The 139,157-nt window shown below is 37.8% G+C and overlaps 8 protein-coding genes, 2 long non-coding RNA genes, 40 other non-coding genes and 1 pseudogene across 51 annotated transcripts; 47 read left to right on the plus strand and 4 right to left on the minus strand.

The window, feature by feature from the left end:
* Positions 1–9,411: 9,411 nt before the first annotated feature.
* LOC149945708 (uncharacterized) lies at positions 9,412–10,681 on the minus strand. The gene is made up of 5 exons (XR_016480990.1): positions 10,499–10,681; positions 10,370–10,418; positions 10,078–10,234; positions 9,798–9,995; positions 9,412–9,704 (listed from the first exon to the last, which is right to left on the minus strand). It is a non-coding gene; the product is annotated as an uncharacterized LOC149945708 (long non-coding RNA).
* Positions 10,682–14,318: 3,637 nt separating this feature from the next.
* On the plus strand, positions 14,319–14,391 carry TRNAP-CGG (transfer RNA proline (anticodon CGG)). Its single transcript has one exon. It is a non-coding gene; the product is annotated as a tRNA-Pro (tRNA).
* Positions 14,392–14,449: 58 nt separating this feature from the next.
* On the plus strand, positions 14,450–14,521 carry TRNAP-CGG (transfer RNA proline (anticodon CGG)). Its single transcript has one exon. It is a non-coding gene; the product is annotated as a tRNA-Pro (tRNA).
* A 187-nt stretch (positions 14,522–14,708) lies between these two features.
* On the plus strand, positions 14,709–14,780 carry TRNAP-CGG (transfer RNA proline (anticodon CGG)). The gene has a single exon. It is a non-coding gene; the product is annotated as a tRNA-Pro (tRNA).
* Positions 14,781–15,099: 319 nt separating this feature from the next.
* Positions 15,100–15,171, plus strand: TRNAP-CGG (transfer RNA proline (anticodon CGG)). Its single transcript has one exon. It is a non-coding gene; the product is annotated as a tRNA-Pro (tRNA).
* A 1,100-nt stretch (positions 15,172–16,271) lies between these two features.
* Positions 16,272–16,343, plus strand: TRNAP-CGG (transfer RNA proline (anticodon CGG)). The gene has a single exon. It is a non-coding gene; the product is annotated as a tRNA-Pro (tRNA).
* A 58-nt stretch (positions 16,344–16,401) lies between these two features.
* TRNAP-CGG (transfer RNA proline (anticodon CGG)) lies at positions 16,402–16,473 on the plus strand. Its single transcript has one exon. It is a non-coding gene; the product is annotated as a tRNA-Pro (tRNA).
* A 187-nt stretch (positions 16,474–16,660) lies between these two features.
* Positions 16,661–16,732, plus strand: TRNAP-CGG (transfer RNA proline (anticodon CGG)). Its single transcript has one exon. It is a non-coding gene; the product is annotated as a tRNA-Pro (tRNA).
* Positions 16,733–17,052: 320 nt separating this feature from the next.
* On the plus strand, positions 17,053–17,124 carry TRNAP-CGG (transfer RNA proline (anticodon CGG)). Its single transcript has one exon. It is a non-coding gene; the product is annotated as a tRNA-Pro (tRNA).
* A 970-nt stretch (positions 17,125–18,094) lies between these two features.
* Positions 18,095–18,166, plus strand: TRNAP-CGG (transfer RNA proline (anticodon CGG)). The gene has a single exon. It is a non-coding gene; the product is annotated as a tRNA-Pro (tRNA).
* A 58-nt stretch (positions 18,167–18,224) lies between these two features.
* TRNAP-CGG (transfer RNA proline (anticodon CGG)) lies at positions 18,225–18,296 on the plus strand. Its single transcript has one exon. It is a non-coding gene; the product is annotated as a tRNA-Pro (tRNA).
* A 187-nt stretch (positions 18,297–18,483) lies between these two features.
* On the plus strand, positions 18,484–18,555 carry TRNAP-CGG (transfer RNA proline (anticodon CGG)). Its single transcript has one exon. It is a non-coding gene; the product is annotated as a tRNA-Pro (tRNA).
* A 320-nt stretch (positions 18,556–18,875) lies between these two features.
* TRNAP-CGG (transfer RNA proline (anticodon CGG)) lies at positions 18,876–18,947 on the plus strand. The gene has a single exon. It is a non-coding gene; the product is annotated as a tRNA-Pro (tRNA).
* A 970-nt stretch (positions 18,948–19,917) lies between these two features.
* TRNAP-CGG (transfer RNA proline (anticodon CGG)) lies at positions 19,918–19,989 on the plus strand. Its single transcript has one exon. It is a non-coding gene; the product is annotated as a tRNA-Pro (tRNA).
* A 576-nt stretch (positions 19,990–20,565) lies between these two features.
* TRNAP-CGG (transfer RNA proline (anticodon CGG)) lies at positions 20,566–20,637 on the plus strand. Its single transcript has one exon. It is a non-coding gene; the product is annotated as a tRNA-Pro (tRNA).
* Positions 20,638–21,218: 581 nt separating this feature from the next.
* TRNAP-CGG (transfer RNA proline (anticodon CGG)) lies at positions 21,219–21,290 on the plus strand. The gene has a single exon. It is a non-coding gene; the product is annotated as a tRNA-Pro (tRNA).
* A 449-nt stretch (positions 21,291–21,739) lies between these two features.
* On the plus strand, positions 21,740–21,811 carry TRNAP-CGG (transfer RNA proline (anticodon CGG)). Its single transcript has one exon. It is a non-coding gene; the product is annotated as a tRNA-Pro (tRNA).
* Positions 21,812–22,129: 318 nt separating this feature from the next.
* On the plus strand, positions 22,130–22,201 carry TRNAP-CGG (transfer RNA proline (anticodon CGG)). The gene has a single exon. It is a non-coding gene; the product is annotated as a tRNA-Pro (tRNA).
* A 317-nt stretch (positions 22,202–22,518) lies between these two features.
* TRNAP-CGG (transfer RNA proline (anticodon CGG)) lies at positions 22,519–22,590 on the plus strand. Its single transcript has one exon. It is a non-coding gene; the product is annotated as a tRNA-Pro (tRNA).
* Positions 22,591–23,298: 708 nt separating this feature from the next.
* On the plus strand, positions 23,299–23,370 carry TRNAP-CGG (transfer RNA proline (anticodon CGG)). The gene has a single exon. It is a non-coding gene; the product is annotated as a tRNA-Pro (tRNA).
* A 318-nt stretch (positions 23,371–23,688) lies between these two features.
* On the plus strand, positions 23,689–23,760 carry TRNAP-CGG (transfer RNA proline (anticodon CGG)). Its single transcript has one exon. It is a non-coding gene; the product is annotated as a tRNA-Pro (tRNA).
* A 966-nt stretch (positions 23,761–24,726) lies between these two features.
* On the plus strand, positions 24,727–24,798 carry TRNAP-CGG (transfer RNA proline (anticodon CGG)). The gene has a single exon. It is a non-coding gene; the product is annotated as a tRNA-Pro (tRNA).
* Positions 24,799–25,117: 319 nt separating this feature from the next.
* On the plus strand, positions 25,118–25,189 carry TRNAP-CGG (transfer RNA proline (anticodon CGG)). The gene has a single exon. It is a non-coding gene; the product is annotated as a tRNA-Pro (tRNA).
* A 1,100-nt stretch (positions 25,190–26,289) lies between these two features.
* Positions 26,290–26,361, plus strand: TRNAP-CGG (transfer RNA proline (anticodon CGG)). Its single transcript has one exon. It is a non-coding gene; the product is annotated as a tRNA-Pro (tRNA).
* A 58-nt stretch (positions 26,362–26,419) lies between these two features.
* Positions 26,420–26,491, plus strand: TRNAP-CGG (transfer RNA proline (anticodon CGG)). The gene has a single exon. It is a non-coding gene; the product is annotated as a tRNA-Pro (tRNA).
* A 187-nt stretch (positions 26,492–26,678) lies between these two features.
* TRNAP-CGG (transfer RNA proline (anticodon CGG)) lies at positions 26,679–26,750 on the plus strand. Its single transcript has one exon. It is a non-coding gene; the product is annotated as a tRNA-Pro (tRNA).
* A 578-nt stretch (positions 26,751–27,328) lies between these two features.
* On the plus strand, positions 27,329–27,401 carry TRNAP-CGG (transfer RNA proline (anticodon CGG)). Its single transcript has one exon. It is a non-coding gene; the product is annotated as a tRNA-Pro (tRNA).
* A 58-nt stretch (positions 27,402–27,459) lies between these two features.
* Positions 27,460–27,531, plus strand: TRNAP-CGG (transfer RNA proline (anticodon CGG)). The gene has a single exon. It is a non-coding gene; the product is annotated as a tRNA-Pro (tRNA).
* Positions 27,532–27,718: 187 nt separating this feature from the next.
* TRNAP-CGG (transfer RNA proline (anticodon CGG)) lies at positions 27,719–27,790 on the plus strand. The gene has a single exon. It is a non-coding gene; the product is annotated as a tRNA-Pro (tRNA).
* A 319-nt stretch (positions 27,791–28,109) lies between these two features.
* Positions 28,110–28,181, plus strand: TRNAP-CGG (transfer RNA proline (anticodon CGG)). Its single transcript has one exon. It is a non-coding gene; the product is annotated as a tRNA-Pro (tRNA).
* Positions 28,182–29,282: 1,101 nt separating this feature from the next.
* On the plus strand, positions 29,283–29,354 carry TRNAP-CGG (transfer RNA proline (anticodon CGG)). Its single transcript has one exon. It is a non-coding gene; the product is annotated as a tRNA-Pro (tRNA).
* Positions 29,355–29,800: 446 nt separating this feature from the next.
* TRNAP-CGG (transfer RNA proline (anticodon CGG)) lies at positions 29,801–29,872 on the plus strand. Its single transcript has one exon. It is a non-coding gene; the product is annotated as a tRNA-Pro (tRNA).
* Positions 29,873–30,191: 319 nt separating this feature from the next.
* On the plus strand, positions 30,192–30,263 carry TRNAP-CGG (transfer RNA proline (anticodon CGG)). The gene has a single exon. It is a non-coding gene; the product is annotated as a tRNA-Pro (tRNA).
* Positions 30,264–33,676: 3,413 nt separating this feature from the next.
* Positions 33,677–33,748, plus strand: TRNAP-CGG (transfer RNA proline (anticodon CGG)). Its single transcript has one exon. It is a non-coding gene; the product is annotated as a tRNA-Pro (tRNA).
* Positions 33,749–34,978: 1,230 nt separating this feature from the next.
* TRNAP-CGG (transfer RNA proline (anticodon CGG)) lies at positions 34,979–35,050 on the plus strand. The gene has a single exon. It is a non-coding gene; the product is annotated as a tRNA-Pro (tRNA).
* Positions 35,051–35,371: 321 nt separating this feature from the next.
* Positions 35,372–35,443, plus strand: TRNAP-CGG (transfer RNA proline (anticodon CGG)). Its single transcript has one exon. It is a non-coding gene; the product is annotated as a tRNA-Pro (tRNA).
* A 58-nt stretch (positions 35,444–35,501) lies between these two features.
* On the plus strand, positions 35,502–35,573 carry TRNAP-CGG (transfer RNA proline (anticodon CGG)). The gene has a single exon. It is a non-coding gene; the product is annotated as a tRNA-Pro (tRNA).
* A 778-nt stretch (positions 35,574–36,351) lies between these two features.
* On the plus strand, positions 36,352–36,423 carry TRNAP-CGG (transfer RNA proline (anticodon CGG)). Its single transcript has one exon. It is a non-coding gene; the product is annotated as a tRNA-Pro (tRNA).
* Positions 36,424–37,132: 709 nt separating this feature from the next.
* TRNAP-CGG (transfer RNA proline (anticodon CGG)) lies at positions 37,133–37,204 on the plus strand. The gene has a single exon. It is a non-coding gene; the product is annotated as a tRNA-Pro (tRNA).
* A 318-nt stretch (positions 37,205–37,522) lies between these two features.
* TRNAP-CGG (transfer RNA proline (anticodon CGG)) lies at positions 37,523–37,594 on the plus strand. Its single transcript has one exon. It is a non-coding gene; the product is annotated as a tRNA-Pro (tRNA).
* A 275-nt stretch (positions 37,595–37,869) lies between these two features.
* Positions 37,870–56,397, plus strand: LOC149945748 (uncharacterized). Its single transcript, XM_090176694.1, has 6 exons — positions 37,870–38,907; positions 50,809–51,133; positions 52,607–53,689; positions 54,120–54,567; positions 55,133–55,369; positions 55,996–56,397. Exons 1-6 carry the CDS (start codon positions 37,870–37,872, stop codon positions 56,165–56,167), a joined length of 3,303 nt encoding a protein of 1,100 aa, XP_090032820.1. The 3' UTR covers positions 56,168–56,397.
* TRNAP-CGG (transfer RNA proline (anticodon CGG)) lies at positions 40,348–40,422 on the plus strand. Its single transcript has one exon. It is a non-coding gene; the product is annotated as a tRNA-Pro (tRNA).
* Positions 56,398–58,448: 2,051 nt separating the features above from the next.
* LOC149945750 (zinc finger BED domain-containing protein 4-like) lies at positions 58,449–59,526 on the minus strand. Its single transcript, XM_090176695.1, has 3 exons — positions 59,361–59,526; positions 58,875–59,318; positions 58,449–58,807 (listed from the first exon to the last, which is right to left on the minus strand). Exons 1-3 carry the CDS (start codon positions 59,524–59,526, stop codon positions 58,449–58,451), a joined length of 969 nt encoding a protein of 322 aa, XP_090032821.1.
* A 1,013-nt stretch (positions 59,527–60,539) lies between these two features.
* LOC149945751 (uncharacterized) lies at positions 60,540–63,270 on the minus strand. Its single transcript, XR_016480806.1, has 4 exons — positions 63,249–63,270; positions 63,045–63,137; positions 61,973–62,050; positions 60,540–60,666 (listed from the first exon to the last, which is right to left on the minus strand). It is a non-coding gene; the product is annotated as an uncharacterized LOC149945751 (long non-coding RNA).
* A 27,852-nt stretch (positions 63,271–91,122) lies between these two features.
* LOC149945752 (allatostatin-A receptor-like) lies at positions 91,123–93,204 on the plus strand (annotated as a pseudogene). Its single transcript, XR_016480901.1, has 5 exons — positions 91,123–91,307; positions 91,373–91,567; positions 92,310–92,413; positions 92,492–92,791; positions 92,902–93,204. The product of XR_016480901.1 is annotated as an allatostatin-A receptor-like (transcript).
* A 6,649-nt stretch (positions 93,205–99,853) lies between these two features.
* Positions 99,854–107,180, plus strand: LOC149945753 (uncharacterized). Its single transcript, XM_090176696.1, has 9 exons — positions 99,854–100,045; positions 100,104–100,208; positions 100,288–100,590; positions 101,559–101,839; positions 104,563–104,737; positions 104,801–104,992; positions 105,048–105,152; positions 105,205–105,510; positions 106,776–107,180. The coding sequence occupies exons 1-9, from the start codon at positions 99,854–99,856 to the stop codon at positions 107,046–107,048; spliced, it is 1,932 nt and encodes a 643-aa protein (XP_090032822.1). The 3' UTR covers positions 107,049–107,180.
* Positions 107,181–109,206: 2,026 nt separating this feature from the next.
* On the plus strand, positions 109,207–111,113 carry LOC149945754 (allatostatin-A receptor-like). Its single transcript, XM_090176698.1, has 5 exons — positions 109,207–109,305; positions 109,375–109,566; positions 109,626–109,730; positions 109,808–110,113; positions 110,694–111,113. The coding sequence occupies exons 1-5, from the start codon at positions 109,210–109,212 to the stop codon at positions 111,003–111,005; spliced, it is 1,011 nt and encodes a 336-aa protein (XP_090032824.1). The 5' UTR covers positions 109,207–109,209; the 3' UTR covers positions 111,006–111,113.
* A 5,484-nt stretch (positions 111,114–116,597) lies between these two features.
* Positions 116,598–118,649, plus strand: LOC149945755 (allatostatin-A receptor-like). The gene is made up of 5 exons (XM_090176699.1): positions 116,598–116,792; positions 116,861–116,965; positions 117,035–117,331; positions 117,461–117,741; positions 118,466–118,649. Exons 1-5 carry the CDS (start codon positions 116,598–116,600, stop codon positions 118,647–118,649), a joined length of 1,062 nt encoding a protein of 353 aa, XP_090032825.1.
* A 9,528-nt stretch (positions 118,650–128,177) lies between these two features.
* Positions 128,178–129,395, plus strand: LOC149945756 (allatostatin-A receptor-like). The gene is made up of 4 exons (XM_090174565.1): positions 128,178–128,372; positions 128,438–128,542; positions 128,615–128,920; positions 129,030–129,395. Exons 1-4 carry the CDS (start codon positions 128,178–128,180, stop codon positions 129,312–129,314), a joined length of 891 nt encoding a protein of 296 aa, XP_090030691.1. The 3' UTR covers positions 129,315–129,395.
* Positions 129,396–131,188: 1,793 nt separating this feature from the next.
* LOC149945757 (allatostatin-A receptor-like) lies at positions 131,189–132,862 on the plus strand. The gene is made up of 5 exons (XM_090176700.1): positions 131,189–131,271; positions 131,332–131,526; positions 131,588–131,692; positions 131,766–132,071; positions 132,566–132,862. Exons 2-5 carry the CDS (start codon positions 131,332–131,334, stop codon positions 132,860–132,862), a joined length of 903 nt encoding a protein of 300 aa, XP_090032826.1. The 5' UTR covers positions 131,189–131,271.
* Positions 132,863–137,160: 4,298 nt separating this feature from the next.
* Positions 137,161–139,156, minus strand: LOC149945758 (uncharacterized). The gene is made up of 4 exons (XM_090175419.1): positions 139,073–139,156; positions 138,943–138,973; positions 138,432–138,472; positions 137,161–138,364 (listed from the first exon to the last, which is right to left on the minus strand). Exons 2-4 carry the CDS (start codon positions 138,962–138,964, stop codon positions 137,945–137,947), a joined length of 483 nt encoding a protein of 160 aa, XP_090031545.1. The 5' UTR covers positions 138,965–138,973; positions 139,073–139,156; the 3' UTR covers positions 137,161–137,944.
* Between the last annotated feature and the right edge of the window lies 1 nt (position 139,157).

A 139,157-nucleotide genomic window follows, 5' to 3' on the forward strand; every position in this document is an offset into this window, starting at 1 on the left:
ACGCTATTTTAAAGCTTAATGCGTATTTAGCCGCTTTAACTTCACAGATGAAATATTATTAATTAAGTGCATAATTGTGCGTAATTTGTGCGTTTGATTGCTTAACATGTTAATGTGAAAAGTGCAAAGTAGGGTGGCTAGAACAAAGTTACCCCCTTTAAAGTTGTTAGTTCCTTCCGAACCCCATGGGTGCATAATGGTGGTGGTTGTGGTGCGAAATGTGTGTTAAACTTAAAAGTGAAAATCGTACAATCATAAGTTGTATTTAATGTAATACATTAGATTTAAACGTTTATCTCATCGTCAACGTATTCACAGATAAGCCTTACTCTGTAACACCTCGAATCCGTAGGCGCTTAATTTGTTGACACTTCAATCCGTTTAAGAAAATATAATATGTGGAAGAATAAGTAAAATTCGAAACTCTCCAATTCGTAGCCAACGTTCACGGATGGATTACATTTTTGAAAACCCAAATCCGTTCAGGGATGGCCTCGGTTTCATCCAACCAAATCCAAACCGGAAAATTGTAATCCGTAACTGACCAATCCGTCCAATTATTCGGATATATTCATCCGTAATCCTACGGATTATATTTTTTCACAGATTGGATTATTTTAATTTACGGATTGGACGGTTCGGATTGGATCCAGAGACCGAACCACGAACGGATTGAATCCGAAGTGTACAGACTACGGACGGATTGGATCCAAAGTGAACGGACCACGGACGGATTGGATCCGAAGTGAACGGACCACGGACGGATCGGAATTGGAGAACCCGAATCCTTTCAGTTTTGGATTCATCAAATCCAAATCCAATCGGTACATTTTTAAGATAACAAAATCCGTAATCGACCACTCCGTTCAATTATTCGGATACCGTCATCCGTAATACTATACGGATTGGATTTTTCACAGATTGGATTATTTTGTTTGTCGGATCGGACAGTTTTAATTAAATTACTTACGGATGCAACGTATACGGATCGTATCCGACATAAACAGTTCAAGGACGGATTGAATTTGAACCGAGTGATCATGGACGGATTGGATTTTTGACAACAACGATCCGTTCAGGCTCTACTATTTGGCATCTAAATTCCAAGGGCCAATGCAAATTTTAAATTTCCCCTTTAAGCAAATAATTTAAACTATTAACTAATTTATAAAATAATATAACTAATTTTATTTTAGCAATATAAAAGTAGTAATTCTAAATTACTAAATTTAGTGCGAATTTAGCAATTTAAAAATGATGAAATTCTTTATGATTTGGTTGTCTTGGCAAACTTCGAAATGGATCTGAAACAGTAACGAATTAAACTTTGCAATAATAATAAATAGGTTTGTGAATTGTACTTGGAATATACGCGAGTATCTAAATTCAACAGTGCCAAGTTATGACATTAGTTATTTATATTTATAATAAATAAAATAATAACAATATTAGTTATTTACGAATATTTATATGAATAATAACAATATAAATGTATGTTTGACATACCCGAGACTTTCTTTGCACAATTTTCTTAACATTTTATTTATTGACCTTCTATTAATGCTTTAGAATGTTCCTGAAGCTTGAAGCGCTTAGTAGGAGATTCCATGGTCTTTTCAGTTAATAATGGAACAGCGTTTCAGATAAGTTTGTTTCTTTTGTCATTCATAAATTGACTTCTATCGAAGTGATCAGCGCATAAAACATTATACTTATACAAGTGAGATGCAGTTTTGTTCAGAAGAGGAGCCTGGCAGCAGCGCTAAATCCAGATTTTACACCTTTAAAAATAATTTTCTTTTAATAAAATATGTAAAGTTTTAACTTGGATTCTGTTAAAAGTTAAGATGTCAAGATTTAGTAATGACTTACCGTTCCTCATCCTTCGGAAAGTGAAAAAAAAGAAATTTCTTTTCGCTCTTTTCCTCTCACGTTTGAACAATTTAAAGCGCTACAATATTTGAATACTCTCGAATACAATTTGACATTATCACCTTTGAAAGCCATACTTGTCGTTAATTCTATAAAATAATAATAAGCAAGACACAAATTATTAAGATATACAGAAGATATATCTTCACACACTGTAGTACCGTTCTACAAAGAAACAGGCTCTCGGTCTGAAAGGGAAAGTTCAATCATCCCTGTCGCCGGGAGTAGTGGCTCACTCCTGTAATCCCAGGCGTCCGGGAGGCGGAGTTTGTGGTTGGCCGTGTGAGGACGACCACCAATCCCCTAATGGGTGGTCGGAATACTTCCGCCAAGGGTGTTCCCACCCCTGTCCCCACGTATCCCCCCGTTGGCGTGGCCGTTACACATATCTCGCCCTGATTAATCAGTTATTGTGTGTGTGCGGGTGTCTAAGGCCTCGGGTCGACACCGATGTGTGTGTATCTCAAAAAAAAATCATCCCTGTCAGTTACAGCCATTACATGTCATAATTATCACTTTACCCCATTCAAGTTAAGTAGTTATTTTAAACGTTCTACGGGCGGGGGATTGAAGACAATTTCCGAATTTTCCCCTTCCGACGGCAGCAGGCGCTAAAGCGTCTAGCCAATGAAATACGTACACAAAGAAATCCACGACTTTTGATGGGTTGCGTTCTCCTTGTGTGGGGTGTTGTGTTTGTTGCTCCTTGCTATATACGAAGTTATTTAATCTATGGGTGGTGCTCGGAATTCGCATAACTTTTGTTCATTTGATAAGGTCTATTCAATATCAATCGGATATATCCATATGGACAAAATGGGCCTTTTTTTATCTAAAAATAAAAATATTCAAAATCCAAAGTGAAACGTATAATTGTATACTTTTTTTATCCGAACCCTTGTAACGAATATTTTTCAATACGTTACCTTTCTTTTAGATTTTGTTAGGGAAACAATTATTTACGTCCTTCGGCATCCCCATATGGTCGCGTTGGATAGTTTGTAGTAATGGGAAGTAGTTAGCGAAAGGCCAAAAGAGGGATCCAACGTGTTTCCATTGTTACTACTCTGCTAAAAGGAACCTCTATAGATGCCCGAAATTGCCCTCCTGTCAACCCAGGCACTGATTACGATCGTCTTTAGAATCGACGGTGAATAGCGTATAGTGTGCATGCCACGTGTATTTATTATTGAACTCGAACCTTTGCCAGATTTTCTCGACCAATGCTTACAGTTATAGTAGTGCGCCTCGATATTATTGTTTGGTGTAATTGTCACCGAATGTGTGCGCGTCTTGTGATCTCAAGAAAGTGAAACACATGGGCGCTTGAAATAAAGCCCTACGTTGAAATTTGGTGATTGTTCAAACCATAGTGTCCCTCCACGTGACAGCCCGTCATAGTAATTCGATTGGGTAACGAAAAAACCAGGATGGACCCAAAAAGTCACGTGGCCTATACAACAAAACTGGAAGACAAGAAGAAGAATCGAAGAAGAGGACCTGTATCTCCGGACCGAAAGGAAAGGATGATCTTAAACACCCCGCTCCGGATGACCTTAATAGAAGGAACATAGTTTTCGCGCTGGTCGCAATCTATGGATGTCTCCAGCCAATTGATCAGTTATCGCCGGACCATGGTTTTCCTCTGCCGATCACCACCACGACATCGTAGACGATAGTAGTAGCCTCACCTTATCTCCAACGTCTCAAGCCTTCAACTCGTCTCTTCAACTCTACGAAATCTCTCCTCGCATCTACCTTTTTCATTTTATTTTCAAGTCTCGAGACCGAGAATAGTGATGAGTACTTTTTATATGGCGCAATTAGTGTATATAGTAGACCGCGAATTTTTAGTAGTCTTGCATTGGTCGAGTGCATGCTGCATGTAGTTATTTTGGGGTCATGTATATTAATCTAGTAGTATTTTATTTGTTAGCGGTATTGTTTGGTTTTAATTTAGTAGTTCAATTCGAAATGTTTGTCAATAGTAACTTAGAAGTTGATCATTAAATCAGAATCTGGGTATGGCAAAACAACTTGTCCTTATTTAATAATTCATTAGCGTCCTTACGAACCATTTTAATCTAGTAGCATAGTGGTAGTATATGTCAACGCTAGGCACCTATAGGCCTATAGTAGTAGTAGAAAAGCGTTACACCCTCTTATCAACGAATAATCTTAACCATAGTAACCGTCGCTTATGTTCAAAGTTCCCTTATCCATGGATAAAACTAAATAAACATTCAATATAATTGAATAACTAGTTCGCCTTTTTCAAAATAATATTGTTGATTTGGATAGGTTATTGTAAACATAAAATAGACTTATCTGTTCGGTAAAAAAAGGAACGAACCTATCTTGTTCGTTTTCGTAATATTCATTTTTATTCTGAAATATATCCGTAATACGTTAAAAACAAATTTTAGTCATTTTTTAATAGTTTATTCGTTATCTGGCAAGCTACCGTGGTCTTATTATACGGTTCACTCTGGCCGAAACATAACCTAATTTCCTAGAAGAGGGGTTTTCTGAAACCCGATCCAATTTCTGTTTACATGGGTCTCAAACCCTGGTGAAAGTATCGATCTGACGAAAGAGTTGAAACAGTTTTTGATTTCCATAGTAACTTTTTAGATCGCTCTAATTTTCGTGTTTTACTTATATTCTCATTGGCGGATTAACTACAAGGCTGAGTAGGTTTAAATATTTACCCCCCCCCTACCCCCATTGAATTGAGTGGGCAAACGATCACTCCCCTCCATCCTATCGAACAACCTTCGCTAAACTCCTCCCTAGGTGCCATTTTCGATCTTTGTGAGGGGGGGGGTTCAATATTTGTCTCTATGCCACTGCACCCATCATCCATCTCCCAAGAGAAAGATTGGGGAACGGCATGCCTTGCGCCGCGTGCCGCTACAACTGTGCTATCGACGTCAACGACTTTAGGTTGATAGATTTGTATCGGTTATAATTGATTACGGTTTTAATCGGTTGGTTATTGATAGCGGTTATAAACGGTTATTTATTGGAATCTGTTATAATCGCTATTGGTATTAATTCTCTGTTATAATTGGTATGGGTTATAATCGGTTAGATATAAGTTTCGGTTAAAATCGGTTTATTTATTGGTATCGGTTATAATCGGTATTATATGGAAAAAGGAAACAGTGTACGGGACGACTGTGTGAGGTAAGGTATCCAAGTCTCGTGACCAGCATTTTCTTTGTAGTGTTTGACGCCATCTTCGTTTTGACTCTTGACAACGTTTAAATTAGTGTGGGCATCGGTACCGATTATTTAACCGATATTAACTCTGGCAGTAAATAAGAGTATACCAATGGCTTTCCATCATAGACTCATTTCTGACATAAGTCTGCTTTCATTGGCTAGGAAGTTTCCCTAGCTAGCAACCCTGTTACAAAATTCCAAAATAAAATGGCGGACCGCGATGTCCATAGAGATAGAAAATAAGTAGAGGCCCAATGAAATCTGAGGGTTTGTTCCGCGTTGCTATCCCCCTTCACGAGCTATGCGTTATAGGGAAGAAATACGTGGCGCCACAAACGGCCATCTAAGAAACTAAACTCCCTTTGTGGCAACCAGCTGGGCTCTACGACGTCATTGCAGAATGTAAACAACGTCGATACTTCGAGAGAAAAAACCAGGATACTGTATTTTAAAATACAGTATCCTTGATTAAATACAATTATCAATCATAATAATATATTTCTGATAGACTGGCATTGCATACAAAATTGTCCTTGGGAAAGGATTATAGTGGTAAGTTTTCTTCGAACTGCTTCTTTTGACTATATTATTGTGTATCTGCTGATTTTTCTTAATCTTATATTTAAAGTATCCTATGGGGACTTTCCAATGGCCGTTGATAGCCACAGCCATAAATACAAGGGCTGATGCATGGATTAATTAATCCATGGCTGATGTGTCTTGAGTTTACGAATCCGGAAAATTCATTTCCTGTCCATTCAGTATGTTTCTTGATTGACGTTTCATCAATAGATAATGCTATTAAAAGTTAATGATCTGATTTGTCACTCACATTTTTAATGTAGTTAAAACTTGGAACGATTTTGTTTATCCATAATCCATTCTTGTAGAGGGCTGGGATGTGGTAAACAAAGGTGTTTTCTCAAGAAATCGTACGCTTTCGGAGAATAAAAATGAACTGTCATGGCAAAGCTTCGTAGTAACCGAGGGTATTGCTGATTTTTTATTCTTCAGTCCAGTTTGGTGTAAAACTTTAAACAGTTCTATTGAAGTTGGACCAAATCTTTCGTCTAAATTCAATAAAAGCTTTCGTTTTCTCATTTCATGAAGAGTTTTTTAAAGATGAATCATCTTCAATCTCGTCCATTTCAGTAGATTCCAAATCCATCCATACTGACTACAAATTTTAAATAAGGTAAATCACGGAATATTAATAATTAGGGCAACTATTTTCTTCTGTATATTCTTTATCTGAGGATTAACTCGGGAGTGTGGAGACCATAGAATGTTTCATATTGGACATCCGAAGACTTTTTGGGAGTTTCAATGCTTCCGTGCAACAGTAGGTGCTAGATGTATATTATTAATCTCGAGTGTCTCTGAACTGACCAAATCATAATTAGCTGTAAGTCTGCTATAAAGTTGTTTTTGTAAATACTGATATCACTAATATTATTAAACCCTTAAAATTGTATACTTTTCTCCCAGTTTTGTTGAATCTCAAGGGAAAATACAATTTGGAACTTCACAAGCTTCAACTATTTTCAGATTTATTTAAATTACATAAGTACTCTAATTAAATTATTGTAATTCATTAAAAATTGTATGTAAAACAAGTAATATTTCAAACTTCAAAAAAATTTACTTTATTTATGATAATAAAGCCTATTACAAGTTGAAGAAATTTCCTTAGAGCCTAAAAAGTTTGGCTTTCAAAAGCTGTAGTTAGTTTCTCCATGGGCCAAATAATGATAAATTCAGGACATGCCTCTGGTACCTTCATACGTACTAAATCGGTCGTCCACCAAAAATAACGGGCGGCCATTTTAGTAGGCGGGGAAAAGGTGCAAATAAAAAAAAATGGGAGCAAAATCAAGCAGAAATTTCCGGTTTCCCGAACGCCATCTTGTGTTGACTAAGTCGGCCCTAAATGGGTTAGAGTGTGCAATAACTGGTGGCTTTACCGGGGAGTCGGGGTCCAGCTCTTGTAACCCATAAGGGCGGTGGCGCACTGGGAGTTGTTAGCTCTGATCAAATGGTCCTATCTCCACCTCCGACTTCGGTCAGGTTTGCGCTGGATACTGAACTTCGGTTCAGGCTAACGGAGAGGGTCCAGGCAAACTGGCCGCCTCGGCGGATTGGGTAGCCTGCTGTGGGGTGGCGAGCCTCCATATGCGGGCACGGTGGTCCTGTTTCCCGGCCTTTTGGGGCCCACCGGGATCTCCGGTGCCAGCTGTTTCCAAAGGGTTTGGCTCCTTACCTTCATAGGTAGGGTGTCGGCGGGAGTTGCTATAGCATCCATTCTAAATCCCACTGCTGTGTGCGAAGTGGGGATTGGTCCACCCATTGCTGCACCTTCTGCTGGGTTGAGTGGCTTGTGTCAAAGGTGAGACCATCAGTAGTGGGGTTCTGCTACCCATGCTGGATTTGTCACCTGTCCGGGCTTGGGGACGCTGGCGTAGGGCACTATGATGATAGGCCTCCGGTGGTATGGTCTTTGTTACTAGGTACACCGGGCTATAAATTCTAACACACTGTGTTGACTAAGTCGAAATTCGGATATAAGTGGCGGTTGTAATTCGAAAATCCTGCAATATTGGCCCCTCATTTTTGGATTAAGGTGAACGATTCTAGGAAAGTATATGTTTAATATTATATATATTATACTAATTATGAACCTAGTACGTAAACAAGTACTTACATTAATAACCACACTAGATATGATAACTGTGAATTAATATTCCAGGATATTTACTATAACGACCACGTGTATTATTTTTGAAAACTGCCCCTAAAAAATTTGCCCCCAAAATGACGTAGGTCCGCGATCGCGCATTTTTCCCAATAGGGGGCAATAGTGGTCGGGTGTTAGCGCTATTGGACGGGTTTTTCGCATAGAGTCATGTCCTGGATTTATCATTATTTGGCCCATGGTTTCTCACGCCTATTTCGTTGCCTGAAAGCAAAATCCACGTAACTTCTTAAGACTTGTGTATATAGTTACGTGGATTTTGCTTTCAGGCGATGGTTTCTAGTTCCTCCAGAACGGTGTGGTGGCGCTACGTGCTTCTTCCCTATAACGCATGCCACGGGGGGGGGGATGAAATTTCCATAACAGAAAGCAGCTGTCTGGGCCTCTACTTATTTTCTATCTCTATGGCGATGTCGCCTTAAACTAGTGTTAAAACTTTTCGGTTTTTAAAAACGTATTATTTATAAATAAATTTGGTTGAGATGTATTTATTTAATTAAAAATTATTATTACTAAACAATTGTATTAACGCTAATTATTTAAAATTTTAACTAATAATTAGAACTTTCGGGTAAGTTTTAATAATAATTTGAAATTCTCGCAACAAAGATTGTAGAATTATACGCCATTAGATCAGAGAGTGTAAAGTCGCTTCGCTACAGAGAGGCGCCTCTCTTTAAAAAATCCGTGGTACGATTTTATTCGCCGAGAATGTCCACAATTCCCGGCCGTTTGATGGCGCTAGTAGTATCTCCGGCGCGCGCTGGATTAGAGTTTGAGAAGACGCAAAAAAGGAAGTGTTTTAGCTATTTTTGCGAGTTTAATTTATTTTGAAATGTCTTGTTCGGCTAAAAATTGTAAATCGAATAAAAAGGTAACCACGCGTCTGTCTTTTTTTTTCAAGTTTCCAAGGGATAAAGACCGGTGAATACGCGTTTTAATTTAATAAGCATTAACATTTCTTAAAACTTAATAGTTCTGCAGTGGCTGCAAAATGTAAACAGTGAAAAGCTCCAAAATAAAACTACAGATTACTTGCACTTTAACCATGTATTTTGCGGTCTTCATTTCACTGACGATTGTTTTATGAATATCAAAACCAAAAACCGGCTTACACCATTAGCTACACCTACTATTTTTTTTGGAAAATTCCAATGAAACCACGGTTTTCCCTAGGTAAACTGAAGGCTATAACATATCCCGCCATGGTCTCTTACTGCCTTATGTTCATTTATAATTAATTCAAATAGTAGCAAATATAAATGCACCTGAAGATCATATTACAACTACAATCTTTGTAAGGTAAACGCAGCACTACAAATGCCAAATTATGCCCTCCAAAATCAATTCAACGAAGAAAATGATAATTTATATAAAATATTCACAATGATGAACACTAGCTTTAAATGAATTTTTTTTTACTGGATAAAGTCAATTCCTATGAATTTAAACCCAGAACTATCTATTGAATTCTATTCCATTTAAATATATTTCTACTGAACATAATTATAGCCATTCAACTAAACATTTTGACAATAATGAAAACGATAACATTGAAGGTTTCGTCGAGGGGGTAGGCACTTGGAAAAAAATTGTACACCAGATTTCCAAATATTTCTGATATTTGCAATATTTCTTGTGGATTTCTAGGAATGTTTTTTTTTATTTCTCGCTATTTGTACACCATATTTCTTAAGTGGCTACCCCCTCGGGTTTCGTAGACTTCGGTCCATATGGAAGGTCAAAATAGTACGCAAATCAGGCCCTAGTGTTCATGGTGAATGACATAAAACTGAAATTCAAACTACCAATTGGTTACTTCCTCACAAAAGATGTTTGTCACGAACAGACTTTGAAGATATTGCTTCATGATTGCGTAACTCACCTAAAACGTATTGGCCTTATTGTCAAAGCTGTAGTCTGTGACCAAGGAACAGGCAATCAAAATTTGTTCAAAAGTATGGGGATATCAGTGGAAAAGCCATTCATTGAAATTGATCCTCCACATCTCTTGAAAAGTGTGAGGAACAATTTCAAACGGTATCCCATAATAGTGGAAGGCAATCTAGTTTCTTGGGCAGTCCTAGAACATTTTTTCAAAATAGACCAAGAAATTGGTAAATTTCAAAGCACACATATGCTGAAACGTAAACATATCAAGTTACCAGCATTTTCTAACATGAAAGTCAGTTTAGCTGCCCAAATTTGCAGTCAAAGTGTTTCTAATTCAAATGGCCTGTTCAATGGGATTAGGAGAGTTTTAACAATTGAAAGCACATACACAGCAGAGTTCCTCTTACACTTGAACGGCCTTTTTGATTGCTGCAATAGCAGGACATTAAACAATGAAACACACAGTAAGAGAGTAATGACTGATCAATCCATCCACATACCAATGCTGAAAGAAAAATTGGAAACGTTTAATACATGGTAGCTTCAGAACTGTAGGAATAAAACCTTACCTTGTATTGAAGGGGGGAAACTATCAATTCAGTCTTTGCTACTCCTATGGAATGATATAAAGGATAATTTTGGTTTTAAGTTCTTAGTAACTGGAAGAATTAGTCAAGATTTTTAGAAAACTACTTTGTTCCATTCGCCAATAAGGAGACAATTGAGATCATCCAAATCCTCAACAATACCAGGCAGCGTACAGAGCTGCATCAGTCAATAGCCTCTTAAAACCATCAGATTCATATTGAATTGACAATTTGGATGACTTTATTTTAAACAGACTCGTTTAAAGTACCAGCTTCTGGACCATGATGAAGAATTGTCCAAATATGATAACCATTGGGTTTTGCAAGGTAAAGGACAATTCACTGACGAAGATTTAGAAATTTGCAAAGCCATTGAAAGTCCAAACCTTTTAAAATAAAATGTTCTTAATTATATTTCAGAATATTTAATTCACCGCTGCTATTCAAAACACCAATGTTCTACCATGGTTTTGGTATATTTAATTAAGATTTGGCCAGCCCATAAAATATTCCACTTTAGATTCCACGAATTTCTTTTGATATTTAAAAAAGTACAGTTGATAATAATGAAATGAAATAGGGAGGGAGGGATTTTTCTTGTACTTACTTTTATATTTCTTAGGAAATCAACTGTTTTACTTAAATAGTTAAAATAATTCAACATCACAGCTGACTGAGCTGAATTCAACTTTAACCTACTGAGAGCAAAATTTATTTTTCTTTGATAAGCAATTTTACAGTGCCATCGTGTGTCCGGGAATTGCAAACACTGTCGTCTGCTTCTTCAACGCTCTCATGGGGAAAAAACGTACCACGAAATTTTAACATTACGGGGATAGGAAGAGGCGCCTCTCTGTAGCGAAGCGACTTTACACTCTCTGATTAGATGGCCTTCTAGGATGTAGTAGGATATACATTATTTCAGCTCAGGGGCCTTGTAACTTGTTGAAAAGTAGAAACTCTGACTAGCTGTCTAGCTTGCTATTGAATTAAAAAGAGTTCCAAATTTAGAATATAAAACTGTGACTATAAGTGAAGATAAGTGTTAAGGTATTTTGTGAAAATAATTCTGTTAAATTTGCAGTTGAAAAGCCAGTCCTTTTCTTCAGTTTTAATATATTTTAGACTGGAAATGAAGGAGTGACAGCAATGGTTAAAATTAGAGTGGGCACTGATCAATTTGACCCCATTTTTGTTAACAGTGTGAGGTCTCAGTAGAAAAAATTACTTGATTAAATTGTGTTTTTTCCAACTGGAAATGTAACTGAATTCTTTAAATTGTTTTTTAAAGACAAGACCGAATCTGGTAAATTTTAGTTGGAAAATGCATGAATCAAATCAAAAGTATGTATGAAGTCTTATCAGACTTTTGCAAGTATTGAAGTTAATGATTTGGTTATGCAAAGTGAAATTTACTAAATTTAAAGAATTATGATAACTACACATTTGGAAAGCACGAATCAAGAATTATTATTGTGAAATTTATGATATCTCTGTAGCTCCTACCTTTAATTGCTAAAATTTTAAGAATTCTTATGAAATTGAAACTCTAGTCTTCAACATTTTTAATATTGGTTCTTTGCATTTTGGTTTGAATCAAAGTGTAGGATCTGTCATTAAGAAAACTAAAATTTTTTACTATAAAGTGAAAAGTTATAAAACTTCTAAAAAAAAACTGGAATGACCTCCGAGTGACCCGAAATGACAATTACATAAATTGTTTATTCAAAGTGACCTACAAGTAACGATATTAAGTTATTGATTATTGGATCTTGTAACTGAATGGTTACTTATGGCTTATATTTACAATAATAATTTCTACGATAAATATGCCCTGTAGGGCAGGGAAAAGAGCCAGATATTAATTAAAAATGCTTTTATCAAAGCAGTTTAAAGGTAATTTATGGGGGGGAGGGGGGGTGAGTTGGTACCTAGAAAGGTACAGATATTGCTTTAGATTTTAAGAGATATTTTTTGCAATTACTTTCAAAAGCCAAATATATTTTATTACATTTCATCAATTTTCCTCTCCTTTTCACAAATTGATATTCATATTTATCAGAAGGAAATGTATATATTTTAAAACCATTTCCTTAAATTTGAGCCTTGAAACTGTAACAGGAAACTGATAAAATATTAAAATGCAAAGGATTACACGTAAGTTGACCATTTAATTTGTTGCAACTCCCAAAAGAAAACACAATATTAAATCAGTATAAATGTTTTCTAAACTACCTAATCAAGAATATTATCAACTACATAGCCCCTAATTTGATGATTAATTTAGTATTGATATCCACCCATTGAGATGTGAGAGAGACTGCAACTATGTAAGGGGAGTGTTATCATTGTTATGTTTTCCAGTAATATCCAGAAAAAGATAAGAACTGATCAGGATTTTTATACTAATAATAATAAAAATAATAATCAGCTAAGCTAATACCCAAGTCACAAACCACAGGCTAGCATCTTGTTATTCATGATTCAAACTCTAATTTAATGTGAAAATATTATAAATGTAATGTATATAATTTTCAGTTTAAAAGTAAACTGAAGTTTATTTATTTGGTAGCAGAGTACAAGTTTTAAGCGATATCAAGCCCTAAAAATAACAATAAAAACCAAGTGCCACTTCATTGTAAAATATTATAAAATGCAAACTAACAGAGAGAATTTATAAATTAAATGAAAGTAAAACTCGTTTACATATTAATTAAATACAAATAAAAAAGCATGATAATTACTTTACAATAACTATGTACTTATTTATTTATTCAAACTAGTGATGACACCGTAGCAGACGACTGTTTTAAAACAAAGGGCCAGATATAAGGTTATTAAAGTAAAAATCTGCTTCCTATGAGTATGAAGGTTTCGTTATTTGGAATACGTGTATTTTGTTGTGTCTCTTTTCGCTATTTTTATATGGAAAAAGGTCAAAATTTTAAATTCCAATATAGTTCCCCCTATTAAAAAACTCGCGTCAAGAGTAAATTGCGCGCTTAAAAGATTGCACTTTATTTGTTATTAGTTACCCTATATATAAAACAATCAAAATTTCAAACTAACCGTTAAACGCATAACAAAATATTGTATTGTATAACGATAATATATTTGTTACGAGCGAAAGCGTGCAGCGCGCAGCGCTCAGCACGCGAAATAAATAAATAAAAAAAAGCTCACTCTCGCATAAAAACCGTTTGTAAAAAGTTGTCTTTTTCTTATTTGGCGAAAAGTAGGCTTAGCGACACTCAAAATAGAAGAGTTAACGGAAAATTTGAGTAACCATTACTAACGTAATTAGGTCTCACACTTCGGTGTTTCAGTCCGCCGAAATAGCTCTCCCCTAAAAACCACCCCGGACTATAAAAGAGTGGGAAACCTGTTCAAAATCCCAACACCCCCCCCCCCCCGAATAGAAAACGCATTTTTAATTAATCTAGTATGGCTCTATATTTTAAAGTTTTCACCGTAAGACAAATATACTCAAAAATAATTTTATTCCATGTATTTAAATTGCGAGATATTATGGTAACAAAAAATATAAATTACAACACTTGTCTAGAAAAATACAAAATCTAAATGTAATCAGTGAGAAAAACGGACCCTTAATTTTCCGAAATTGGTTTTTAAACCCTATCATACTTTACATATCGCACAAAGTCGGTCCGTTGGTCTAGAGGTATGATTCTCGCTTCTGGTGCGAGAGGTCCAGGATTCAAATACCGGACGTACCCTAAATTTTCCGAAATAGGTTTTTAAACTTTATCATTCTCTACATATCGTTTAATAAATGGTCCGTTGGTCTTGGGGTATGATTCTCGCTTCGGGTGCGAGAGGTCCTGGGTTCAAATCCCGGAAGGACCCTTAATTTTCCGAAATAGGTTTTTCAAACCTTATAATTCCTTCCATTTCGGAGAATAGTCGGTTCCTTTGGTCTAGGGGTATGATTCTCGCTTCGGGTGCGAGAGGTCCTGGGTTCAAATCCCGGAAGGACCCTTAATTTTCCGAAATAGGTTTTTAAACTTTATCATTCTTTACATATCGTATAATAATTGGTCCGTTGGTCTTGGGGTATGATTCTCGCTTCGGGTGCGAGAGGTCCCGGGTTCAAATCCCGGACGGACCCTTCATTTTCCGAAATAGGTATTTAACCTTATCTTTCTTTACATTTCGGTTATACGTCAGTCCGTTGGTCTAAGGGTATTATTCTAGCTTCGGGTGCCAGAGGTCCCGGGTTAGAATCCCGGACGGAGCCAAAATTTTCCTAAATAGGTTTTTAAACCTTATCATTCTTTACATTTCGAGTAATAGTCGGTCCGTTAGTCTAGGGGTATGATTCTCGCTTCGGGTGCGGAAGGTCCCGGGTTCAAATCCCGGACGGACCCTTAATTTTCCGAAATAGGATTTTGAACCTAAACATTTTTTACATTTGGATAACGGTTGGTCGATTGGTCTTGGGGTATGATTCTCGTTTCGGGTGCGGGAGGTCCCGGGTTCAAATCCCGGAGGCACCCTTAATTTTCCGAAATAGGTTTTTCAAACCTTATCATTCTTTACATTTCGGATTCTAGTCGGTCCGTTGGTCTAGGGGTATGATTATCGCTTCGGGTGCGAGAGGTCCCGGGTTCAAATCCCGGAGGCACCCTTAATTTTCCGAAATAGGTTTTTCAAACCTTATCATTCTTTACATTTCGGATACTTGTCGGTCCGTTGGTCTAGGGGTATGATTCTCGCTTCGGGTGCGGGAGGTCCCGGGTTCAAATCCCGGACGGACCCTTAATTTTCCGAAATAGGGTTTTTGAACCTAAACATTCTTTACATTTGGATAATGGTTGGTCGGTTGGTCTAGGGGTATGATTCTCGCTTCGGGAACGGGAGGTCCCGGGTTCAAATCCCGGACGGACACTTAATTTCGCTAAATAGGTTTTTGATGTTAACCATTCTTTACATTTCAGATGATCGTCGGTCCGTTGGTCTAGGGGTATTATTCTCGCTTCGGGTGTGGGAGGTCCCGGGTTCATATCCCGGACGGACCCTTAATTTTCCGAAATAAGGTTTTTGAACCTCAACATTCTTTACATTTCGGATAATAATTGGTCCGTTGGTCTTTGGGTATGATTCTTGCTTCGGGTGCGGGAGGTCCCGATTTGAAATCCCGGACGGACCCTTCATTTTCCGAAATAGGTTTTTAAGGCTTTTCATTCTTTACATATCGGACAATAGTCAGTCCGTTGGTCTAGGGGTATGATTCTCGCTTCGGGGGCGGGAGGTCCCGGGTTCAAAGCCCGGATGCACCCTTAATTTTCCGAAATAGGTTTTTAAACTTTATCATTCTTTACATATCGTTTAAAAAATGGTCCGTTGGTCTTGGGGTATGATTCTCGCTTCGGGTGCGAGAGGTCCCGGGTTCAAATCCCGGAGGCACCCTTAATTTTCCGAAATAGGTATTTAAACCTTACCATTCTTTACAAACCGTATAATAGTCTGTCCGTTTGTCTAGGGGTATGATTCTCGTTTCGGGTGGGAAAGGTCCTGGGTGCAAATCCCGGACGGCCCCTTAATTTTCCGAAATAGGTATTTAAACCTTACCATTCTTTACAAACCGTATAATAGTCTGTCCGTTGGTCTAGGGGTATGATTCTCGCTTCGGGTGCGAGAGGTCCCGGGTTCAAATCCCGGAGGCACCCTTAATTTTCCGAAATGGGTATTTAAACCTTATCATTCTTAACATACCGTATAATAGTCTGTCCGTTGGTCAAGGGGAATGATTCTCGCTTCGGGTGCGAGAGGTCCCGGGCCCAAATCCAGGACGGACCCTAAATTTTCCGAAATAGGTTTTTCAAACCTTATAATTCTTTCCATTTCGGAGAATAGTCGGTCCGTTGGTCTAGGGGTATGATTCTCGCTTCGGGTGCGAGAGGTCCCGGGTTCAAATCCCGGAGGCACCCTTAATTTTCCGAAATAGGTTTTTAAACTTTATCATTCTTTACATATCGTATAATAATTGGTCCGTTGGTCTTGGGGTATGATTCTCGCTTCGGGTGCGAGAGGTCCCGGGTTCAAATCCCGGACGGACCCTTCATTTTCCGAAATAGGTATTTAACCTTACCTTTCTTTACATTTCGGTTATACGTCAGTCCGTTGGTCTAAGGGTATTATTCTAGCTTCGGGTGCCAGAGGTCCCGGGTTAGAATCCCGGACGGAGCCAAAATTTTCCTAAATAGGTTTTTAAACCTTATCATTCTTTACATTTCGAGTAATAGTCGGTCCGTTAGTCTAGGGGTATGATTCTCGCTTCGGGTGCGGAAGGTCCCGGGTTCAAATCCCGGACGGACCCTTAATTTTCCGAAATAGGGTTTTTGAACCTAAACATTCTTTACATTTGGATAATGGTTGGTCGGTTGGTCTAGGGGTATGATTCTCGTTTCGGGTGCGGGAGGTCCCGGGTTCAAATCCCGGAGGCACCCTTAATTTTCCGAAATAGGTTTTTCAAACCTTATCATTCTTTACATTTCGGATTCTAGTCGGTCCGTTGGTCTAGGGGTATGATTATCGCTTCGGGTGCGAGAGGTCCCGGGTTCAAATCCCGGAGGCACCCTTAATTTTCCGAAATAGGTTTTTCAAACCTTATCATTCTTTACATTTCGGATACTTGTCGGTCCGTTGGTCTAGGGGTATGATTCTCGCTTCGGGTGCGGGAGGTCCCGGGTTCAAATCCCGGACGGACCCTTAATTTTCCGAAATAGGGTTTTTGAACCTAAACATTCTTTACATTTGGATAATGGTTGGTCGGTTGGTCTAGGGGTATGATTCTCGCTTCGGGTGTGGGAGGTCCCGGGTTCATATCCCGGACGGACCCTTAATTTTCCGAAATAAGGTTTTTGAACCTCAACATTCTTTACATTTCGGATAATAATTGGTCCGTTGGTCTTTGGGTATGATTCTGGCTTCGGGTGCGGGAGGTCCCGATTTGAAATCCCGGACGGACCCTTCATTTTCCGAAATAGGTTTTTAAGGCTTTTCATTCTTTACATATCGGACACTAGTCAGTCCGTTGGTCTAGGGGTATGATTCTCGCTTCGGGGACGGGAGGTCCCGGGTTCAAAGCCCGGATGCACCCTTAATTTTCCGAAATAGGTTTTTAAACTTAATCATTCTTTACATATAGTTTAAAAAATGGTCCGTTGGTCTTGGGGTATGATTCTCGCTTCGGGGGCGGGAGGTCCCGGGTTCAAATCCAGGAGGCACCCTTAATTTTCCGAAATAGGTATTTAAACCTTACCATTCTTTACAAACCGTATAATAGTCTGTCCGTTTGTCTAGGGGTATGATTCTCGTTTCGGGTGGGAAAGGTCCTGGGTGCAAATCCCGGACGGACCCTTAATTTTTCGAAATAGGTATTTAAACCTTACCATTCTTTACAAACCGTATAATAGTCTGTCCGTTGGTCTAGGGGTATGATTCTCGCTTCGGGTGCGAGAGGTCCCGGGTTCAAATCCCGGAGGCACCCTTAATTTTCCGAAATGAGTATTTAAACCTTATCATTCTTAACATACCGTATAATAGTCTGTCCGTTGGTCAAGGGGAATGATTCTCGCTTCGGGTGCGAGAGGTCCCGGGCCCAAATCCAGGACGGACCCTAAATTTTCCGAAATAGGTTTTTCAAACCTTATAATTCTTTCCATTTCGGAGAATAATCGGTCCGTTGGTCTAGGGGTATGATTCTCGCTTCGGGTGCGAGAGGTCCCGGGTTCAAATCCCGGAGGCACCCTTAATTTTCCGAAATAGGTTTTTAAACTTTATCATTCTTTACATATCGTATAATAATTGGTCCGTTGGTCTTGGGGTATGATTCTCGCTTCGGGTGCGAGAGGTCCCGGGTTCAAATCCCGGACGGACCCTTCATTTTCCGAAATAGGTATTTAACCTTACCTTTCTTTACATTTCGGTTATACGTCAGTCCGTTGGTCTAAGGGTATTATTCTAGCTTCGGGTGCCAGAGGTCCCGGGTTAGAATCCCGGACGGAGCCAAAATTTTCCTAAATAGGTTTTTAAACCTTATCATTCTTTACATTTCGAGTAATAGTCGGTCCGTTAGTCTAGGGGTATGATTCTCGCTTCGGGTGCGGAAGGTCCCGGGTTCAAATCCCGGACGGACCCTTAATTTTCCGAAATAGGGTTTTTGAACCTAAACATTCTTTACATTTGGATAATGGTTGGTCGGTTGGTCTAGGGGTATGATTCTCGTTTCGGGTGCGGGAGGTCCCGGGTTCAAATCCCGGAGGCACCCTTAATTTTCCGAAATAGGTTTTTCAAACCTTATCATTCTTTACATTTCGGATTCTAGTCGGTCCGTTGGTCTAGGGGTATGATTATCGCTTCGGGTGCGAGAGGTCCCGGGTTCAAATCCCGGAGGCACCCTTAATTTTCCGAAATAGGTTTTTCAAACCTTATCATTCTTTACATTTCGGATACTTGTCGGTCCGTTGGTCTAGGGGTATGATTCTCGCTTCGGGTGCGGGAGGTCCCGGGTTCAAATCCCGGACGGACCCTTAATTTTCCGAAATAGGGTTTTTGAACCTAAACATTCTTTACATTTGGATAATGGTTGGTCGGTTGGTCTAGGGGTATGATTCTCGCTTCGGGTGTGGGAGGTCCCGGGTTCATATCCCGGACGGACCCTTAATTTTCCGAAATAAGGTTTTTGAACCTCAACATTCTTTACATTTCGGATAATAATTGGTCCGTTGGTCTTTGGGTATGATTCTGGCTTCGGGTGCGGGAGGTCCCGATTTGAAATCCCGGACGGACCCTTCATTTTCCGAAATAGGTTTTTAAGGCTTTTCATTCTTTACATATCGGACACTAGTCAGTCCGTTGGTCTAGGGGTATGATTCTCGCTTCGGGGACGGGAGGTCCCGGGTTCAAAGCCCGGATGCACCCTTAATTTTCCGAAATAGGTTTTTAAACTTAATCATTCTTTACATATAGTTTAAAAAATGGTCCGTTGGTCTTGGGGTATGGTTCTCGCTTCGGGGGCGGGAGGTCCCGGGTTCAAATCCAGGAGGCACCCTTAATTTTCCGAAATAGGTATTTAAACCTTACCATTCTTTACAAACCGTATAATAGTCTGTCCGTTTGTCTAGGGGTATGATTCTCGTTTCGGGTGGGAAAGGTCCTGGGTGCAAATCCCGGACGGACCCTTAATTTTTCGAAATAGGTATTTAAACCTTACCATTCTTTACAAACCGTATAATAGTCTGTCCGTTGGTCTAGGGGTATGATTCTCGCTTCGGGTGCGAGAGGTCCCGGGTTCAAATCCCGGAGGCACCCTTAATTTTCCGAAATGAGTATTTAAACCTTATCATTCTTAACATACCGTATAATAGTCTGTCCGTTGGTCAAGGGGAATGATTCTCGCTTCGGGTGCGAGAGGTCCCGGGCCCAAATCCAGGACGGACCCTAAATTTTCCGAAATAGGTTTTTCAAACCTTATAATTCTTTCCATTTCGGAGAATAATCGGTCCGTTGGTCTAGGGGTATGATTCTCGCTTCGGGTGCGAGAGGTCCCGGGTTCAAATCCCGGACGGACCCTTAATTTTCCGAAATAGGTTTTTAAACTTTATCATTCTTTACATATCGTATAATAATTGGTCCGTTGGCCTTGGGGTATGATTCTCGCTTCGGGTGCGAGAGGTCCCGGGTTTTAATCCCGGAGGCACCCACAATTTTCCGAAATAGGTATTTAACCTTATAATTCTTTACATATCGAAGAATCTTCGGTCCGTTGGTCTAGGGGTATGATTCTCGCTTCGGGTGCGAGAGGTCCCGGGTTCAAATCCCGGAGGCACTCTTAATTTTCCGAAATGGGTATTTAAACCTTATCATTCTTAACATACCGAATAATAGTCTGTCCGTTAGTCTAGGGGTATGATTCTCGCTTCGGGTGCGAGAGGTCCCGGGTTCAAATCCCGGAGGCACCCTTAATTTTCCGAAATGGGGATTTAAACCTTATCATTATTAACATACCGTATAATAGTCGGTCCGTTGGTCAAGGGGAATGATTCTCGCTTCGGGTGCCAGAAGTGCCGGGTTCAAACCCCGGACGCACCCTTAATTTTCCGAAATAGGTTTTTAAACCTATCATTCTTTACATTTCGGATACTAGTCGGTCCGTTGGTCTAGGGGAATGATTCTCGCTTCGGGTGCGAGAGGTCCCGGGTTTAAATCCCGGACGGACCCTTAATTTTCCGAAATAGGTCTCTAAGGCTTATCATTCTTTACATATCGATCAATAGTCGGTCCGTTGGTCTATGGGTATGATTCTCCCTTCGGGGGCGGGAGGTCCCGGGTTCAAATCCAGGACGGACCCTTAGTTTTCCGAAATAGGTTTTTCAAACCTTATAATTCTTTCCATTTCGGAGAATAGTCGGTCCGTTGGTCTAGGGGTATGATTCTCGCTTCGGGTGGGAAAGGTCCTGGGTGCAAATCCCGGACGGACCCTTAATTTTCCGAAATAGGTTTTTAAGACTTACCATTCTTGACATATCGGATACTAGTCGGTCCGTTGGTCAAGGGGAATGATTCTCTCTTCGGGTGCGAGAGGTCCCGGGTCCAAATCCAGGACGGACCCTTAATTTTCCGAAATAGGTTTTTCAAACCTTATAATTCTTTCCATTTCGGAGCAGAGTCGGTCCGTTGGTCTAGGGGTATGATTCTCGCTTCGGGTGCGAGAGGTCCCGGGTCCAAATCCAGGACGGACCCTTAATTTTCCGAAATAGGTTTTTCAAACCTTATAATTCTTTCCCTTTCGGACAATAGTCGGTCCGTTGGTCTAGGGGTATGATTCTCGCTTCGGGTGCGAGAGGTCCCGGGTTCAAATCCCGGACGGATCCTTAATTTTCCGAAATAGGTTTTTAAACTTTATCATTCTTTACATATCGTATAATAATTGGTCCGTTGGTCTTGGGGTATGATTCTCGCTTCGGGTACGAGAGATCCCGGGTTCGAATCCCGGAGGCACCCTTAATTTTCCGAAAAAGGTATTTAAACCTTATCATTCTTTACAAACCGTATAATAGTCTGTTTGTTGGTCTAGGGGTATGCTTCTCGCTTCGGGTGGGAAAGGTCCTGGGTGCAAATCCCGGACGGACCCTTAATTTTCCGAAATAGAATTTTAAGACTTATCATGCTTTCCCTTTCGGAGAAAAGTCGGTCCGTTGGTCTAGGGGTATGATTCTCGCTTCGGGTGCGAGAGGTCCCGGGTCCAAATCCAGGACGGACCCTTAATTTTCCGAAATAGGTTTTTCAAACCTTATAATTCTTTCCCTTTCGGAGAAAAGTCGGTCCGTTGGTCTAGGGGTATGATTCTCGCTTCGGGTGCGAGAGGTCCCGGGTTCAAATCCCGGACGGATCCTTAATTTTCCGAAATAGGTTTTTAAACTTTATCATTCTTTACATATCGTATAATAATTGGTCCGTTGGTCTTGGGGTATGATTCTCGCTTCGGGTACGAGAGATCCCGGGTTCAAATCCCGGAGGCACCCATAATTTTACGAAATAGGTATTTAAAACTTATCATTCTTTACATATCGAACAATCATCGGTCCGTTGGTCTAGGGGTATGATTCTCGCTTCGGGTGCGGGGGTTCCCGGGTTTAAATTCCGGGCGGACCCTACATTTTCCGAAATAGGGTTTTAAGGCTTTTCATTCTTTACATATCGGACAATAGTCGGTTCGTTGGTCTAGGGGTATGATTCTCGCTTCGGGTGCGAGAGGTCCCGGGTTCAAATCCCGGAGGAACCCTTAATTTTCCAAAATAGGTTTTTAAACTTTATCATTCTTTACATATGTATTATAATTGGTCCGTTTGTCTTGGGGTATGATTCTCGCTTCGGTTGCGAGAGGTCCCGGGTTCGAATCCCGGAGGCACCCTTAATTTTCCGAAAAAGGTATTTAAACCTTATCATTCTTTACAAACCGTATAATAGTCTGTTTGTTGGTCTAGGGGTATGCTTCTCGCTTCGGGTGGGAAAGGTCCTGGGTGCAAATCCCGGACGGACCCTTAATTTTATGAAATAGAATTTTAAGACTTATCATGCTTTCCCTTTCGGAGAAAAGTCGGTCCGTTGGTCTAGGGGTATGATTCTCGCTTCGGGTGCGAGAGGTCCCGGGTTCAAATCCCGGACGGACCCTTAATTTTCCGAATTAGGTTTTTAAACTTTATCATTCTTTACATATCGTATAATAATTGGTCCGTTGGTCTTGGGGTATGATTCTCGCTTCGGGTACGAGAGGTCCCGGTCTCAAATACCGGAGGCACCCATAATTTTCCGAAATAGGTATTTAAACCTTATCATTCTTTACATATCGAACAATCATCGGTCCGTTGGTCTAGGGGTATGATTCTCGCTTCGGGTGCGGGAGTTCCCGGGTTTAAATCCCGGACGGACCCTTCATTTTCCGAAATAGGTTTTTAAGGCTTTTCATTCTTTACATATCGGATAATAGTCGGTTCGTTGGTCTAGAGGTATGATTCTCGCTTCGGGTGCGAGAGGTCCCGGGTTCAAATCCCGGAGGCACCCTTAATTTTCCGAAATAGGTTTTTAAACTTTATCATTCTTTATATATCGTATAATAATTGGTCCGTTTGTCTTGGGGTATGATTCTCGCTTCGGTTGCGAGAGGTCCCGGGTTCGAATCCCGGAGGCACCCTTAATTTTCCGAAATAGGTATTTAAACCTTATCATTCTTTACAAACCGTATAATAGTCTGTCCGTTGGTCTAGGGGTATGATTCTCGCTTCGGGTGGGAAAGGTCCTGGGTGCAAATCCCGGACGGACCCTTAATTTTCCGAAATAGAATTTTAAGACTTATCATGCTTTCCCTTTCGGAAAAAAGTCGGTCCGTTGGTCTAGGGGTATGATTCTCGCTTCGGGTGCGAGAGGTCCCGGGTTCAAATCCCGGACGGACCCTTAATTTTCCGAAATAGGTTTTTAAACTTTATCATTCTTTACATATCGTATAAAAATTGGTCCGTTGGTCTTGGGGTATGATTCTCGCTTCGGGTACGAGAGGTACCGGGTTCAAATCCCGGAGGCACCCATAATTTTCCGAAATAGGTATTTAAACCTTATCATTCTTTACATATCGAACAATCATCGGTCCGTTGGTCTAGGGGTATGATTCTCGCTTCGGGTGCGGGAGTTCCCGGGTTTAAATCCCGGACGGACCCTTCATTTTCCGAAATAGGTTTTTAAGGCTTTTCATTCTTTACATATCGGACAATAGTCGGTTCGTTGGTCTAGAGGTATGATTCTCGCTTCGGGTGCGAGAGGTCCCGGGTTCAAATCCCGGAGGCACCTTTAATTTTCCGAAATAGGTTCTTAAACTTTATCAATCTTTACATATCGTATAATAGTCTGTCCGTTGGTCTAGGGGTATGATTCTCGCTTCGGGTGGGAAAGGTCCCGGGTTCAAATCCCGGAGGCACGCTTAATTTTCCGAAATGGGGATTTAAACCTTATCATTCTTAACATACCGTATAATAATCGGTCCGTTGGTCAAGGGGTATGATTCTCGCTTCGGGTGCGAGAGGTCCCGGGTTCAAATCCCGGAGGCACCCTTTATTTTCCGAAATAGGTTTTTAAACTTTATCATTCTTTACATATCGTATAATAATTGGTCCGTTTGTCTTGGGGTATGATTCTCGCTTCGGGTGCCAGAGGTCCCGGGTTCAAATCCCGGACGGAGCCTAAATTTTCCTAAATAGGTTTTTAAACCTTATCATTCTTTACATTTCGAGTAATAGTCGGTCCGTTAGTCTAGGGGTATGATTCTCGCTTCGGGTGCGGAAGGTCCCGTGTTCAAATCCCGGACGGACCCTTAATTTTCCGAAATAGGATTTTGAACCTAAACATTTTTTACATTTGGATAATGGTTGGTCGATTGGTCTTGGGGTATGATTCTCGTTTCGGGTGCGGGAGGTCCCGGGTTCAAATCCCGGAGGCACCCTTAATTTTCCGAAATAGGTTTTTAAACTTTATCATTCTTTACATATCGTATAATAATTGGTCCGTTGGTCTTGGGGTATGATTCTCGCTTCGGGTGCGAGAGGTCTCGGGTTCAAATCCCGGACGGACCCTTCATTTTCCGAAATAGGTATTTAACCTTATCTTTCTTTACATTTCGGTTATACGTCAGTCCGTTGGTCTAAGGGTATTATTCTAGCTTCGGGTGCCAGAGGTCCCGGGTTAGAATCCCGGACGGAGCCAAAATTTTCCTAAATAGGTTTTTAAACCTTATCATTCTTTACATTTCGAGTAATAGTCGGTCCGTTAGTCTAGGGGTATGATTCTCGCTTCGGGTGCGGAAGGTCCCGGGTTCAAATCCCGGACGGACCCTTAATTTTCCGAAATAGGATTTTGAACCTAAACATTCTTTACATTTGGATAACGGTTGGTCGATTGGTCTTGGGGTATGATTCTCGTTTCGGGTGCGGGAGGTCCCGGGTTCAAATCCCGGAGGCACCCTTAATTTTCCGAAATAGGTTTTTCAAACCTTATCATTCTTTACATTTCGGATTCTAGTCGGTCCGTTGGTCTAGGGGTATCATTATCGCTTCGGGTGCGAGAGGTCCCGGGTTCAAATCCCGGAGGCACCCTTAATTTTCCGAAATAGGTTTTTCAAACCTTATCATTCTTTACATTTCGGATACTTGTCGGTCCGTTGGTCTAGGGGTATGATTCTCGCTTCGGGTGCGGGAGGTCCCGGGTTCAAATCCCGGACGGACCCTTAATTTTCCGAAATAGGGTTTTTGAACCTAAACATTCTTTACATTTGGATAATGGTTGGTCGGTTGGTCTAGGGGTATGATTCTCGCTTCGGGAACGGGAGGTCCCGGGTTCAAATCCCGGACGGACACTTAATTTCGCTAAATAGGTTTTTGATGTTAACCATTCTTTACATTTCAGATGATCGTCGGTCCGTTGGTCTAGGGGTATTATTCTCGCTTCGGGTGTGGGAGGTCCCGGGTTCATATCCCGGACGGACCCTTAATTTTCCGAAATAAGGTTTTTGAACCTCAACATTCTTTACATTTCGGATAATAATTGGTCCGTTGGTCTTTGGGTATGATTCTTGCTTCGGGTGCGGGAGGTCCCGATTTGAAATCCCGGACGGACCCTTCATTTTCCGAAATAGGTTTTTAAGGCTTTTCATTCTTTACATATCGGACAATAGTCAGTCCGTTGGTCTAGGGGTATGATTCTCGCTTCGGGGGCGGGAGGTCCCGGGTTCAAAGCCCGGATGCACCCTTAATTTTCCGAAATAGGTTTTTAAACTTTATCATTCTTTACATATCGTTTAAAAAATGGTCCGTTGGTCTTGGGGTATGATTCTCGCTTCGGGTGCGAGAGGTCCCGGGTTCAAATCCCGGAGGCACCCTTAATTTTCCGAAATAGGTATTTAAACCTTACCATTCTTTACAAACCGTATAATAGTCTGTCCGTTTGTCTAGGGGTATGATTCTCGTTTCGGGTGGGAAAGGTCCTGGGTGCAAATCCCGGACGGCCCCTTAATTTTCCGAAATAGGTATTTAAACCTTACCATTCTTTACAAACCGTATAATAGTCTGTCCGTTGGTCTAGGGGTATGATTCTCGCTTCGGGTGCGAGAGGTCCCGGGTTCAAATCCCGGAGGCACCCTTAATTTTCCGAAATGGGTATTTAAACCTTATCATTCTTAACATACCGTATAATAGTCTGTCCGTTGGTCAAGGGGAATGATTCTCGCTTCGGGTGCGAGAGGTCCCGGGCCCAAATCCAGGACGGACCCTAAATTTTCCGAAATAGGTTTTTCAAACCTTATAATTCTTTCCATTTCGGAGAATAGTCGGTCCGTTGGTCTAGGGGTATGATTCTCGCTTCGGGTGCGAGAGGTCCCGGGTTCAAATCCCGGAGGCACCCTTAATTTTCCGAAATAGGTTTTTAAACTTTATCATTCTTTACATATCGTATAATAATTGGTCCGTTGGTCTTGGGGTATGATTCTCGCTTCGGGTGCGAGAGGTCCCGGGTTCAAATCCCGGACGGACCCTTCATTTTCCGGAATAGGTATTTAACCTTATCTTTCTTTACATTTCGGTTATACGTCAGTCCGTTGGTCTAAGGGTATTATTCTAGCTTCGGGTGCCAGAGGTCCCGGGTTAGAATCCCGGACGGAGCCAAAATTTTCCTAAATAGGTTTTTAAACCTTATCATTCTTTACATTTCGAGTAATAGTCGGTCCGTTAGTCTAGGGGTATGATTCTCGCTTCGGGTGCGGAAGGTCCCGGGTTCAAATCCCGGACGGACCCTTAATTTTCCGAAATAGGGTTTTTGAACCTAAACATTCTTTACATTTGGATAATGGTTGGTCGGTTGGTCTAGGGGTATGATTCTCGCTTCGGGAACGGGAGGTCCCGGGTTCAAATCCCGGACGGACACTTAATTTCGCTAAATAGGTTTTTGATGTTAACCATTCTTTACATTTCAGATGATCGTCGGTCCGTTGGTCTAGGGGTATTATTCTCGCTTCGGGTGTGGGAGGTCCCGGGTTCATATCCCGGACGGACCCTTAATTTTCCGAAATTGGTTTTTAAACCCTATCATACTTTACATATCGCACAAAGTCGGTCCGTTGGTCTAGAGGTATGATTCTCGCTTCTGGTGCGAGAGGTCCAGGATTCAAATACCGGACGTACCCTTAATTTTCCGAAATAGGTTTTTAAACTTTATCATTCTCTACATATCGTTTAATAAATGGTCCGTTGGTCTTGGGGTATGATTCTCGCTTCGGGTGCGAGAGGTCCTGGGTTCAAATCCCGGAAGGACCCTTAATTTTCCGAAATAGGTTTTTCAAACCTTATAATTCCTTCCATTTCGGAGAATAGTCGGTTCCTTTGGTCTAGGGGTATGATTCTCGCTTCGGGTGCGAGAGGTCCTGGGTTCAAATCCCGGAAGGACCCTTAATTTTCCGAAATAGGTTTTTAAACTTTATCATTCTTTACATATCGTATAATAATTGGTCCGTTGGTCTTGGGGTATGATTCTCGCTTCGGGTGCGAGAGGTCCCGGGTTCAAATCCCGGACGGACCCTTCATTTTCCGAAATAGGTATTTAACCTTATCTTTCTTTACATTTCGGTTATACGTCAGTCCGTTGGTCTAAGGGTATTATTCTAGCTTCGGGTGCCAGAGGTCCCGGGTTAGAATCCCGGACGGAGCCAAAATTTTCCTAAATAGGTTTTTAAACCTTGTCATTCTTTACATTTCGAGTAATAGTCGGTCCGTTAGTCTAGGGGTATGATTCTCGCTTCGGGTGCGGAAGGTCCCGGGTTCAAATCCCGGACGGACCCTTAATTTTCCGAAATAGGATTTTGAACCTAAACATTTTTTACATTTGGATAACGGTTGGTCGATTGGTCTTGGGGTATGATTCTCGTTTCGGGTGCGGGAGGTCCCGGGTTCAAATCCCGGAGGCACCCTTAATTTTCCGAAATAGGTTTTTCAAACCTTATCATTCTTTACATTTCGGATTCTAGTCGGTCCGTTGGTCTAGGGGTATGATTATCGCTTCGGGTGCGAGAGGTCCCGGGTTCAAATCCCGGAGGCACCCTTAATTTTCCGAAATAGGTTTTTCAAACCTTATCATTCGTTACATTTCGGATACTTGTCGGTCCGTTGGTCTAGGGGTATGATTCTCGCTTCGGGTGCGGGAGGTCCCGGGTTCAAATCCCGGACGGACCCTTAATTTTCCGAAATAGGGTTTTTGAACCTAAACATTCTTTACATTTGGATAATGGTTGGTCGGTTGGTCTAGGGGTATGATTCTCGCTTCGGGTGTGGGAGGTCCCGGGTTCATATCCCGGACGGACCCTTAATTTTCCGAAATAAGGTTTTTGAACCTCAACATTCTTTACATTTCGGATAATAATTGGTCCGTTGGTCTTTGGGTATGATTCTTGCTTCGGGTGCGGGAGGTCCCGATTTGAAATCCCGGACGGACCCTTCATTTTCCGAAATAGGTTTTTAAGGCTTTTCATTCTTTACATATCGGACACTAGTCAGTCCGTTGGTCTAGGGGTATGATTCTCGCTTCGGGGACGGGAGGTCCCGGGTTCAAAGCCCGGATGCACCCTTAATTTTCCGAAATAGGTTTTTAAACTTTATCATTCTTTACATATCGTTTAAAAAATGGTCCGTTGGTCTTGGGGTATGATTCTCGCTTCGGGGGCGGGAGGTCCCGGGTTCAAATCCCGGAGGCACCCTTAATTTTCCGAAATAGGTATTTTAACCTTACCATTCTTTACAAACCGTATAATAGTCTGTCCGTTTGTCTAGGGGTATGTTTCTCGTTTCGGGTGGGAAAGGTCCTGGGTGCAAATCCCGGACGGACCCTTAATTTTCCGAAATAGGTATTTAAACCTTACCATTCTTTACAAACCGTATAATAGTCTGTCCGTTGGTCTAGGGGTATGATTCTCGCTTCGGGTGCGAGAGGTCCCGGGTTCAAATCCCGGAGGCACCCTTAATTTTCCGAAATGAGTATTTAAACCTTATCATTCTTAACATACCGTATAATAGTCTGTCCGTTGGTCAAGGGGAATGATTCTCGCTTCGGGTGCGAGAGGTCCCGGGCCCAAATCCAGGACGGACCCTAAATTTTCCGAAATAGGTTTTTCAAACCTTATAATTCTTTCCATTTCGGAGAATAGTCGGTCCGTTGGTCTAGGGGTATGATTCTCGCTTCGGGTGCGAGAGGTCCCGGGTCCAAATCCAGGACGGACCCTTAATTTTCCGAAATAGGTTTTTCAATACTTATAATTCTTTCCATTTCGGAGAATAATCGGTCCGTTGGTCTAGGGGTATGATTCTCGCTTCGGGTGCGAGAGGTCCCGGGTTCAAATCCCGGACGGACCCTTAATTTTCCGAAATAGGTTTTTAAACTTTATCATTCTTTACATATCGTATAATAATTGGTCCGTTGGCCTTGGGGTATGATTCTCGCTTCGGGTGCGAGAGGTCCCGGGTTTTAATCCCGGAGGCACCCACAATTTTCCGAAATAGGTATTTAACCTTATAATTCTTTACATATCGAAGAATCTTCGGTCCGTTGGTCTAGGGGTATGATTCTCGCTTCGGGTGCGAGAGGTCCCGGGTTCAAATCCCGGAGGCACTCTTAATTTTCCGAAATGGGTATTTAAACCTTATCATTATTAACATACCGTATAATAGTCGGTCCGTTGGTCAAGGGGAATGATTCTCGCTTCGGGTGCCAGAAGTGCCGGGTTCAAACCCCGGACGCACCCTTAATTTTCCGAAATAGGTTTTTAAACCTATCATTCTTTACATTTCGGATACTAGTCGGTCCGTTGGTCTAGGGGAATGATTCTCGCTTCGGGTGCGAGAGGTCCCGGGTTCAAATCCCGGACGGACCCTTAATTTTCCGAAATAGGTCTCTAAGGCTTATCATTCTTTACATATCGATCAATAGTCGGTCCGTTGGTCTATGGGTATGATTCTCCCTTCGGGGGCGGGAGGTCCCGGGTTCAAATCCAGGACGGACCCTTAGTTTTCCGAAATAGGTTTTTCAAACCTTATAATTCTTTCCATTTCGGAGAATAGTCGGTCCGTTGGTCTAGGGGTATGATTCTCGCTTCGGGTGGGAAAGGTCCTGGGTGCAAATCCCGGACGGACCCTTAATTTTCCGAAATAGAATTTTAAGACTTATCATGCTTTCCCTTTCGGAGAAAAGTCGGTCCGTTGGTCTAGGGGTATGATTCTCGCTTCGGGTGCGAGAGGTCCCGGGTTCAAATCCCGGACGGACCCTTAATTTTCCGAAATAGGTTTTTAAACTTTATCATTCTTTACATATCGTATAATAATTGGTCCGTTGGTCTTGGGGTATGATTCTCGCTTAGGAGTTGCGTTCGAGCTTTTGGAGAGTGCAGGTCGTTCGATTTTGCGCTCCGTGTTTTCGTCGCTCTAAGCCTAAGCGGGGTATTTTACCAATTTATTTTTCTTTCGGTTATTATTCGTGCATTTAAATCTATAGTTGTTAATTTATTAATTTGGTAAGCCCTCCTGGGTGTTTCTACCCAGGATGGACGCATTCAAGAGATCGGTTTTTATTGATTTTAAACGAAATCTACCAAGTTTTGAAGTTGTGTCTACGGCGGTGATTGCGAACTTTGGTCTCGATTGTGCATCTGCTTTAGTTGTCTGTGATGAGGGTGGTTACATTCTCACCTTGAAGACTTTGGCCGATGTCGAGGGCGTTATTGATTCGGGCTTGGATATTGACGGTGAGATATATGAAATTTCAAGCGTTTCCGCGAAGACGGTGACTGTCGCCTTTTCGGACTTACCTGAGTTTGTGACTGATGAAGCCGTTTTATCCAAATTAACGTCGCTTGGCTGTGAAATCAAGGGTCCGCTTGTTTGGCATAGAAAGGCATCATTCTATTGCGGACTTCGTACCGTTCGTGTTACCTTACCTGAGAGTCTGTCATCATTACCATATCGTTTACGAGTTGCCGATGCTGTTGGTCGGGAGAAGTTTTACGCTGTCCGACATGATTCTCAGTTGAAAATATGTAATAAATGTTATTCTCCTGACCATATTTATCGCAATTGTCCGGATTTCAAGTGCTTCAAGTGCGAGAAGCAGGGTCATGTTGTTCGGGAGTGTCCACTTTGGCCGCGTATGGCGTCCCGCGACTCTGATACGGCGGCTGTCGGTGGTGCGGCCGGTGACGCGATGGTCGTTGATCCTGTCTCAGTCGCTATTCCTCAAGGTTCTTCGGTCCGGGCTGGTGGCGGTGAGTCTTCAGTCGTCGGCGCCGGTCTCAAGTCTGATCCGCGTCGGAGTGCTAAGCATTCGTTGTCGTCTAGTGATGGTGATTTCGGAAAGAAAATGTCTTCTTCTGGCTCTGCTCCGAAAGTAAAGAAAGTTCCCTCTAAAATGCCTCTGGTCCCTTTCGAGGGTCATCGCCGGCCTGATTGGTGGCCTAGGGAGGTTGTCTGGCCTCCATCTTCAGAGAACGAATATTACGCCCGGGTGTGTCGGTATCAGGGTCAGCCTGTTACCAGTCCTCTGTATAAGGACTTTGTGATCCCGGATGATTACGGTTTCAATGTATAAGTTACACATTAATGGTGATTGATTTTCTTAATGTTTTGCGGCCTTTTCTGTGTTCTGTCGGTTCTAAGCCTTTGCTTCCCGTTTTCAATAAGGAGTGTTTTTTCGTTAATTTATTTCTTCTTAATCGTCTTTAATGCTGTTTAATATCTACTAATGCCTATTTTTGTTCATGAATTATTTCTACAACATGTACTGCCTGATAGTGTTTGATACGTTGCTTTAATTTTTTTTATTTCTCGCTATTGTTTAATCAATATTATCTAATCGTTTTTCTTTCTTTATCGATGTTCATTTTCGCGACCGATTTATCAAATGTTACTTTGTATTTTTTTCCTTGTTCTATTATCTTGTTGCATTTCGCTTTTTGTACCATACACGCGTCGTGTATTTTTTTAATGATATAATTAAAAAAAAAAAAAAAAAATGATTCTCGCTTCGGGTACGAGAGGTCCCGGGTTCAAATACCGGAGGCACCCATAATTTTCCGAAATAGGTATTTAAACCTTATCATTCTTTACATATCGAACAATCATCGGTCCGTTGGTCTAGGGGTATGATTCTCGCTTCGGGTGCGGGAGTTCCCGGGTTTAAATCCCGGACGGACCCTTCATTTTCCGAAATAGGTTTTTCAAACCTTATAATTCTTTCCATTTCGGAGAATAGTCGGTCCGTTGGTCTAGGGGTATGATTGTCGCTTCGGGTGCGAGAGATCCCGGGTTCAAATCCCGGAGGCAGCCTTTATTTTCCGAAATAGGTTTTTAAACTTTATCATTCTTTACATATCGTATAATAATTGGTCCGTTTGTCTTGGGGTATGATTCTCGCTTCGGTTGCGAGAGGTCCCGGGTTCAAAATCCCGGAGGCACCCTTAATTTTCCGAAATAGGTATTTAAACCTTATCATTCTTTACAAACCGTATAATAGTCTGTCCGTTGGTCTAGGGGTATGATTCTCGCTTCGGGTGGGAAAGGCCGTGGGTGCAAATCCCGGACGGACCCTTAATTTTCCGAAATAGGTTTTTAAGACTTATCATTCTTTCCCTTTCGGAGAATAGTCGGTCCGTTGGTCTAGGGGTATGATTCTCGCTTCGGGTGTGAGAGGTCCCGGGTTCAAATCCCGGAGGCACCCATAATTTTCCGAAATAGGTATTTAAACCTTATCATTCTTTACATATCGTATAATAATTGGTCCGTTGGTCTTGGGGTATGATTCTCGCTTCGGGTACGAGAGGTCCCGGGTTCAAATCGCGGAGGCACCCATAATTTTCGGAAATAGGTATTTAAACCTTATCATTCTTTACATATCGAACAATCATCGGTCCGTGGGTCTAGGGGTATGATTCTCGCTTCGGGTGCGGGAGTTTCCGGGTTTAAATCCCGGACGGACCCTTCATTTTCCGAAATAGGTTTTTAAGGCTTTTCATTCTTTACAAACCGTATAATAGTCTGTCCGTTGGTCTAGGGGTATGATTCTCGCTTCGGGTGGGAAAGGTCCTGGGTGCAAATCCCGGACGGACCCTTAATTTTCCGAAATAGGTTTTTAAGACTTATCATTCTTTCCCTTTCGGAGAATAGTCGGTCCGTGGGTCTAGGGGTATGATTCTCGCTTCGGTTGCGAGAGGTCCCGGGTTCGAATCCCGGAGGCACCCTTAATTTTCCGAAATAGGTATTTAAACCTTATCGTTCTTTACAAACCGTATAATAGTCTGTCCGTTGGTCTAGGGGTATGATTCTCGCTTCGGGTGGGAAAGGTCCTGGGTGCAAATCCCGGACGGACCCTTAATTTTCCGAAATAGGTTTTTAAGACTTATCATTCTTGACATATCGGATACTAGTCGGTCCGTTGGTCAAGGGGAATGATTCTCGCTTCGGGTGCGAGAGGTCCCGGGTCCAAATCCAGGACGGACCCTTAATTTTCCGAAATAGGTTTTTCAAACCTTAAAATTCTTTCCATTTCGGAGAAGAGTCGGTCCGTTGGTCTAGGGGTATGATTCTCGCTTCGGGTGCGAGAGGTCCCGGGTCCAAATCCAGGACGGACCCTTAATTTTCCGGAATAGGTTTTTCAAACCTTATAATTCTTTCCCTTTCGGAGAATAGTCGGTCCGTTGGTCTAGGGGTATGATTCTCGCTTCGGGTGCGAGAGGTCCCGGGTTCAAATCCCGGACGGACCCTTAATTTTCCGAAATAGGTTTTTAAACTTTATCATTCTTTACATATCGTATAATAATTGGTCCGTTGGTCTTGGGGTATGATTCTCGCTTCGGGTGCGAGAGGTCCCGGGTTCAAATCCCGGAGGCACCCTTAATTTTCCGAAATGGGGATTTAAACCTTATCATTCTTAACATACCGTATAATAGTCGGTCCGTTGGGCAAGGGGAATGATTCTCGCTTCGGGTGCGAGAGGTCCCGGGTTCAAATCCCGGACGGACCCTTAATTTTCCGAAATAGGTTTTTACACCTTATCATTCTTTACACATCGGACAATAGTTGGTGCGTTGGTCTAGGGGTGTGATTCTTGCTTCGGGTGCGAGAGGTCCTGGGTTCAAATCCCGGACGGACCCTTAATTTTCCGAAATAGGTCTCTAAGGCTTATCATTCTTTACATATCGGTCAATAGTCGGTCCGTTGGTCTATTGGTATGATTCTCCCTTCGGGGGCGGGAGGTCCCGGGTTCAAATCCAGGACGGACCCTTAATTTTCCGAAATAGGTTTTTCAAACCTTATAATTCTTTCCATTTCGGAGAATAGTCGGTCCGTTGGTCTAGGGGTACGATTCTCGCTTCGGGTGCCAGAGGTCCGGGTTTCAAATCCCGGACGGACCCTTCATTTTCCGAAATAGGTTTTTAAGGCTTTTCATTCTTTACATATCGGACAATAGTCAGTCCGTTGGTCTAGGGGTATGATTCTCGCTTCGGGGGCGGGAGGTCCCGGGTTCAAATCCCGGAGGGACACTTAATATTCCGAAATTGGTTTTTCAAACCTTATAATTCTTTACATATAAAGTAATCGTATGTCCGTCGGTTTAGGGTTATGATTCTCCCATTGGGTGCGAGAGGTCCCGGGTTCAAAGCCCGGACGGACCCGTAATTTTACGAAGTTGGTTTTTAAACCCTATCTTACTTTACATATCGCACAAAGTCGGTCCGTTGGTCTAGAGGTATGATTCTCGCTTCTGGTGCGAGAGGTCCAGGATTCAAATACCGGACGTACCCTTAATTTTCCGAAATAGGTTTTTAAACTTTATCATTCTTTACATATCGTTTAATAAATGGTCCGTTGGTCAAGGGGAATGATTCTCGCTTCGGGTGCGAGAGGTCCCGGGCCCAAATCCAGGACGGACCCTTAATTTTCCGAAATAGGTTTTTCAATACTTATAATTCTTTCCATTTCGGAGAACAGTCGGTCCGTTGGTCTAGGGGTATGATTCTCGCTTCGGGTGCGAGAGGTCCCGGGTTCAAATCCCGGACGGACCCTTAATTTTCCGAAATAGGTTTTTCAAACCTTATAATTCTTTCACTTTCGGAGAATAGTCGGTCCGTTGGTCTAGGGGAATGATTCTCGCTTCGGGTGCGAGAGGTCCCGGGTCCAAATCCAGGACGGACCCTTAATTTTCCGAAATAGGTTTTTCAAACCTTATAATTCTTTCTATTTCGGAGAAGAGTCGGTCCGTTAGTCTAGGGGTATTATTCTCCCTTCGGGTGCGAGAGGTCCCGGGTCCAAATCCAAGACGGACCCTTAATTTTCCGAAATAGGTTTTTCAAACCTTATAATTCTTTCCCTTTCGGAGAATAGTCGGTCCGTTGGTCTAGGGGTATGATTCTCGCTTCGGGTGCGAGAGGCCCCGGGTTCAAATCCCGGACGGACCCTTAATTTTCCGAAATAGGTATTTAAACCTTATCATTCTTTACGTATCGAACAATCATCGGTCCGTTGGTCTAGGGGTATGATTCTCGCTTCGGGTGCGAGAGGTCCTGGGTTCAAATCTCGGACGGACCCTTAATTTTCCGAAATAGGTCTCTAAGGCTTATCATTCTTTACATATCGGTCAATAGTCGGTCCGTTGGTCTATGGGTATGATTCTCCCTTCGGGGGCGGGAGGTCGCGGGTTCAAATCCCGGAGGGACACTTTATATTCCGAAATAGGTTTTTAAACCTTATCATTCTTTACATACCGGACATTAGTCGGTCCATTGGTCTAGGGCAGCGGTTCCCAAAAGGTGTTCCGCGGAGCCCTGGAGTTCCGTGGAAGGTTCACAGGGGTTCCGAGAATTCGCAGTGTGGCCATCTTTGTTTGTGTCAAGAGTCTTTTAAGATAAGTAAAAAAAAATGAGTTCCGCCAGAATTAGCTGGATAATTAAGGGTTCCATAGCAAAAACAAATTGGGAACCGCTGTACTAGGGGTATGATTCTCGCTTCGGGTGCGAGAGGTCGAGGGTTCAGAGCCCAGACGTACCCTTAATTTCCCGAAATAGGCTATTAAACCTTATCATTCTTTACATGTCGGATCCTAGTCGGTCCGTTGGTCTAGGGGTATGATTCTTCCTTTGGGTGCGAGAGGTCCCGGGTTCAAAGCCCGGACTTACCCCGAATTTTCCAAAATAGGGTTTTTGATCCTCATCATTCTTTACATTTCGGATAATAGTCGGTCCGTTGGTCTAGGGGTATTATTCTAGCTTCGGGTACGAGAGGTCCCGGGTTCAAATCCCGGAGGCACCCTTAATTTTCCGAAATAGGTTTTTAAACCTTATCATTCTTTACACACCGGTTAATAGTCGGTCCGTTGGTCTAGGGGTATGATTCTCGCTTCGGGTGCGGGAGGTCCCAGGTTCAAATCCCGGACGGACCCTTAATTTTTAGAAATAGGGTTTTTGAACCTGATCATTCTTTACATTTCGTTTAAACGTCGGTCCTTTGGTCTAGGGGTATTATTCTCGCTTCGAGTGCCAGAGGATCCGGGTTCAAATCTCGGACGCACCCTTAATTTTCCGAAATAGGTTTTTAATTCTTATCATTATTTACATATCGGATAATAGTCGGTCCGTTAGTCTAGTGGTATGATTCTTGCTTCGGGTGCTAGAGATGCCGGGTTCAAACCCCGGACGCACCCTTAATTTTCCGAAAAAGGTTTTTAAATCTATCAGTCTTTACATTTCGGATTCCAGTCGGTCCGTTGGTCAAGGGGAATGATTCTCGCTTCGGGTGCGAGAGGTCCCGGGTTCAAATATAGGAAGGACCCTTAATTTTCCGAAATAGGTTTTTACACCTTATCATTCATTACACATCGGACAATAGTTGGTCCGTTGGTCTAGGGGTATGATTCTCGCTTCGGGTGCGAGAGGTCCTGGGTGCAAATCCCGGAGGCACCCTTAATTTTCTGCAGTAGGTATTTAAACCTTATCATTCTTTACATACCGTATAATAGTCTGTCCGTTGGTCTAGGGGTATGATTCTCGCTTCGGGTGGGAAAGGTCCTGGGTGCAAATCCCGGACGGACCCTTAATTTTCCGAAATAGGTTTTTCAAACCTTATAATTCTTTCCATTTCGGGGAATAGTCGGTCAGTTGGTCTAGGGGTATGATTCTCGCTTCGGGTGCGAGAGGTCCCGGGTTCAAATCCCGGACGGACCCTTAATTTTCCGAAGTAGGTTTTTAAACTTTATCATTCTTTACATATCGTATAATAATTGGTCCGTTGGTCTTGGGGTATGATTCTCGCTTCGGGTGCGAGAGGTCCCGGGTTTAAAACCCGGACGGACCCTTAATTTTCCGAAATATTTTTTTAAACTTTATCATTCTTTACATATCGTATAGTAATTGGTCCGTTGGTCTTGGGGTATGATTCTCGCTTCGGGTGCGAGAGGTCCCGGGTTCAAATCCCGGTGGCACCCATAATTTTCCGAAATAGGTATTTAAACCTTATCATTCTTTACATATCGGATAATCATCGGTCCGTTGGTCTAAGGGTATGATTCTCGCTTCGGGTGCGGGAGGTCCCGGGTTCAAATCCCGGACGGACCCTTCATTTTCCGAAATAGGTTTTTAAGGCTTTTCATTCTTTACATATCGGACAATAGTGAGTCCGTTGGTCTAGGGGTATGATTCTCGCTTCGGGAGTTGCGTTCGAGCTTTTGGAGAGTGCAGGTCGTTCGATTTTGCACTCCGTGTTTTTGTCGCGATAAGCCTAAGCGGGGTTTTTTGCCAATTTATTTTCCCTTCGGTTATTATTCGTGCATTTAATTCAATAGTTGTTAATTTATTAATTTGGTAATTCCTCCTGGGTGTTTCTACCCAGGATGGACGCATTCAAGAGATCGGTTTTTATTGATTTTAAACGAAATCTACCAAGTTTTGAAGTTGTGTCTACGGCGGTGATTGCGAACTTTGGTCTCGATTGTGCTTCTGCTTTAGTTGTCTGTGATGAGGGTGGTTACATTCTCACCTTGAAGACTTTGGCCGATGTCGAGGGCGTTATAGATTCGGGCTTGGATATTGATGGTGAGATATATGAAATTTCAAGCGTTTCTGCGAAGACTGTGACTGTCGCCTTTTCGGACTTACCTGAGTTTGTGACTGATGAAGCCGTTTTATCCAAATTAACGTCGCTTGGCTGTGAAATCAAGGGTCCGCTTGTTTGGCATAAAAAGGCATCATTCTATTGCGGACTTCGTACCGTTCGTGTTACCTTACCTGAGAGTCTGTCATCATTACCATATCGCTTACGAGTTGCCGATGCTGTTGGTCGGGAGAAGTTTTACGCTGTCCGACATGATTCTCAGTTGAAAATATGTAATAAGTGTTATTCTCCTGACCATATTTATCGCCATTGTCCTGATTTCAAGTGCTTTAAGTGCCAGAAGCAGGGACATGTTGTTCGGGAGTGTCCTCTATGGCCCCGGATGGCATCCCGCGATTTAGAAGCGGCGTCTGGCGGTGGTGGTGACGGTGAAGCGATGGTCGTCGATCCTGCCTCAGTCGCTTTTCCTCAAGGTTCTCCGGTCCGGGCCGGTAGCGGTGAATCTTCCCTCGTCGATGCCGGTGTTAAGCCTGATCCGCGTCGGAGTGCTAAGCATTCGATGTCGTCAAGTGATGGCAATGTCGGTAAGAAGCCGTCTTCTTTTTCTGGCTCTGCTACGAAAGTTCAAAGGGTTCCCGTTGCAATGCGTCTGTACCCTTTCGAGGGTCATCCCCGGCCTGAGTGGTGGCCTAAGGAGGTTGCTTGGCCGCCATCTTCGGAGAACGAATATTTTGTTCGGGTGTGTCGGTATCAGGGTCAGCCTGTTACCAGTCCTCTGTATAAGGACTTTGTGATCGCGGATGATTACGGTTTCAAAGTATAAGTTACAAATTAATGGTGATGGATTTTCTTAATGTTTTGCGGCCTTTTCTGTGTTCTGTCGGTTCTAAGCCTTTGCTTTTCATTTTCAATAAGGAGTGTTTTTTCGTTAATTTATTTCTTCTTAATCGTCTTTAATGCTGTTTAATATCTACTTATGCCTATTTTTGTTCATGAATTCTTTCTACAACATGTACTGCCTGATAGTGTTTGATACGTTGCTTTAATTTTTTTATTTCTCACTATTGTTTAATCAATATTATCTAATCGTTTTTCTTTCTTTATCGATGTTCATTTTCGCGACCGATTTATCAAATGTTACTTCGTATTTTTTTCTTGTTCTATTATCTTGTTGCATTTCGCTTTTTGTACCATACACGCGTCGTGTATTTTTTTATTGATATAATTAAAAAAAAAGATTCTCGCTTCGGGGGCGGGAGGTCCCGGGTTCAAATCCCGGAGGGACCCTTAATATTCCGAAATAGGTATTTAAACCTTATCATTCTTAACATACCGTATAATAGTCTGTCCGTTGGTCTAGGGGTATGATTCTCGCTTCGGGTGGGAGAGGTCCTGGGTGCAAATCCCGGACGGACCCTTAATTTTCCGAAATAGGTTTTTAAGGCTTATCATTCTTTACATATCGGCTACTAGTCGGTCCGTTGGTCAAGGGGTATGATTCTCGCTTTGGGTGCGAGAGGTCCTGGGTACATATCCCGGACGGACCCTTAATTTTCCGAAATAGGTTTTAAAGGCGTATCATTCTTTATATATCGGATACTAGTCGGTCCGTTGGTCTACGGGTATGATTCTCGCTTCTGGTGCGAGAGGTCCAGGATTCAAATAGCGGACGTACCCTTGATTTTCCGAAATAGGTTTTTAAACTTTATAATTCTTTACATATCGTATAATAATTGGTCCGTTGGTCTTGGGGTATGATTCTCGCTTCGGGTGCGAGAGGTCCCGGGGTCAAATCCCGGAGGCACCCTTAATTTTCCGAAATAGGTATTTAAACCTTATCATTCTTTACATACCGTATAAAAGTCTGTCCGTTGGTCTAGGGGTATGATTCTCGCTTCGGGTGGGAAAGGTCCTGGGTGCAAATCCCGGACGGATCCTTAATTTTCCGAAATAGGTTTTTAAGGCTTATCATTCTTGACATATCGGATACTATTCGGTCCGTTGGTCAAGGGGAATGATTCTCGCTTCGGGTGCGAGAGGTCCTGGGTCCAAATCCAGGACGGACCCTTAATTTTCCGAAATAGGTTTTTCAAACCTTATAATTCTTACCATTTCGGAGAAGAGTCGGTCCGTTGGTCTAGGGGTATGATTCTCGCTTCGGGTGCGAGAGGTCCCGGGTCCAAATCCAGGACGGACCCTTAATTTTCCGAAATAGGTTTTTCAAACCTTATAATTCTTTCCATTTCGGAGAATAGTCCGTCCGTTGGTTTAGGGGTATGATTCTCGCTTCGGGTGCGAGAGGTCCCGGGTTCAAATCCCGGACGGACCCTTAATTTTCCGAAATAGGTTTTTCAAACCTTATAATTTTTTCCATTTCGGAGAATAGTCGGTCCGTTGGTCAAGGGGAATGATTCTCGCTTCGGGTGCGAGAGGTCCTGGGTCCAAATCCAGGACGGACCCTTAATTTTCCGAAATAGGTTTTTCAAACCTTATAATTCTTACCATTTCGGAGAATAGTCGGTCCGTTGGTCTAGGGGTATGATTCTCGCTTCGGGTGCGAGAGGTCCCGGGTCCAAATCCAGGACGGACCCTTAATTTTCCGAAATAGGTTTTTCAAACGTATAATTCTTTCCATTTCGGAGAATAGTCGGTCCGTTGGCTTAGGGGTATGATTCTCGCTTCGGGTGCGAGAGGTCCCGGGTTCAAATCCCGGAAGCACCCTTAATTTTCCGAAAAAAAATTTAAACCTTATCGTTCTTTACATATCGGACAATAGTTGGGCCGTTGGTCTAAGGGTATGATTCTCGCTTTGGGTGCGAGAGGTCCTGGGTGCAAATCCCGGACGGACCCTTAATTTTCCGAAATAGGTTTTTAAACCTTATCATTCTTTACATACCGGACATTAGTCGGTCCGTTGGTCTAGGGCAGCGGTTCCCAAAAGGTGTTCCGCGGAGCCCTGGAGTTCCGTGGAAGGTTCACAGGGGTTCCGAGAATTCGCAGTGTGGCCATCTTTGTTTGTGTCAAGAGTCTTTTAAGATAAGTAAAAAAAAATAAGTTGGGGTTCCGCCAGAACTAGCTGGATAATTTAGGGTTCCATAGCAAAAACAAATTGGGAAACGCTGTTCTAGGGGTATGATTCTCGCTTCGGGTGCGAGAGGTCCCGGGTTCAAATCCCGGACGGACTCTTAATTTTCCGAAAAAGGTTTTTAAACCTTATCATTCTTTACATATCGGATAATAGTCAGTCCGTTGGTCTAGGGGTATGATTCTTGCTTCGGGTGTGAGAGGTCGAGGGTTCAAAGCCCAGACGTTCCCTTAATTTCCCGAAATAGGCTATTAAACCTTATCATTCTTTACATGTCGGACCATAGTCGGTCCGTTGGTCTTGGGGTATGATTCTTCCTTTGGGTGCGAGAGGTCCCGGGTTCAAAGCCCGGACTTACCCCGAATTTTCCAAAATAGGGTTTTTGATCCTCATCATTCTTTACATTTCGGATAATAGTCGGTCCGTTGGTCTAGGGGTATGATTCTAGCTTCGGGTGCGAGAGGTCCCGGGTTCAAATCCCGGAGGCACCCTTAATTTTCCGAAATAGGTTTTTAAACCTTATCATTCTTTACATTTCGGATACTAATCTGTCCGTTGGTCTAGGGGTATGATTCTCGCTTCGGGTGCGAGAGGTCCCGGGTTAAAATCCAGGACGGACCCTTAATTTTCCGAAACAGGTTTTGGAAACTTTTCATTTTTTTACATTTTGGATAATAGTCGCACCGTTGGTCTAGGGGTGAAAGAGACCCATTTTTCAATTTTTGGACGGACCCTTCCTTTCCCGTTATAGTTTTTTTACACTTACCATATTTTCTCATTGTACGAAGCAATTTTATCATCTTTTCTGTATCTTCTACGCACTCCCACCATCGGTACGTTGCTTTAGGGCTATGTTTCCCTCGTTTGGTCCGACAGATCTTGGGATCAATTCTCGGATGGATTAGGCCCGTCTTAAGACCTTTTGGGGCCCTGGGCTAAATTATTTCTTAAGACCTTTGTATGTCCGTTGTCTAAATTCAACTACTATTATGTTCAAAAGTATAACATAGGCCTACTGAAAATAAGATTTTTACTGACAGTTAGGAGCATCAAACACAGCACCCCACACAAGGAGAACGCAACCTTTCAAAAGTTGTGCATTTTTTTGTGTTCAATTTTCATTGGTTAGACGATTTAGTGCCTGCTGCGGTCGGAAGGGGAAAATTTGGAAACTTGTCTTCCCCCTTTCAGCGTAAAGGTTCGTCCAATGAAATTTGTACAAAACAATTCGTTAGCGTGTTTAAAGGCTATCTGCGTTCTCCTTGTGTTTGTTGCTCCTAGCTGACAGTGACTCGCTGTTAGGTTTTAGAAATTGTTGGTACCATATGATACGCGATGTGGTGATGAGTCAAATTATTTTAGACGTAACTAAAAGATACATAATATTAAATGAGCATAAATAATATTCAACCAACTGGGGGCCCTGGGCTGTAGCCCATTTAACCCATGCCTTAAGACGGCCCTGGGACGGATCCGTGATTTTTCGAAGCTATTTTATAATATTTTCCATACTCTTCAAATGACGTCTGTCGTCGTTCCGTTGGTCTCGCGGTAGGCTTCTCGCTTCGGGTTCAAATCATGGACTAGTCTTAACAACTTGATTTCGTTTGAAAATCGGATCCATTCCGAAACCTTGCGCATTTTTCCGATTTAAGCGCACCACAATTTCCACATCATTGCCGTGCCGAGCAGAACCATTAATTACAATAACATGAAGAGATTTACGGTTTTTAAACGATAATTGTTCAAATTCGTTAAATTTTGTGCTTTCAATTTTACTCCTTTGGTAAAGTTGTTCATCTTGAAAACTATTGTTTTAGTTTGTTTTTTTTCTTGGAAATAGAGGTTTTATAAAATAAGGTCGTCATAAACTTAATTTTGTTAAGTTATTGACAAATCATTTATAAGGGTAATTAATTAGCCAGCATTTGATTGTTTTTCTACGTTTTTTAATTAATAACGTTTCAAACTTATTGGGAACAATTATCTTTTATTACATTTCTTTTCCCCTTCATTTTTGGGTTTTAAATTTCTAGTTTTCATTAACGAATTTTTAAAATATTGTGCAGTGCGTTTATTTTTTCAAATTGTTTTGTCGTTTAGACATTTTTAGTATATTCACCTGGAAGTTGCCTATCGTCCGACTTACCACATGTTATATTCCAGAAATTTAGTTTTCCTTGAAAGTTTTTTATACATTTTCGCTATTTCGAAGTTCTCGTGAGCGTCACGCCCAGAGTATACTTTTACTAAAAATATATTTATTTCAACTTAGCAAAAATGACTATGGTGAGACGATTTGTAGTGGCTCCTAATTCCTTTTATGTTCGGTGTGTCATTAGCTCCCTAAAACCGTAAAAATTATTCTTCCGAAGTAATTGTAAGCACATACCCCACTCAGTCGTTTTTTCCCACATTCTCCGGCGGAGGAAAAATGCGACCATGATCTTGTTTAACATTTTTATTTCCATTTGAAGAACCGATATCTTCAGCTTTCAACGTGTATAGCGCTTAATTAAGAACATCTTATATTAACTATTCTTCTTTATTTAGCTGGTTCATTGCAAGCCCTTTTTGAAATAATCAGTATTTTAATATAATCATAAGTAACGCAATAGAATAAGTATGACACTTTCAATCCTCCCGTCGCTTATTTTTTTAATGATATTCTTTTTCGACAATTACCATATACATCATTACGTGGCTAAGGACTGAGAACTTTCCACGAGCTGTAACTAATTAAGTGCCATGTAACGGATCCCTAGAAATCTAACAACCAGAATTTTTCGTATCATCCGAGACCGAATAAAAATTCGAAAGCTTTTAAAAGTGAAATATTGCTTTACCTTTGTAAAAATAATGATAAATTATCGAATATTAACAAACATTTGGCCATAAAAAAATTAATTTCTTTCTTGATTTGAGACCCAATTCGCTCGTCGTTATCGTCATCATACTAGAGTTACTTCATATTACCCAACAGACAGACTATCATTAAACCAAATCGTTCAGTGTTTAACTTATATAATTAAATTACTTTATATATAATATTTTATTATATTTCCCAGTAAATATTTAAGTACGATTTTGGTTAGTAATCACCTATTTTATAATTTAATATCTTTTTTATATTTAAAAAATAATATTAAGTTTTTGACAGACATATCAGTAGTCCCATCCGTTTTGATTCGATAAAATTTGGGTTCGCCCTTGATCACTGACCTCCGAAGATAATATTTCTCTAATATGACAACGCAGTTTTGCTTAATTTTCTGGAAAGGCACCTGATCCTGGTCAATAACGTGTAAAATTATACCCTAGCCACTTATCCGGTTCCCTGATAGCAATAAGGGCTTGTATTTTTGTATTTATCGATAGGTTTTGAATTAATAAGTACCCCTTGAAACTCGCTTAACTCAAAAACACAGAAGGATCAAAATTAGGGGAGGTAACTTTTTAACGTAATAGATGGCTGTAAAGTCTGAGCCCCGGCTTATGAAGAAATAAACCCATAGAACCTCAAATTGATTTGCTTCACTTTAACTTCAAAATATTTCTCGGAAACGTATGGTTTTATGTGACTTATAAGTCCATTTATAGATCATAGAAACCAAAAAAATTAAGAACTCTCGCAAACACTGCAAGTTATTTTTTTAAACATTCATTTTTCTGGATGAAACTGCTCAAGCGAAGACGTGTAACGATAATAATAATAATAACTATTATTATTATTACTATTATTATTATAGAACTTTATTTTAGGTTAAAGGTGTTGCGCCAATCTTAAAGAACGTGCCGATTTGTTTCCAAAATTTATCTCCAAATATTTAAATCTGTTAGTTTTCGTGCATATCCATTAATTAAACGAAACAAAAATGAAAACATTAATCTTACCCACCTTTATAAAATGTAAAAAACCATTTCCTTTCTTCGGCTACCGCCAGAATCTCAGCAACATTTCGGGTAGAGGGTGATTGGAGCCTTAATCGAAATTGCTCCCCATCAAAGATGACGAGAAACGTTGTTTGGTACTCGTTGGCATTTCCATCTGTAGTCCTTTAATTCCGTCTGTCATGCACTCATATGAGGAAAGGTGTTCATATAAATGTATAAGTATATTTCACATAAGTGTGGCAGTTGCTTATCTTACACAATCTAACTAAGTTATTAGTCGTAATATATGCTCTTTGCTTTGTAGTCAAAGAGAGGTTGTGCATTGTGTCGAATAATATGTTTTTAATTTAACTATTTTATTGCGAGAAGAGGTTTTAATTATTATCTCATTCTAGACACATATATGGACAATCAATTTATATTTATGGTACATTTGGCCGTATCCTCAAAATTTAAAGGGAATGTAACCTCAGGTATTTGGTATGCAACACAAACGTTTGCAGCTCCGTCCGCTTTTGCCTTTGACTTTTAAAATGTTGGGCGCCATTGTACAGAGTAATTTGAAAAATTTAAGGGGTCTTTCATAAAGATTGCTTTGCAGGTTATATTCCCTTTAAGATGTTTTCTAGACTGTTTCCCACCAAACAGTGGGCCACATGATCGTCACTATTAGCGCTAAATAGTGTGAGAGTAGAATATAACGATTGAAAGTTGTGATTTTAGTAATCCTACATTATCCTACCGTTATCCTACATTCGTTTGGTACTTTCCAATTGTTGAGCGATTAGTTATAATAATAACAATAATAATAACGCAAGGCACCACCTTAGGCCTAAGTCATCAAGCGACTTTTAAAGCCTTTAATTCAGATGGCCGGGTTACAATGCGTAGGAGGGTGGTGGCAAGCCCTGCATGCCACACGATCGAGTTTGATATCTAAGGTAACCAACATGAAGCGAACAAAATTAAACTGTATTTTAAGTACTTGGATTTTATAGACCATTCTATAAAATTTTAGCTAAACCGCCGAAACCCTTTAAAGCTCTTGCTGTAGGACGGGCAACGTTCATTATTCTTTGCTTTTAAGAATTTGGATTATGTTCCGTCCTTATTCGGGCTAAAGATATTACATTTATTTAGTTATATTTTATATCGACCAGCCAACCAGTGTTGCGTGTTTTCCAGATAAAAGATAACAATGAGCCGCCCTTGTTCATGAACAATCAGGCCAAACCTTCAGACTTTCTATACACAAATGTAAATAACCACATAAGTATTATCATAAGACTTTCAAGGCCCCCTAAGTTTGAAACGAATGGGATTTTAGTTTTAGGCTAATTACTGACCAAACTGGCTACATGAATCCACCTGGTGGTGAAAAACTGAAACTTAACGCGTGCTCCTGGAAACTGCTTCGTAGATGGCGAGAGGTAGTATAGGTGGTAGGGGTGAGGGGGGTTGGGAAGAGTTGCTCTTTTTCACCGCCAGGTTGCATAGATCCTAATTTTGATTCCTCTCGCGCCTGTCTAGTGCTAAATACGTGGGCCCTTATGTCCAATTCAAACTTAGGGGGGCCTTGATAGTCTTATGGTAGTATTTAATAGAATGGTCCATTAACATTAGCTTATCTTGTCCTGCTTAGAATGACGGCGTGAATCAAAGTCTACACTCCTATGGAAGACTACACTATTCGTCTCATAAGACTTCGACGATATGAAGGGAAGCCCCCTGTATATTGTTTACTTTAATAAATTAGACAAGAAATTGAACGAAATGGATATTCAATTACTTATTATTTTAGTGACTTTACGCGGGTTAATGGTTAAATGATTTTGGGGTCGATGAAGCGTGACTTCGAAGCAACAAAAGTGAGATTCTTGAGCTCATCTAATTTCCCGCCGATCGCTGATGCGTGCCGCGTGATGCCTCCGTTTTCTCCGTTCGTACCACAAAATGGACGGTCGCGAATGTCTTCCAATATACCAAAAAACAACAACGAAAGTGTTTTTTCATCGATTGACCCAATATTGAAGGTGTAAGTTTTTAATAACGTCTGTTGTGGCCACTTTCGAGAATAAAACACAGTTGATTCACACTTGGCTCTTCAGTTTGAAACGATTCTTCGAAGGATGCACACCCGGACCACTTTATAATTTATAATATTCTCGGGTCGTAAATTAAGATAAAAGTTTCGAAAATCTGTGTGACTAATACTTACGTAGAAAATGGTAAGTACTATTGTGATATATTTCAAAAATACCGCATAATTAGGATCCTATACACGTATATTAAAGAACTCAGAAAGTTTAGAAAATAAATACCTTCAATTGCCTAGCTTTTTAACAGTTAGAATTGTAGAAACATTTCGGAATGTACGGGACTGCCAGATTTCTTTCAATTTATTACTTCAGTATTTCTTGAAGCAGAGTATAGCTTAAAATTCACGCTTGCAACATTTAGGTAAAAATACTAACAAACGTTTATAGTTAATCGAGATTTTAACTTTGATTTTGGCTATTTGGTTTCGAATTTTGGGATGGATATCAAAATAGAATTATGAGAGTAGAGTACATGATTTCAAATGAAATGTCCTTTCCCCGTTAAAGTGTTTTTAATTTTAAACAGATAATAAACCGCTTTTAGTATTTTCATTATATAATCGCTTAAAATCATCAGTCATTTGTACGTTTAAATTATCGTACGTTATAAGTCCATGAATCTCGATCTCTAACTTTACTTTCTGTGAACGCCTGTCGCTTTTGCTCAGTTTTTTTCAAAAAGCAGCCACAAACGACAATTAAATTTATCACCTTTACAAGCAATTTTGAAATTCTTTGATGTGTCGATGAAAATTTGTTGTTCTCTCATTCGGCCACAATTCTCATTTGAATTTTAAAAAAAGGAAAACCTCGTGCAGAGACCTCTGATCAGCCTAATATTTCAATTGAAAAAGTAGTTTTAAACGTGATCCAGGAACTATCACTTACTTTCAACATACATGTACGTTACGATTTGATCTTCTAGTTTGCCTAGTACTTTTATGTGTGTCTTAATAGAACCTTTCTTTGTCTCTTGAGATATAATTTTGTTTCGCATAATTTAACTTTGCTTTATAGAAATTCTCACCTTTTCTCTTTGGATAACTTTTCCTTGTCTATTGTGATATGCTTTCTCTTCCTCACACTTTAACTATGACACTACTCTTAAAGACCCAGGATTTCTTCTGCCAGTTTTCCTTTAAGTTTTCTTCCCGCCGGGCAAATATCCTGGTGGTAGGCCAACCGCAGAACACGTTGGCCTACCACCAGGATATTTGCGCGGCGGGAAGTAAACTTTAAGGGAAAACTGGCAGAAGGAATCCTAGGCCTTTAGGGCAATCTCTCGGTTTCTTCTCAGTGAAGCCTGGATTTTTAAATTATTAGAACCTCAGCGGTTTTCTACTTTCCTAACATTATAATTTTTAATTTATTTTTCTCATTCAAATGATTCTAAAGTTAATTTATAAATTTACTTTTTAATATACGTGTCGAACCGGTCAGTTTTGCAGTTGTTAGTGTTCTTATAAGAAGGTTTCAATGAATTGCCTGATGGATTTGGTTTTACGAATACCTCTGAAACTTTGTAGGGAATCAACTGTTTATTTTCAAAGGCTCTTAATTCTTAGAAAGCGTTAGATTGAGCCTCAACAAGTAGCCAGAATCAGTATAGCACGTGCTCTTGATTCTACTTTTGAAGTTCAAAGTATTATTGTTCAGTGTATGTTTCTCCTTATCCCAGCATCATACCTAAAATATTATATTCGTTTCCTATCCACTGGTCACCTTGTTATTTTTTAATGAAAAAAGTGGTTTTAAACATTCCGGGTTCTGCGTTGCCCCTTGAACTAGACCTTGCTTTCCGCCTCACGTGGGTGTATTGTAGGTTTGAGGGCATACACTGTAACTGTACCGCTGCTTATACGTTATTGTAAGGGGGGGGGGTACACTTTAACAAAGCGATGACTTGTTTACCGTTGGTCTAGAGATAACATTGAACACGGTCGAAGAGGTAAAAATGACCAACACTGTTTGGAAAACTAAAATATATTTATTTATTAAATTAAACCGATACGCGGTACTTCGGCCGATAGGCCTTCAAGCCGAAGTTGCAAGTGAAGTTGGGTCTTAACTTGTTACTACGCCTTGAGGGCCTATCGGCCGAAGTACCGCGTATCGGTTTAATTTAATACAGCAGTTTGCACTTTGCAACGCCATATTTTTCTGGAAGTCTTGATTCTTGTTATTCAGACACGAGAGAACCTAGTGGCCAGAATTGTCAAACTAAAAAACGAGAAATAATTGAAGGCATGGTCTGTGCATAAGTCTTTTTTACAACGTAGGAAACGACTGTACGAAAGAAGAGCGAAATCGAATAAGAATTATTTGAAGTTGATGGGTTTTTTTTTAATTTATGCAAGTCATCATCAAGTCATCAAGCTTTCATTTTAACTGAATGGATTTAAATCAGAACTAAGTTATTTAGTTAACCGTTAAAATCTAATACCTAAAATACTTGTTATAACAAAAATTATCAATAATTATAGAGACGCTCAAGAACTTTTTCCAATTAAAAAATTTTAAAACGTGGCAAATTTTCTTTGCATGAGAAAAAAAGAACATGAGATTTAAATAAGAATTCCGGTTTCGCGCGCGAACAAAGCTCTACTTTCGTCATTTTATCAGGGGAAAGATCTGTGATTCAAAAAACACTTGACCCAAATTAAATGAAAGCGATCTTTGTCGCTTGCCATGCGTGAAACGCGATTCTTATTTTTAAAGTCGCATTTGAAACGGGAAATCACCCGGAAGATAAAGATAAAATGTCACTAAAAAAAGGCGTTTTAGTCGCTGAATCACGCAGTCTAATTGTTTTAAAAGAAACGTAATAGATACGATATAATTTACGATTTCTCTTACCTTGGCAAATTTTCCTTTTAACTTTATAGTTGGATTTCTACTCGTTCGACACGGATTATAACGGAAAGCTTTCATGTTATTCTTTGAAATTGAGCTTGAAATGCGTAACTAATTTTATTGAAGAATTACAGAGGCTGGTCTTCTTTGTAGTTCACCTTTGAAATATGATATATTTCCGGAAACCAAATCAATTTTTTCACTAAATTATATAATTATATTTGGAATTATAAATTTGGATAGCTTTTATCTTTCAAAAAAATTACGCTACGGTTTTCTCACAACACCACTATTACGATTGGTTTGTATGTGTGGCACATCACGTATATCAAAAATGTAAAGACCGGCCTCACACTTGCTCAGAAGATAAATATTTCCAATAAACGGTACAGTAAACCCACTCTCTATTAGACTCACCCATTGTTTGGTTCTGTCGGTTTCCATATTTGCCTGGCTAACAAAAGAAACCAACTCCAATCCATAGTCAAGTCAAACCAAGTCAAATAGGTTCAACATTCACTTTACAGACGTAATGGTCTGCTTAAAGCTGGATTAAACCGTTTACAAGGCCAAGAACGGAAAACTCTCCGTTTGGCCACAGATTTGTTTTTACGTTGACAATCGCAGTCACGACATTTTGGCCGTTTTGAAAACTAACCATTATTTATGGCACCATATTAAGCCACGCTGTAAAGGCCATAGAAATACTTCTTATTGAATTGCTAAAGCAGTTTATTTGACACTCCTATTTCAATTATATACCGAATGAATAATTTATATTGAACAGATTGGGAGGAAACATCTGCCAAAAGTGTGGATCACGCTGGGTATCTTCTTCGCGGGCACCTTCAAATCTGAAGCCCAACTGAGTCTGTCTCAACAGAACACCAGGTACAGAAGTGACGTTCTGTCCAACACACCTTCTTTCGTCAAAAACGTCTTCGAGACAGTGAGGCGCGAATCGCCCAGCTTCGAAGCGGAAGCCGACGAATCCATCCCTCCTCCGCCGCAGCACCTCTTCTCTCAGAGTCAAGCCGTCGCTTCCGACTCAAACAGAGAAGACAGACACTCACAACCTCAAGGGCGACATCCAAATCATCACTCTTACGAAGGTAAGGATAAAGTTGCTCTACACGTTTTAAGCATTTCGGCATCTTGCTTAATTTGCGCCTAGAATTTATAAACGAGTAGATATTTCAAAGGCAAAAATTCATGAAAAGATTTCTCGAAGTGCGTGTGTTAATGAAAACATTTTACGATTTTTTGGTAGAACTTAACTCTTTGAACGATATAGATTTTTTTTAGATTTTATCTCGTAATTAGGAAATTTGATTCTAACCACACCATGCCTTCTTAATGCATTAAAGGGCTACACCTGCGCTTGAAATTCTGCCTGGATTTACCACGTGGTAGCAGATACGATAAATCGTTTTCTAGAAACAAGCGAGTAAAACTGGTTAACTTCAAACGCCGTTGTGTTCCTTTAATGCAATCTTAAAAGTCAATTTGGAAAAATATTAACGGGCTTTATATTTTGCGGAAAATAAAATTAAACACGTTTTTAATCAAAAATGATATCAACTACTTCAGCTTAATGTTTTAATTTTAAATTTATAGCTCCCTACTGGGCGTTTAGAAGAAAGTACAACTGTTTAGATTTTTTCGCTATACTTAGACTTCAATAAAAATCTTACTATTTGTTGGGAGCCGATTTCTGATTTACCATGTAGTTATATTTTCAAAAAATATCCCAAGCATGAGTTCAAACTAGCAATATTTAAAAAACTTAAAACCCCGATTTTAAAGAATGATTTAATAACAAAAAGCTGGCGTTCATTTATTTTGGGAAGCATATATTTGACTAGGATCTCTTAGGAACCTAATGTTCCATAAAGGCCTTAACTATTTCATAAAATTTTATAAGTCACTCGTTATCACACCCAGTGTTTAATAAATAATGTCTATATTTCACTTATTTCGGATTCAACACTTCTACATGTGAAACTAATCTTATTATTTTCTTAACATACCTGGCATATCAATTAATTGAAATTTCTAAAGCGCATCGGCAAAATCCCACGATGGAACGAGCATGATTTACTCTAGAGCCGGTGGTTTGAATAGTGATTTGGTGATCTCAAGGGTACAATGTAAAGCTGATTAAACCAACATCAGTTCGCTTCTAATGATCGCTGTTACCCCAACTTCTGGCCAAAATAATCACTAAACATTCGTAAGGTTTTGACTTTAACTGCGATAATTACGAATTACCAATGATTAACTTTTTACAATTTGGAAAAATGGAAGCATTTTTAATCCATAACTGATGGTTGGTGTGTTTATGTCATGCAAATGTAATTCAAAATACTATAACTCCTCAAATTACTGAAGTCGCAATTATTTCGCTTAGTTTACAGCGCCATTCTTCGTTAGTGAATGTGGCTGAGGGTTGGTGAGTAATTTTCGTTTCAATAATCCTCGCCTTGGGTTTACATTAATTCTAATATACCCTGCATAAATGTCTGTGAGTACAGGTAAAGAACCGTTAAATGCTTATAAAAATGGTTCCGTTTTTCAATTTGCAGAAACCTCCTCGGAACGTGATCATGACAGAAAGCATCACGAATCCGCGGAGAAACACGAACCACATCATAAATCTCAGCAGCCCTACATTCCAAAAAACACATCTTTTAAGAAATTCCCGGAATCATATCCCGCCGGTTCCAACAAGGCGAAAGAATACTACAGGCCTGCTACGAGAATAGACAAGGAAAATAAAAAGTACAGACCTTATGTTCCTCCTCAACAGAGAGAGGAGGTTGCGGCTAAGGCCTTGCACCACCATCCTCACCATCTAACGCGTCCCCACATGGAACAGAGCAAAGAAGAAGACCGCTCTCAGGAGTCATCCAGCAGCCACGAAATGTCAGATATGTTTAATTACGCTCCTGGCTCGTTGGAGGCCTTAGTTGAAATGGACTCGACTTTCTTGGAACGAATGTCGTCTGCCGAAAATTCGCAAGAAGAGCCTGACCGAAGCGATGAAGAGCACCATCAAAAACCACACTATGAACAATCACACCAGCCGCAACAAGCTCATCAAAAACAACACCATCGGCAACCATACCAATCAGAACCAGCACATCAACAACAACACCATCAGCAATCATACCAATCACAACCAGCACATCAACAACAACGCCATCGGCCATCATACCAATCACAACCAGCACATCAACAACAACGCCATCGGCAATCATACCAATCACAACCAGCACATCAACAACAACGCCATCGGCAGCCGGAAAACCATCATCAAGAGCACCGCCCCCAACATCATCAGCAGCACAACGCTGAAGACAGCGAGCAACAGGTGTACAAACCCAAAAGAGCCGAAGAGTATCGTGACGTTTACTTTAAGCGTCCCATTCCACCTCTCCCACCCATGCCTCATAATTCACCAGCATCCAAACCAGGTCCCCCTTACCAAATTCCAATTCAACCTAAGCGCAATAATGTAAATGAAGGATACAATCATCAGCGTCATTCACCTTCTGATAGAAGGGAGAAATCGGCCGATTCCGATTACAAGTACTACGGTGACGAAGACCACGATTCCAGTCCTAGCGACAAAAGTGATGGTTCTGATGAAAACGATTCCTCCGAAGGTAATTTATCAAAATAATTGCCTCTTCTCAAATTAAGAGCAACTATAATATATTTTATTATCAGCTGTTATTTAGGGAAATACACAGTATGTGGCGTCTTTGTAAATATGTATGTTATCGGCCAGGACCCTTGTTATGCTATTTACAATATTATTTATTTATTTTGTGGTATTTCACTTCTTTGTGACCTAAAAGTTTAGAAAAATCGCATACTTCAAGATGGCACCGACACCTTAGCAATTGATCCCAGATTTATTTCTAAATTTTAAGGGTGCCATGACTCCTTAGCATAACATATTAGTATATCGAGTACATATTAATATTGTATTAGTAAGCGGTGATAATGCCTTATGTGTGTGATTTTGTTTGTAGTGTCTAATTGAAATTATTGAAAATTTCCAATTTAACTCTTAACCAAATTTCTACACAGATTATGGATTCTACGAAGAACCAGAAAGAGATCATTCTGAAACCTCAGAAGACGAAGTACCTTACCAAAAACGGTCCAGTACAAAGGGTCAATTCTATCATAAAACAAGCCACGTAGAATACAAGGAACCTCAGGATGACAGTAACCAAGTGTATCGCGATAAAAGATCAGTAGTGCACGAAATCGTTTCTCCGGCGATGTTGGACGAGAAAATTGTCAGATCTGCCTCCAACCCGCAAATAATCAAATTGTTTCAAGTTTATCGCAACCACGAGAAGGAGCCCGTGATGGCTGACACGAGGATCACTTTGGACAAGCGAGGACAGCCCATTCTGGTGTCCTATAAATCTGAGGAACTTAACGGAAAAGTACCTCGAGTTAAAGAGCCCAAATGCGCCGGGAATAACACAGCTCAGTCGTTCTGTGAAAATGATATCAGCTATCCGCTGTAAGCATTTATAATTTTCTAAGGTGTTAATCTCATTTTCATCTATTTTCATTTGATATACTTCACAGTTGCATCAAAGGGGCAAAATTCAAAATAATATCGCTAGTCATTTGGTTACGAAAATGGTTGAGTAAATTCTCATCAAAAATTGGACTTATCAAAATATGATTATATACAAGTATACTTAACCAAATAATATTTGAACAAAATATGATCAAATCTCGGCTCAATTTGTGATAAAACTTTATGATAATTTTCGTAAGGTTATCTAATAATTCAAGTAGAAGTAGAAAGATTGATACATAGATTCTGCCCCTTACATTCCGCCTTTCTGAACTATGTAACAGTATTATGGGGTCTTCGATTTTAAATCTTCAAGGCAAAGATGGTTACAATGCAAATAATATTGCCAAATCCGTTAATAAGAAAAAAAAAGTCATTTCTTTTAATGTATCGCTTACAGCCAACATTTGTTAAAAGTGTGTGACAGTTGAAATAGTTTAACCGAAATACCGCTCAATGTAATTAATTTAGTTCAAACTCTTGACGTGTTGAACTCTTTCAGAGCTGGTGTATTCAAAGCTTTAGAAGACAAAAGCGAGTTTCTTGGAAAGTACCGCAAATTGATCGACGCCATTAAATCCGCGAAGCACAGCGCGAATAAGCATGATAACATTAGTTCAAGCTGTTCGTCTCTGACGAGGAAAGCGTTCCCGAAACGAGCCAGAAACTTGGAAGGACACTGGAAAGTTATTGTTAATGTTCACCGTTTCTCTCAACCAATAACTATTCAAACGTGCAGGTAAATATTATGTTACTAACAACTCGTGCTTCCAACCGATTAACAGTTGCGCTATCTGACATGGGGAAATAATTACGACAAATCATATATTAGTTTATCCGCGTTTATGCTTAGATATTTTCAAATCAGTTGATATGGGTCAAAATGCAACCTAGCAATTTTAGGGATTACCTCCGCAACAAACCATTAGGAAGAGGCCAATATTGGAACCCTTTGGAGTCAATAGAAATACAAGAGATTGTATTATCATTAAACCCGATACAAATCTGAATTCATTGTTAACTGACAGATCAAATGTGAGCACATTTCAGATGCTACACAGTTAAATTATTTATATAACCCTCTGTTAAAGTCCTTTCGGAATATTTAAAACTGATAATATTGATTTGCTTTCCACAAGATTGTACATCTAGTAAACGTTTGTCAGATATCTGTTCAACTAACTGAATCTGATTAGATTACTTTTGCTGGGTGAGGGTAGTATAAACGATAAACCTGATTTGACTTACTGATTTTCTTCAGTTATCTGAGAATTACAAATGGCATAACCTGATCAGTTGGCCGTAGAAAGCGCTTTCAACTTGCCATTTACCGTAAATAAACAAAAAATTTCACGTTGTTTTCAGAAATGCAAATGGCTCTTGCGGTGGATCTCAGTCACGCATTTCGAAATGTGCGCAAAATTATTCCTCGAAGAGGCTACTGGTTTTTGATGACACTAATGGATTGGTGATCGACAAATTCCGGTTACCATCTTCTTGTTCGTGTGTCAATAAACCAACGTGGAATAAACCATAATAACTGCAGAGACTTATGTGCTAATCAAAGTATACGATTACTTTAATTAGTCCATAACTAATAGTGTAGTCAAGACCGTATTTAGGTAACTGAGCACCCGTTTACCGAATTAAGAAGTAGGGCTGACTGAAAGTCGAAACTCAAATTGGCACGACAATTGAGAATCTATCAACTATTTATGATGAGTTAAAAATTAAATCGTTAAATTTAACTTAAAATAAAGTTGATGAAATTAAATTGAACTTTTACACCCTTTCCCAAAACGTTGTAACTACCGATACTGTATGGCGTCGTGAAATTAGGAAAATAGATAGTTTCCGGTTGAGAGGCTCTTGGGTATTCGTGCTAGTTAGACTAGAAGGTAGATTCGTACGTTCTCAGTTACCTAAATACGTTATCGGTTTAGTCTTTTACTATTTTAAACATTTGTTTCCTACTTTTTAACAACACTCGGCACTGAAACTAAAATATGTTTCGAAAATAAAATCTCATTTTACTGGTATAAGAGTTATTCAATTTGTACCTTTCAATATAACACTTGCTTTTAGCTAAATAATAATAAAAATCAGCTAGGCTAGTACCCAAGGCACTACCTTAGACCCAAGCCCGTTACCAACTTTTAATGCCTTTATTCCAGGTGTCTGTGTTATGATGCGTAGGAGGATGGTGGCAAGCCCTTCATGCGGCGCGAGCCAACAGCTCCCTACACTTACTATTACTGCTAACCTCAACAAGTGTTTATGGAAGGGGAAGCCGAAGAACCCTGGAAAACCCATTTTCATTGTATGAGCTTGTCTTTGATGAATTGTTTAAGAAACGCATCTATTCTTGGAACTGTTAAGTTATTGAATGTGAGGAGCTAAGAGTTGAGGCTTCAGCAGTACGTTTTGAACCGTGTAGTTCGATTTCCCCTTTTCATAAATACTTGTTGAGGTGTACTAGTGAGTCTAGGGAGCATTGTAACCCGACCACCTTTTTTAAGGGCATTAGACTCTTGATGACTTGGGTTTAGTTTTTTGCCTTGGGTAGCAGAACGTTTATTTCAAAACTTTAAAATAATAAATACACATATTCTTATTAGTTACACTCTGGATCTGTTCATGTTTAGAAGCCTCACTTATCCCGTAAAAATATCTTCATTCAATGGTTTTCGTAACACCCTTAATATTGGCTTGTGAAAAGATTTACTCTAAAGAAATTCGAGAATTTTCACTTCATCATGACAAGGTCGTCTTTTGAGGCTTAGCTTAAAAGGGGGTTTCAAGTATTCGACAATTGAGGCTTAGGTTTCGAGTGTTCGAAAATTTAGGCTTACTTTCAAGAACTCGATTCTCTATACTATCAAAATTCTTTTATTGAGTCTTTTTTACTCAAATTAACAAAAGAAAATATGAAAAATACTCGTTCAGTACAAAATGGCAGTTACCATCCATCATATTTTAACTTAAAAAATGACAGTTTAACTAAGTTAAGTTTATAAAAGAAAAGGTTATTGTTACATCAAACTTTTTCACTTTTACTTTTAATGAAGCTATGAGATAAAAACAATACAAATTTACTGATTGTACTCTAAAATATCACATACATATTCATGTGGTATCACAGTATTAGACTTATCACAGCTTAAGAAAGTTGAGCATTCTTACAATATATTGGGCTTAAGAAAATGAACTATTCTCTAAGTTGATATGTAGTAGGGTCAGTTGTTGCAAATGTTCTGGGAGCAGCCGTTCTCTTTTTTCCATCATGGTAGCTCCACTAGAAGAAAACAGTGTCTCACTGGATGCTGATGAAGCTGGAATTGACACATACTTCTTAGCAAGACGTGACAACTGTGGATATTTCCATTGATTTCGAAGCCAGTATTCCGACACACAGGAATCATTAGAAATGACTTCGTGCTCCAAATAAAAGTTCACTTGTTTACTGGAACCATCTTTTGTCTTTTTGGTTTGATCTTTTTTTTTCTACAAGTCTCCATAAACTTATCTTCTTAATAGTTTTTGAACTTGACGCACGCTCTTGATCCTGCTGCTCCTCTTGTTCTGATACTGTGGATAAAGTTTATCTCTTCAATAAACCTACTGCAAACTTCTTTTCTTCGGTAGTGAGAAGGATAGTTTTGAACCTAGGGTCCAATACCATTGCCTTTTTAAAGTAAATCATTGTTTCGATAATTCGGAAATCTTGATTTTAAATGTTTGAGAAAAACGTTTGGGATGTTTAAAGAGTGAACCTGAGGAAGCGAGCTTAGTTTGTTTAATTCATTTTCTAAACAGTGTTATGCTGGAAAAATCATCGCTAAAGTCGGGTACTGGTCACCAGAGAGATCTTGGGTGGCTACTGCAAAAGGTTCTAAAACTTCAAGCAATGACTCAATTATTTTCCATTCAAAAGTTAATAAGTTGTCAACTTTATCCATATCAAGTAAAACAGCTGATACTGCTCGCTTGTGCTCGACTAATCTATGAAGTAATAAATAGGTACTGTTCCATCTAGTTTCGATGTCTTGAATCAAATGATTTTCTGGAATATTTAGCTCATTTTGTTTCTGCTTCAATAAATTTGAGGACACTACACTTTTCTTAAAGTGACCATATATTGATATACACCTCCCTAAAATATCTTCTACTTTGGTTGCTTTAATTTTCAATTCAGAAATAGCATCTTGGATGCATAATTGTAAAGTGTGGTAGAAGCAGGCTACGTGACTCCATTGAGTCTTTTACAGCTTTTGATATGTTTCTTCCATTATCAGTTTTGACATAAATTGGAAGTATTCCTTCCATGAACGGTTGAGGGAAGAATTTCAACATCAGATTTCTTAAAATTTCTCTCACTGCTTCTACGGTGTGTGTTTCATGGTAAGGGAAACAAGACAAGCTCATGACAGCGATGCTGAAATTACTCCTCGTAAAATGGCATGTTAGACTCAGAATATGATCCATCGACTTGGACTTCCAAAAATCGGCAGTAAATGATAAGGACTCCAGTGAGGTTTTATCTTTGAGAGCTTGGTTCAAATCAGATTGGATTTTATTTAGCATTTCTTTGTACAAATCTAAAATCACATATCTTGTAAACGTTGATCTGCTTGGAATATGGTACCTGGGCTCGCATTCATTCAAAACTCTTCTAAAGCCAGCGTTTTCTACGATTGAATGCGGCTAGAAATCTAAAGTAATCATTTTGCCAATTGCTATAGTAATAGAAATAGCTTTTGGATGAGTCTTTGCTAATATTGTTACTCGAGCACAAACTTCATCTAAGATAGACTGTTTGGTTTTCTTCGCCACATTTTCTTCTGACTGCAACAATTTAAAAACATCTTGATGTTTGGATCTTAAATGAGTTCTCATGCTTGAGGTGTTTCCAGTTTTAGAATTTATAATTGCTTCATATTTCAAACATCGTGTATGACCTTTATCTAAGAAAGCAAAAAACTTCCACGCTTTACTTTTTCTGGATTTTGTTTCAGAAGTTCCAGAGGAGTCCAAGAGATCTTATTCAGAACTAGTAGAATATAAATGTGATTCTGATATATTTTCAAAATCACTGGGCTCCGAAATTTCCTCGTGAAAAGAATCACGGCGGTTCCGTTTCTTAGAAGTCATTTTAATATTTATTATTCTTAAACTAACACCTAAATTTATTATTGAACTAAAGTTCTAAAATTACTAAACCGACTGAAGAAGTTAACAACATCTAAAAGTGTATCGCTCCACCAAAAACGTATAGGGCATTTTACGTTATGGTTTTAGTTTAATTTTCGCTTTGTACACCTACACACTTTGAAATTCTATCCAATCAGGAAGAACCTATATTCTATATTCTACCAATAGAATAGCTTAGGCGTTGCAAAATTTTATATATATACACTCTTTTTCGCAGTCTGTTCGACCCCTCTTTTTGGCCGCCCGCTAGTCGGCCACTACCTGAAACCACCGGTCGGGGGTCTATGCTCGGGTCTTTGGTCCCAGGATATGGAGAATGGGAGTTAAGGGGGGTAAACTCAACATGAACGCGCCCAGCAAAATTCCCCAAAAAAGAGTGTATAGTTGTATACCTTTTTCAAAATAAACTCGAATATTTTTCGAGTTTATTCTGAAAACTCGCGAGTTTTGAGCTTATTTTTAAAAATCGAGATTTTCGAGTTCATTTGGAAAACTCGAAAAATAAGCCTTTGGCTTCAATTTCAAACTCGAAATAGTTTCGAGTTTCTCTTTTAATGGCTTTCGAGTTTGGAGTCGAGTACTCGACCAAAATCGAGTGCTCGCACATGCCTAATCAATAGATATGTCTATACGGTGAAAACGTAAAATTCACTATACATGTATGTAGGTGGATTTTTTTATTTTCTTCTCGGGTTTTTATTGGAAAACTTACAATTACAGATATTGACATTTATATAATTTTTACGAAATATCTAATGATTATTTATTTTAATTTTATTAATTAAGTCGTCAATATATTTAGTAGTTTCCTGGATTACTTTCACCCTGTAATAAGAAAAAGAACAATAAGCTGGTGAATTAGATAGTATTGCGATACGCCTGTGAAAATTTTTAATTTTGCACCAAGCATATTCGTAAAATCAGTGAAACAAATTTTGCCCTATAATCCTGGTTTTCCTTTCATTAGGAAACATTGTACTTCAAATTTTACAACAAATATTTCTGCAACGTTTTCTACAAAGCTTTCCCACAGTTTGAACGTTTTTCAACAGTAATTGCCATTCTTAGAGTCGACTGTATAGCGATATACACAAATTTTTGCAATTGTATCTCCAGCCTTTTAATAATCAGCCAAGCTAATACCCAAAGAACCACACAGGCCTAAGTCAAGTAGTGACTTGTGAAGCCAATAACAGTTGACCGGGTTAATTGCGTAGGAGGGTGGTGGCCTAATGCCACGCGAACCAACCAGTTTTAATGGTCATATAATCGACAAATTACCTCTAATAAAATCGCTAATCGAAGTACAATTATTAGTTACCCTGAACTAGACGAGAATGCAAATGAGAAGATCCAAATAATAAAACGTGATAGCCCAAGACCAACAATCAACTATTTTATTCTAGGTGAGCTATCCAATGCCATTTTGATTAAAGAAAATGCTGTTGTGTTACATTTGGTAAAAGTAATAATCAACTTTTCTCCTGTGAATGAGCTATGCAATGAAGTTTTTAGTTAGTCTTCTCCACTTTGTCCAGTATTTATCTATTTATTTATTTATTTATTAACTGATAAATGTTGTAAAGCGAGGGTAGCTTATGTACATTATTAGTTTTACCAAAAGTGGCATAATTACCAAAAGTGTTTCAATGTTATCACTTTTGAAATGAATTTTACATTCGAAGTAAAAGTTGGGAGGTGAGGAGGGAGGGTATTCATTGGGGAAGGAATGAATTTCGAAAGAAGAAATAGTGTCGCCTGGTGGGAGCTTCGAGATCTAAGGAAGCACTGGCGAAGGCTAGCACGCTTATTGATTTTTTACCACTCGACGGAAACGCCATCTATCTACGTTTTAATCTAATATACGAAAGAACAAACCAGAGAAAGGGTGCATCGTACATCCTAGCTTAACCTTCTATATGGTCTTTCTCGATTGCAGCATTTTAAAGTATAGGAACTTGCACACTTTTGGGAATTATGTCACTTTTGGTTTTACTGATATCAAAATTCCAAAGTTATGTTGTTGGAATCTGTAGACCTTTGCTCTTAAATATTATATTTAGCCTACTAATATTTTAGATTGACTAAGTGAAATGTAAACAAGATTTCTTCCATTTAAATGACCACTCACCGAAACCAGGATCTCTATTTTAAGTCGCCTTTTCCTCTTCTATTGCACTTTCGCTACTGCCTTCCGTTTCCGGTTTACCTGAACGTGTGTTCAATATTTAATTTAATTTTAAACCATTTCTTTACCACGACAAAGTGACGTCAAGATTAGATTTTGGTTAATTGAATATGACAATTAAATAAATAAATAAATTTCCTTGGGTTTAGTAAGAAAGGTTTCGCTAGAAGCCCCTACCGCAAACCAATATCATATAGTAACAACAAATTTTAATAATGATATTTCAGTGTTCTCTCGTCAATTTGAACACATATTTCCCTGTTCCAGCTTTCATCTTTACTCGCCTTTGCGACATTTACGCCAAGACTATTCTCGAATTTGGTAGATTATTTTCACGTCTGCTCCATAACTAAAGACTTACTAAAGGCTATTTTCTTGATGTTGTAAATTAGTTGAAAATGCTGAGTACCGGAAATTTTTAAACATTTTTCTGCCAGTAATAGTTTGAAGCGTGGCTATTCACAGAAGATTGCCTAATGTCATTGTAATACGCCCTTGAACAAAACCATGCACTGTTCCTCTAACCCAGCGGTTCCCAAAAGGTAATTCTGATATTAGCCCATAAGTTCAGTCGATCACTGGTTCGTAGCTTTAAAACCTTATGAATATAAATGGGAATCGTTATGAGGTAGCACTTTAAAATATGTAAATAAGCTGGCAACAAATAAAAATGGGGAATTGTTTTCTTTCGGGCTCGTGGTATTATGAGGATAATTTAAAGTTTACGATAAAGTAGTAACTCTGATTTGTTTTTATTTTTATTAAACTTCGGTTTTATTGACTGCACGACTTGTAAAGGGTGGATTTTTATTTAAAAACTAGCTTCAGGATGATTTCAACAAATTTAACTACGAAATCTACAGTTTATATGAAGTAGTGGGTCTGCATGGGTTTGTCTTCTAGAAACGGCAGTTAAATACTTCTATCTAATTGATTCAACTTATTTGATTTGTAATTAGGTCGGGGAGCTCATCACTCTAGGTCGTCAAAAAGGTGAAGCCAACAATTAACATACCTGTAGTAGGATTGGTCATCGAGGTGGTTCCATTTCTGACCTCTTTCATATTGATCACGTTGGGTTCAATTAATCCCGGATAATGGTAGGTTTCTATTGAACGAATGTTTAAAATATGACATTAGATATGTTTAAAAACCCCTAAAATATACTCTAAACTTCTTCACCGGTATTAGATAACTTGGTTTGAAAAATTAATAATACCTCTTGGATTCATTTTGAAATGAAAAAACCCTTGCAACAACTTCTAGTAAATGATTATGAAATAATTGTATATCTTGTTAAAGGAGTTTAAAAAATATGTAAATCTAATTTATATTGTAACTCTGTTATGAACATGACATTCTTAATTTGTGTAGATGACTTTTTAAATTATATTTAATTTCATCATGCCGACTTTCGATTTTTCCATAAAAATGTAATACAAATGCGGTATATTTTCTTAAATAGTTTTAAATTGTTTTTCTTTTTTTTTCAAAAATTGATATTTGAAGTTACAATTTTTCTAAACTCGTACGAAACGTGCTAACGTGCCTTATCTACAAACCTTGATTATCACAAGTGCTTTAATGATTTTAAAGGTTTTTCCAAATAAGGCACCATATTTCTGTTACATCAATAATATTTATTACCAAATCAAAATAAAGTGTCCGTGCAAGATAAATAAGCAATACTTCTTTGTTGGTATTAATTCATATTGCAACATTAAAATTCTAAATTTTATAAAAGTAGGGTCATATGAATAAAATGGTATTAATTTTACATGTAAAGCGAATGATATTAAAGATTTGGAATGAGTAAGAATTTGGATCCACAATGTTTCCCATATTTGCCCAAAATAAAACAATAAGTTCTATGGCAAATTTTATAAAATGCTTTCTATAAGTAAATACTAACTACCGTCATAGCAAACGCAATCTCTCGAACTAGTATTTTTCAACTAATAAAACTCGCAGTGCTTTAAATGGATATGTTAGGTAGCGGCATTTGAGCCAGATAAGTTACCATTCTCCTTCAAATGTTTTATTCGACATAAATTCCCTCATTTACAAAATTATACAAGAGGTAAAATCCATTCCGGCTCTCAAAATAAAATTTTCCATTCATTTCCTAAACGAAAATAAGAAAACAATCTGATCCCCTCCTATTCCCGCGGTTTTCCCACGGCTACCGTGGTAAATGGTAAAAACTATGCAATACTTTAGTTCGAATCACTGCGCAGTCAGAAATCTTTCGTGCTCAAAAATGTTTTAAGACGTAATAAACATTAAATTAAACGTTGTAGTTAAGAGAGAAGTAATCGTCAGTTGAACCGAAAAAGTCTTTTAATAGAGGCAATTTTATCAATTTCTCTTTATCTTTTATATTTGTGCTTTTCATAGATAATAATCAAACGAATTAGAGTGAAAAAAGCGAGTGAAAGCGCAGAATTTTAATCAAAAATGATCCTTACCATAAAAGAATTCCTCTTCGGCGATTAGTAGTGGAATCATCCACGGAAGATCGTATCCGTGCGTGTTAATCAACGTCATTTGGGTGCCAATGGTAATTATTAATATAGAGAACAATACCATTGCGTTTGGAGAATTTAGTAACGACTTCATTGCGAAAATTGAGCTGATTGTTTAAAGGCGAGATGGTTAGATGCGCTGCCAAACCGTAAAATGATATTTAATCCAATATGCTCGGAAAACCCAGAGTCGTGTCAACCGGATTGTAATAAAAACTGGAAAGCTTAACTGAATTATTTACCGACATCTTTTAAAAATCAAGGACTTCAGATTGGTTTTTAGATATTTAAAGCGATAATAATGTTTGTTTGTATATATTTTAACGGGTGAGAATCAATTTCGACCGGACTAAGCCGCTTGGTGGTTGACAAGCTTTGTGAAACCTGCACATACACTTCAAGGTGTAGTGCTTCGTTTGTCTAAGCACCACCCTAGGCAAAAGTCATCTAGTGACTTTAAATGCCTTTTATTCAGGTGGCCGGGTTAGATTGCGTAGGAGGGTGGTGGCAAGCCCTTCATGGTACGCGAGCCAACAGCTCCCTACACTTACTATTACCGTTAACCTTTATAAGTTTTGGTTTTATGGCAAGTCTACAACATGTGATACAAGTGATCGAGAAGTTGTTTTAATCACTTAAGAACTTTGAACAGACTCGAGGCCTTTTTTTAATTTTTGTTCGCTTAAATGGATTTTGTGGCACTTTTTATTTAATACAGCTAGCAAAATATGGTGATCCATATTCGAATTTTCTTTTTCTATGCTTTTTAATTGTAATAATTTATTTTTTGTAGAATTTTAAGGAATTAAACAGTTAATTCCCAAAAGTTTTTTATTTATTTTAGGCGCTTAATTTCCACTAAGCAGTTTGTAAATTTTTAATGATATTTCGAGTCAGGTTTGAATGATAATACCTACTCAATGCTGTAAAAATGCTGATTCTTTAGTTCATGACCTAAATAGTCTGATCTTAAAAAGCAGCTACCTCAAATTTAAATGAAATTTTCGGTGATTGTTAAAATTATACTGATATTTAATTTATTATTTAAATAATAGGGTAATATCACTTAGTAGCTTTAGCCTTGACTGCAATGTTGATTTACATTTTGTATCCGTAGGAAGAAGCATGATGAGATCCTATGAAGTCAAACTGCCAAGTGCCTATTAGCTAAATAACCTAGCACATAGCAGTAGGAAACTGTTGTGTCTGGTGGAGAAAATATAGAATTCGTTGAGCCAGCATCACACTTCCTTCAATACGGAGAAAAGAGGTATACAAAAGAAAATTAAAAAGGGATATACATTTCCATCTTAGAAACAAATTTCGCCCTCTGTTTTAATACCTATAAACTAAATGTGTAAGGAAATAGCAGACGACCGTCGCATTTAATTGTTTAACGGCTGATACGTTCAGCTGTTGTATCGAGATAGTTTTTAATCTAGTTTAACACATTCCAATTAAAACTTGGTTGCTAAGCAGCTATACTATGAATCTATTTAGCCCATCAATATCAAAAGTCTGATAAGACTTCGTACAAAAAGTCTCGAACTAGGGCTGAGCTGCAGCTTCGGGTATAGTTCACATGTCATTTCTTGAGCAGACGATGCAAAATAAGCCAATAGCTTAAAGGAATAGGTGTGACGTAGTTAAAGTAGTACCTAGATCAAATTCTAGTTCCTTATTGGTCATTCAAACCTAGTTCAAACACTGTCGAACGAAAAAACATATATAAAGAACTCGGAAACGTTAACTGTTTAAGATTGAAATATATAAGTAATTTTAGACCTTTTCACAACATTTATTGCTGTCAGGTAAATAAATAATTGTAATTGGAAGCTTTATTTGTAAAAAATATTAAACCATAGACTTCTTTATAGATGTTTAAACTTTAAGCCTTGGCCATGCCTCCCCGCAAAACTAAACGACCCTCAACCTCTACTTCTTGAAAAGTTACTTTTTCGTTGTTAGTCATTTTATCTTCACAACAAACATTTTAAAATAGTGATTATGATTATATATAATTCCTGTTCAAGAAAAATAAATTTACTTACAAGTGTATTGAGGAACAATTACGCGTGGTGTTAAACCTCGTACTGCACCAGCGTGGGAAATAAGGCAGTGGCAGTGGGCAAATGACTAGTTTAAAAATTGCCCGGACCAGTTTATTAATTAAATCGGAGGGGGGTTAGTGGTGATTCTGCTTGAATATTTTGCAGTCGGTAGGTCCAAATGTTATATTATTAGTCTTTGGATTTCAAGGTCTGTGTAACGGCGGCTGTGGCTGGCATGTTTGTACACTCCAATTCGAATTCACTAGGGCTGTGCGAGTAGTGGCTTTAGGCAATCGAGTCGGGTATCGAGTACGAAATTTTTTTTCATCGAGTATTTGAGTCGAGTAATAATAATCAGCTATGCTAATCACCCAAGGCACCACCTTAGGCTTAAGTCATCAAGCGACTTTTGAAGCCATTAATTCAGGTGGCTGGGTTACAATGCGAAGGAGTGTGGTGGCAATCCCTTTAGGACACGCGAGCTAACAGCTCCCTACACTAACTATTACCGTTAACCTCGACAGTAAGAGTGAATCTGGTCAAGGTCACGGAGTTCATTATTTTGTTTTCTCGACCGCTAATATATCGCGGGAAATTTGAAATTCCGAGCGGTATATTTTATTACTCGTCATACTACCCCCCCCCCCCCCCCCGCCCGAGATTAACACGATCCGCCGGCCCTGGCAAACACTGACTCTGGTTTTCACCGAGGCTTAGCTTTTCTGAAATAGTTTGAATGTTTAAACATGGAGGAAGAGAGAGGAGGCTTGATGCCAACTCCCACAGGATAGGAGAGTGAGGGCTGACAAAAAAGGGGATCAGTACCCGTTGGTCTTCATGTCGTCTCACGCGTTCCTTATTACTCGGTGTAATTTCGTGCGCGGTTTTGTTTTTACCAAGGCCTAAATAGTAATGGATCTTTCCTACTGCAAAATAAAAACCTTGAAGTCATGGGCAAAACCACGAATGATTCTAACAAATCACTCTCGTTCCAAATGGGAGTGGGTAAAATAATTTAGTTCACTCTCGCTCAAGAGTGGGATTGGAGCAATTTTTTTATTGCACTATCGCTCTCGCCCAAGAGTGGGAATAAAACATTATTTTTATCGCACTTTTACTTTTTTACCACTCGTCGAGTGCACTTTCGTCGAAAGAGTTAATTTATACAAGGTCATCATTTCGACTCTTTTTCTTGGCCGGACATCTGCAATTCCCCGCCGGGAAATTTGAATTATACTTTTTTGGTCGGAAAATTCTAATTTTTACTGTCAGTGTTATAGTAAAAATTCGAATTTCCAACACTAAATTCGAATTTCCCGCCGGGAAATTTTTACTGTCAGGGTTACAGTTCCCACTGTCCCTATCCGGATTGTCCTTAATGGGGTCACTGGTGTCGTTCCGGCTGCCGGGCCTGACTTCTGGGTTCACGCGTCAGGTCACATCGGCCCCTTTGCCTGGTCCCTCTGGGGTGACGGGTGTTGTCCGTGATTGCTGGGCTCGGGTGTTGGGTTCGCGCGATGGCTCGCTCCATACCTGTCATTTGATAACCTTATCGGGGATGGTAGTTGCCATGGAAGAATAAGGTCACTCTAGCCCTCAGCTTTGCGAGGATGGGTTCTTTGGCAGACCCATGGTGTCGCCTTTGTTGGGTCATGATGAGGGCGTTTGTTTGCTATATGTGAGCCAGTTCTTATAGCTGTCTCACTGACCGAACGTTTGTTTCGCAACGTGCACTTTTGTCCCGGCCTGTTTAGTCTTGTAGGCTGCCGTAGTGCCTAGCGAAACGGCGGGGTACAAATACATAATTCTATGTCAGTGATACAGTAGTTTCAACACGAACTACTATTTGACGCAAATCCTAAGGGGACACGGTAAGTTCCCACTTTACCTGTTCAACTTGGGGCATATTGCATCACCCAAATGCATATGCGGTGCTCTGAAAGCAGACTCATAGCACTATGTTCGTAATTGTCCCAAAACGAACCATTTGATAAGAAGACCACTCCAAGTGGATGGGCTTCGAAATCTGGATAACGAAACGATCAACGATCTTGAACGCGTAATAGTGAGTCGTGAGTAGGTGGTACAAATATACGGGTGTATATCTGTTTTGTGTACGTCTTTTAGGAAGTGATTCCTAATTTTGTATACAGGTCGACGGCTCGGCCGGGACAAATGATGAAAAAACCCTGTAATGCTTAGGCGGTGCACGGGGTATATAAATACAATAGTCTGATGTCAGTGTTACCAAATTAAATAACCAAAGGGACAAACATTAAACGTTTTATAAATCAAATTCATATAGTTTGTAGCATTTCTATTAAAAACTACAAAAAAAAACATAAAAGGTTGAGTAGCCCCTCAGCTCTTTTTGGTATAAAGAAGGGAATGTAACCAAGAATGGGTCACAGACTCAGTTTCTGGCCGTTCCCAACAGCTTTAAGTCTTTCTTGTATTATAGCCATTTTTGTCGTATATTTGGTTGTTTTCTTAGTTTTTACTAAGTTTTTCGTCGAGTTTTTGCTATCAAGATTGCTGCCAAGACGAATTTGTAATTATTTCATTACTTTTACTCTTCGTTAGTTTAAGACATTTTCAATTATTTCCGGTGTGCAGGTCTGGAAAAAACTCTTTTATCGGAAACCCTTTTGGGCGCTCAGAGTTCTTCTTCCTTAAAAAGGGAGAACGATAGTTATCCACCTCGACCGGCTGAAGTCTATGCAACGAAAGGCGCCACCTCTTTGGTAGTTAATGCCAAGTTCTTAAAAAATATTCAAAACGGGAAATTCTGTAAACACAAAATACATAACAACTTCAGTTACGTAGACCATACGCCCGAAAAAAAAACACTCTTCCATTATCGGAAGATGCAATATTTGCAGCAAGATATATGTAGCATATGATAGCGACTCTAATTGGAAGCGACATATTGAGGTCAGTATCATGTATTTGGTTATTTATTTGAATTTCACGTTTTTTCCATGACTTTAAAATCTGACATTTATCATAGGAGTCCCATTATATTACTTTGATCCCTGACGTGACTGATCCAATATCAGCCATTAACATTTTTTGGGAACCTAAGGCCAATTTGAAACGGAAGAAGTTGCCCGCAAAACATCCCCAGCAGGTCATCTTCCGGAGAGCCCTCGTAAACATGATCGCCACCACCAGTGCCGTGGAGAACGAAGGATTTCATTCGGTGATTTCTATCGCTAACCCTGCACTGACGGTATATTCGAGGCGCCAATTAACAAGGGACTTGGACTTTATAGTCGAGAAAGAACTTTTCCCAAAAATCAAGGTAAGTGTCCAACTGATATAATTGGTTTCTGGATCATCTAAGTTCAATTTATCTATTTAATTTTTAAAATTGAAGAATATTCTGTATGTGGTTCCGGATAAAAATCTCCATTTCACGTTGGACATCTGGGGTGAGAGCCCAATTTATCGACGCCAACTATATGTTCCAAAACGTATTAATGGCGTTCGCCCACTTTCCAGGAAGTCACACCGGGGAAATGAATAAAAATAAATTAATGGAGATATTGGCCAATTTGATATTGATCCATCCCGGGTACGAGATCAAGTGGCGTATCTCGGTCTGAAAAAATTAATTTAATTACCATACTTTTATTTCTAGATTTCGTGCGTTTTTGCCAACAATGCCGTTAATATCTCGAAGGCGTTCGATTTGATGAACCTGGAGCCACGCGCTCCCACTGCTAGCGAAGACAGCGAGGTCCCAGACGTGAACCTCTTTGGTTCCGAGTCTTCGACTTCGTCGTCTAAGGAGGCGGAAAGCGATTCGGATGAGAGTGACGTCGTACTTGATGATGGTCCGTTATTTTATCTGTTTAAGTTGGTTTTGGTTTTATAATGTATGTATTTATTTACATTCAGCTTGGAACACAATGAATCAGATTTTAATTTTCGACAATTGTCTGGACAGCCAAAACAGTCAAAGCGGCGCCTTCGATTCCGAAACCTATGAGACAAGTAGTTGTAGCTTGTTCGAGGAGGAATTTAAAATTGATACGCTTGGCTGGTGGAAAAGGAAAAAGTGTGTGGCACACTCACTGCAGTTGGTGGTGAATGGCTCCCTAGATGCCCCACAGAGCGAACGTGTGAAAAGGCTAATAAACAGAGTCAACTCGTGGGTGAAATTTTTGCAGCGTTCGTCAAAGTGGAGTGAAGCTTTCCGCAATAATTCCCCGAAGGGAAAATATGTTAATCTATTGGCGATATTCGGTGGAATTCAACATTTATGGCCATTGAGCGCCTTGTTGAGGTATTAAGCAGACTTTGTACATTACCCCAAAAATGACACATATTTTCTTTATTTTTAATCGCCGATTACTTACAGCCCGATATGCTTAAGGCGTTAGCCAAGACGATTTTGGGTGCGCAAATGGGAAAGGTCACGATTGAATTGCCACTGCCGAACTATGGACCCCGTCCAATTCTCTGTACCTGGTATTCGGAAGCTGGCCCCGACTGCATCCACTCTGCTCTCCTTCGGAAGTGTGCAGATGCTCTTGCTGCTCCCTTGACTGTCCTCTTCCAACTATCGCACGACGCCGGCGCCATCCCCTCTGACTGGAGTAACGCAAACGTCACCCCGGTTCCGAAGGGAGGTGATACCTCTGACCGGTCTGAGTACCACCCGATCGCACTCCTCTCCCAAGTCCTCAAGCTAGATGAGCATGTCAATGCTTCCCAGATCACCACGCACCTCTCTACTAATGATGTGCTTATGCCGTACCAGCACGGCTTCCGCAGCGGGTTCAGCACTGAAACTCAACTCCTCTGCTGGATTGAGGACTGGTCTGCAGGGCTGGAGTTAGAGGGCCGTGTGGATAATCTTCCTTGACTTCCGAAAGGCCTTCGACTCGGTTCCACACGAACTTCTATAGTCCAAGCTTCACTCTTACGGGGTCCGTGGAAAAACCCTTAACTGGCTGTCGGCTTACCTTCAAGACAGGAAATTCCACGTTGTCCTCCCTGGCGCTACTTCTACTTGGCTGCCTGCATCATCTGGGGTCCCCCAGGGTTCAGTTCTTGGGCCACTCCTCTTCATTATATACATCAATGACATTGGCGACAATGTAGTCTCCACCATCTACATCTTTGCTGACGAAGTGGCTCTTTCCCGGGCGATCTTGTCGCATCACGACTGAGCTGCTGGAAGGGGAAGAAATTATTGATGAGGACTACATCGTGGCGGCGCTTCTAGACCCTAGACAGAAGATTTTTGTCTTTCAAAAATTATCTGGTATAGGTCTATATTTATGTAAACCACTGGCTTTTTATTTAACTAATATTAATATCGCAAAGTAGAGAATCGGAGTTTCAAGTGCCTTTCCAAAGCACACCTCTCTCTCGTTGTTGAGTTCGATGACACACTTCCCCCAATGTCCAAAAAAGCAAAGCAAATAGATCCCGCCGAGCTTCTTTTTGGATTATGCGGAAGTTGTGACGGAGAAGATGACGTCCAAGAAACTAAGCTTCCAACGAGTCCAGGCGTGGACCAAGAAATGGAAACTTATTTTTCCGAAAAAAAATGAATCAACTGCGCCGTTGGAATATTGGAAAAGGTTTTCAGGAAGATTCCCCCTTCTCAGCGCGTTTTATACAGGCGGTGTCGAATAACTCTGGCGCGTATCACTACGCATTTGATGTACAAGGAGTACAGAAATGTACAATTACAGTAAAAAAGTCGGATAAATAAATAAATAGAGAAATAAATAGACAAAAATAGGATATTTCATACTTATATCGTCGAAAGCAACTTATGCTTAAATGTACTACTATACTTATCCCGCGAAACAATGTTATTTTATAATAAAATCCTTTACTGGTCCGCCAGCCCGCTCTCAGCGGCCCTAGCTATATAACCTTGCCCCAAAAGAAATACCTTGTGACGCTTAAGATTTCATCAATAATAGTTGAAAACCCGATAAAATAAGATGGTTAGATTTCAGTCAGATTAAAGTAAAATTATTCATACTAAATTAAAATAAACCGCTCGGAATTTCAAATTTCCCGCGATATATTAGCGGTCGAGAAAACAAAATAAAGAGTGAGCTCCGTGACCTTGCCCAGATTCACTCTTACTCCGAGGAAGAGTAGAATGAGAAAAGTGAAGGGCAAAAATATATACAGATTCACTCTTTTTTATCCGAGGGGCACTCGGCTTGTAAGGAAAAACTGAAAAGGAGAGTGAATAAAGTGAAGGGCAAAATCACTCCCCAAATTTCACTCCGAGTTTTGCCCATGTCTAAATTAACTAAAGTTCAACAGAGAAAAGTTGATACAGGTATGTGAATAATAATAAATATGAAGCTAAAATCTGATAAATTTCATTTATAGGATTAATTTTCAAGAAACAGTTTCAACAAGCATTTTCTAAATGCAAACCCTAACGATATACTGGAAAATGCATCTTGTTTTCGTAGGGTCACAAATGTGGGAAGGAAGAAACCTTTTAATCTACGTGGTAACTTTAATTATTATTTAGTCTATAGGATTAAATTAAATGGTTATTTTTCGTAACAGATTGCCAGTCTTTAAAGCTCGATTGTCTAAACAGTATAATTTTGTCAGACAAGAAATCAAAGTGATCACGCAAAAAATAAATATCCAGCTTTTAAGAACCACTGATGGCTAAACACAGAAAAAAACACGGGCTGCTTTTCTACGCGAACACCTCTTCTTCATAATAACCGAACTATTTCCTTCTGTAACTTTGACCATTAAAAATTTCATCTGTTTTTATTTTTTATTCGTTTACAGTTGGATTATCTCCCACACCACACATTGACCTCGTCTTTCTAAAATAATTTTGGACTAGGTCCTGGTTGAGACTGGCCGTCAAAACATAAGGTGCTCCTAGTTTTAGTTCGCACTTAACAATTTCAATGGTCGAATAAACTGTAGTGGAAAGGCGTTCTAACGTTTGCCTATCAAAATTGTCATCCACTTGTAATTGACTGACTTCAGCTAGGCTAGGCTAATACCCAAGGCACCACCTTTGGCCTAAGTCGTCAAGCGACTTTTGAAGCCATTAATTCAGGTGGCCGGGTTACAATGCGTATGAGGGACTTCTTCCTCCCACTCATCTAAATAGCCGATAAATTAATTTTCTAGCCACTGAAATTGTACATATGATATTAGAATTTGTGTAATATAATCATCTACTGCAAAACGACAATCATCGAGACTAGTAGATGATGCCAGAGCTGGTTCCTTTTTGTAGACGCTATTTGATTGGTTTGAAACAATTAGGATCTCAAAGAAAGTGTTAAACGTTCTAATAAAATAGCGACAGTGCTGCTTAAAATTTGGGTGGCTAGCTTTATCTTCATACAGCTGAAAGCATTTGGGTAGATATTATTGTAAGTGATTTTCGATGCTAACCACAGTAACGAACCAAAATCAATCTCGTGCATATCCTGTAAATGTTTCCATAGGATGAATTATCCACTCTGTTTTAATAAGCGAATTGGCCTTGAAATTCCATCTTTATGTTTTTTTAATTTTAAAACTGTTGACCAAGGCATACACCGTGGTGAAAAAAGAGGATTTCTGGTCTTGTATCCAACTCGATCATTGTTAAGCTTCTGATAAACTTCAGTGCACATTTTAATTAGCTTCTGATTACAGGATGCTTTATCGCATACAACCGAGAGGATTTTAAAATTGGCTGCTTTAAGATTTTCTATCGCTTCTCATATTATGGAATACAAATCTTCACCTTTTGAATTTTCACAAGGAAAATTAGTGGTTATTCCTGGAACCATTAGTTGTAAAATGTAAGTGTCTAAGTTTCGCGCGAAATCGAAGCTGGCCGTACCTAGGTAACTATTTGAAATTGTTATGGTATTTTTCTGCGGGCAAAATTTATAATAAATTCACAAACCCTTTATTCGAGAAAAATGATTTACGAAATTGAAGCAAGGCGCGCCCTGGCAAAATGGAAAAACCAAGGCGGGGCGGCACCCTGCCTTTGAAAAAAGCATAGGGGCGACGCCTTGGCCCGACTACACCACGATAAGGGCTTGTTAAAACTTATGTCGGATGTTGTGAAGAAAGGTTTTAGGGTAGGAATTTCAGTGTTTCCAAAGAAAATGGTAACTAATAATGATGGTGATAATTCCAGTTTAAAAAACCATTATAAGAACTACGTTCAAAAACTAGGTTCTTAACGTATTGATCTCTATGCACCAATGAAGAGAATCCAAATGATTTAGTTGGTAATTTAAGAAACCTTTATAATTTTTCTATTTTTCTTGTCAGGAATCACCATAACAGAATTATCTTGAGGATATATATCCGGCAATATATAGGAAGCTCCAATGGTAAATTTTGGCTGTATAACAAAGGTAATTCTTGACAGCTAGTGATATCTTCTATGTGTACGGTGTCATCTTTTTCAGATTGGGTATCAAGTAATATTACTAGCGGCTATCTTTTGAATGGTTTCAGGGTTATTTGCCATGAGTACCACGTTAACAGGTCCAATATTGCTTTGTCGATATACAGAATTAGGTTGTGTAACAATGACTTTAATTTCTCTATGGTATTTTGAATAGCTATGATCCAAATGACATACGTGTGTTCAAAAATTTCAATTAGCTTAAAACAATGGAAACTAACCCTAGTTTACACAATATCTGATTTCTTTTGTCCGGTACAGGATCCGGATATTGCAATGTAGGACCTAAGCCACCAAAGACTTGTTCCGGGCAAACGTAATAATATGATTTTACATTAATTGCTGATTGAAGATCATCACGGTCAATAGCATAAATAAACACAGTATTTATCAATTTCATTAACTACCCATAAAACTTATTTAGTTCCCTATTATAATCAAATTACACCCGAGCCTAAAGCAAAAGTATAACTGTACAAACATCGGGGAAATTTCGCAACGGCCTACAATATCAACAAAAAAAGAAGGAGCCTGCTAGAGAACGCGCAGCCAGGTGGTGAGAGTTGACAGGTGCTGATCCCCTTTTTTGTCAGTTGGCATCGGCCATAAATGGGTATAGTGTGCAATAACTGGTGGCTTTACCGGGGAGTCGGGGTCCGGCTCTTGTAACCCATAAGGGCAGTGGTGCTCTGGGAGATGTTAGCTCCGGTCAAATGGTCCTATCTCCAACTCCGAATTCGGTCAGGTTTGGGCTGGATACTGAGCTTTGGAGAGGGTCCGTGCAAACTGGCCGCCTCGGCGGATTGGGTAGCCTGCTGTGGGGGGGCGGGCCTGTTTCCCGGCCTTTTGGAGCCACACCGGGATCTCCGGTGCCAGCTGTGCCGGGTTACTTGTGCGGCTGTGTGCTCGTCGTTCCCCTTTAGGAGCTCTCTCCAAAGGGTTTGACTCTTTACCTACGTAGGTAGGGTACCAGCTGGAGTTACTACAGCCAGGGCCGTGCTTAGGGGAAGCGAGCCGGGCGGTCGCCCAGGGCTGCTAAAATTTTCCCATAGGGATGTATATACCGGAGGGCTGCTACACTCAGTTTCGCCCATGCATTTCGCCCGGGGCTGCGAGACCTCTAAGCACGGCATTGGCTACAGCATCTACTCTTAATCCCACTGCTGTGTGCGAACACCAGGTCCACCCATTGCTGCGCCTTCTGCTGGGTTGAGTGGCTTGCGTCAAAGGTGCGACCATCAGTAGTAGGGTACTACTACCCATGCTGGATTTGTCACCTGTCCGGGCTAGGTAGACGCTGGCGTAGGGCACTATGATGATAGGCCTCTGGTGGTATGGTCTCTGTTACTAGGTACACCGGGCTATAAATTCTGACACACTGTCAGTTGGCATCAAGCTCCCGGGGTAAAACGCCTATTCATTAAACCTCCTCTCTCTTCCTCCATTGTTAAAAACCTCACAGGCACTCGATAGAATCACTTGCAAAAGAGTCAGAGTTACACCTTCATTTTTAATTTATATTCTAGAAATATTTTTAAATGACGCGAACCGTCCGTAAAAACATTTCGCGGTTATTCTGCTGCCGTAAACTATCTTGGGCTAAAATGACATCATTTCCGAATTCGTTCTCATTGGTTTAAAAAAAGTAAATCATTTGTGTGGCGCGAAAATGGGCTCCGCCCCACATTCTCTCGTAGTACACCGTGGCTAATGAAAGAGTTGAAAATTCATGGCTATACTTCCGACAAAAATTTAAACTACGCACGAAGCACATAGTTGTCACCTCCGTTTGCAGATAGCGTGATTTGCCTGAGCCCACTTCAAACTACGTCACTCATGTAGTAAAAAAAACTGTTCGGCTCATTTCAATTTACTTACAATTACAAAATTAGTAATTATAATATAGAAATAATTTAATTTCAGTGTATTTTTATCTTTACGCAATTTACTAATTAAGCTACTAATGTATTTATAACGTTATTTACTAATTAAGTTACTTATTTAGTAATAAGTGGCTTACTTATGAAACCACTTCATAATTTAGTAGTTAAGTTATATTTATTAGTTATTGAAATTACGGTATTACTATTTCAGAAAGTGAAACCCAAAAACTGGTCGCTAATTTTTTTTATTGTCTGCCTTTGTTAGGGCTCTTTTTAAAGCTTAAAGGTAGGTCCTTGCCGCTTGTAAGAACCTTGGTTCTTGCCTATCTCCGGGAGCCTCTCTTGATATCAGGCCTAACCTGGTGTAACGAGAAATAGGGGGGAAGACCGGCCCCGTGCATCCGGAAGAGGCCCGGGTTCGTACCAGGGCCCGTAGACATTTTTCTAAGAGGGGGGTTACTATCTTCGTACATAGTCTAAGGGGCAGCGGTAACCTTTATTCCCTTATTACTTTTCGCCCGCGTGTCCCACTGCGCATGGTTTGAAAACTTCTTTCCAAATAACGGCATTGTAGGTAATTTTTAAATTGCCTAATTCCCACAAGATGGCGCATGCAGTCTGAAAGGTAAAAATTATAAATAAAAAAGGCGAAACAGCATTGCTTAAAATAGTGCTATAATTAGTTTTTTGTAGTAAATCAAAAACTATTTATTCCACTTCCACTACCAAAAGGTATAAATTTCCGAAATCTAGTTTAAATAAATGCATTAAAATGGAACATTTAAAGCCACGGTCACACGACAACTAAACCCACTAACTAACTAGTTAAATACCTAATTCAGTCGTCGTCTGATTGAAACGAGTAGCGAATATAGCTGTTTAAAACTTGGTTCGGTCGCGCTTGTTTCGGAAGCAACACGAAGAGGGTTAGGTGGGTAGGTATGAAGCATTTTGTGGCTATATTTTTGCAATAAACCATGGTACATGAAGTGATTGGATGATGCTACAACCATGGTAAAAGGACCATTTGAATGCAGTATATACTTTAATACTTCGTCGTCGCGTATTCTGCTTTAGTAAAAAAATACAAGCACGCAATAAAGATGAATACTAGTTGCTATGTAAGTAGAGCCTAGCGCCGCCGATCCAACGCCACCGTCGCCGATATTTTATCTGGCACCGAACCGCCGCCGCCGGGTCATTTACTTTTTTAAAGTTCAATATTACCAAAGCACGAACCGCGTGGAAGTTGCCTTAATAATATACAAAGATGGCGCCACCGGCGGCCGTAGCTTGGGAATCATATAAAAGGGAATTTAACCTGCAAAACAATCTTTATGGGAGACCCCTTTAATTTTTTTTCATATTTCCCTGTACATTGGCGCCAAATATTTATAAAGCCAAAGGCAAAAGCGGCCAGAGCTGCAAACGTTGGTCACTTGGTGTTCCCCACCAAATACCTGAGGTTGTATTCCCTTTAAAACAGTGGCGTAGCCAGGATTGTGTTTCGGGGGGGGGGGGGGCACACCATTGAAAAAAAGTAAAAAAAATATTTGTACGTACGACCATACGTTTGGGGGGGGCATGTGCCCCCTGTGCCCCCTGTGCCCCCTGTGCCCCCCTGGCTACGCCACTGCTTTAAAAACAACTTTACCAAAGCACGGACCACGTGAAAGCTGCCTTAATAATATACCAAGATGGCGCCACCGGTGGCCGGAGCTTTGGAATCATCTAAAAAACAACTTTACCAAAGCCCGTGTGTAAGCTGCTATATTAATATACATAGATGGCGCCCAAAGTATGGACGGCGTGAAAGCTGCCTTAATATACATAGATGGCGCCACCGTTTAAGGAAAAATATTGTTTCCGTTAAAACATTTTACCGCGAAATTTCCAACCTTTTTATAATATTCGTAACTCTATGGGCCTAACCCAACAGAGTAAATTTGCTTAACAATAGCCTCTTTTAGTTACCATTACCACGACAAAAAACGAGAAATAATATTTTCACTTCATCGTATCCTCGAAACAAATTACGGAAAAGAGAATTCGTATTTTTTATACGCAGGAATTTACAATCTATAAAGCGAAGGGAAAATTATCTCATCGTTTCGGTGAGAATTTTTAATTTCACGAAAGAGAACGCTGGCGAAAGTGGCGCGAGCTATTTCATGACCGGTTAGTCCGGCGCTCATCCACCCACCCCCGAAAACGACCAATTATACACCAGGCAGAGGTTCTTGAATTGTTTAATGAGAGTTATTTTGTTTTTGCGTCTCGGCGGAGATGGGAAAACTTTAAAACAAATAGTTGAAGAGGGAGATCCGACGGAATATCATACCCCCAATTACCAAGTGGACGTTCCACACAATGCTGCCTCACTAATGGTGGTTTTACGGATACGCTCTCCGGGCGATATCAGGTGATATTTCGTGGTTTGTTTCTAATTGAGATTAAAATGCCAGTGCTGAAGGAAATTTTTACGAAATGAATTCGACATTACAATACATGTTTTATTTTAAATAATAATTATTTTATTATTTTATATTTTATATGAAATATTATACATATTTTATATGATATATGGTACATATTTTATATGAAATAATATACATATTTTATAAGATATATGATACATATTTTATATGATATATGATACATATTTTATATGAAATAATATACATATTTTATAAGATATATGATACATATTTTATATGATATATGATACATATTTTATATGATATATGATAAAAATTATATATGAAATATGATACATATTTTATATGATGTATGATACCGATTTTATGTGAAATATGATACTTATATGATATATGATACTTATTTTATTTGAAAAATTATACTTATTTTAAATATTTGACTAATTTTATTTGAAGTGATTTATATTTTAATTAAATTTATATTTATTTTATTTGAAATTATTTTTATTTTATTTGAAATTATTTTTATTTTATTTGAAATTATATTTATTTTATTTGAAACTATATTTATTTCATTTCAAATTATATTTATTTTATTTGAAATTATATTTAATTTCATTTGAAATTATATTTAATTCTATTTGAAATTACATATAATTTCATTTGAAATTATATTTAATTTCATTTGAGATTATATTTAATTTCATTTGAGATTATATTTAATTTCATTTGAAATGATATTTCCTTTTATTTCAAGTGGTATTTAATTTATTAGAAATAATATTTATAATAAGCAGCTAGGCTAATACCCAAGTCACCACCTTAGACCGCAGTCATCGAGCGACTTTTAATGCCTTTAAACGGGTGGCCGGGTTATTGTTTTTGAATTTACATTTATTTTTATTTGAAATTATAGTTATTTTCTTGGAAATTATATTTATTTTCTGGGAAATTATATTTATTTTATGTGAAATTATATTTATTTTATGGGAAATTATATTTATTTTATTTGAAATTATATTTATTTTATGGGAAATTATATTTATTTTATTTGAAATTATATTTATTTTCTGGGAAATTATATTTATTTTATTTGAAATTATATTTATTTTATTTGAAATTATATTTATTTTATGGGAAATTACATTTTTTTTATTTGAAAAATATTTATTTTATTTTAAATTATATTTATTTTATTTGAAATAATATTTATTTTTTTGAAATTACATTTATTTCATTTGAAATTACATTTATTTTATTTGAAATTATATTTAATTTATTTGAAATATTTATCATCTATTACTTTTATTATATATTTATAATCCTCGAACGATTAACAAAATGAATTGAAAATCGCGTTAATTGAAGCTTAAAATGTCAATTTAATTATCCCCGCTGTTTTTAGCGAGCTTGGTTATGACAGCTAGGAGCAACAAACACAAGGAGAACGCAGCTAGCCTTTAAACACGCTAACAAAGGGTTGTGTACGAATTCCATTGGACGAGCGTCACGAGCCTTTACGATGAACTTTTTACGGGCGGGGGGGGAGACAATTTCAATATTTTCCCCTTCCGATGGCAGCAGGCGCTAAAGCGTCTAGCCAATGAAAAACGTACACAAGAAAATCATCTACTTTTGACGAGTTGCATTCTCCTTGTGTGGAGTGTTGTGTTTGTTGCTCCTAGATGGCAGGATTTCGATGAAATGATTATTAAGTGATAGAGTAATTCGGTGTTTCAAACGGAGTGCGATGTCAGACAAATGCAAACTAAACACGTCTACATTGTCGGAGGTTTGCTTCTATTCCATTCTTAAATAAAATAAACAAAAATTTTCTAAAAAGCGAAACTACTGCCATCTATATTCAATTCGACTGGAAGGACTTTAATTTTTTTCCGTAAAGTACCAGCCTTTCTACAACGTCAATGTCATAATTTAGTAAATAAAACCTAGATTCTGCCACAGAAATAAAACAGTACAGTATGAAAACTGATAGAATATTTGAAGTGAGCTATCGATCTATTATTTAGTTTCGCAGGTGAGCTTTTCGCTTAATCTCCCTTTTCCTACATTAAACCAGTATTAGGATAATTATTATTATAGATAGAAACAAACTTAAAATTTTAACTAGTATTAATTTTCTACGCCCATTATATCTCAGATTTTTTCTCTGAGCGTGTAATTTCCCTTTAAAATACGGTCAACGAAAATAAAATTTTTTAAAAATATCTCTCTCTTGGAGAAAGTGAAAACAAAACCCTTTCTCGGTTGGCGGGCGCATTGTGAGAACGGCAGTCGTCTCGTGAGAGTATTTCGTAAATAGGCCAAAATGAGGTCACGGGTAGCGCGAGGTGCTGACCTCTGCCGGTGACTGAGCGGTTGGGGGGGCACTCGATTACTACGTTAGCCCGCTGGCGAGCGCGGCTCTTAATACAGAAATATTCTTCTGACGCTAAATTTTGGGTCGAAAAGCGGGGAAAAGGTCTTGAATGTCCTAAATAACGCTTTGGCTCGTTATCTGGCCGCGCTAATCGACTTACGAAAAACGCGTTTTTCCAAAACCACCGGGACAACCGCCTCGGCTAAAAATTCGATAAAGAACTCTCATTGTATTTTTCCCACCCGTGGTTTAAATATAAACGTAGCCCCCGATCTCCCTCTCTCTAGTTTTCTCTTCCTTTCCTCTTTTTACGGTAATCACATAAAAGGAAGCTAAAAAAACCACCATTTCCAGATTTAGTCTCGCAGCGTTCTTCGTTTACTTCTTCCTCGCCAAAAGTATTAAATGCTGATAAATCGAGGGGTCGGGCATTCAGTAGAATCCACTACATTCACCGAAAAACCCACAGGAATATACGAAATCCATGAAAAACTCCATTAAATACTATTTCCAACCCTGGATTTATTTTACAAAACTACAAAATTTGACGAAATATTCACGAAGTTCTCGACAAAATCCACGAATCTACAAGTCGTAAGATCCAAATTCCACAAATCCACAAATAATAAAAGCAAAAAAACACAAATCTATAAATCCAAAAATTACCAGAGCAAATCTCCACCAATCTACAAATTACAAGAGCATAAATCCACAAAAATACACATTACGATATTAAAAATCCACAAATCCACAAATTACTAGAACAAAATCCACAAATCCTTAAAATACTAGACCAAAATTCACAAAACAACAAATTACTAGACCAAAATTCACAAAACAACAAATTACTATACCAAAATTCACAAAACAACAAATTAATAGACCAAAAACCAACATATTACAAAAATAAGGACCATGTTTTTTAAATACAGTTGAAATTAATTTAACAAACACACACAGATCCAGGAAAAATCTTTTAAATATGAGTGAAAAAATTTCAAATCGATAGATTTTTTAAAAACAGAGATAGTTTTTAAAAAAAATCCACAGACTCCAAAATAAATATTTACTAATCCCTAAATTGCTAGAGAAAAATCCGCAAATACTCGACATAAGTCCACAATTAAATCGATTAAAAAATAACTTATTGAAAAGTACAGTGGGACTAATAGTAAAATTGGTAAATCCAGGGAAAACTCCGAAATATCCAGTGAATTTGCAAATTCATTTGTTTCTGAAGGTCCAACCCCTCGTGATAAATCGTGAAAATATATATTCCAGATTCTATTCAAATTTTGCGCCGTATTTTTATAGCGCTGGTATTTCTTAAGAAACCCAATCTTGGAGTAATATTTTTCTTAGAAAATATCTAATTCAAATCACTAGCAAGAAAATACTATTTATAATATGTACGTTTTATAAATAGTATTTCATGATGGAGTTTGTGTCTAGCCGCAATTTTTATCGCTTAATCTAATGTTTTTACATCCCGTTATAAAATATGAAAAGATGCTCCGATGTTTTGGTATGGCATGCGTGTCAATGGGTCAACCCGAGAAATACGATATTGTAATCTAAGAACTACTTCAATCCTTTTCGGACCTTAGTTCTTGTTATAGCTATAATCTTTAAAGTCTTGATATGTTTATGGTTTTATAATTCAGAGAAGTTTCTTAGTATTCCACAATTTTCTTTAAATAAAATTATTTTATCACTACTAGAAGAATTTAGTCAATGAGAGTCAAGTTGTAGGGTATAACTAGTACGGGGATTTTAAAGAGAACATTTAATCGATTAAATAGTAAAAAATCGATTATCCAGGGCAAAGGTTAGAGCTCTGCGTAACAGATAAATTAACCGACAAAATTTCGATTAATCGTAAATATTTCGGTTATCTGTTTATTAATGGATATTATCCATGGATAAACAACGATTTAACATGCAAAAAAAATTAAATTTTATGATAATTGTAGGTTATGGATAAAAATAAAATAAGTGGTTAATTTTTATCCAAACGTCGAGCACTAGCAAAGGTTAATCATGTTTAAACAACCCTCTTAAAGAAATACAAATTTTTTATTTTATATCTATAACAAATACAAAAATAACATTATAATACTGAAAATTAATCCTAATTAACTATACTCGAAACAATGTTATCTGAGACAACTAAAGCGTTCGCTATTAAATATTAATAAACATCCGAGTGACTTCCTTATCTGATCATTAGTCCTCTTACGCGTTTATTTAAAGGTGAAATTTTCAAATAAGCGCACCCACCAAAATTATTATCTCACATTACGGACTTTGCACTCAAGCTCGTGCAGAAAATTCATTGTGTTAATATACGTAAAAAAAATGGGTAGTTTTCTGTCCAATCGTTAGTGCTTAGTCGTATAATCTTTTAAAACAGGGTTGCCGTGATCTTTTTAATGTAGAAGCGGTTCTTATTACGAATGGCGTTGGCTGAAGTCACGATCTTACTTTAAATTAAATTTTTAAGTGGGAAAATATTTTTATTAAAATAATAAATTTTTACAAGCCCTTTCAAGCTCTTACTTGATATTTGTGGCAGACAATAAATTTAACCTAACTATAATTTATCACAATTCAGTTTATTTAGCGGACTCTATTTCCGGCAGAGGTTGAAAATCCCCACCTTTGGTTGTGGTTGAAAGTAACAGTGACTTCGAGTATTATTATTAAGATTATTATTATTATAATGTAAAAAACAAAAGGATTTGACTTGAATTTCTTGACTTGCGCTCTATCTGAATTCGTAGTTACGTAGCCTTGAATCATTCCAAGACAGTTCATAAACTAATCAACTGCCAATTAAGAAAACAATTTACACTATTGTTCAACGTATAATTTCAACTTTCCGCTTGGAATTTTTAAAACAATAGTGTTTGGGTTTCAATGTTAAATCGACTGGAGTAAGAAAGCCTATTTTTTGGACGAGGCATGGTACCATCTCGTCTTAAATGGTGTCTAAAAATAATGTTACCGGTAGTAAAAACGTTTTTACATTTGCTTAACGGAAATGTTTCAAACCTTTAATTTTCTCAAATTATAGGCACATTTGGCATTTGACCTTTTTTATCCCGAAGAAAGATGAAACGTTTTACTTCCTCGAATTTGGATTATCGGGAATACCGGAATTTGCGTGTTTTTTTCCTTGATGGATCATTTAATTGGATATATCGTTAATAAAAAATTTTGTTTCTGTTCAATTTCGATTTATGTATATAATCGAATAATAAGTAGGTAATGATTTTTTAAAAATAAATTCGGTAAGTCCAATTATATCGATTTTAGATTGAAGGATTTATATTGTATTTAGGTTGCGTAAGAAATGTTTCTACTTTCCTTTCTATTTTATCGCTACATAACTTAGTATCTATATTAATCAACATTTTCACGGATAATAATTCCTGATAGAATTTATAGCTAGAACTGGAGCTCAGTATTAATGATATTACTTTTAATTTACTTAAATTACGCTGGTGACGTTTGATTAAAAATTATAAAGTGGTCCAGATTTGAGAAAATGATTTGAGCCTCATGAAACCATTAATTTTAGTAAAATTTTCATTATTATTAAAAGATTGAAATGTTTAGAATTATATTAACTATTGCAACTATTTATTTAACAAATAAAATTTAACATTGAAGCGTGTATTTAATCGAATTTTCATAAAGCAAAGGTTCTCTCCCACTAGCTTTTCTCCAGAGTTTTTCGGTTTCCCATTTCCATAAAAACTTAACGGTAATAATCAGTGTAGGCTGCTGTTGAGGCACATGGCATGAAGGGCTTTCCACCACCCTGATTGAGATGGCCCAATAGACGTATGCTATGAATCATTCGCCTCTTTTTCAAAAAGGTGAAGGAGTAAATATAGATTTGTAGAAATTATCGATTTTATGGACTTTTGTTTCAGTATTATGTTAACAAGTTAACTCAATTCAACGGTCCATAAACCTATCGAAGCGATTGACCTATGCAATATATAAAGATGAATGTCAATGTTGGTATATATGTTTGTCCGCTATAGTTTTCAACTTAGGTCGGACATATTTGGTATACCATCTCATGTTACACTGACTGTGGTTTCCGACGTTTACGTTCGGCAAAACAACTTCAATTTATTGAATTAATTTAATAATTAGGTATATCCGCTATATACAAGATACTACACTTTGATCTTAGCCAAAAGACCGAGTTTCTTAGTTCTTTAGGTATACACACGAAAAAAGCTTAAATTATTGCAATTTTATTTAAAAGCCTTCTTTATAGACACTAAACCGTATAATAAAAGGCAACTTATTATGTAATCAACGTCATTAACCAGTTGGCTATATTGGGTACGGTGCCATGCGTGGAGATAGTTATTGCAGCGTTCTATGTTCGTGTTGAATGTGTCGGTGTTAACATTTCCATAAGAAGAGGTACTATACCTTATAATACAAATAGGCATATTTTCCCGAGGGGTCGGACATTTACCAAAATCCCGTACACTTTGTCTAAAATCGCAAAATCTTTTAATTCTCTCTATGGTAAATTAACATTGAAATCCCAAAATCACTTCAAAAAGTAATGATAAAATCGCCCAAATCTCTACGAAATCCCGAAATCCCGTACAAAATAATGGCAAATGTTATTTTCCCGTATTTTCCCGAGAAATACCCCAACTATAATTCAATATAAAAATGAATCTTGCCCCATTACTCTCCTGCGCATTGTAACCCGGCCACCTGAATTAAAGGCTTTAAAAGTCACTCGATGACTTAGGCCTAAGGTGGTGCCTTGGGTATTAACCTAGCTGATTATTATTATTATTAATTCGACGCCCTATTCGACGGTAGGTCACTCGGCAAATTTTGCCATTGATAGGTGTCGATGCGGTGGAACTTCCCCGCGTAATTTTTTAATTTATAGCTACAGAATTAGTCTATCAAAATTCATATAGTTTACGTCTTTTAGCCCCATCTCAATCAAAATATATAAGGAGGGGCCTTGTGACACCATGATTACTCTTCCAAATGAAGTGTAACTAAAATGGGAAAACGGTATTAAAAAGATAATAGCGGAAGATTTCATTTTCTCTCGATCCTCTATCCCATTTGTCGAAGGCCGTATTAGAAAGCGCGAAATGAAAATCGGAACTCGTTCCACGGTGACGATATTCTTATCATCGGGAATACGGAACCACTGAAACTCGTTATCAAATAATTATTTCCCAGGGAATTGAAATTAAATAACTAATTACACGAGGTACGAAGCGTCTCTTTGGATTATTATCATATTTTTATATCTCTCCCTCGCGCTTCAACGTCCTTGTATGAATAAGCGCGGTTGGCCAATCTCGACAAAAAGTCGTACAAGTTATATTTCCTCATGAATACTTCGATGCCCTCCAAATGGAACAGCGAGCGAACGTCAATAAAGTATAATTGGTAAAAAGTCGCTTTTTTCCAACTCACCAAACGACAAATAAATATTTTATATTGAACGTCATGTATTTATTTCTTTGGATGGAATCCAAATAAAAACTCAAGGACAGGCGAATATTCAAGTACTTGGCTTTTTCCCACTGTATGGCGCAATAGCCTTGCGGGAATTGGCTAATTTAAATATTTACTCGGTTTCTTTTTAGGTTTTATAGCTTTTCTTCGATTCTACAAGTAGTTTAATTCTACCTTAAAATTATAGAAGAGGAACTGTAACATAAACAAGACTTCAAAATGTATCTCACGGTTCTAAAGTCAGGCAGTTTACTACTCACGGCCGTAGTCCATACCTCTACTTGGAATGCTTATCTTGCCGTATCGCGTATGGTAAGATCACTCTGACCGCTTTAGCCCCGCCTACGAGAGAAAAAAAACCCCTCTGCGCTCGCTCTCCTCTCACGTTGTTGTTTGTTAAATTAACATAGTGACGTCAGAAAAAACGTCAGCCACATCGAGGCGAAAATCTGCCGCGATAAGCATTCCAAGTAGAGTTATGTATTCCTGCTCACGGTTAATATATATTTCAATAGACGAGGCGGGACCGAAATAATTTGGCTTACATTTTCGGGTGATATTTAATCAGTCGAAATTCTATTTCTCTTCAATACAGATTTTTACTATTGAGAAAGACAGAAAAATTAGAGGGCTTTTGGTCTGGCTGGCTGTTGTAATATCCCTGATACAGACCACATAACAAGGAATAATATAGCACAGCATGGATTTAGTATAAGTAAAATAATAAATGTAACTATGATACTAAATGATTGACGTTAATGGTATTAAAAGTGCGAATGGTAGAAAATGGCCAAAAAAGCTAAACTCTAGAAAATTTACACAAACCAATAGGTCTTCGAGCATAAATTGAAGTCGCAATGCTGAGTTCCAACATTTCTCGAGTAAAAAACGAATTATAAAGTAAATAAAATTGCCATAATTTCCAACAGTAGAGCGGTTCGCCCTATTTTGAGGCTCATCACTATTGTTCAGGGAATCTGGCATGCGACTAACAAATCTAGAAGAGGAGCTAAGCCTAACAATTAAAAATTTCAAAAGTCGTTACGTAGCAAATATCCGCTTTTCGACTTTCCGTTGCTACGCAACTAGTTATAAAATGTTAAATTAAAAGTTTTAGCTCATCTAAGTTTTGTACTATCTTTAAATGGTACTTTTTGCTCTCTGATATAAAAGACTTTTCTACCTTCTCGCATTTATTTATTATTTTTCAAATGGCAGGCCATCGGTATTAACGTATATTAATGATAATTAAATCATCTTTCAAATTAAAGTTTCTAAAAAGGGGTGAGTACGGGGAACACCTGCATAGGTGTTATTCGCACATTGCGAGCGGGAAAATTATTGTAGTTTTACTCGAGATCAGAGTGGTATTTTCCGCATCGTTTCGCCATCGGAAAACTTCACGTTGCCATCATCGTGCATGTCCTTTTCGGCTTAATAACCTCTGTGGAAATATTCGGAAACGTTTTGATAGTTGTCGTTGTCCTCCTCATCTAACAAGGTTGTTCGAAATAATATAAAATCAACAGTTATTTTTCCCCATATTTTTTAATTATCTTTCTCACATACTGTTTAATTCGATATTTTTTACCTAAGTTAATGTGTATAAATAGCTAGAGAATCGTACACTTAAATCAGTTCAGTTGTTTGTTCCTGAAAAGTATGCCTTGTAAATAAATTACTCTTATACTTTTAATCTTCTCGAGTCGTTCCTATCGCTATGTAACAACAGATGCGATTGAAAGCGAACGTCGTAACTTCAAATTTGCAGTGGTTGACCTCATGTTTCTCATCATCTGTGCCCCGTTCACGGCTTCTAGCTACGCTTTATCTCATGGGTGGTTTGGTGACATTTGCTGTCGAATGTACCAGTATCTAATTCACGCGTCCGCAATAGTCTCCATATACACCTTAGTGCGTATAGTATGATATCATTTCAAATCTTTCGTCACTAGCTCGTTTCTTTACTGTAGTATATCCAATAGCTTCCATTTCCATCAGTTGCATTTTGGCCATCTTTCTGGCACGTGCCCCTTCATCAACTAACCGTTCTTAAGCAGTTCAATACTTTCTTTTAATACGAGATATTTGTTACAATTAAGCAGCATTCCTGTGCTGGTGGTGCACTATGAAATCCATTATTATATTACAGCTTCTAAAAGCACGCTTTCTGATGACGCTACCTTCAATTTGTCGCTTTTCCGGTTCTCGTACATCATCCCTTTTGGCTGCAATAGTCGTTCTTTATCTACTTATGATGAAGAAGTTCTGGTTCGGCGTTTATCCCGACGGCCAAGGTAGCGTCCGATCCAAGAAAAAGGATACTCCGCTGGTCGTCGTCGTGGTGGTCACGTTCGCCGTCTGTTGGTCTCCTATACAGGTCATGGGTGTTCCTCTTCTATAAGAGGGTAACATTTTACAACATGAGGTAACTTAATATTTCTCGTATGGCTATTAGTTGACTCCGAAAATGTTGAATTTGATATTTCGAAACCGTTTCAAAACGTTTTCAAAGTGCACAGTGTGAACGCGGATTTTTCCTGAGAAGTGCCAACGCGATTAAAATTAAACGCTTATAAATTAATACTACCGATCGTAGTTGATATTTTCGTCTACTTTAACTGAAGCGTTAATATGATTCTGTACGACTTTCTTATATAAAATTTCCATGATGTTCTCGCGGATATCATGGTGAGAAAAGACGAGTAACAGTCGACGGTAACTCCTCCAACATTCCCGAAAAAGCAAAGGACTCCAAAGATTTATTCAAGCACGTAGTCCCGGTTAATCCCATTATGTATACTCTGCTTCAAAATTTTCAACTTAAGCTAAATAAAATATAATCTTGGTACAAGAAGAATGAGGTCTTGGTTATCTATTTAGTTAATTCGGGTCGAGTTAGTCTTTTCTAATAGTTGGGGTGGGTATTGGTAACTTTTCGGTACGCGTGTTCCCACATATTAACACCACTAGACCAAGCTAGGCACCCTGACGTTGCTCGTGACATTAGCTCGCGCCACATAGCCTTTTAGAAATTAAGCTATGACGTAGATGGCATGCTCCTCCCCGTTTTATATTAACAACTGTTGAATTTAATTATACGGTCTAAGACCACGTGTTACAGCCCTCAACCGAGTAAAGTTAAAAATTACCGACGACATTATACTGGAAATGTGTGATAACGTCATAGAGAATACTGTACTGGTATGAGATTCGTTAAATGTTATTTGATAAAAGGCGGCACTGCACAACATTAGGGGACTAAATCAGCCTTTGCTTTGATATGCCACTCGCAGTGTAATAAATATAAAAAACGGCACGAGATTTCTCGTGAGGCTTATACATACCGATGTTGAGACATTACAAGAAACTCATTTAAAAGCATCGAAGTAATAAAATAAAATATTTTAAAACATCTACCATTTTATTTGGAATAATTTCCTACTTATTTTTCAATGAAAACTATACACCCGAAAAACCTTTAATTAAATTTACTTAAATTCAACCATGATTTCTTCTTTCCACACATTCATTATTTCACAGATTTGAGTAACGTTTTGCCAGAAAAACATCCTGTGATCGCTATAGTAAGAAAGTTGTATTTAGCTTTCTAAGAAGAAGAACATAGATAACATTGTATCCGTCGAAAGACCACTACAGAATTAAACTTTATGGAAATGAAACGAAGCTGATGCGAGAAATTGCGAAATAAGAATTCATTTTCATTTTAAAGGAAATGGTATATAGGACGTGTGTAGGAAATGACTGAATTGGCTTGCTTGAATGAACAAATGTGAACCTGCAGGCGTACAGGGCAACTCATTATCATTTTATTCGCGAACAGGTTGACATTTTGAAGACGAGTTTGCCGTTTTACCGCTAGATATGACTGCGGACGATCACTCTCTAGACATCGAAACAATTCAAACCGTGGAAAAAGTGATGGCCAACGTGATGCCTGTCCTGTTATCTTTGATATTCGTCGTGGGCCTCTTGGGCAATGCCCTGGTAGTGTTCGTCGTCCTCTGCAATCAGCAAGTAAAGAGGCTATGATATCATAAACTTTAAGTGAAATGGTTAAAGCGATGTTGTTTCCGGAACAGATGCGATCGATGACGAACATTCTGATCTTCAACTTGGCAATGGCTGACCTCATGTTACTTATTTTCTGCGCTCCGTTCACTGCTTGGGAATATGCTCAACCAAGCCATTGGCAGTTTGGGGACATTTGGTGTCGAGTGTTCCAGTATCTGATCTTCGTATGCACCTACGTATCAGTATACACATTATTACTAATGGTATGAATTAATATCTATAGTCCAGTAATTTTAAGATTTCATTTTGGAAAAATTGCAACGGCACTGAATTTTTGCATGAACCTTTATTTTATAAGAGGGTTAATTAAACTAAAGAAAGTTTAAATTAACAAACGACACCTGTGTATGATGTAAGATAAAAAAGAGTAAAACTACTTTAGTTACACAGTAAAAACTTTTAATAAAATTTTAAAAAAATTTTAACGCGCTACAAAGAGCGAACGACTAGTTTCGCCATCGCATACGGAGGCATCATCAGGTCTGATGATGCCTCCGTATGCGATGGCGAAACTAGTCGTTCGCTCTTTGTAGCGCGTTAAAAATTTTTTAAAATTTTATTAAAAGTTTTTACTGTGTAACTAAAGTAGTTTTACTCTTTTTTATCTTAACCTTTATTTTGTCTTAAAACATTCTAACAGCGATTTTAGGAAAAGCGATTGCATATACAGTAATTTTTTATAGGACCTTCTAGGATTTAATTGTTCAACCTTCACTTTAGCAGTTCTAAAGTCAATACAAACGCAGATATTAACCATTTTTGTGCGCTTTTTTCCGTCATAAAGAATTTTGCGTTCAACGAAAGGATGGGGACCTATGACTCATTACGTTTTAAGACTAAATAAAGGTTCATGTAAATATTATTCCCGATTGCAAGTGTTTGACTAAAGTTTTTGGACTTCTAAGGCGATACTATTTGAAATTAATTAAATTGCTTTTATTTTAGTCTCTAGATCGGTTTTTAGCTGTAGTATACCCAATATCTTCAAAGTCCATAAGAACCGAAAAAATGCTTACATGTCCATCATTTGCACTTGGGTCATCATTCTGGTACCTATACTTTCATCAACTTATCCTACTTCATCGGTTTACTACATCATTATCTTGGTTCCTTGACCAACATCACAGATCAGCTGCATCCCCACGTTGCTCGTGCACGGAAAAATCTCTTTCACCTTTGACCGGGAAAACTACTCAGAGTGCGCTTTTTTGTCGAAGCAGGGTAACAACTTAAAGACTTTCCAAATTTCGATATTATTGTCGTCGTCCGTCATTCCGTTGGCACTCATCTTGGTACTATATCTACTCATGTTGAATAGACTCTGGTTCGGAAAATTCAATTCCGAGTGCGTCGGTACTAAGAATGGGGTAACACGGCTGGTCGTCGTCGTCGTAGTCGTTTTCGCTATCTGTTGGTGCCCGTTTCAGGTAAATGTCACTCTAAATAATAAGATCACCTTCAACAATAAATATAACCTTTTTTAATTGTATCCTCATGTCCTCCTCCTTTTCCCTAAATTCAATTCAACGTGTAACAGATCATTTTAGTGCTGATAAGTCTGAACGTGTACAAAATTAGATCTTTTGAATTTATTCTACAAATTGTCGCTCACATTCTCACGTACTTCAACTCGTGCGTTAATCCGATACTGTACGCTTTTCTGAGCGAAGACTTTCGGAAAGCTTTTCACCAAGTTATCTCTGGGCAACTTCTGCTGGCTTGCAGATGTTGTGGTTCAACTAGACGGGTAAAACATGATGAAAATGAAATCGACATTCCCGAAAGCGCGAAAGACTAAACGATATCCCCTGAAAAGGCAATTCATGCCTTAATAAACATCCGACCCGATTATCACCTTGCTGCCAGATCTGTCCAGCAGTGTTTCTCTAAAATGGATCATGTTTTCAATTTATTCAAACTCACAGTTCCGGGATAGTCAAACAACAAAACTTCTTTTTGTGCTCTGTCGAAGTCCCTGACGAACTTTCAGACATCAGAGTGATTTGTAGAGAATTTAACGAGACACAAGCGAAGGACATAACTCCAATTTTAGCTCGAAAGATACCAACGATTATTTTGTTATTGTCCTTATTACTAACTAGTACTTAATCTAGTAAGCTGTACGAAATAAAAACCAGAGAGTTAACATCAAGACATCAACATGTTTCAATTACCAACGCCATCTTGCAAGTGCTAGCTGCCAATGTAGAGGTTTTCTTCCTGTAGCCTTGTGCCACCTAGCGTTGGTTTGCCAAACTAAAACTATACAAATTAAAACAAAGAGCGTATCCAAATCTTTGAATACCAATTACCACCCAAGAAATTTGGTGCGAGTTTATACAAAGATGTCGCGTTATAGTGAGACGCAGCCTTTTATTATGTAGTAAATTAGATAAATTAATCGATTTCTTATAATTTTTATTTAATACGCGATTGACTTTACTTGCACGGCTTAAGCAATTTAAAATTCCCGATTAATGAACGATAACAACATTGGGCAAACTGTAATGGAATATAAAAGCTTCGAACATTGCGTATGAATGTAGTGTTTAAAAATGAAAAACATAATTTTACAAACTTCCACCATTTTATTCGGAAAGACGTTTCGTATTTTGTTTTTAAATAAAAACTGTATTAAGAATGTAATTAAAGTTAAATAACTTACTTACATTTTAGTGACATTTTGTCTGTCGACATTCCAAGACTTCAGAGCTACGAAAAACATTTTGTAAGGAATATTATCAGAATTAGTAAGAAAGTTGAATTTATATTTCTAAGACGGAGTAGAGCATTGTAATCAACCGAACAGCGTGCAACTAGATTAAACTTATGAAAATAAATATAAAGATGACGCGATAACTTACATTTTCTTTAAAGGAAGTGATAAAATGAATGAAATATAATAACAGTAGGGCGTATGTAGGAAACGACTTAATTGACTTGCTTGATTATAATCTCCAGGAGTCCAGGGCAAAATATCTTCTTTCTAATCGCAATTATTGAATGAATAAAACAGTGATTTGGTCTACTTGAACGAACATAACCGAGCTTTCAGAGGTTCGGGGCAATCATAGCGACATTTGAATAAACAGTTAAGCGACGGTTGTAGAACTTAACATGGCGACGGACAGTTACTACCCAGATATAAAAAACCTCCAAACCATGGATAACGTAATGGCCACCCAGGTTCTCGTCCTGTTCACCTTAATATTCGTCGTGGGAATCTTGAGCAACGCCCTGGTAGTGGTCATTGTCCTCTGCCACCAGCGGGTAAACAGGCAATGTTCAACAACTTAGGCTTCAATGGAAATGGCTAATTAGTGTGTTTACGGAACAGATACTTTCGACGACGAATATCCTGATCATCAACATCGCAATGGCCAACATCATCTTCATCGTCTTCTGCGTTCCATTCACGGCTTCGGACTATTCTCTTCGCTATTGGCCGTTCGGTGACATTTGGTGTCGAGTGGTCCATTACCTGTTCGTCGTATGCCCCAGCGTTTCCATATACACATTAGTGCTAATGGTATAAACCAAAGTATATCAATATACTACTATTTTAATTTTATTCTTTTCCTTTCAATTTAGTTAATTGGTCGTCTTTTAGCTGTAGTAAACCCAAATGTTTACAGGTCCATTAGATCCAAAAGGAACGCCTACTTTGCCATCAGTGGCATTTGGGCAGTCATTCTTGTACGTATCCCTCTGTCTAACTGACTTATCCTACTTCAATCCATTTTTATAAAAAGCTGACACCACAGATTAGCTTCATTCCCGTACTGGTGGCTCATGGAGAAATCAAGTTCACCTTTCACTCGGTGTGCATTTTCTTGGTTTGGCAGGGGTACAATTTCTCATCTCTACAAGTTTCGCTTTTTCTGTCGTCGTTTGTCATTACGTTTGCGCTCATATTCGTTCTGTATCTCCTCTGGTTCGCTGTCTTACCCGTTTGCCGTTTCCGCGCTCCGAGCGTCGATTCCAAGAACAGGGTCGCCATCCTCGTGTTCATCCTTAAACTCTGTTGGTGCCCGTTACAGGTAAAGAAAAGTTTTAAGTGTCAACCTAAGCTGAAACTCTACCTTCTTGTTATACAGTATTCATTTTCCATGAATGTTCATTTCCAGATCATCTTAGTGCTAATATGTCTCAAGGCGTACGAAATAAAAACTTTTAAACTGAGTCTCCAAATCGGTGGTCACATTCTCGCCTATTTTAACTCGTGCGTAATTCCGTTACTATACGTGTTTCTGAGCAACCACTTCTGGAAAGTACTTCACGAAGTTCGCTCTGGAAGTAACCCGCAACGAAACCAAGCGAGTAATAGTCGACGGAAACACTTCCAACATTATGTAAAGTTAACACTATTCCAAACCTAACGCAAAACAACCAAACTTCTAAGCCCTTCGACAGTTATTACAAATTACCTGATTAGTTTAGCCGTTGATGGTATATTAAGGGGAAAGTCGGAATATTAGATATTCCTTCTTACAGTAGAAGCCCTAATTTCAGGGGCACCTCAAAGCATTTTTTTGAGATAAAAATAATCTTAACATACAATTTAATCCAAACCCAATAATGTATTTATGACTCTGATGAGACGATTTTTGGCGTTGCTCCGAACCTACCGCACGCTTCAACAGTATAAGCTCCTTCTCCCCTTAGGAAAATTATGTCAGCCGGTATCTTATTGGTTCAATAACACTTTCGTCTTCTGACGCGATTGTAGCGCTGACTCCGGTAGGGACGAAATCCAACAGTCGAAATCAATGTTAACGGTAATCACTATAAATGACTTGAGAAATGTAGATTTAGTGGAACGTTCTTGAGCGTGATAAGTAAGGTAAAATAAATCTACTCAATTATCGTTCTATACTTAATAAATGGTTATTCAAATAAACATCTGTGACGAGCTTATAAATATTAATAATATTTATTTTCAAGAAAAAATAAACGGATATAATGAGTAATTGATAAACGTTAAGCATTAAAATAGCTTGACAACACTCGATACAAAATGTTTTAAAATAAACATTTTACAGAAAGATTAGCGATATTCAACCATGTTAGTTAAAATTATTACTCTAAAGTCATTTTTAATTAGAGTTGGCTTAATTGTAAGGGTTGGTACTACTCTCAAAAATTCAGAAATGAAATCGCTTCTCCAATGGTAAGTTTAATCAGGAAACTATATTTTCTACATTTGTTAAGTTTAAGGCTTCATTTCCACAAAGCTGTAAAGCGCGAATGCATGCTGAGGATAATAGGCGTTAACGGGGTTAATATTTAACCGGATGCCAAGCTGGTTATCATAACAAAAACACTCCAATTATTCCTTCAAAAAGTGATAATTCTGATTCTTCGTTTAATAGAATTTCAATAATTCTGTATAGGGGGCACTAGTGTTGTTAATTTTCCGGAAAAATAAAATGCAGAAAAATTTCCGCAAATCGGAAAAATAAAAAATTGAAACATAAATTACTCTTTAAGGGTTTTTATTTTTTTTTTTACTTTTTATTCATATAAAATGTCTAATAACAGTAAACATACTACAAATTATTAAAAGTGTTACATTGTTAATCAGATTAAAGCTAGTCTAAAGGTTTAGTTTTACTTTTAGATTCGAATAAATGAGGCGAAAATGCCGCTTTATTTAAATTTGCAAACAGTATTAGACTAATCACGGAATGAAAACTTTTTTTATTCTTTTCGGAAAATTTTCCGACTTCCAACACTATTTGAAACTTTTCAAACGAGTGCCATATACCCTCGGTACGCCACTGATGAGAAACGGGCGGGGCTCAATGTATGTTCATTGGCTGGCCACTGTCGTTATGAAGCCAACACCGCCTCCCTAAAAATGGACGACGCGTACTCCAAAAATTAACTAACGAGAAAAAAACCCAATTCATTCTCACCCTGAAGTTTTTGTAATTTACGACTAAATCACCTATATAGATGATTTAAAAAAAAACAAGTAAGGTAAGTGAAATTTTCATTAGGCTATATGAAAATCACGAAGATAACCGAGTACGTTTCTACGTTTGTTTGACGGCCACCTCAATATTAGACATTCCAAGTTTATAATTTCCTGGTTTCAATGGTAAGCAAAAAGGTATTTAGTCGCATTGCATGTCACGATGCTTGTGCCATAAGCAAAGTTTATCCAAGATCTTTAAGCTATGGCAGAACGGATAAATTAACCGGCAAAATTTCGATTATTCATAAAAAGTTCCGTTAGCTGTTTATTTATGGTTATTATTTGATGTTACAAAACGATTTAATATGCAGAAAATAAGTTTTTATTCGGATAATTTTCGGTTATGGATTTCAACAAAACGGATATTTCTTATAAAAACCCCGAGCTATATAAGAAGCTATTCATATTCGGGTTACGTAGTTTCTTTTTTCAAATCGTTTACGTTTCCATTCCTGGTTGTTCAAAATGCTTTTTTTCAAAATGTAAAATGTAAAATGGTTTTTGTAGCTAAAATAAAAATACAATGCATTTTGGAAACGGTGTTTTCAAAATGCAAAATGTTTTTACAAATGCACTCTATTTACTCTATTTACACTATTAGTTACCACGGTTAGTTTGTAATTATTAATAAGTAATTTGAAATTAATTATTAATAAGTAATTTGAAATTAATTATTAATAATTAATTACTAATTAATTATTTTCAAAACCATCCTCGCAATAAAGCGGTGGCACTGTACGAATGTTCATCTGCTTCTGAGAAAGTGAGTAACTGAGTATCGCCATCTATGATAACTTGGGAGTAAATAGCAGACAAACTTTCTCTACTAGAGCTGCGATGATGGTAACAGAGTAAAAACATTTTGAAAAAGCATTTTGAAAATGTTTTTTTTTTTCATATATCAAACCCACAAAATGCCAAATGTAAAGTGCAAAATAGTTTAATAGAAACTCAGAATGCAAAATGTAAAATGGTATTTTGTATTTGGCATTTTGCATTTTCAAAATACATTTTGAACAAATCTGTTTCCATTATTACAAGAAATAAAGTACTAAATTTCATACAAATCTCCGATATTTTCTTATAAAGATAAGAACTTTAATTTTCAGATCGGCTTAAAAGTTAAAACTAACCGCTTACGATCAAATGCGACACTGCCTGTAGTTTTATTATCTGCGCTTGAATATATATTGTTTTTTTGGAGCCACTGATACATGAATTTTAATAAACTTTATTATATTATTGTCTTAATTATAACGTTAAATCCCTCTAAAAAAATTTAAAGACAAAAACAATATTAAATCTTGGCTGTTTTTCGGTTCCAACCAAATTATTTCTTCAGATTTCAACTCTTCGGTCACTTTCCATTTGTTACGTGTCTGTAATAAAGATGTGTGAAATAATTAATTATCTTGCTATTCAAACGGCGTAAGACCTAAATTTACTCTCATAATCACCAGTAAATGATTTGATGAATAAGGAATATTGAAACGCTTTTTTGCAAAACAACGTAATGTTATTGTAACGGTATGTAAACTACACGTTTATTTTTTCAAAGATAATAATTATAAAATTTTATCTCTAAACACTAATGTACTTGTCATCTTACTTAAACAAAACTTGAACAACTCCTGTGATTTTGAAATGTTCACGGTTACGAAGTTGAATTTAAATTCTGAAATGTTTAATTCAAATATCTATATCGTAGATTCAACTGAGACGTATTTAAAAAATTATACTCTTACATTGTTTTTAATTACTCTTACCAGTGGCATAGACCAGGGGGGGGGGTTTCCGGGTCCAGACCCGGCTTGGGCCTACCTTTGACTGTACTAAATTTCTACCCCCTTCTGGACCCCCTCTTAACATTCACATATTTCTGCATACGCCACTGACTCTTACCATTAATTTTAAATTTACTCAACTAAAATATTTAAAAATTACGTCAAATCGTCATGAAATATGTTCCGAAACTCAGGCTATTGAAAACATTATGTATGTGGATAAGATTTTACTCAACCATAACACAACTACACAATTAATCTTCTTGGAAGTAAAATACAGCTTGCTAAATAAATTGCGAAATAATTGAAATTCCCTTTTTCAATATAAAGGAACTGAAAAAGGGATAGTGCAGGAAACGGCTGATTTACACATTTACCGCAGCCCGGGAAATTATCGTAGTTTTACTCGCGAAGAGGCTAACATGTCCTAGATCGTTTAGCCATCGTACAACATCGCCAACATGAACGCCTCCAGTATGTGGAACAACACCACCATCTGCGCGAACAAAACGTGCAATAATAATAATAATAGTTTGCCTGATCAAGCTTTGGAAAATATGGTGGCCATCGCGGTGCCTGTTGTGTTTGGTTTGATAATCGCGGTGGGAATATTTGGAAACGTCCTGGTAGTGGTCGTCGTCCTCTGCAACCGGCAGGTGAATATACGGTGTTCAATTAGTTAAACTTTAAGCGAAATATTCAAAGCGATGGTATTTCCGTAATAGATGCGATCGACGACGAACATCCTGATCGTCAACTTGGCAATAGCTGACCTCATGTTCCTATTCTTTTGCGCTCCATTTACGGCTTCTAAATACGCTTTTTCTCGTTGGGCGTTTGGGGACGTTTGGTGTCGAATATTCCAGTATTTGGTCTACGTATCTGCTTCCGCCTCCATTTACACCTTAGTGCTTCTGGTATTAATAAAGAGTCAAAGATTTTAATTTTTTTGCATTTAAAGTTATTTTTTTTTAGTCGCTGGATCGTTTTTTAGCTGTAGTACACCCCGTCACATCCAGGTCCATAAGAAACAAACGAAACGCCTGCTTTACCATTGCTTGCATTTGGGCCCTCATCCTGGTAAGTGGTTCTTTATCATCGTGTCTTAACTGAAGCCGTTGAATAGATTATTGTGGTATATACTTGACTTTCAATTCAGTCCAGCTTCATTCCTTTGCTGGTGTCTCACGGGGAAGTCCTTTACCCGTCCCTGAACAACTATTCGGTGTGCGCTTTCCTGACGGCGCAAGGATATAACTTCGCCGCTTTTTACGTCTCGTTTTTTCTGTTGGCGTACATCATCCCGTTGATTACCATCTTCGTTCTATATTTGCTCATGATGAAGAGGCTCTTGTTTGGCGTCAGTCCTGGTGGCCAAGGCTACGTCCGATCGAAGAAAAGGGTCACTCGACTGATCGTGATTGTCGTAGTTATGTTCGCCGTCTGTTGGTCCCCTGTACAGGTAAAAGCTACTCCTCTTCCATTAGAGCAAAACAACTTCGAACGGTTTTAAGTCAAATTTGTGAGAGGAAGAAACTACTGAAATAAAATAGACGAGAAATAACCAGTTCTCTAAGACCGAAAGCCACGCGTTATAAATTAAGATAACTAACGAAAAATAATAAACAGCGGAAATATAATACGAAGCTTAAAGTCTTATTTTTTAAGTACTGATTCGTGTTTAAAAATTATATACGAGAGCATAATTGTAACCACCAAGTCTTACTGGCTCGAAGCCTTGCTACGAGGCAGGCCAAAGAAGGTTAACCGGGGGCGTGGGTTAGCTATGGTTCCGCGTCATTTGAATTTAATTTTAACAGCCGTTGCGATAGAGTTACGTTTACTTTCTTTTCAATTTCCAAATAGACAAATCAAAAAACTAGGGTGATAGAAAAATGTTTTTTGATTTACATTTTGAACCATAATGATTGGTTAAGTTAAGTGTCACTAAACTTTTGTCAGTTTCACCAAGCACCATATAAAAAGAAAATCATCGAGGAACTTGGTTTTTGGAACTAACATGTAACTCTGTCTACGAAATCTGCACCTCCAGCTTCTTTTACGGAAAAGCTACGGTTTATTTCAAAACTGAAAAGCTTTGAACACCATGTAACACTATGGTAAAATAATACCACCTCAATAATGAATATTGAGGTGGAAAGTAATATTAACTTACATAAGCACACGTTTCGAAATGCAGACCTTAAAGCTATTTTTCATTATATTTATTATCAATTAACGAATATTATCGTTATTTCTGACGATATAGTGACGGCTTGGCAGTTTTGGAACATCCGCATTAGCCGTTATCTTTTCATAATCATACTTAATATTATTCTGTACTTATGACATAACTTCATGAAACTTTCTTCCTGGCCTTCTCCTTTTCCACAATTTTGTGATTCTTTCCATCTCGGCATTGTGGAACAGTTTGTCTTTTTGCTGAGAAGTTTCAACGCCTTCAAAATAGACGCTTCTAAACTCATCCTGCGGGTCGTAGCCGAAATTCTCGCCTACTTCAACTCGTGTGTTAATCCAATTCTGTACGCCTTTCTGAGCAAAAACTTCCGGAAAGCGTTTCGCAAAGCTCTCTATCGAAGTCCCCTGAGGTGTTGCGGATCTCGTGGCGAGACGAGGCGAGTAACAGTCGAAGAAAACCACTCCAACATTCCCGATAGCTCAAAAGACTCCAAAGACTCCAACGACATCCTCTGAGAATAAACTGCCGACTGCAGTGGCGCACCCAGGATTGTTTTCTCGGGGGGGGGGGGGGCGATGAGTCCCAAAACATTATTAGGTAGAGAATCGCCCTTTTGGCTGGAGAAGCTCCCCCAATTTTAATAAAAATACGGAAATTTATGTAAAATTTTATGAAATCCCTAAGTATAGTAAAAAGATTTAATTAAAGAACAAAATCTAGTTTTCATTTATTTTTTGACAACTCTTGAATAACTTCCATTGTCGATACATTAATGTTTCTATGTATAAAAAGCATCGCCAGTCCATTTAAGCATGGCTGTGTCATTGAAGATCTTAAATAGGTTTTTAAAAGCCGTGAGGTTGAAAAGGATCTTTCACTGACTCATGAGGTTACCGGAAGCGTGGCGAATGTTTTTAAAAAGGTAAAAATGTTAGGGTAGATCATTTTATCACACTTAGAAAGCGCACCAATGGCGTTATTGGAAGGAGATATTGATTTTTTATGCCACAATTTGAATTCGTCGTGCAACACTGATGGATTTGTTGAAGTCAAGTCACGATCAAGTTCCCCGGAATATAGGCTGTGTCCGAAAAATGTTGATAAATAGAAATCATAATGCATTGGAGATATAACCACCGACTAAACATGCGACCACTTCGACGTCCATCCGTCTGTATAATAATTTAGTTCAATCTGAAATATTTTTTCGCGAGTTCTACTTTAGGTCTGAGGTCAAAATTATTATTCTTAAGTATTAACCAACCAGAATATGTTATTACAGATGTTAAGCCATCGCGTAGAAGTGTAGCATGAACAAGCTGTATACAAAATGGTACGTCTACACGCTATACAAGTTTTCCCTACCTTTTTTACAGCTGGCATAATCACTATATTTTTTCGGCTGCTTTAGTTTGTAATGATAACCTAAACACTTTTTATGAAGGCTTCGGTCATGCTTATTTTTTTCTTCTTCCTGCAGGGGGGGGGGGTTCACTGGCCGACTGTCAAATTTATATAATACAAGTGTTGTAAAGCATTTTTTAAAAGTTTCCCCTCAACTTTGTAATTTCCAAACTTAAATTTAAAATAAAAATAAAATATATTTGTATTTTTGAGTATAAATGTGACGTTTTCGTGAAATTTCCCAATTAAAGGCCTAGATTTTCTTCTGCCTGTCCCCCTTTAAATTAGGCCAACATGTTCAGCGGTTGACCTACCGCAGGGTATTTGTGCTTCACTAAATTAATTTAAAGGGGGGCAGGCAGAAAAGAACCTAGGCCTTTAAGTTTATCCTCAACGTTACATTAGGCGCAAATGAGACAGTTATTGAATATAATATTTTGAAAGATAATGTAACATCAATAATTTATTTATTTATACTTAAAGAGACTAGCGGCTCCTCTCAACATAGGCATCAATGAATAAATTCTTGAATGTAAAGCTAAATTGCCTAGTTTTAAACTGCTTTGTTTACAAGATAGATAGGCATTAAACGATGCTAGCTGACTTGAGCCTAGGCTGGTGCCTTGGGTATTAACCTAGCTGTTTTTTTTTATTACCTATAGCTCGGTCACGCCACTAGCGGCGAAGATTTATGGTTGCATCACCATTGAGATAAGCGTAATACATTACAGAAAATAACATAATGTAATAAATCAACATCGTTATTTAAATATTTCTATGACGCAACGTCCTGGAAGAGCCGTACAAGTAATAGAACCCTTTCAGTTTCCTCTAGCGACAAAGGTCTACCTTGATTTCGAAGAATAATTATGGCACTGAATTTTTCTTCCATTACTTATTCGAGACAATTTCTATAAATACGATGTTGTATTTTAGGATTTTGTGAACCCGGACCAACATTACGATTCTGACAATAACACCATCTTAGGTATAAAAGACCTTATTTTAAATTTATAAAGGGAAATGCAACTCTTAACCGATAACATTCAAAATTTCCGCCCGCAGTTTATTGGAAAAGGGTTACGTTTTAGAATTTATACTATTATAACATTATTCATGAGTGTGGAAAAATAACCTCAAGCACTTGCGGTTTACTGCGCAAATATAATAGTATTTAATGTTTAATAAATATTACATTTGCACTGAGAAAAAATAATATTACTGTCAAATAAATTATTTAAATTTAAGTGTTACTTTTGTTTGTCCACATTTTATTATTTCAAAGTAATGATATACGTTTAGTTAGGAATACAATTCGCCTATCCCTTTTGTAAGACAATTGTATTTAGCTTTCTAAGAAGGAGTACAAAGATAACATTTTATTCGAGGAAACACAAAATAAGGATACACTATGTTGAATAAAATAAGTGATAGATAGTGTATCACTTATTTTATTCAACCTAGTGTATCATTTATTTTATTCAACATAGTTCATCACTTATTTTATTCTACTTAATTTATCATTTATTTACCGAAACCAAATATTTAACGATAGTAATTGCGGATATCATTTTACGCAACCAGAACACAACGACACCACGAAAAAAACAGCTATGAGATATGAAATAAATTTCGAAACCATTGAAATTCACTTTCAATTTAAAAGAACTGAAAACGGTGAGCATACAGGAAACGCCTGGAAGGGCTTCATTGACACATTTCGAGTCACCGGAGAAAATTATTCTAGATTTATTAGCGAGTAGGGTGATATTTTCTGCCTCGGTTTGCCATCACGGACATGAACGGTACTAGTGTATGGAACGACTCCAGCATCTGCTTGAACGGCACTTGTCTGTCTATGACTACCAACGACAAAGACGCGCAAGCTACACTAAAGGAGTTAAATATGATGGCCATCGTAGTGCCCGTCCTCTTCGGCTTGATAATCGTTGTGGGAATATTCGGAAACGTCCTGGTAGTGGTCGTCGTCCTCCGCAACCAGCAGGTAAAGGGGGAATGATTCACCCTTTACAGCAAAATAAGAACGATGGTTTTTTATCCGGTACAGATGCGATCGACGACAAACAGACTGATAAGCAATTTGGCAATGGCTGACCTAGTTTTCTTGGTGTTCTGCGCTCCGTTTACGGCTTCTAGATATGCTTTTTCTTCTTGGCCGTTCGGGGACATTTGGTGTCGAATTTTCCAGTACATGGTTTACTTGTCAGCTTCAGTCTCCATATACACCCTAGTACTACTGGTATAAATAATGAAGACATATTTTAATTATTTGTACTTAAATTAATTTATTTTAGTCGCTGGATCGTTATTTAGCTGTAGTTCACCCAATAGCTTCACGGTCCATTAGAACCAAAAGGAATGCCAACTTGGCCATCAGTACCACTTGGACAGTCATTCTGGTACGTATCCTTTGATTAACGTATCATACTTTAGAAGTGACTTTCATTACAGGTCTGCGGTATTCCGATGCTTGTGTCTCACGGGGAAGTCCATTACTCGGTTGTACAGAAAAGTTACTCTGTGTACGCTTTCTTGACGGCAAAGGGGTACAACTACGCCGCTTTCTATATTACGTTTTTTCTTTTATCGTACGTCATCCCATTGGCTACAATCTTCATTCTGTATCTGCTTATGATGAAAAGGCTCTGGTTAGGCGTCTCTCCCGGCAGCCAAGGCTACGTCCGATCCAAGAAGAGGGTCACTCGACTAATCGTCGTCGTCGTGGTTACGTTTGCCGTCTGTTGGTCTCCTGTACAGGTAATGGGTGTTCCTCTTCTATAAGGAGATAACATTTTCCAACCTGAACATAAGTATAACTGCTCGAACTTGAAATTGATATCGCTGACAATTTCTGTCCTGACCTGGGGACCATTTTTACGTCATTCTAATGTCAGATCATGCGTTTATTTTCAAGGGATCAAAACCAGAAAGGTAGAAACGAGGGAAATAGAATGAAACCGGACCACCTGAATTAATGGTATTAAAAGTGGCTAGCTGACTTGGTCCTTTGGTGATGCCTTTGGGTATTAGCCTATGATTATTGATGATGAACATCTCTAAGACGGATTGGATGTGTTCATATCGGAAAAATTTAAAATGACTAATAAACATTAGCGAAAAATAGATTTCAAACCTTACAATCTCATTTTATTTTAAGATTTATTCAAATTCAAGCTGACAGATATTCTAATAAAAATACTCGTCAGTAAATAAACAAGGACATTATTGTACTGCTGTTGCAACCGCCAAGTCTAAACGGCTGGACCCCTTGCACTCGTGTTAGGATGGAAGCTCTAACGGTGGGTGCGCAGACAGCTGTGTATAGCTAATTTTAGGCGCCCTTTCAATTCATTGCTTTGCAATTTTTAGTAATTATTTATTTTTATCAATTTCAAACTTACTTGTAATGATTAATTTGAAATTAGACAGACAAATAGATCACGTACGCGTTACAGAAACTATCTTTTGATTTACATTTCAACCAAATTAGATGTTAAACTTAAATATAATGAAACAGTTTTTAATTGAAAAAGTTAAAACAAAAAGAGTATCATGAAGGTGAGATAAGGATATTTTTTACTCCTGCGCGCCACCAAAATGGTCCCCGACATCTTAACAGGGAGGTATGTCAGAAAAACCATTTCAAGGGCGAGGCTTATGACTCGTGCTTCTTTCCCAATGGTAACTACTTTTGTTTTGAGAAGGACTATATAAATCTAAAAGTCTAAGAACTTACAAATTTCCGCGAATTGTCATTGATCTTGGAACTGCCAAGTATAACGATGACTGATAAGTTTCCGTTTTTTATACGTTGAAGCCAAGGCGTACTTCAAAATTAAAACCCTTTGGTAAAACAAAGAGAAACTATTAAATCGGAAAATGTATTTTAAATATGTAAACTAACATGGCAGAACGTATTCAGAAATAGACTAATGTACTTATTACTTCACTAAATAACACTTTCTTTCTGTCCTCCTTTCAACTGTTTCCATAAATCATCCGATGTCCGCAACGAGCAACAGTTTATCTTTTTGCTGAGGAGCGTCAACGCTTTCGAAATCAATACTTCTAAATTCATTCTTCTGACCGGTGCCCACATCCTCGCCTATTTCAACTCGTGCGTTAATCCGATTCTGTACGCCTTCCTCAGCGAAAACTTCCGAAAAGCGTTTCGCAAAATTCTCACTAGAAGTTCATTACGGTGTTGTGGATCTTGTGAGACTAGACGAGTAACATTTAACGAAAATGTCTTCAACATTCCTGAAAGTTCAAAAGACTCGAACGATGTTCTTTAAGAAGAGAGCTGACGCTTCAATAATCTGCCCAGCCGGTTATCTCAGCCGTCACTTCTTGCATTCTTTGATCAGAAGAACCTTTAGCCTTGGAAATATAGAGAAAAACCATTTGTACGTAAAATGCTGGAAGTCCAAAACAGGTCATAATTTGTAATTTATTCAGGTGCAAAGTCGCGGTCAAACCAATGCAAAAAACCTTGAACAAGTCTTTAACCCCCTCTTTTCTCTTTTGAACTAAATACTAGTTTGTTTAAAATGTATTAAAGGTGTTCTATTTAATTACTAACTTGTCGGTGAATTTCGTCATTGATTATACTTAGCAATGAGTGGATTCATAATTTTTTACAGTAAGGAAACGTAAATGACCAAATATTATTTAACTAAACCTAATCTCACGAAATTGACCAGCGTATCATTTGCTCCATTACCCCGACATTCCAATCGTACAATTCCGAAAAAATTGGGAAATTTTAGTACAACATTAGAGGAATCATATGAAGTTCCCTGTAAAAATGGTTTATTGTAAGATGTAGTTACAAAATATGAAATTTATAAAAATCTCAATAACTTGTTTATTTGATTAGGAGGAAATTATCGCGTTAAATTATTTAATTTAAACTATCCAGTGATTTCAGTTTTAAGTGGCGTAGTGCTACCTAAAACTAAAATCACTGCTTTTTACCGTTAAGAGGAACATGTTTCTCGAAAACGCTATCGTAGCCAAAGCTACAGTGTTACTTTCACTTGATTTAAAAAAAAGGAACAAAAATGGGGAAAATTTGCATTAAATAAAAAGTCGTTGCGTTAATTCATTGATATAAAACTTTAGACTTTAGTTACGTTTATTTTTAATCGACAAGATATATAGAGTTCTAAGAAAGAGAACACGGATGTAAGTGACCACACGCAACCACACTTTTGAACTTTGATATAACGTCCAAACATTGAGTTGATCGGGTATCAGATGATCGATTTCATAGTGTGTACTTTTCCATGGGTCAAAATTGAAGCCACTTATCCCAGCAGTAGACCAGTTTTGTCCCTTTTCATCAGTACTGTGTAGGAATTTTTGCCATCCACGGAAACTACTGGTATCAGTAAAACTAACAAGTGTGTGTCCCTGTATCAGAGCAGTACAATAAAAAAAATATGAATTTCTTCACCACTATTGTACGGCGCGGTGGTTTGATATTCACGAAACAATTTTTGGTCGGGCGTCCATCGAAATCTCGTCGTTTGGATAGGTATACCAAATTCAAAATGTCAGCCAGAAATTCCAATAGTATACCGAACATATAGGATGGCACAGTTGTATATTAGTCACTTCCACAACTTCAAAACCTCATTTGTTCTGTCGTCTTCCCTGAAAAGTGGAAGAGAATAAGACGGAACAGCCGACGCTATAGCGTAGAGCAGGAATCCATACCTCTACTTGGAATGCTTATCGCGGCAAATTTTCGTCTCGATGTGGCTTATGGTTTTTTGGACGTCACTATGTTAACTTAACAAACAACTACGAGAAGGGAGCGCGTGCAGAGGGGATTTTTTTCTCATGTAGGCGAGGCTGCCAAAGCCGTCAGAGTGATCTTACCATACTCGATACGGCAGGATAAGCATTCCAAGTAGAGGTATGGATTCCTGCGTAGGGGCAATGAGTCTTCGAAAGGGAACTTTCACCATATCGGAATTTACCTATAGTTTTAGAAAAGAACAACACAGATATTTAAAATAATGCATGGTCTTTCTCTTAAGACGTTGTAAGGCATGACATTAATTCCATAATCATCAACGTATTGTTTAGGTTTATGGAACATTATAACACTTAATAATGATATTTTATTGGATCGGAATAAAAGGAAACCAGCAGCTAGCGGAAATACATTACGAAACAAGTGAAATTCACTTTAAAAAAAATGGAACTGAAAATGGTGATCACACAGGAAACACCTGGAAGGACTTGATTGACACATTTCAAGTCACCGGAGAAACTTATTATAGTTTTATTCGCAAGCAGGGTGACATTTTCTACGTCAGTTCACCGTCGGAGAATCTCATGAACATGAATGGTTCTAGTATTTGGAACGACACCAGCATCTGCTTGAACGGCTCTTGCATATCCACGACTACCAATGACAAAGACGCGCAAGCTATGAAAACATTGATGGCCATCGTGGTGCCCATCGTCTTCGGCTTGATAATCATCATCGGAATATTTGGAAACGTCCTAGTGGTGGTCGTAGTCCTGTGCAACAAGCAGGTAAATAGGTCATGTTTAACTCTTTAAAATTACTCAGAAATAGCTAAAACAAAGATATTTCCATCTCAGATGCGATCGACGACAAACATACTGATTACTAACTTAGCAATGGCTGATCTCATCTTGCTCATATTCTGCGCTCCGTTTACGGCTTCTAGATACGCTTCTTCCTCTTGGCTGTTCGGGGACATTTGGTGCCGTATCTACCAGTATCTGGCCTACTTGTCCGCTTCCGTCTCCATATTCACCTTAGTGCTTTTAGTATGAATAAAGATACCAAGTATTTTTAAGTATTTTCAATTAAATTTATTTTATTTTAGTCGTTGGACCGATACTTAGCTGTAGTTCACCCAATAACTTCACGGTCCATTAGAACCAAAAGGAATGCCAACTTGGCCATCAGTTTCACTTGGACAATCATTTTGGTATTTGTTTCTTCGTAATATTATCCTACTTAAGTGGTTTTATAAAGTTTTTAAGATATGCGTAAACCTCTTTATAGGTTTACAGTATTCCAATGCTGGTAACTCACGGGGAAATCCAATTCTCTGTCGCCCAAAAAAACTACTCGGTGTGCGCTTTCCTGACAGCGCAGGGGTACAACTTCGCCGCTCTCTACATAACGTTTTTTATGTTGTCGTACATCATCCCCTTGGCTACCATCTTCATTTTGTATCTGCTTATGATGAAGAGACTCTGGTTTGGCGTCACTTCTGGCGGCCAAGGCTGCGTCCGATCCAAAAAGAAGGTCACTCGGATGATCGTCGTCATCGTGATCATGTTCGCCGTATCTTGGTCCCCTGTGCAGGTAAAGGTTGTTTAAAACATCCATATTACTGTAAGTATAAATTCCAATGTACTTGATCACAAAAGTAAAAACAACGGAAATTAAAAAGGAAAATGAGAAACTTAAGCCTCTTATCGAGCCCTGACAGCCCCTCTTCACAGAATAATTTAACTAATAATAAATTTTAGTTGAAGCAACTATTTCATCTTTCTATTCCCGAGGTATACCTCGAGTGCTATTTCCCAACGTTAATTAGTTTAATGAATAGCGTGTTCCACCAATTGTCATGTAAATCTAAAAGTGTCTAACCAAGTACTAACAGCGATTGGCCACATGTCTTTGGAACTGTCAAGTTAGGCTGCCCGCTGAAATTCAGTTTTCTTATACGTTGAAGCCAAAGCTTAAATTTAAATCAAAAAACCCTTTGGCAAAACAAGGAAAATCTATTCAATCGAAAACAAGGTGCCTGATTAACCTGTCAGTAATTTTGCCGTCAAAGTAAGCAGGTAGTGACGGGATTTCTGATTTTGGGGCAATAATAATATCTGTCTTGAATTTATGACTTTACTAAACGACACTTTCTTCCTGACCTTATCTTATCCGCAATTTTCGTGATTCATTCGATGTCCGCATCGACGAACAGTTTATCTTTTTGCTGAGAAGTTTCAACGCCTTCAAAATAGATGCTTCTAAACTCATCCTGCGGGTCATAGCAGAAATTCTCGCCTACTTCAACTCGTGTGTTAATCCAATTCTGTACGCCTTTCTGAGCAAAAACTTCCGGAAAGCGTTTCGTAAAGCTCTCTATCGAAGTCCCCTGAGGTGTTGCGGATCTCGTGGCGAAACGAGGCGAGTAACAGTCGAAGAAAACCACTCCAACATTCCCGATAGCTCAAAAGACTCCAAAGACTGAAATGACATCCTCTGAGAAAAAAACTGCCAACGGTCTTGGCCTACATGATTTTTCTTAAATCAGAAAAACCTTCAGCTTTTGAATTAAAAATATAACCATTTGTATGTCGCGATCAATCCCATGCAAAACAATAATGGTTTGTTTAAAATGAATTAAAGGTCTTTTCGTTAATTACTAATTATCTGGTTAATTTCGCTGTGGTTTATACGTCAAAGATATTGTATACCCATATATGAGCGAGAATGCAGTACGTTAAGATTCGCCCAATAAAAACTAATATTGAATTAAAACAAAATTCAAGACAGTGTATCATTTAGGCCTTTATCCCGAAAATCCAAGCTTTCTAATTATTAGAAGAAACCAAAATCTTAATTCAGACCGTTTTCCATGTGAAAGAGATCTGTTTTCGTTGTTACAAATTGAGGAATTTTTAAACATTTCAATCAGAAACAAATTACGTTTTTAGCTATTGAATAAAATCCATCCATTTATTTCAATTATGTCACCCATGCTTTTTCCCCATATACTCTATACATTTCACCGGAATAAGAAAATATAATTAATGTAATGGAATATAAATTAATAAAATTAAAGGGTCGTTGCGGTATTTTATTGATATGGAAACCTTCGTCTTTCGTTATGTATATTATTAGTCGATTTTATAAGAAAATTATAAATAGGTTTCATTGGTCCCAATTGATGCGAAATTTCACAAATTTCCAGATTTTCTTTAACTTATTTACCGATTTTAGTCAAATTAAACAGCTGGTTTATTAACTAAGTTGGAATCAAACGGTCTAGGAAGTCCAACTAAATCGGCTAACAGAATCCAACTAGCCAAAACTAAATACACAGAATATTCGACCAAATTTAATTTTAACTCTACTCTCTTTATGAATGAAATCTTGAACTAACTGATTCATGTCAATTTTATCTAGTTCATCTTGATATAATACCACTTGAATAGTCTCTGCGTGTAGTACGCAGAGACTATTTAAGTGGTATTATATCATTGAACGTCTCAGGAACAGGGCATACGACGGTGAGAAATCTAGCTCGGATGATATAACGAAAAGACTCTTTAATATAGGCTAATGATAAAAAGAATAAAATAATGAAATTAGATAAATTCATAATAATGATAATTATTAATTATTTAATTTAATAAATATAATTATTTTATTTTTTAGCTTGGGTTTGACGTTTCCAGAAAATAGCCCAATTACTGTTTTTCACATTAAGCGCCAATGATAATTGAGAGGCTAATATAAGAAGCTTTGTTGCGTTAATGCATTACGCGTTCATCCTACACGTCATTCAGTCAGGCCTAATCTCTCTTCATAAATATTCCAATTAATTCCATTGGTTACCTTGGCGACGCGTGATATTAAAATCGTTAAAACAGGCACCGTCCGCTTAGAGGAGCTCTGGTACGGTGACGTCACTACGTTACATATAAAGAACATTGCGTAAAGAATCAAGATCGTAAATCAAATGCGGCTCCGTCACAGCTTCTATGGTGCAACTTCCTGGAAGAGACCCAAAGTACACGTACCTTTTCAGAACTTTTCCTCTCACGACAAAGACCTTGATTTCCGAGAATATTTATTTCTTCTATTACATAGGCAAGACAGTTGCTATACAGACGATATAACAATTGATTATTTGTAAACCGACATAACGATTCTAAGAATAACACCAACCAGGATAGAGTAGATCGTATTTTAAATTTAAATAAAAAGGAAATGCAACCCTAAACTAATCTTATTCAAAAATGGCCGCCCACAGTTTGTTGGAAAAGGTTGATAACACCATTTCATTGCTATAGCTGTATTAGAATTTAAACAATTATAACATTATATATGAATGTAGATACATACTCTGATTCGAAAAAAAATAATTCGAAAGCCTCAATCACTTGCGCAAAAAATATCGTACTTATTTTTCAATAAAAACGATATTCGCACCCGAATTTAAGTAACTTTTTAACATTCTATTATTTCAGAGATACGTCCTTTCTAAGAAGGAGCGTAATACTTTATTCAAGGAAAATAAATACAAAGCTTACGCGATAAATAACTATAAATGTCGTTTTCCTTTCATGGGAAAAGACAAAATATATTAAAAGCGATTACGAAACGACAAAATGAAGTCGCTTCCTAGAAAATATGTGTCCGATCCCGCTTTTTTTTTTTGGAGATACACGAACATCGGTGTCGACCCGAGGCCTTAGACACCAGCACACACACAATAACTGATTAATCAGGGTGAGATATGTGAAACGGCCACGCCAACGGGGGGATACGTGGGGATAGGGGTGGGGACACCCGTGGCGGAAGTATCCCGACCACCCGTTGGGGGATTGGTAGTCGTCCTCACACGGCCATCCACAAACTCTGCCTCCCGGACGCCTGGGATTACAGGAGTGAGCCACTACCCCGGCGTCCGATCCCGCTTAAGTACACAACAAATTATTTTAGTTTTATTCGGAATCAGGGGGAAGTTTTCAATTCCAGTATGTTTAATTAGGAAATTTGATTGGTCTACGTTTGGAATGTCTAATGCTCTATTGCCAACGTGCTAGGAATGCACCTGGAAAATCTACGTCGGATAGAAGACGTAACAAGTAATGCCATATTCATTTTTGGTGTCTAAGGTCTTTGGCCGACACCATAAGTTTGCTCTAAAAAAATGATATATCCATTCCTTTCTTGCCCCGGCTAAAATAGGCAAGACTCTCTCTAAAAAAACTATTAATAAAATGGGCATTCTAAGGCATTCCAAGTGTATACGTATATGATTTCCTGACGTAAATGATAAGCAAAAAATAAATCAGTTAATGTCCGAGTTTTCTGGGTAATCGAAAACTTACTTGGGATGGATTTCGAATACCAGTGGAGTGGCGTAGTAGTATAGTACTTTCGCCTCGCAACCGGGTTCAATCCCAGCTTGTAACACTGGGGGAAATCTCGGAACTACTCCTTCTTCGTTGAAATTGCAAGTTCTCTCCCCACTGGTTAAAGGGGTTTTCCCATTCTTAAAAAACTTGTCGAGGTTAACGGTAATATTAAGTGTAGGTGGCTGTTACGTCGCGTGACACGAAGGGCGGGTCACCAACATCCTGCGCAGAATAACCAGGCCACCTGAATTAGAGTAATTAAAAGTCGTTAGATGATTTGGGCGTATGATGGTGACTTCCTTCTATTTTCTATAGACTCACTTCCCCTCCGTCAAACCGTCGCTAACTCCATCGTCATCCTTCAAGCTTGGGAGAGATGGAGATAAAATGATGGACAGATGACGTTATTACGTAATCCAAGTTTGCCAACTGATTGTCCTACTAACTTTCAGAATCTACCTATAGTGTTAAATAACAACGACACTGATATTTAAAATTATGTACAATCTTTCTTTTAAAACGGTATTAAGCTTATGAAATATTAAAACGCTTTGAAAATTTGCGGATTTCTTGTGAAAATAATTATAAGAAACTAAAATTTATTCACATTGAACAACATTTCTGTAGCTAGAAATATTTTAATCTGAGGCTTAAATTTAATTAAGCTTTTATTTATCGCGATCAAACTAAAGCGAAAGTAATTTTGCCGACAAAATAGCGATAGGAGAAACGTGCTTATTAAACTCTCATTACCCGTATCCGTTTAAGTCATACTTAAACAAATATGTATTTATGATATAAATAAATTAAGCTTCCTTCCAACACCTTTTCCCAGGTTTTCTTAACTGCGCCGAAAAATCGTTTTTGGATGAAAAGTATCAATACTAAACTAGTGCGTTAATTCGATACTGTACGCCTTCCTGAGTGAAAGCCTTTGGTAAATCTCTCTAACGAAGCCCCATACTGTCTTGCAGATCTCGTGGGGAGACTAAACGAGTCGACGAAAACACCAAATTATTCAAACGAAGAAAGCAACTGGCTATTCAGTACACTGGCCAACTGACTGCTTTGGCCACAGGGACTTACTGCCACCTCCAGTTTGGATCACTTTCATTTGGCATTTCTTATCTTGGTCAAACCAATGCAAAGCACCTCAAATTGTAAATCCACCAAAGTTATTAACAGATTATCCTTAATAACTTATTACACGGGTACGATCTATGAGCGAGAACATAGTAAGAAAAGGTTCGTCAAAAAAAATTTAATCTCAATAAATTGCAAAGCGTACTATTTACGTTTTCACCCAGAATTAGAAAACCCATTTCAATGTATTTCTTATCGATTTAAGATAAATATTTAAATGATATTTTCACACAAACCACAAAGAGCGTAATAATTAAAATAATGATAATCAGTTAGGCTAATACCCAAGGCAACACCATGGTTCAAAATCATCTAGAGACTTTTAATGCCTATTAATGTTTTGAATTTAGAGTTTAATGTATTAATTGAATCCATTTTTAAGGGCGAACATTGAATGTTCGAACGCACGGCGAATTAAATATTTTGTTGATAAAATATCTAGATACATGTAGTTCCCTGAAAATGAAATTTATTATGGGGAGGAGGGTGAACCAGATAAAAACAATCATGCTAATTAGTTCATTATTGAGTGCGATAAAAACGACTGGCTAAAATGTTGAAAATGTTGACTATTAACTTAGTTACTTAAAAAGTTAATTACAAGAATATTTAGTGTATTAATTTTACTGGCAAAGAAGTCAACATACTGTACCGCTTGCTTGAGAGGAATATAATAACTCCCGATATAGTCATTGGTTTTTAAATAATGTGTCTATTATTGTACTGGAGTTTAAACTTACAGATAATTTATTTTATCTATTGGTATAATGATGGGGAAGGAATTGCAAAAAAGCGATTCTGGTAATTAATTACTATTAATAATAAACTTTTTTCGTATCAAATAATAATAATCAGCTAGGCTAATACCCAAGGCACCTCCTTAGGCCCAAGTCATCTAGCAACTTATAATGCCTATAAACAGGTGGCCGGGTTACAATGCGTAGGAGGGTGGTGGAAAGTCCTTCATTCCACGCTAGCCAACAGTCCCCGACACTTACTATTACCGTTAACCTCTGCAAGTTTTTACGGAAAGCGGAAACCGAAGAGCCCGGGTGCCCAATGACGGATTCCGCTACAATAAACTCCCTTTGGTATTTAGCTTTCTGAGAAATAAACCACGCGTTAAAAATTCTCAGAAAAATATAATCAGCTCATGCGATAGTTATTTAGATACTATTTATTTTAAAGGATATGAAAATTCATGCAGCAATTGTCTTAAAACATTTCGTGCCTCGAAATCAGAGCGACATGTTCAACGTTAATTTGCTGTCTTACAATTTCACGGACATGAACGGCTCTAGTGTGTTGAACGACACCAGTAACTGCGCGAACGGCACTTGCATGTTCATAAACTCGGAATACCAAGACATCCAAGCCATACCAAAGGTGCTGATCATTTTCATCTACTTCTTCTGCTTGATAGTCGTCGTCGGACTATTCGGAAACCTCTTGGTAGTTATTATTGTTTTCTGCAACCAGCAGGTAAAGACATAATGATTAAATCGTTGACTTAAAGCCAAATGAACACAGAAATGGTCTTTCCGGTACAGATGCGATCAACGACAAACATAATGATCATAAATTTGGCAATGGCCGACCTCCTCTTCCTCGTTTTCTGCGCTCCATTTACGACTTGGCAATATGCTCAACCTAGGTATTGGCCGTTTGGGGACACTTGGTGTCGAATATTCCAGTATTTGGTGTACGTGTCCGCGTGTGCTTCCATATACACCCTAGTGCTCATGGTAAGAAGTAAAATAATTTATTATAAAAATATGTTTCAAATTTCTACACTTAATATCTTTTAATTTAGTCGCTGGGTCGTTATTTAGCTGTCGTACATCCCGTAACTTCTAGGACCATTAGAACCAAAAGGAATGCCTACCTGGTCATCATATTCACTTGGATCGTCATTTTGGTGCGTATCTTTTCATTTTCTTACCACACAGAGCAGTTCAATAAATTATTTGTGGTACCGTTGAAACAGGTTAGTTTCATTCCTACGTTGGTGGTCCACGGAGAAGTTTCCGAAAAGGGCAAGTGCGTTTTCTTGTCAGCGAAGGGGTACAACAAAGCTGCTTTCCGAGTTTCACTTTTCTTGACGTCGTACGTCATCCCATTGTCACTCATCTTCGTTCTCTACCTGCTCATGTTGAAGACGCTCTGGTTCGGAGTCGCTCCCGGTGGCCAAAGCAGCGCCAAGAGGGTCCGATCTAAGAAGAAGGTCACGAAACTGGTCGTCGTCATTGTGGTCATCTTCGCCGTCTGTTGGTGCCCACTTCAGGTAACACGTTTTGTAGTTCTATAAGTAAATTCCATTCTGATCAACTTCAGAAATACCCTTTCAACTGAAAGAAGATATTTTTCTACCCTCTCGTTTTCTACAAATTTTGATGTCCGGAACCATGAACAGATCATCGCTTTGCTGGGGAGCCTCAACGCCTATGAAATAAGTGATTTTAAACTGATTCTTCGGATCGCCGCTCACTTTCTCGCTTACTTCAACTCGTGCGTTAATCCGATTCTGTACGCCTTCCTCAACGAAAACTTCCGGAAAGCCTTTCTTAAAGTTCTCTGTCGCAGTTCCACGCAGACATTTATATCTCGCAGTGATGAGCCGCGAAGTCAACAGGAAACAAATACGGGAACAGGCTATGATGTTAGCAAAATCTCGAAAGATTCCATTGATGTCCTGTGAGGAGATCATTTCTGGAACAATAAAACGCCAAATTGTTAAATATCTCTCTCTGAGTAAACTTTCAAACGTCGCAGTGATGAGGAGTGAACTAAGCGGTATATGGACTTTGGTATCACTGTCAAAGATATCCTCCAAGGATAAAACACTCAGTACAAGACATTGCAAAAATCCCTAACTACCAAGAATAGTTCTTCGTGGCTATTCCGACGTTATGCGCTTTAGAATCCACCCAATCGTACAATCGAAAAACCGGAAACAGAACAGACTTACTGCGTTCACTAATTTCGTCTCACAAGAATTTCATTGACCATAAGCACTGCAAAGTGAAACCCTGTAGCCCTGTTCTTCGTACACCGCTAACGTAATTTAATATAAAGTATTATAAGCTATTAACTAAATGATGTATAACGTTCATAATCGGCTATTGTAACTAAATAAAGTATCACATACGATTTTATCTAAATTATGTGTTACGTATACTGACTCTCATAATAAGCAATTATTTTATCTAAATTATGTATTAAGTACCCTTGCATGAGCAACGCAGATTCCAATAGGCGCGAATTTCTCACCAAACGGCGCATCACGCCTCAAAATATACCGCACGTTTATATTACTTTTCCTAGCCATGTAAAAAATTAAAACTACACTACGTAGTAATATTTACCAGCTTGATACTGCTCTTAGAGAGTGACAGAAACTCAATTTATCTTTTCTTAGAAGGACCAGGGATAAACTAATTGGCCTGCCTCTGACAATCCGTCTCAAGCCAAAGCTAGACTTGGCTTTCAACCAAGAAGCCACGCGCAAATGGCTGCTAACCAGACTTAGAGTCGGCCTTCTCATTGAATTGATACCCCCTGTGACCAGGTCCCTAGTAGAGTTGAACTATTCTTATAACTAAATAAAGTATCGTGTTCGCATATTATAAAACATTTAAGTAAACAGATATTCTTATTATGAGCCACTAATGCGTGTAATTTGCTTATAGAATTTCTTCTATTTTCTTTTATTACATTAACTAATTTTTAAGCTGTACATGGCCAATGCAGTTGAATGAAAGTGAGAAATGGCAGCCCAGACCATTTCAATTTTTAACAAAGTTTCTGCAAGTTACTTGTTTAACACCAAGAAACCGTTGGTTTTCGGTCCAAATTTAGTTTCTTACATATTACTACTTATAATCAGTACTCGCAATCTATATTTTACAAGCTAAAAGAAAGACACTAATATGGACCGAAAACGTTTAATTTTTTATGTTAATTAGCACGAATATTTTTACTTGCCAGCTTATCCACAGTCCGTAAATTGTGAGAACGTTGTTACACCAATTTCAAAATATAGCTGAAAGAAAAGCAGACTTTTTGAGAAAAAAAAGTAATGCACATTGGTTATGTTTTAGGGAGAGGGTGGAATATAATTATTTTAAAATGTTGAAACCCTAAAAGACTCAACGGTCAGGCTACTTTAATAGAAATATTTCGGTCAATTGAGAACTCAGCAGCCTATAATGGTGTAGATAAAATTTTCACAATTCAAATGGCTAACAATATTGCTAAAATGTTAATATATTTGAGCGAGTGACCATTACAGTTTGAGAGTGCAAAACTTCACCACTTTTGAACATCGTGCTTGTAATTTTATAACACAATAAACATATAGATATATTTCTTCATGTAAATGATTAAAATTAAAGTGCAGTTTTATCTACCCACATTCCATTTTTGCAGATTAAGAAATGTATCTTCCTAAAAAGAGTATCCGGACCAGATTTTTAAAAGACTATAGAAGTATAATTTATCCCAGTAAAATTTGTACCTTGCTAAATTAAATTGCGAAAGGATTTAAAAAAATTCACTTATTAAAGCAACTTACTAATTCTACTGAAAAAGGAAATGCCTGGATAGGTATGCTTAAAGCATTCCACCCAGGTAGCAAAATGTGGTTAAAAAACCGTTGATAAATAGTAGGAAATCAAACGTTTTAATAACGTAGATCATGTCCGGTGATTTATACTATAAAAAAACCGTTAGAAATACGTTTAGTTAACGTTAGTATTTTTCTAATAGTAACGTTACTTGTGCAACGTAAATAAAACGTTATACAAAAAACCGTTTATTAAACGTTCAATAAACTACCATAAAACGTTTTTCTAACGTTAATGCTCTAATTGAAACCAACTGTAAATCAACGTATTTTAGGAGTTAAAATAACGCCGTTCTTATACTAGAATGTATGCCTTTTACATACTAATTAAAGCAATTTTTATTTAATGTATCTCTCACATAAAAATATAAACAGACACTGGAAAAAATTTAAGTTAAGAAAAGAAAGAACTGTACTTTTTATAAAACTTTTGGGTTACAATGCAATATGAACTACTAAAAAATATCAGTTAATTAGATCAACACAAATCACTTTTTTTGAAAATAAAAAATTGGATCTACTTAAAACTTTAATATACGTTATTTAAAAATACTTAAATCGTATTTCCAATAATCGAGAATATTTGAAACTAAACATTTAATTAACGAATTTTAAATATTAATTTCGATGCATACAGCGAATATAATATCTCACTTGTTTCTAAAATATCACAAATCGCTTTTTGCGGAAAATATACACGCTATTTATTGCAATTTTTAATCTTAAATCTCCATCAGTTTGGTCAAACATCTTAAAAAAGTTTAGTCTTACTTGTCGTTACTTCCTAAATACTTAAATCTTATTCAAATTAATAAAAATACTTGGAGATAATCTTAAATCCCAATTTGGAAAAGCATAAACATATGGTATTACAAAATCTATTTCATTATTGAAGGTACACAAATCACCTTAACTCAATGACAACAGAAAAAAAATTCTAAATATAACAATAATGACATTCCTCAAAATTATTTAGTACTAACTAAGCAATATAAATTTCTCTATCCATATGAACAGAAACTGCAGATGAAGATTGATTTTTATTTATCACAGCTGACTATTACAAAACTTTTTTATTATGAATTTGTGATGGCCTATAGTATTTAAGATTAGCAGTAAATATAGCCCTAATGAAAATAATCCCATATTTTAGGGTTAAGAAAAATGTAGAATGTTTCCAAATTTCAACTCTCAACATTGAATTAAAAAGCATTATTTCTAATTTTTTACCTAAAATAACTGAATGCAAACATGGTGAGCTAATGTAGAGACATCAATTTGAGAATGGAATTATATTTTCCCCCAGACTTTGAAATTTTTACTTTAAATACAGACTGCGGTATTTTGCTCACCCGCTGTACGCATACTAAGAATCATATGTAATCAGAGCTAAATATTTGAATTTTTTATCACAACTCTCTATTGCTAAACTTTTAAATTAATAATATGAATTTCTGGTGGCCTATAGTATTAAAGATAAGCAGTAAATATAGCCCTAATTAAAATAATCTCATATTTTAAGGTTAAGAAAAATTTAGAATTTTTCAAAATTTCAACTCTCAACATTGAATTAAAAAGCATTATTTCTAAATTTTTTTCCTAAAATCACTTAATGCAAACATTGTGAACTCATGTAGAGACATCAATTTGGGAATGGAATTATATTTTCTCCCAGAATTTAAAATTTTCACATTAAATACACTGGTATTTTTATCACAACTCTCTATTGCTAAACTTTTAAATTAATAATATGAATTTCTGGTGGCCTATAGTATTAAAGATAAGCAGTAAATATAGCCCTAATTAAAATAATCTCATATTTTAAGGTTAAGAAAAATGTAGAATTTTTCAAAATTTCAACTCTCAACATTGAATTAAAAAGCATTATTTCTATTTTTTTTTCCTAAAATCACTTAATGCAAACATTGTGAACTCATGTAGAGACATCAATTTGGGAATGGAATTATATTTTCTCCCAGAATTTAAAATTTTCACATTAAATACACTGGTATTTTGCTCACCCGCTGTATCGCATACCAAGAATCATGTAATCAGAGCTAAATATTTGAATTTTTTTTGTCACAACTGTCTATTGCTAAACTTTTTAATTAATAATATGAATTTGCGATGGCCTATATTTTTCAAGATTAGCAGTAAATATAGCCCTGGTAATAATAATTCATTTTTAAGATTTAGAAAAATGTAGTTTTTCTCAATTTCAATACTCAACAATCAAATGAAAAGTATCATTTCTAAACTTTTAACTTATTGGAAACAAATTGAACCTACGTTAATTTATTGCACACAATGTGAACCGATTTATAGCTTGAATAAATTCATAAAATCATAGTTTTTAAACAAAGTTTGTTAATGCAAATGAGACTTTGGAAAGAGATACAAAGGCTTAACTGCTGGTGCTTGGGTCACGATAATCCATTATTAAATACCAAGCGATCTTGTCAAATGACATTTAGTAAATATCTATTAATGTTTTAAAAGCTTATCATTAACTTTATAATATATATAATACTTATAATTACCATATTCATTCAAATTACAGCACTATCTATTAATTGTTTAAAACCGACCGTGCTAATGCTTATTGCCTAATGGCGCGATACTTTTACCACTGCCTATAGTACAAATGCGTAGGTACTGCCACGGCCGTCTCGAGATCTGCTTCGCGCTCATAGCGGCCCAGGCGATCGTACGAAAATCGCGTATGGGAAATTAGTTCAAAAACTTCTCACATCGTTTTCTGGCGCTAGTCTAGCCCCCCCTTGAGAAAATTCGCACCCATGTTATCGAATGGGAGGAACTGCGCGGAACTTTGGAATTTCAATTATTATAGCGTAATGTGTAATTTTTTGTAAAATATTTTTTTAGTAATATTTAAGTTAATTAATAATAAAAAAGTTAAACACCTCTTGAGATTTTTTAACGCAAAGTAAAGTTTTGAAAAACGTTATTAAAATATGGTCATTCTGGAGCCAGAAGTCGCCGTCGACGTTTTCTGTATATAAATGTAAACATAAACACGTGGTTCTCCTTACAGCTGTATTTTTGCTATGTAGTAACTTCCAGAGGCCTTTGTTTTGTATTAATGTTTAAAAATTTATTTTAATTAAAGTAGTGAAATAAATGAATTTTAATTAACTAACTGACACTTGGAAGATCACTATGAATGAAAATAGTGATGGAAACTTGGAAGGTATTTAAATCTGATAAATATAATAAACCTATGTGAATTTCCCACTGAATGATACACAAATAAAAATTTAGAAAACTAAAATTTACAACTTGAGTACTTTTCAAGAAAGAGGCTTATGCACAAGTTCTTTCACTTTCTCAAATTTTGCGGACAGAGTTTTGGTAATATTTGTGATAATTGGAAGTACGACCTTTCAACAAATTAAATCAGCAATTTCATTCGGTGATTATTATTCAAATCACATTGGATGTAAGGGCATAGAGCAATTTTTGGCCACAAGTGGATTTCAATGTTTTTTTAAAATGGCAGGTGAATCCCGGAGATAGGGTACAGCTCTCTCTATGAATGTTGTTACTATAGCCTTTAACATGATAAAGCTTTGCTGCGGATACCTAAGGTTTCCTCTGTCGGACAATTTTATCAATCCAACTAATGGTGAGTCCGAATTAGGCTGTGATACATTTTCAAGGCACAATTCGCAAAAATGTTTTTCCTCTAGGCATGAAGTGCTTGCCACCACACTCCTACGCGCATTACAATTGTAACATCTAGAATCCCGTTTCGGGGTACAAAAAGTGTTTAATCACTTTCTATACCAGACAATAAAATTAATTAATATAACACATCACTTGAGCTATGCTTGAGCTAGGGGATGAAATTAATTTTTTTCTATAGATGGATAAATTACGAATAGGCAACTTAATTCGGGTGAAAATATGGTAAATGACAAATTGTAAGACCAAAAATAAGTTTTAGAGGTTTTGCTGTAGTATTTTTAACAACGATATACTAAAGTATTAAGTTAAAATTTGAAACTTTATAGTTGAATTAGACTCTATAAGAACGTTTATATGGTTATTTATCCTTGATGAAAAAATAGTTTTTAACAAAACCAAAAAGAAACGTTATATTTTCGTCTAAAAATAAACTTGGACGAAATTTATTAAAAACAACGTTATTTTAACGTTAAGAAGTTTATTGGAAAATTTGGTTCGAAACAGTTAAATTTATAAACTACAATTCAACGTTAGTAGAACGTTGAAAAAATAACTCATAACGATATTTCAACCAGATAACCAAAATTTAACCAAATTGCAACGTTGCTTTGCTACCTGGGCAAATATCCGGGCAAATTATTTTCGATTTACTTACAATCACGATGACGTATGAAGAATATCACGTTGAAATCGTACAACATAAGCGGTTCGAGTATGTCTAACAACACAACACGCATGTAGCAGCGAGGGGCCCTGAGGGGGTCCGGACCAATCAAAGATCATTGTGCCCTTACAAGAATATCAAAGTAAGTAAACAAATTCAATAAAAAATAGCCTATTCAGATTTTATATTTAGTAACGTCGAACTGTCCAAACTATATTATTTACTTTCGTGTACCTTGCTTTACTATATTAGTATCACTTCCACCATTTGAAGTTGAAAGTTTTAGCTGTAGCAGAAACATTTCTAAATTATTTTTGCCTTTTTCCAAAATGACTCGTATTTGTTTGGAGGAATAAAACAAACCAGACGACGCGAAATCAATGCTATAAAATGAGAATAGTTGCAAAATTCCGAATGCAGTTGGCGCTAGTCGCGTTTGAACCCCTCCGTCTCGCGCGAGTTCACGGTCACTGACGTAACCGATTTCGCAGCTCTCCGCAACTCCTGTATACTTGTTTTATTCCTCCAAGATAATAGAAGGTCCTCAATTGGCGTTATTAATATTTCGCTCAAGCTGCGGTTTTCGGAAGCTTTCGTTGGAACATGGTGAAGCAGACGCAATTTTAACAGGGTTGCCATGCCTTTTTCATTCTAAATTATTTATTTCACACCGAAAATATATGTGCAACCCTGTTAATAAGTCACGGGAAAACTGGGCTGTCGTACATTTTCAATGCGAAATAAATAATTGGAAATTAAACTTTGATTTACGTTTTATATAAATTTAATTTATATTTATTAAAAACTTTTTTTCCAATGCCAAACACCAGTGTGGCCCGTGTGGACCCTTAAGCTCATTTTAAAGTAGTCTTAGCCTCATGGGTCTTTAGAAACAAATTTGATTTTAAAGGGTGCCCCTTAGGAATTTGCTGGGCCCCCTCAATTGAAAAACCCTGGCTACGGGCCTGCAACACTAGCATCTACTTGAATGACATTAGCACGTTCTTGAACGGCACTAACATTTGCTTGAATGGTACTAATATGTGCTTTAACGATACTAGCAGCGTAATGGAAGATAACTCAAAGGCTATAGTTGTGATGGGACTCTTCGGAAACACCCTGGTAGTGGTCGTTGTCCTCAGCAGACGACAGGTTAATGTTTAAATTGCTGTAAAGTGCAACGCAAGTTTCCGGGCACGATGAGTAGCGAAACTTTATCGCTGGGAAAAAATTGCTGGGTGGTGATATTTTTACATTGAATTCGGTAGTAAATGTTGGAAATCTCCCAATTTGGCAGAGGGCGACTGAATGGGGAAAGCAGCCTATAACAGTCTAACAGAACTAGCTTCCCAGGTCATTTCCTCCTCTAACCTGTGCCTGTCAGTTGCGTTGCAAAGTGGACAATAGCGTTTCCGGAACAGATGCGATCACCCACGAACATCCTTAACTTTCATTTCTTTTTGCCGTTTGATACCTTTTTAATACATCCAATAGCTTTCATGTCCATTAGAACCAATAGGAACGCTTCCGTGACCACCAGTTGCATTTGGGCCGTCATTCTGCTAGGCCTATCTTCATTAACTTATATAACTTCATCAGTTCAATGCGTTGTTCTTTTTGTAAATTAAGATCAACACAAATCAGCTTCATTCCCGTATTGGTGACACCCCGAGAAATTCAATACCTATCTGCATAGTAAAATTACTCGAAGTGTGCTTTCTAGTCAGCGAAGGGAATAGAACTACACCGCTTTCCAAGTTTCGCCCTTTTTGTCATCGTACATCATCCCGTTGTCACTCATCTTCCTTCTCTGTCTGCTCATGTTGAAGAGGCTCTGGTTTGGAGTGTCTCGCGGTAGCCAGCGCAGAGATGAGAGCGTCCGATCCAAGAAGAAGGTCCCTAAATTGGTCGTCGTCGTCATCGTCGTCGTTGTGGTCATCTTCACCGCCTGTTGGTGCCCACTGCATGTAGCACGTTTTCCTCTTTTATAAATCGACTCCAAAAACAATAAATTAATCTCTTTCTTTTCTACAAAATCCTTAATTCGGTGTTCGCAACTAGCAAAAGATCATCGCTTTGCTGGGGAGTCTCCAAGCTAACGAAATAAATTATTTTTAACTAATTCGGCGAATCGGCACTCACATCTTCGCCAACTTCAAATCGTGCGTTAATTCGATACTGTACTAGTTGATAAATAAATAACATGCAGGGTTTAAAAAATTGAAGAACTACACATGGAATTTTTTTTAGTTATTAAAACCTTTTATAATTTAAAAGTGTTTAAATAAAAATACATAAATACAGGAGCTTTCCAGATCGAGGCTCTTAATCAACTTAGAAGCCTCGAGCCCTAAAGCTCCTGTATCTATGTATTTTTATTTAAGCACTTAAACATATTAAAATGTTTTTCATCAAATAAACGTTAAATGTTTGTTTATTTTAAAGGTAATAAATTGATTATTAAAGTCAAAAGGCTAAGGAAATATTTGACTCTTCGTTGTAAATTAATTTTCCGCTATTTCTAACGTTTTTTGGACTGATATTTAAGGAGCAATATCTTGAAAACGGTTAACTTTAGGACCATACATACTCTTCAGACATTTTTGGTAAAGTTTCACACAAAGAGCGCGACTTTTAATTATTGACAGACTTATCCGAAACATTCAAAGAAGGTTCTAGTCACAGTTGGAAAAGCCTGTTCATTTCCTAAAAGGACAAAAACATTGGTTGTTTCGTAATCAAATACTTTCATAGTTTAAACTGTTTCTTAAACAAATTCAATGGTATGTAAAAACTTAAAAAAACGACTATAAAACACATTTCAAACTCTTCGTAATACTTCATTATCAATAGACTCATCAGGAAACGTATTTACACAATATACCATTATATGGGAGGGTTAACCTTAAGTTTATTAACTCCCCTTCGTCATCAATGCTGTCTGCTACGAGCCTACGAAATCGGCACGCTCAAACACACAACGCTGCTATGAAAAGACAGCTGCAGTAACAGAACGAAATATCCTTCACCTTAAACAAATTGTTAAATATCTTGCATTTTTGAAATTTATGTTACTCCTGGATTTACATATTTAATCAATAAGATATCAGACAAAAGAAGCTAAGAGATAACATAACATTTGTTTATCTAATCTAACAGAATAAAGAATTAAAGGATGTAATTTTTGCAATGAATCAAAAATTAAGAATTTAGCGAGATACACCAAGATTCAGGGTTGGCACTTTTTTAATTTTGTTAATAAAAAAACAAATCAATCGATTTTTTTTTATTTCAATCGGAGTTTTTGATTTTATTGAATTTTTTAATTGTAATAAAACAAATTGGCTCTTTTCCTGTATTAACGGATATTTTACTTTTATCAGTTAGCTAACCTTGAATTATATGAAATCTTAATTAAATATAAATGCGACATTTAATACATTATGTAATTTAAATCAATAATTTTTATATAAATAATTCAATTTAAATCAGCCAACCCTGCCAACAAAATACCGGTTTCAACTTTTTAAGGCTCATCACTTTATTTTGTCCTACCAATTCAGTTTGTGGCCAAAGCCGTCACCACTACTTCACGATGGTTAACTACATGATAAATGTTTCCTGATTTTAATCATTTTTCATTTTAAATGAACTGGAAAATTAAAAAGAAAAGGCAGAGTAAACAGGAAATGCCTGGATGGGCTCTCGAGCCTCCCAGGAAATAAATTTTCTATTTACTCGCGATCAAGGTGACATTTTTACATAAGATTTCAGTCGCGCACCCTCACAGACATAAACGGTTCGAGTATGTCTAACGAAACTAGCATATACTTCAATGGCACTAGCATATACTTCAATGACACTAGCATGTATTTTAACGGCACTAGCGTGTGTCTGAACGGCACTAGCTTGTGTCTGAACGGAATGCCCAGAGAGATAGACGATAGCTCGCCGGATCAAGCATTGGAGAAGAAGGTGGCCATCGTGGTTCCTGTTCTATTCGGTTTGATAGTCATCGTGGGACTCTTCGGAAACGCTCTGGTAGTGATAGCCATCCTTTGCAACCAGCGGGTAATCTATTAATTCCTTAAAACTTCGGCAACATGGTTTAAAGAGACGGTGTTTCCGGAATAGATGCGATCAACGACGAACATCCTGATCTTAAACTTGGCAGTGGCTGACCTCATATTTGTCGTCATCTGCGCTCCGTTCACTGCTTGGGAATACGGTCAGCCCAGCAATTGGCAGTTTGGGGACGTTTGGTGTCGAATGTTCCTGTACCTGGTCTACGTAAGCGCCTGCGTCTCCATATACACCTTAGCACTCATGGTATGAAGTGGTATTTAAAATCATAATATGTATTTATTTTTTGCAGTAACTTTTTGTTCTTTTAGTCTTTGGATCGTTTTTTAGCGGTTGTACAACCTATCTCTTCCAAGTCCATTAGAACCAATAAGAACGCCTATGTGGCCATCAGTTGCATTTGGGTCGTCATTTTGGTATGCATCATTTCATCATCAAATCACACTCAGCAGTACTTCAATAACTTCTTTGTGATATCGTTGAAACAGATCATTTTCATTCCCGTGCTGGTTGTTCACGGAGTAATTTCCGAAGAGAGCAAATACGCAAAGTGCGTTTTCTTGTCAACGAAGGGGTACAACTACGCCACTTTCCAAGTTTCACTTTTCTTGGCATCGTACGTCATCCCGTTGACTGTCATCTTCGTTCTCTACCTGCTCATGTTGAAGACGCTCTGGTTCGGAGTCGCTCCCGGTGGCCAAAGCAGCGCCGAGAACGTCAGATATAAGAAGAAGGTCACTAAACTGGTCGTCGTGATTGTGGTCATCTTCTCCACCTGCTGGTGCCCGCTACAGGTAGAATATTTTCCTTTTCTATAAATCCACTCCGTTCAGACGAAATTAAATTCACCCATATCCCTAAATTAACCTCTTATTCTTCTTCGATGACCGCCACGATGAACAGATAATCGCTTTGCTGGGGAGTCTCAACGCCTACGAAATAAATGATTTTAAACTGATTCTTCGGATCGTCGCCCACGTTCTCGCCTACTTCAATTCGTGCGTTAATCCGATTCTGTACGCCTTCCTCAGCGAAAACTTCCGGAAAGCCTTTCGTAAAGTTCTCTGTCGCAGTTCCACGCAGACATTTATATCTCGCAGTGATGAGGCGCGAAGTCAACAAGAAACAAATACGGGAACAAGCTATGATGTTAGCAAAATCTCGAAAGATTCCATTGATGTCCTGTGAGGAGATCGTTTCTGGAACAATAAAACGCCAAATTTTTAAACATCAAATCCTCCAAATCCTTCGCTAGAAACCAAAACAAAATAAGAGTTGTTGAAATATTTTAGTAATTAAAACTTCTAAATTTGCTTCATAATAAAAAATTATTTGTACCCGTTTCACCTTGCAGTTTTATGTGACGATCGCAATTGTGTACCCAAAAGGAATATAATATTTTACCATTAATTCTGTCTTTATAAAATAGTTCTATAGACTCTATTTCTTAATCCATGACCGGCAAAATCGCTATCATAGTCGATTATTAGTAGGCGGTACATTTTATTTGCACCTTAATATAGTTTCAGCAAGTACAATACTATTTCCTTGTATTTTTTTATTTTATAAATCAAAGGGATTTTGTATGTGTTTAAAGTGAATGTTGCCCACGTAAATAGATTATTTTTAAACCAAAATTATATCGGTTTCTCACTTCATACAGTAGTTTGCTAGGGTGACTGTAAGAAGGCGTTTTTTTTTCAAAATTTCTGCCTCAAGTGTCCGCTACTTCCTTCAAGTGGAACGAATCAAAGTATATCAATGTTTATATTAACCCGTAAAGTACACAACAATCAAGCGATAAGAAGTTAGAGAAAGAACATTACTAGAATTATTTAGTTTAATTGAAATCTGAATCCTATGACGATCTCCGTGTCCTTACCCTATTCATTTTATCCGGATTCGAAGAAGATAAAAATGACGTAATTATGTGAAAATATAAATTAATTTAAATTTTAAAAACAGCTTAATAATTATTTAGCAACGCAAAATTTTTCTTCAATGAAATACAAAGGAAAAGTCCCCTAAATAAAAGATCATTCTTAGCCGTTTATAGAGTTTGTGTGGCTGCGACTGGACATATAACTGATTGGTCTATGGTTTCTGTTTATACTGCCAAAGCTGAGAATTTTCTATGCATAGATCTGGCAGCATTTTTCAACCCGGGAGGGGGCAAAACAGTCAGACAGGGGTTTATTTAAGCGTCTATTTTCGTAACGTGAATAAACTTTCAAAATGACGAAACGAAATTGATTTAGGAAATAAAACCAGTATAAAATTCTTAAAAGTGGAATAAATTTCCCTTCCCCCTAATTTGTGAAGACTCACAGGTTGTCTGTTCCGTCGTCTACTCTCCCACTCTCCCGAGCTGTGAAAGGGATTACCTTCTTATTGTATAAGTTGTTCCAGATGTAACGTTTTTAGAATTTAGTTTACTAATGGGTTTACACATTTACACATTAATACGCCAGAAAAGACAAAAGGCTAAGAGAACATTTATCGTTTATTTTCTCATATCGTAATTATTACGTAATAACTATATTTGCAACGCAATAAAGACTGCAGTTACCGTAATGTAGAAAAAATCAAGATTTTTGCTCGAAATTCCATAGTAGTAGATAAAAATTGCCATTCTATATTGTCCATTTAGAACAACTAGTGCAGCCAACCTCATCACTACCGCACTGAATCCATGCACACACAACTAAACGTTACATTTTCCACAAAACAAATATGTAGCATGCTAAATTAAATTGCGAAAGGATTGAAATAATTTTTCATTTTAAAGGAACTAACATTTGAAATTTAAAAGTAAGAGTACAGGAAACGACTGGCCTGGATTATTAGTCTCCCGGGAAAATTCTTTTCGTTTTATTCGCGATTAGAAACACATTTGCTACATCAGATTGACGTCTAAAAGGACGTGAATGGTTTCAGTATGTCTCTCAACACTAGGAATTTCTTGAACGACACTAGCGTGTGCTTCAATGGAACTTGTATGTCCAAAATGAAAATCAATAACTCTTCAGATCAAGCTTTGGAAACTTTGGTGGTATCTATGGTACCCGTCCTATTCGGATTGATAGTCGTCGTAGGACTCTTTGGAAACATCCTGGTAGTGGTCGTCATACTTTGCAACGAGCGGGTAAATGTTTAAATTCTTCAACTTTAAGTGAAATGGCTCAAGAGAGTGATTTTGGAGCAGATGCGATCGACGACGAACATCCTTATCTTTAACTTGGCAGTGGCTGATCTCATCTTTGTCGTCATCTGCGCTCCGTTCACTGCTTGGGAATACGCCCAGCCTAACTATTGGGCGTTCGGTGACGTTTGGTGTCGAATGTTCATGTATCTGATCTTCGTTAGCGCCTCCGTCTCCATTTACACCTTAGCGCTCATGGTATGAAACTATTATTCAAAATAACAAATTGATTTTTGCTTTTTAATTTCTTTTACTTCAGTCACTGGATCGTTTTTTAGCTGTAGTACACCCAATCGCTTCCTTGTCCATTAGAACCAAAAGGAACGCCTACCTGTCCATCAGTTGCACTTGGGCCGTCATTGTGGTACGTGTTTCTTCGTTATATTTCTTACTTCAGCTGCTCATTACATTCTTTTGACGCTTGACTGTTGGCGCAGGTTAGCTTTATTCCCGTATTGGTGGATAATGGAGAAACCTCCGAACAGAGCGATTACCCAAAGTGCGTTTTCTTGTGGGAGCAGGGCTACCAAGTCTCCCATTTCCAAATTTTGCTCTTTTTTTCATCGTACGTCATTCCGTTGTCACTCATCTTCGTTCTCTACGTGCTCATGTTGAAGAGGCTCTGGTTCGGCGCCGCTCCCGGTGGCCAACGCAGTGATGAAAGCGTCCGATCCAAGAAGAAGGTCACTAAACTGGTCGTCGTCGTTGTGGTAATTTTTGCCATATGTTGGCTCCCGCTACAGGTATCATGATTTTCTTATCACCTTAAGTAGCATAACAACCATAAGTATGCCAAAGAAATATCACCGTTTATGTTAAGAAACTCCCTCAAATGGTGAATTTTAATATAATTCAGTTCGATGTTTCCATTCATTACACAGATTAAGCGCCCACTGAAAGTCGTGTAACGGAAGTTTGTAGAACTGTAGACGTACTTTTTTGGGTACAAACTATAGTCCTATAAGTTATCCCTATACGGTTTCGGTGGTGGTTTAACCTTTCTATCAATTCATCGTATGTATTATTATTTCTTTCGATTAAGCCTTGGCATACGGTTCCCAAGACTAGTAACGACTAGCGGAGAGCTGTCAGTCCTTTGACACGTTATTATTTATACGTTTAACGGTGTAACATACTATCATTAAAAAGTGTCATACTAATTCTTATTTTGTTACTTATGATATCACTAAATCCTGTTGCGTAAATTTCCTAATTCGATGTCTTTCCCTATGAACAGATTATCGCTTTGCTGAGGAGTCTCCAAGCTTACGAAATAAATGAATTTAAGCTGATTCTTCGGATCATCGCTCACGTTCTCGCCTACTTCAACTCTTGCGTTAATCCGATTCTGTACGCCTTCCTCAGCGAAAACTTCCGGAATGCGTTTCGTAGAGCTCTCTGTCGCAGTTCCCAGCGAAGCTTTAGATCTCGCAGTGATGACGTGCGAGCTCAACCGGAAAATGATCCTAGAGACCTAGACCCACCACCGATGCTAACACAACCTCGAAAGATTCTAACGATATCATCTGAATAGGCTACTTCTTATACTACTAAACAGCTTCATTTTGTACCTGTTGCTCCACTAGCTTTATTATGCCATGATCACAATTAATTATCCTAAAAAGTACTTCTGAATTTGGAAATATAGTCAGCAGGGACCCAACTAATAAACTTATAAACTTGTATTATTTCGGTCTTTCGAGAGTATGCCAGCGACAGGAAGTACAATGCTCTCTGAAGAATTTTGTTCTTTAAAAGGTTCTTGCCACCATGTACATAACGGATATGTCAATGACCTTAAACCACATTTAGAGATTTATTATTAAGTATTGATAAACCGAGGACGGACGTGCAAACTACTCTTAATATGTTCCTGAAATATATATATTTTAATACATGTAAGGGCTGCCTTTCCAATTCAAATAGGCAAAAACGTCGCGATGGTGATAGCGTCGACGCGAAAAACTTGTGTTAAGATTAGTTCAAGTTCAAGTTTCAAGTTTTTATTGTTATCTTACGGTATAGTTACAGCATTTGGTTAAGGGCCAAGTCATGAGTGACTTATATTTTCTACTAGCGCCCGTAATTATGTATTTTTCTTCGTCTTTGCGTGAGCTAGTGGAAACCAACCCTTAGATCTAACTGATATTATTTACGTCGAAACTCTCAAACAATTAAACCAGCGATAAGAAAAAATTGCCTTTGAAAATTGAATATCGAACCTAGTTGACTGGTTTTGAGTAGGGTATAGATTGCTGTTGGCTTCTTTGGCTAGCCAGGCGAATCTGATGACCAACGAGCCGGAAATATTTCATTCAGAGATATCCTTTTCACTGCGTAGAGAGAAGACAGGGTCTTTTATTGTTTATCGAGAACAAAGTGTTTACCAAGTTCGAGGGAGTATTCAGTGTTTAAAAAATTTCTAGTAGTAATTGCGGGGGCAGTTATATAATTTCAAATAACCATTTAACTCCAAATGGTATATTTTGATATAAGCTTTCCCCGTTTTTTTATACGGAATCGAAACCGAACCTTTGCTGCAAGCATAAAAAATTTTAGAACCATTTTAGACACTAGTAGGTATACCGTATACATTTTATCAAATATGTCTTGTACCCGCCGGAAGTAGTGGCTCACTCCTGTAATCCCAGGCGTACGGGAGGCCGAGTTTGTGGATGGCCGTGTGAGGACGACCACTAATCCCCCAACGGGTGATTGTCATACTTCCGCCACGGGTGTCCGAACCTTATCCCCAAGTATCCCCCCGTTGGCGTGGCCGTAACACATATCTCGCCCCTGATTAATCAAATGGACGAGCGGACTGAATTGTCCCACCCGTTACAATCGCTCATAACGAGCTTCTAAAATACGCAGCAAAGAGATGTTTTGTTTATTCAATAGTAAACACAAGTACAACTCTTTCGAGGTATCTAAACAATGCTGATTCAAAATGTGTTGCCTCCTCCTACCAACTTGTTTCTCATCATGACCTCGTATCTTAGTGACAAATAGGCCAATTTTCACAGATAAAATTTTATTTTATGTTTTAGAGTATGCTCTACAAGTTTATAATTGAAAGTAACTTTGAAACCTATTTCTTCGGTGGTTATTAATTTAAGTTGTTTATCATTGAAACTTTTCCTCTACCACCTACCGGAAATCTTTCTTTTAAACCATGAAAAATGTTCCAATATCTCTGAAATTTACAAACTAAAGCTTTGGCTCTCTAGTATACTTTCCCTGAAAATGTCAAAATTCTAAGTGAAATAGTTTTTGAGAAAAATGTACAGGCCAAGCAAATTCAGACATCCTGTATAAAATATGTGTATATGATATTATCTTATTGATCTCATACTTCTCCATGGCTAAAAAAATTAACAATAACATTCCAAATGTCCGTAGATCAAATACCCAGCGCAAAATTTTCCTGGCGCACTCGCGGGTTTTTGGGTTTTTTCTGAGTTACCCGTTATTTTGACTACAGGTTCCCACCTCTACCCGGAGCAAATATTACCTCCTAAGCCTTAGATTTTAAAATTTTGTGATTTTAAGTACAATTGACGATAGAGACAATTTACCACATTTCTATCTTAGGTGAATGCACATTCTGTAATAATATTTAATAATATACAGGTAGCGTATTAATATAAACCCAAAAAGTTGTAAATACAAAGTGTGATCTCATTTTTAAAGTGTTTGCATTAAAGTACTTGCTCGGTTCTAATTGCTTTAACCAGAAAGTTTAAATATACCTCTTAAGGGAGATGTAAAATATTATAATTGCATTCCATAGGATTAAATACTAATTAATAAACCATTTCCCTCTCAGTAATAATTTTAAAAACTCGTGGTTTGATGAATTTTGCCCAGCACTACTTTATCTTCCAAAAGGCATTTTGAAAAATCAGCGGGAATGTACATGCTTCAAGCGAATAAGATTAGCAGGATGGGCTGATGAACACTTCTCTCACGCAGTTATTAACTTCGGGTTGGACGAAATAAAATAAAAGTTTCAATGATTTTCGTTTGATTTGAATCCGTTATTCGCTAAGCGAGTCCAGTTACACCCAGGTTAAGACAAAAAATTAAAAATAATTTCAATTTGATTATATTGTAACGACACTTTATAATGCGTAGCATTCAAATTCCAAATTTGTTATATTATTAAGACTTCAAATTTGGTAAATTATGTAGATTTTAAATTTGGTATATTATATAGACTTTAATTTAGTATATTATATAGACTTTAAATTTTTTATGTTATGTAGATTTCATTTTTTTTATATTATTTGGACTTTAAATTTCTTATGTTATTTAGATTTCAAATTTGGTATATTATTTAGACTTGAAATTTTTAATATTATGTAGATTTCCAATTTGTTATATTATTTGAACTTTAAATTAGTTATTTTATTTACATTTCAAATTGGGTATATTATATAGACTTTAATTTTTTATATTATGTAGATTTCAAATTTGTTATATTGTTTGGACTTTAAATTTGTTATATTATTTAGACTTCAAATTTGGTATATTATGTAGATTTAAAATTGGTTATATTATATAGACTTTAATTTTTTTTATATTATGTAGATTTCAAATTGGTTGTATTATTTGGATTTTAAATTTTTTATATTATGTAGATTTAAATTTTTTTATATTATTTAAACTTAAAATTTGGTATATTATGTAGATTCCAAATTTTTTATATTATGTAGATTCCAAATTTGGAATATTATTTAGATTTCAATTTTGTTATATTATGTTGATTTCAAATTTGAAACTTTAAATTTGCTATATTATTGAAACTTTAAATTTGCTATATTATTGAAACTTTAAATTTGCTATATTATTGAAACTTTAAATTTGCTATATTATTGAAACTTTAAATTTGCTATATTATTGAAACTTTAAATTTGCTATATTATTGAAACTTTAAATTTGCTATATTATTGAAACTTTAAATTTGCTATATTATTGAAACTTTAAATTTGCTATATTATTGAAACTTTAAATTTGCTATATTATTGAAACTTTAAATTTGCTATATTATTGAAACTTTAAATTTGCTATATTATTGAAACTTTAAATTTGCTATATTATTGAAACTTTAAATTTGCTATATTATTGAAACTTTAAATTTGCTATATTATTGAAACTTTAAATTTGCTATATTATTGAAACTTTAAATTTGCTATATTATTGAAACTTTAAATTTGCTATATTATTGAAACTTTAAATTTGCTATATTATTGAAACTTTAAATTTGCTATATTATTGAAACTTTAAATTTGCTATATTATTGAAACTTTAAATTTGCTATATTATTGAAACTTTAAATTTGCTATATTATTGAAACTTTAAATTTGCTATATTATTGAAACTTTAAATTTGCTATATTATTGAAACTTTAAATTTGCTATATTATTGAAACTTTAAATTTGCTATATTATTGAAACTTTAAATTTGCTATATTATTGAAACTTTAAATTTGCTATATTATTGAAACTTTAAATTTGCTATATTATTGAAACTTTAAATTTGCTATATTATTGAAACTTTAAATTTGCTATATTATTGAAACTTTAAATTTGCTATATTATTGAAACTTTAAATTTGCTATATTATTGAAACTTTAAATTTGCTATATTATTGAAACTTTAAATTTGCTATATTATTGAAACTTCAAGCGATTGACTTCAGCAGGATAAGTAGATGAACACTCTCTCGCTCTTGTAAGAGATAAGCTTCTGCTATTACCAAATGCGATGGTAATCATTAAGACAGATCGAAGCAAACTTTATTTTATGATAAAAATAAATAAAGAAATAGTGTTTTTTTAAACTTGCATCCTTTATTATTCCAACAAACAACTATAATAAAATATTTAATATAATATGTACAGAACATTTTCGTTAAAGTGACTCGCGGTGAAGTCGGAACTTCAAACCGAGATTGTAACAATAAAACGGAGACTTGATTCCGCTCAGCGCGCGTCCGCCAGCGAAAGGGCCAAAGAAACGGACTGAAGGACAACTGAAACAAAATATACGAAAAAGTCACGAAAGTGGACCGCGAAGCGCTGAAGCCCGTTTTGAAAAACAAACGCCCGACAAAATTATGATGAAGCGAGCGAAGCGGCTGATGAGATACCTATAATGAGTAACGAATCGCTGACTTACGAGCGCTAGTAACGATTACGTGTAAATACAAGGCGCGTATCGCGTACGAAATATTTTACAGTTAATATTAACAAACCCCCGACATAATTACAACAATCACATTTAAAATTATGATTAGAAAAATATTCGATGTATTAGTATTTTACAAGCGACACCTATTGGTAACCCTCGGAAGTAGAATGAAAGTATTTCTGGTAAAGTCTCCTCCAGATTGAGTCCCGATTACCCGGATGTATTTTCGTAGAAAGATAATTTGGCGGAAGTAGTCGAAAAAAGGCGTCATCCCCGGATACCGGAAAGAGAATATTAGGATTTAATTCGTGTCACCGTCGACAGATGGCGGGACAAAGGCTCTCCCTCAGCGTCGAATGATTGCGAACTTCGTCCACGAAGCGTTGATGTGTCCGATTTCGGTCAATCCTAATTCCGTTGGCTTATTTGCGTCCTGTGGCTTGGCTCCTTCTGGCGGTCCTGGTTCCGTACGCGGCTTCGATGACCTGGTTGCCCCGGGTGACGTCATCGTCGGTCAAGAAGAGGGCGTCAGGTTGTCCGATGTTCTGGTTGACGTAGTAGAAGTCGGGCGCTTGGTTGCAGGGAATCGATTCCTCGGGGAAGCCGCAAGTCAGCGTCAGTTGGTTGAAGATGGTTTGGTTGCCGCAGAAGAAGCTCCATTGGAGCGTCTCTTGTTGTCCGTCAGCGTGAGTGACTGGGTGGCAAACGTGGAAGATTTGGCAGTTGTTGGCCACATCGGCGTAGTAACCGGTGTAGGCGTTCTGCGGGCAAGTGAATGTTTGTTGGATGTTTCCTACGATCAGCTCGGCTCCGTCAGGAAGTTGATACGCTTGCCTTTTCGACTGTGCGTAATGAAATTATTTTAATATCTACAATCATCCGGGTCTCTAATTGTCTACGGTAGCTTACCCTAGGTGATGCCATGGCCAATGTGGTCATGCAGGCGAAAACTATAAAACATTATATAATAAAATTAAACTCTTGTTTTGTCGTTACGAAAATGGTATAACCGTAAAACGATTGAGTTGTGAAAAACTAATGTTATTAATGCCAAGATGAAATCTACTGCCCAGCAAGGTAGTAAAATTAACTTATTATAATTCAATAGAAACCTATGTAAGCGTTTGACTAACTAGCTAAATAGTAACGTAGAACTGACAGTCGAATTTTTATCTGAAAGTTTTCGTCAAACGTTTCTGTGATAAATTAATATTATTCAAACCGACATAAAATAATTTATTTTTGTAGAAACTATTTGACTATAATGATCATTTTGAAGTTAGTACTAGTCTAAAATAAAGTTCATTCAGGCAGATTATTTAACATTAAATAGCGAAAATTTAACTAAAAATTAATACGTTAAACAAATTGGAAAAATTGGTTAGACTGACTGTGAAAAAGCGAAACGAAAATATCTTACCAGCTAAAACGAAGTACTTCATCGTGAATTTCTGCGTTGGGCGAAATATAAAAAGGAAAAAAATTATTAACGATGAGAGAAATATCCAAAACGAGAGACAGAAAGCGATAATCCAAAAGCTGAGAACTACCTCTTGGCGGGAACGGAGCTAAAGGAGCGAAAATCCGATTTGATGTTGGGATGTTGGCACGTTCGAAACTGAGTAATTTTTCATT

This window comes from Leiobunum rupestre, chromosome 5 (genome assembly GCF_980474605.1).
Source record: "Leiobunum rupestre chromosome 5, qqLeiRupe1.1.hap1, whole genome shotgun sequence".
Lineage (NCBI taxonomy): Eukaryota > Metazoa > Arthropoda > Arachnida > Opiliones > Sclerosomatidae > Leiobunum > Leiobunum rupestre.

Coding starts and splice junctions, on each gene's coding strand:
- LOC149945748 (XM_090176694.1), top strand. CDS start 37,870: ATGGACGCATTCAAGAGATCGGTTTTTATTGATTTTAAACGAAATCTA. Junction 38,908..50,808: donor CGGATGATTACGGTTTCAAA/GTATAAGTTACA, acceptor TATATTGAACAG/ATTGGGAGGAAACATCTGCC. Junction 54,568..55,132: donor AATGATATCAGCTATCCGCT/GTAAGCATTTAT, acceptor GAACTCTTTCAG/AGCTGGTGTATTCAAAGCTT.
- LOC149945750 (XM_090176695.1), bottom strand. CDS start 59,526: ATGAGAACTCATTTAAGATCCAAACATCAAGATGTTTTTAAATTGTTG. Junction 59,319..59,360: donor TTCTATTACTATAGCAATTG/GCAAAATGATTA, acceptor ATTCAATCGTAG/AAAACGCTGGCTTTAGAAGA. Junction 58,808..58,874: donor AAAAGACTCAATGGAGTCAC/GTAGCCTGCTTC, acceptor TGAAAATTAAAG/CAACCAAAGTAGAAGATATT.
- LOC149945753 (XM_090176696.1), top strand. CDS start 99,854: ATGCGATCGACGACGAACATCCTGATCGTCAACTTGGCAATAGCTGAC. Junction 100,209..100,287: donor GCATTTGGGCCCTCATCCTG/GTAAGTGGTTCT, acceptor CTTTCAATTCAG/TCCAGCTTCATTCCTTTGCT. Junction 101,840..104,562: donor AAAGACTCCAACGACATCCT/CTGAGAATAAAC, acceptor GAACGACTCCAG/CATCTGCTTGAACGGCACTT.
- LOC149945754 (XM_090176698.1), top strand. CDS start 109,210: ATGGCCATCGTGGTGCCCATCGTCTTCGGCTTGATAATCATCATCGGA. Junction 109,306..109,374: donor TAGTCCTGTGCAACAAGCAG/GTAAATAGGTCA, acceptor TTTCCATCTCAG/ATGCGATCGACGACAAACAT. Junction 109,567..109,625: donor TATTCACCTTAGTGCTTTTA/GTATGAATAAAG, acceptor ATTTTATTTTAG/TCGTTGGACCGATACTTAGC.
- LOC149945755 (XM_090176699.1), top strand. CDS start 116,598: ATGCGATCAACGACAAACATAATGATCATAAATTTGGCAATGGCCGAC. Junction 117,332..117,460: donor TCTGTTGGTGCCCACTTCAG/GTAACACGTTTT, acceptor AACCATGAACAG/ATCATCGCTTTGCTGGGGAG. Junction 117,742..118,465: donor AAAGATTCCATTGATGTCCT/GTGAGGAGATCA, acceptor ATCTTTTCTTAG/AAGGACCAGGGATAAACTAA.
- LOC149945756 (XM_090174565.1), top strand. CDS start 128,178: ATGCGATCAACGACGAACATCCTGATCTTAAACTTGGCAGTGGCTGAC. Junction 128,373..128,437: donor TATACACCTTAGCACTCATG/GTATGAAGTGGT, acceptor TTGTTCTTTTAG/TCTTTGGATCGTTTTTTAGC. Junction 128,921..129,029: donor CCTGCTGGTGCCCGCTACAG/GTAGAATATTTT, acceptor CACGATGAACAG/ATAATCGCTTTGCTGGGGAG.
- LOC149945757 (XM_090176700.1), top strand. CDS start 131,332: ATGCGATCGACGACGAACATCCTTATCTTTAACTTGGCAGTGGCTGAT. Junction 131,527..131,587: donor TTTACACCTTAGCGCTCATG/GTATGAAACTAT, acceptor CTTTTACTTCAG/TCACTGGATCGTTTTTTAGC. Junction 131,693..131,765: donor GCACTTGGGCCGTCATTGTG/GTACGTGTTTCT, acceptor CTGTTGGCGCAG/GTTAGCTTTATTCCCGTATT.
- LOC149945758 (XM_090175419.1), bottom strand. CDS start 138,964: ATGAAGTACTTCGTTTTAGCTG. Junction 138,473..138,942: donor GAAGTACTTCGTTTTAGCTG/GTAAGATATTTT, acceptor AATGTTTTATAG/TTTTCGCCTGCATGACCACA. Junction 138,365..138,431: donor TGGCCATGGCATCACCTAGG/GTAAGCTACCGT, acceptor CATTACGCACAG/TCGAAAAGGCAAGCGTATCA.